At 40.2% G+C, this 136,920-nt stretch overlaps 3 protein-coding genes across 5 annotated transcripts; 1 reads left to right on the top strand and 2 right to left on the bottom strand.

The window, feature by feature from the left end:
• Positions 1 to 59,245: 59,245 nt before the first annotated feature.
• IPMK (inositol polyphosphate multikinase) lies at positions 59,246 to 88,051 on the bottom strand. Its single transcript, XM_042457907.1, has 6 exons — positions 87,660 to 88,051; positions 80,578 to 80,663; positions 75,882 to 75,978; positions 74,155 to 74,327; positions 67,431 to 67,512; positions 59,246 to 66,278 (listed from the first exon to the last, which is right to left on the bottom strand). The coding sequence occupies exons 1-6, from the start codon at positions 87,814 to 87,816 to the stop codon at positions 65,662 to 65,664; spliced, it is 1,212 nt and encodes a 403-aa protein (XP_042313841.1). The 5' UTR covers positions 87,817 to 88,051; the 3' UTR covers positions 59,246 to 65,661.
• Positions 88,052 to 96,594: 8,543 nt separating this feature from the next.
• CISD1 (CDGSH iron sulfur domain 1) lies at positions 96,595 to 101,703 on the bottom strand. Its single transcript, XM_042456157.1, has 3 exons — positions 101,547 to 101,703; positions 98,456 to 98,661; positions 96,595 to 96,996 (listed from the first exon to the last, which is right to left on the bottom strand). The coding sequence occupies exons 1-3, from the start codon at positions 101,575 to 101,577 to the stop codon at positions 96,907 to 96,909; spliced, it is 327 nt and encodes a 108-aa protein (XP_042312091.1). The 5' UTR covers positions 101,578 to 101,703; the 3' UTR covers positions 96,595 to 96,906.
• A 2,542-nt stretch (positions 101,704 to 104,245) lies between these two features.
• On the top strand, positions 104,246 to 135,455 carry UBE2D1 (ubiquitin conjugating enzyme E2 D1). Of its 3 annotated transcripts, none has more exons than XM_042458075.1 (7): positions 104,246 to 104,422; positions 125,476 to 125,539; positions 125,632 to 125,663; positions 129,414 to 129,491; positions 131,239 to 131,344; positions 132,506 to 132,599; positions 134,102 to 135,455. In XM_042458075.1, the coding sequence occupies exons 1-7, from the start codon at positions 104,399 to 104,401 to the stop codon at positions 134,145 to 134,147; spliced, it is 444 nt and encodes a 147-aa protein (XP_042314009.1). In that variant the 5' UTR covers positions 104,246 to 104,398; the 3' UTR covers positions 134,148 to 135,455. The 3 variants fall into 3 exon arrangements, with proteins under 3 accessions (XP_042314009.1, XP_042314013.1, XP_042314012.1); XM_042458079.1 differs by lacking the exon at positions 104,246 to 104,422 and adding an exon at positions 105,919 to 105,941; XM_042458078.1 differs by lacking the exon at positions 104,246 to 104,422 and adding an exon at positions 123,732 to 123,750.
• Positions 135,456 to 136,920: the final 1,465 nt, after the last annotated feature.

The following is a 136,920-nucleotide window of genomic DNA, read 5'->3' as shown; positions in this document are numbered from 1 at the left end:
TCGGATGGTCCACCCTCGAAGGTTGATGGAACCTGGAAGGTTCCAAGAGGCCTTAGAGGGGCTCATGGTTGGTAGCGACGGCGATTCTGTTGACGCCCTTACCGGTATCTGGAATACCGGTCTTTCAAGGGCTATACACAGTATCGCTCCTAAGCGCCCTCTCAGGCCTGCTTCCAAATGTAAGCCTTGGTATACAGAAGATCTCCGGGCAAGGAAGCGGGAACTGCGACGGCTAGAGTACCGTTGGCGCAAATACCTTTGCTTAGACGACAAGGCTCTCCTAGACCAACTGTTAGAGGACTATGGAGAGGCAATACGAGCAACAAAGAATTCGTTCTATGGTGCTCGTATTGCGTCCGCAGAGTCGCGTCCAGCAGAGTTGTTCAGGGTGGTCAGGGAGCTAACTCAGCTCCCTCCCTCCCTGAACCAGATCCTGGAACCTTCTAAGGCCTGCTGCGACCAATTCAACGACTTTTTTGCGGATAAAACCTCTCGGATAAGCGAAGGTCTTAACGCCGACATTCAAGCAGAAACTAGGGTAGAGGTGTCCAGAGCCTCCGTGGACTCTATTGTACTGGATCGATTTGAGTTGGTGAGTACCGATGATGTGGACAAGATCCTCGGAAGAGTTCGGAAGACGACCTGCTCTCTCGATCCCTGTCCCTCGTGGCTAGCGGCCCAGGGGGGTCCGGCGGTAACTTCGTTGTTACGCCGGATTATTAATACATCTTTGAGGGAGGGCCAATTTCCATCAGAACTCAAATTGGCCATCGTAAAACCTATTCTGAAAAAGCCCTCCCTCGACCCCCTGGTATATAATAATTATCGGCCAGTTTCGCTGCTGCCATTTTTGGGGAAGGTGATCGAGAGGGCGGTTGCAATCCAACTTCAGGCGGTCTTGGATGAAACGGATTATCTAGACCCATTTCAAACTGGCTTCCGGGTGGGTTACGGGGTTGAGACGGCCATGGTCGCCTTGGTCGATGATCTCCGTCTGGGCATCGACAGGGGAAGCGTGTCCCTGTTGGTGCTCTTGGACATCTCAGCGGCTTTCGATACCATAGACCATGGTATCCTTCTGGGACGCCTGGCAGAGGTGGGAATCGGGGGCACTGCGCTCCAGTGGTTCCGGTCCTACCTCTCTGGGAGGTCCCAGATGGTGCAGCTGGGAGACGTGTGCTCCGACGAGAGGCCCCTTAAAACTGGGGTCCCTCAAGGGGCCATTCTGTCTCCCATGCTATTTAACATTTACATGAAACCGCTGGGAGAGGTCATCCGGAGACATGGGGCGCGGGGTTATCAGTACGCTGATGACACCCAAATTATTTTCTCTATGTCTCCGACTGATGCAGTGACTGGGGATGGCGTCTCTCCTCTCGTGGCCTGTCTGGAGTCAGTAATGGGCTGGATGAGGGAAAACCGACTCAAACTGAATCCAGAGAAAACGGAGGTACTAGTGATAGGTTCTCCTGGTCCAGGAATGGCGGTGGTTCCACCTGTCCTGAACGGGGTCACGCTCCCTGTGAAGGACTCCGTGCGCAGTCTGGGCGTGCTTCTTGACTCGTCGCTTCACCTGACTGCTCAGGTGAATGCGACGGTCAAGAGCACCTGTTATCAGCTTCGGCTGATTCGCCAGCTGCGCCCATACCTGGCCCAGAGGGACCTCGAAACGGTTGTACATGCTCTGGTAACTTCAAGATTGGATTTCTGCAATGTACTCTACATGGGGCAACCCTTATACCAAACTCGGAAGCTACAATTGGTGCAGAATATGGCAGCCCGGCTGGTCACTGGTGCTCCCAGGACCAGCCATATAACACCGATTTTAAAAGATCTTCACTGGCTGCCCATTCGCTTCCGAGCTCAATATAAGGCGTTGGTAATTACCTATAAAGCCCTAAATGGCTTGGGTCCGGGATACCTGAAGGACCGCCTCTCCCCATACATTCCGTCCCGCACCCTCAGAACATCTGGGCAGCAACTCCTGAAGGTGCCGGGGGCTAGGCTTTCCTCCGTCACCAAGCGGACGTTTTCCATCGCCGCCCCGGCCCTCTGGAATACGCTGCCCGCTGAGCTCCGCTCGACTACCTCCCTGGCCCAATTCAAGAAGGATTTAAAGACCTTCTTATTTCATCAAGCATTCCCCCCATGAACATCATTTAGGGCCTCCCTCCTCTTTCCGTGGCCATGAGGAAGGGCTAATTGGGGTTTTATCTTTTTATCTTTTTTATTGTTTTTATTGTTTCTTTGATGTATTGTTTATGCTTGATTTGCTTGATTTATGTATGTATATCTTAATTGTGTGTAAACCGCCCTGATCTATGGAAGGCTGCGGTATATAAATAAAACTTTTATTATTTTATTATTATTATCGTTTGTTTTTGCCTTTTCCCCCTGTGGAATTTTATAAGACTTCTAAATAATAATGACAAAAAAAACTGATAGAAAAAGAAAGACATCAAAAAATAATATAGAATAGTGTTAACAATTGCAGCTGCCCGGAGATGAGCTAGAATTTATTCTCAGAACAACAAGATTTCTTTTCTGTCACACTTAACATTATTTATTGGTAACCTTTTGTGTCCTAAGAGCGCTTCTACAAACCCAAGAACATTCTTCTAAGCTGTTTCATCACTGGTGTGTTCAGATTAACAATATTTCTAGTTTTATAGCATGGAGGAAGGGAGCCACATTCTGTTTGTCTAAGTAGAGGGCGTGCTCCTAGAAATAAAGATCAGCCCATGCTATAAATACTTCTACACACTTTTTCCAAGATCAGAGAAAGACCTTGTGAATGGAAAAAGAGACACAGCAATTTTTCAGCCATATAAATGGTCTTTTGGCTGGCCAAAGGAAAGCTCCCGGTATAGAAACCGTAACTGTGATGAGGAACAGTAAATGGTTCAAGCACTGGGTTTTGTGTTGTTGTTTTTTAAGTCTCAATCACTGTATACTTATTTCCAAAATGCCAGATATTAGGGGGTAAGTATCGCCGCCTATGTAATATAATCTGTCTGTAGAACAACCATCTGTCTACTAGTCTCTTTCACCAGTGTCCAAAAAAAACACCCCTACCAACAATATGACATTTCTCAAGTAAGCAAGCCAGTAAGAATAAGCCAACATTCACATCAGAAAATGATACAGTTCTGGAAGGGTAATTCTCTGTCCCTTCTTCTCTGTCTTTCTTCTGCAACAAAAACAACTTCAGTTTTGACAATTAAATCAGTATTGCCACAATAGCATCCATTTTGGCAAGGGTATGGAGCCACCATTTACTTCTATTGAGTCGTACTTCTGCCACCAAGCTATCCATCTACTCGTTGGTCATGTCATACACAACAAAGAGGGAATATAGCTTTCAAAACCATTGGCTTTCCCCCCAGTGGGGCCAGTTCATATGAATTCTGGAAGACAAACCTGGAACCTTCCTGCTGAGACCTTTACTTTGGACTCAGATCCTTTGGACACAGCAGTTGTGCTTGACTCCCACTTAGGGATGGAAAGAATATCCACTTTTACTCATGTCCTTGCCAAAAACTGAGTTTTATGACACTCCGGAAACCCAGTTAACAAGAACAACACAAGAGAGAAGAATTCTGTACAGTTTTTGCCCGGTACGCAAACATTGCAAAGTGTTTTGGGAAATTATTCTGAGCAGAAATGCATATGGCATTATTCTTATTATTCTTATTATTTGCACAAACATTGTGAGTTTTGAACAAAAATACTCATGATTTTTACACATTGTACATTTCTGGAACCATTGTTTTATGCACAAAATTGCAGAGAGGGTGTGTGTGCAAAACCTCCTTTTCGTGTGCAAAAAGCTAGTTTCCCAAAACATGCTTTTCATAGGACAAAATCATATTTTTAACACAAAAAAGCCACTAGAAACACAAATATTGTGTTTCTGGAAACAGTGAGGATTCTGTAAAAAAAACAAACCTGTTTCTCATATCCAAACCTACCATATTGCACCAAAAAAAACCCACACGTTTCTGCATTTCTGCATAAAATTAGGTATGCCTGAATACTGAGTGAAAACTGCACAGAAACTTTTGTATTTTTCTTACTGTGGAGAAAACTATGGAAATTATTCAATTGCACATGTGAGGATGAAAACACCACAGATTTACATCCCTATTGAACATTGAAACCAAAGTACAGTAACACTAGGGCTGTTGATCACTAAAAGAACTTCCAACTTCTGATCAACTGTCTTTCATGTGAGTTTCTCCAGCTCAAAATGGCAGCAGATGGGATTGAGAATAACAAACACCTTCACCTGATTCTTCTGCCCACTTTATTTTTTAAAAAAAAAAATCTTAACATATGGATAAAGAGAAAAAGTCAGAAAGTGAACATAAGGCCCAAAAAAGTTAGTTGTGTTGAAGAAAATAATTTGCTCAAAAATATAATTGCTTACTGATTTCAAGTTAAGTTAAACATGTACCAAACATTCTGGGCTGTGTTTCAAAAGGATCTTGACATGTTATATGTGGCAATCCCACCAGTGCAACCATGTACAGTGCTGTGTAAATCTACAGCGCTATATAAACAAAGCATAATAATAATAGTAATAATAATAACCAGGAGGATTCCTCTCAGGCTATAACCAATGTGGGGCTTCCACTCTTTAACATAGGAGCTGTGAAAACCTCCACGGTGTTCTCTGCAGTTACCAAGAGTGAACTCTTCCCTGATCCCCATCAACCTTTGGGACCATCTAAATGCCTTCAAAGTACCTATGAGGATTTATATAACTTCTGTTTTCAGTAGATACCTGTCCCCTCTATGCAGTGCTGCCACCACAAAGACCATGTCTTAATATTTTAGACAGATAGCATTTCCAAACGCCAAAGGTGTATGAAAAAAATCTTTACAGAAGTTACCCAAACACAGCCAATGATTTATTTATTTTTTTACATTTAAAATACTACACATTTTCTCACACACATGCCTCTTAAGCTGACTCAGACACTTATCATTCACTAAACTCGGACTCCCTCCTCTCAAGCCAACCCTAGTCAAAGGAGCTTATCGCATGAACTTTAAAAGTGTTTCAAGCCTCCCAGGCTGCAACCGGGGCACAGGATGGAGCGGGAGATTATTGCATGCTAAATTGCCACCTGATTGCTGGCCGCCATCGCCTGGGTCCCAGGCAAGCTCTGCCAGCACCTTTTAGAATCCGGAAAGCTTCCAACTTTGAAAAAGTGCTGGTGTAGTGTGGCTGGGACCCAGGTTGGACCCGGGTTGATGGCAACCAGCGATTAGGCGGTGATTTAGCATGTAACAGAAATTTCAGGAAACTTAAAAATCTAGGACTGACAGAGCAAAAGAATTGGCAAGAGGACCTAGTAATTGAAAATCCATAAGTTTATTTCCAATTGTCGACAAAAGAAAACAATGAACTCAGTGGAATTCAAGTTCCAAAAAGCTGAGGCCTCGAACAAGACAAAATGGCTCTTTTTATATTATTGAAGACAAAGAAGCTTCTTCAATACACCTGATTGGCTAATTACAATTTAATCATACAGAATTCTTACAATCAGAACAGAAATACATGCATACATTAAAACTGCATCATCACTCCTTACCCCCTCCTTTAGCCTTCCTTTTAACCTTGCTTATGTATCCTTATCTCAGTAGTTTATGTTATGTCTTTTTTACTGGTGCCAGCTTCCATTTAGGTCAAGATACACTCATTATTCCTTTGCTCTAGTTTTTCTAAACTCCAAGCCTTTATTTCAAAAACCATCTCTCTGGCTGACAAAGGTGACTCCATCTTTCTATAGCTTTTTTATTTCAACAAGGAATTTCCACCACAAGCATGCAATGATCCCCGCATCCATACCACATCCCGACTGCAGCCCAGGAGGCTTGAGCTGGTTTTAAAGTTCATGCAATAAGCTCCTAATTCAAATCCTTTTTTTAAATTAAAATTTACTGAAGTTTAATTATTACAGAAAAAAAACAGAAAAACACAAAGACAATAGAAAAAAGAAAGAAAAATACACATGAGAAAACACTAAACAAACACTAATAAATTCCTCTCCCCCTCCCCACCCTACCCAGTCAAGTTCCCACATTTCACTGACTACAGTTACTTAATTTATACATAAAGGCGGGTTACAGACCGCCAAAAAGCGACAGCCTGCACCCAGAACACAGCCACATAGCCCAAAAAACTCACGAAAAAACACTGGGTATCTTTGGGCAAGTCACACACTCTCAGCTTCAGAGGAAGGCAATGGCAAACCCCCTCTGAACAAATCATGCCAGGAAAGTCCCATGTTCACCTTAGGGCCGCCATAAATTGGAAATGACTTGAAGGCATACAACAACTTTAATGAAGCTTTCTCTTCTCTGGCGACCATAATAATTCCAAACTCCAGTTTCCTTGTATGCTAAGAAGAAGGATACATTCTTAAACACTTTCATGCCTACAGTATAATCCTACTAGATTCAGACCTTGGGTCGTGGATTGACTTTTGATGATACTGGCGTGCTTTAGCTCAGCTCTGAATTATTCTAACAAGTGCCAATGTCTCAGAGGCAGGGCAAGAAAGAAAGCTGACAAGAGTTTAAACCAAGACAATGTCAAAGTGGAACAGAAGCAGATGCAGGTGGCCTGGGGCCTAGAGGAACATCTCCTCCTCCTTCTGTGAACTGGAGTCACTGGGGACAGCAATTAATCTTTCTGACCTGTTAAAGCAAGTACTTCTTGGTTCAGTAATCCTGCCATCTGATGCGGCCCCTCTTGTCTCTCTGCTGCCGGCTAGCGAAATACAAATAATCACCTGCATCTAAAAGAAGCAAACAAGGCAATAAGATTATGGAAATAGGATTCAACTCATCTGGCATTCAGCTATTAGATGAAATGGTCCCACTAAGGACCCCGCTCTTCTATTGCCTTGCTATCATAATGATAGGGACTACACAAAATCGATATCAAAGCAAAGACGGGTAATATTTGTGGGGGGAGTTTTTAATATCTATAATATTGCTATGGAAACTGGTTATATTTTCAGCCGTGGCATTCATCTGGCTAGCAGTTAGAGAAAACGAGAACACTCAGCATTTACTAAATGTCCCCACTATGTCAAAAGAGCAAAGCCAGTCCTCACTGTCAGGTTTGCATGCAGGGCTTTAAAAAGTGTGGAGAAGCTGAAATTAAAATGAATTCATAGCATGGAAAGAGGGAACTTTGCAGACAGATTTTAAAAAGAAAAAAGAAAGAAGCAGTTATTTACCTTGCGCTGGAATGTACATCTTTTTCTTTCCCTCTCTGTTAGAGATTTCTAAACTACAAGTTCACTGGGGAAAATGTTCAAATTCAGGACAGACAAGTCTGCCATTGGGAAATGCAACATATGTCCCCTGGGTCCTATACTGTGTGAAGGAGTCTCCACCTACAACCAAAAGGAAAATGTTTCCTTCTTTGGCAAATCGACTCTTTCAATGCCCTTAAGTGTGAATACAAAACTGTTGGTTCATTTCAGATTACTTTGGGCCAGTGTTTAGCAATGGTTTCCATGTTAATAGAGTGGTGAATCTGTTCTGGGTTTTAATCTGGTCTGAAGGAGCTATCCAACTTCCAGAACCTATTCTCAATCTTTTTTCCTTCCTGTGCCTCACAGTACCTGCCTGGAGAATTGGTGGATGGAGCTTATCACTCAGCATGTTAAACCAGCTCCAGCTTCCCGGGATGGAGGCACACAGACTTAGGCCTGTTACAGACTACCAAAATAAAGCTGGAGGTATGCTGTTTAAATGATGCATGCACCCTAAGAATCCGGAAGCTGCACCAAAGCTGCACTCCGGTGCTTAGGAATGGAGTGTGGCTTTGGCGCGACCTCCGGACTCTTAGGACCCATGCGTCATTTAAATAGCATACCTCCAAAGAGACCCGAAGCAGCTTTATTTTGGCAATCTGTAACAGGCCTTAATCACTGCCGAATTGTCAGCCACCATCAGCCCGGGTCCTGGCCACACTCTGCCAACATTTTTTAAAAGTTGGAAAGTGTCCCAGTTTAAAATGCTGAGCAATAAGCTCCAATATGATCACTGCCATGCTGGCCAATTGGCCGTAATAAAGTTATTATTATTATTATTATATGATCACTGCCTGGCGTATGGAATGTTACAATGCTTGGAGGAAAGAAGACTGAAAGGAGACCAGACAGTGCCCCCACCTTCTCATCTCCCTCCATTTCACCCATTGGTCCATAGCAAATGCCACTGTTTCTCTTCTTTTTTGTTTCCCAGCCTACCACTCTGCTTCTCCATCTCCTCCTTCTTCCTCTCATTGACTTTCCTGGGACTGCAGCTGGTGAAGCAGCTGCACATCAACAACAAAAAAATGTGATTCCATACTTGCTGGATGCCAAAGTAAGATCCTACCAACCTGTCCCACCTCCTCAGTCACTCCACCCTCTAATTTCACCCTGATCCCAATTTGGAGCATAGGGCATACATTTTTAAAAACTGATTGTTTCAAGAAATTGCAGAGGGTTTTTTTAATCGCTTTAAAGTCCTCAGGCATCAAAAAGTGCTTTCCACTTCTAATTTAAAGGTATACCATGTGTTCAAACAGGATCAAGGTAAATATAAATTACTTTACAGGTGTGGATTCAGCCCTGGATTGAGACTGTTCTTTCCGTAGTATTTGAGTATTAGGATAAGAAGGAGGATAGGGATCTGTTCCCATCTGATGCTTTCTTAGATAGTCAGTGAAAAAAAGTCAGAGTGATATCCAAGATCAACAGTTTAGCAATTAAGGAAAATGAAATCCCAAAAGACGGGGATGAAGCCAAGTGGTGTCAAGTGCTCAGGTGGACAGGTTTTAACCTGGCATCAAAATTTAGGAAAGACAACCCCAGCTAGGCTTTCAACGGGAAGGCATTCCACAAATGAGGTTCAACAACTGACAAAGCCTTGTTGAAGCATTTCCTTCAAAACCATATTATCATTTTCTGCAGGAAAACTGATGCTTATTTCCATGTAAAGTAGATTATTTACCATCAGCATAGAGGGGAGGAAATTCATGACAGTGCAATATTTTTATTGGATTTTTAAAACTCCAATCACAAAGAAAAGAAGGAGAAAAGAATGTGAGAGGGTAAAAAAGCAGAAGAAAAAATCAGAAGGCAAAGTACATAGGGTATGGACAAGACTAGGTGCATTGAAATAAGCAGACCATATTTCAAAAAATAATTTTTCTTGACATCGACATCTATAGAGTACATGCTCATGCATAACTAAAGCAGGAAGAACTTCTGATCATTGAACAATAGATGATGAATGTTAATCTTTCCAGTCCTGGCATATCATATTTGTTGCAATAGTAAAAGCACACAGGATCCAACTATGTTGGCCCTTAAATTCCACATCACAGCAATATAAATTAAAAGAACATGCCCATCTACAAATGCCAAAGGTTTTTATAATGCTAAATTAATACCTTGCAACACATCAAATCCAAAAGGGTCATTGCAATGTACCCACACATCAAATGCCACAAAGGAGTATCACCTGCATTACATGACAACATTTAGTTGAAGCAGACAATTCCTTTCTAAGGACTCTATCACATGCAAGTCTTAAACTGCCATAAAAGTTTGATAATAGTGCCTTTAGCAATATCTATTGCATGACACTGTCTGCCTCTCATCAATGCCTTGTCTTCCAATTATGGGTAGTCTATACCTTCTCATTACGGGGAAACCCATCAGTAAGCTCCCAATCACACTTGTATAGTGCTAGTTCTCAAGTGCAGTAAGTTACTCCTGTGGCAGTTCCAGGACGGTGCAGTCAAGTGGTGTCAGTGTCTTCACCTCTCCCTCATCTCCCTTCCCCTTTGCTACTCCAGAACACCCATTTCTATCTTACTGGTGAGGAACGATGCATATGCTGTGGTTGCAAAATTTGCCTTGTCTGCAAGTAGGTTAAGATTTAGACATCATAATCATTTATAAGAACTACATGGGGGTGATGAAGATACATGATACCTGATCTGGGGGCTTTTAATTTACATTAAAGATAATTTTATATTTTTGCATTGGGGTGTGTGTGTGTGTGTGTAATCACTTGCTTGTTAGCTATTCTATTTTAAATTTATTACTGTTATTGTAATTTATTTGTTTGTATTTTACCTTAATCATATTGAATTTTGATGGCTTCTAACTTTTAGCAATAAACAAACTCAAAGCTTGTTTGTTTGTCTGTTTTCATTTTTCTTTTCTTTTTTGTTTTTGTTTCTGTTTTTGTTTTTGGTTAACCTGCATTAGCACAATTCTGGAGTTGCATTTTTAAAAAGAAACACACACACACACACACACACACAAATGAAAGGCATGCTGGGTACAGCATAGGGTGGGGAGGCAGGGTTAAGGATAAGGATAAAAGAGAGAATAGCACAGTCACATTAATGAAAGGACATGTCTTAGGGAATGCTCCCAATCCTGTACATATGCACTTCCCTCCTTTAACGCAATCGCTGCAAGAATGGGCATCAAGTGATAAAAGTCCCAAAAAGTACTGATGGTACACAAACTATACATTTTTGCTGCACCACGTATAATTTTAGAACAAAAGAATTTTTAATTATTGAAATTAGGCCAATTTTCCCTTGGGTTAATTTGCACATGACAGTCTAACTTCGTATTCCAGTCAATTCCAACCTTCTGTGCATGCCACTGCAGCCAAAGTCTGTTTTTCTGCTCTGGTCTGACATTAAAGCTATGCCTTCATTCTGTTTCAGAACCCTTTTGTGCAGATTTTAAGTTATCCCCCCACCATTGTTACCTCTATTATGATGTAGACATTTCTGACTTTTGCTGCTTGCTTCAGAATAACTTTATACAACCTGTCACAGAGTGATGGCAACAGCCTCCATTTATGACCTCCTACATGTCTAGCAGTTTAGCCTCTGGCGAGAGCTGAAAATAACCTTTTGAACCTAAAATGCTCAGTGCTCCAAACCCCACAGGTGTTCCCATGTGGAGTCTTACAAGCAGTGCTGCCTCCAGGGTTGGGGGGGGGGCTTGAACACAGCTAGACCTTACAATTCATTCCTTTCCCTCCCGCCCCCACCTCTACAACATAGGTACATCATAGTGCAGCTACAACTTAATATGAGGATATTTCATTCCTTTTGCAATCTAAATGTATGTTTTAGGACACTACCACACAAGCCCTGTTCTCGCAGCAATTGCACCAATTTTTTAAAAATGAAAACATACTGGGTTCAGAGCAGCCAATATTTCACATCTTTGTACTTGCACATTTAGGGTTGCTAATGCCATCGCACTCTCTCCCTGACTCCCCCATAATCAGGGTTCTTGGGAATAATGGGGGAGAAGGGGACCAGGGAGAGGAAGAGACTGTGACACCATGTGACTTCCAGTATCACAGCTGCCCAAACAGTGACATTTTGCATCTGGAAACTAGTATGATTGGGAAGTCATTGTTGGCACAACACCTTCAGGAGGACCCACTAACCAGGAAGAATCTATTCAAACTCTTCTTAGAATTCTCTTGACTCTTATCTAATATTTTTGTATACTCTGTACATAGTGAAAATGGTAGCAAGGTTAGGGCCTTGACTGTACTTGGGACCTTCAACAGTGCTCAGACAATGTGCCCTCTGAAGCCAGCCTAGCTTGACAGTTCCTTGTCTTTAGTACAGTATACAGATGGGAGACCACCAAGGAATACCAATAGAGCAATGGCAGACCACCTCTGAGTATTCCTTGCCTAAGAAAACCCTATGAAATGAATGAGGTCACCATGAACTCGAAGATGTGCACACGCACACACCCACCTGTTAATAATGCAATTGCCTTGTCATAACACCAGGCATAGTGCAAAGGACCAGAAACTCTTAATTTTTAGAAAAGGGCCAGTGAACCAAGGCAAGTTACGACACTGTGGTGCTGGCTTGTCTAACCACAGCATTAATTCATATGAAAACTGTTGTGCACTGCAGCTATCGTGAAACCCATTGATTCAAACTTTATCTTTTTCTAGAGTGGAACCCCATCTTTTGCAGAAATATTGATTCTTAATTGGTTCATTTTTGCTATGTCTAGAACTTTATATTTTGCTGTATGAAATTTATTGCTCTTGTTATTTTCCTAATGTCTTGCATTATCTCTTGCCTTATCCTGCAAAAGTCTTCCTGTCAAGGTGAAAACCCCTGAAGACAGGATGCAGAGATTCATCCAGTCCCACCAGATGGCCCTTTGGTTTCTCATGTGTAAAATGATGATGATGATGATTATCATGATGATGATGCAATTCACATCACAGCATCAGAGTGATCAAGTCTTGGTTCCATGGGATTTTGGCTGAACTTTAAAGGAAGTGTCCAACCTATGGAAACCTGCCTCACAAATAGGTTTAGCACCTTGAATAGCTGCTTTAAAATTTGGACTAAGTTTGGAACAGATGGGCTGCCCCATTTCCATTAAAGCTACCAGCTGCCACTCCATCCAGGCACACCCAGTCAATATCATGTGCAAGTCAAAACATTTTAAAAGTCTCTTATATAGGATGATACTAGGTATAAGATTAAGATCATGGAAATTTCCTTTTCGCAGTTAGGAGCCAAATACAAATCTTTAGAATTTTAACTCAGAGCTGTGCTTTGTCCCCTAAGCAGTTACACTTCCTTTTTTAAAGCACGCTGGGGAGGGAGAGGGAGGGAATCCCTTAAAGTTTCACAGGAATTCATTTTCCTTTCAATGTCACAAAGATTCCATTTACTGTACTGTATTTCTAACTATGAACTGTCTTGGATCCTAAGGTTTCATTTGGTATCACAGTCCCACTACATTGCCTAATCTCTTGTGTCACCTGCTTTTCATCCCTGGCTCTGTTTTTTCAGAAACATTTCTTTTCGGAAATCTAATGTCTTTATCACCCTGGCTCCTCTGCTTCGCTTCAGTTTCCACCTTTTCTTGCTACTTCATCTTTGCGGCTATTATAGAAGGCCACAAAGGAGAGGCAAACACCAGGCCGGACTGCCTCAGCATTAGGCAAGGAGGTGACTTTGTAAGGAGAGACCACTTACATTTTGACCTTCCATGACCTTGAAAGCTGGGATTTAGTAGCTTTATATGTATCTGGGACAGCATTATATCAGACAATCCCTGCAGATGTCAATCACTCACTCCAGGGTACTTACTGGTTTATTACTTGCAGCTGTCAGAAAGAGTGTCTTGCATTTATACTTAGCTTTGCTCCACAGGTCCTTTGGCTTTAGAGAGCTTGATTTATTCAGTCTAGATGAATTTCTTATTCCTTCTCTATGAAGGCTTCAATTTCAAGCCAAGAAGGTTTGTAAGCATGATATTGTCAATTTTGTTCTTCTGACAACAAAGCGAAATTATAGCTTCATAACCTAGGATCCCCCCCAATTTGAGACAGAATCATTTGTACAGCAGAAAACTAAGAAAGGGTTGGCTACTTTGCCTCTGTATGAACAGTGTAATACCCCTTATTTTAGGCTGAATCTGCACTGCAGAACTAATGCAGTTTGATACCACTTTAACTTCCTTGACTCAATGCTATAAAATGCTGGAATTTGCAATTTTGTGATATCTTTAGCCTTCTCTGTCAGAGACCTCTGGTGCTGCAACAAACTACAAATACTAGGATCCCATAGCAAGGAGCCTTGGCAGTTAAAGTAGTGTCAAACTGCATTAGTTCTGCAGTGCAAATTAGACCTTAGTCAAGGATACCACATGCACCCAGAGGCACAAGAATTGCAAGTTTTACCTTCCAGTTGACAGCTATTTTGAGTTTGTTTCAGGATTTCAGTATGCATGAAAGTTGTGGTTTTGTTTTTAAAAGCAATGACTAGAAATCAGAAAGGTTTTGCACAATCTTGTGCTCCAAAAATGCCAGAGGGCCGATCATGAGTATGGAGTATATTTGGAGGTATAAAGCTCTAAGAAAAAATGCCTCCAAGGAAGAATGAGACAGCTTGAGACCGAGTCTCTCTTGTCCAGAATTCCAAAATCTAAAATATTCCAAAAACAAAATCATTTTTCATGGGTGGCTGAGACAGTGACACCTTTGTTTTCTGATGGTTCATTGTACACAGACTTTGTTCCATGAATCAAATTATTAAACTATTGTATAAAATTACTGTCAGGCTATGCATGCATATAAAGTATATAAGAAACATAAATGAATTTTAGGTTTAGAATTAGGTCTCATCCCCAACAAATCTCATTATGCAAATACAGTTGACCCTTCATATCCACAGATTGAAAATGTCCCAAAAATATAAATTCCAAGAAGCAAAGCTCAATTTTGCTATTTTATATTGAGGGACACCATTTTATTACACCATTGTATTTCATGGGAATTGAGCATCCACGGATTTTGGTATCCTGGGGGGGGGGGGTGTCCTGGAACCAAACCCTAGTGGATACCAAAGACCTACTGTATAGGTATTCCAAAATCCAAAATAAAATCCAAAATCCGAAACACTTCTGGTCTCAAGCATTTCAGATAAGAGAAACTCAACCTGTACATTTTGTTAGACTGCTTTTTTTTTAACTGAGTGACTCTGTGACACTGTAAGCAAAACAGATCCTGCAGTTTGCCATTCCTTTAGGTTTCTTTTCTTTAGTTAGTTTTGGGTTGTGGGTTTTTCTTAACATTGCTAAGGCAATCCAGCAGGGCAACAGCTGTATGCTTTCATATGACTCATTATGCAGCTAGCGCACCTTTCAGGGAAGGCAGGAATTCACATCCTGTCTCAGAGCCTGGAAATGTTACTTTACACCAGTAAAGTGACCATGCTGTCTGGGGGATTCTAGCACTTAACAGTCCTAGAAGTAATTTTTCTACACTCTGCTCAGAAACCATCTTTGCCACGCAATCTTAGGTTACCTCATCCTCACTCCCACATGAAATGAAGCTTATGCGTAACTCTATGAAGATGCAACTGTCCACATGTTTTAGCAATGTGTGAGTGCAGCTGTGACTACTGGCCCTCCCAGCACCTAACATCCCATGCTCTGACTGGTCCTACTGCCTGGAATCCACATATACTGTATGATTATCTGGATAGGGGAAGCCTGTGCATGTTTATACATATATACAAAGGTTCTCCTAAACTAGATGTTTGCACTCGAGATGTTAACCTGGGCCATTGCACACAGTGTCCAAGGCATGGCCCTGTTCGCACCATGCTGGAATGCACATCAAGGGTTTTGCCCGCATAGAGCTTGCAGGTTCTTATATTTGCTCACGCTTACTCCCTAGCCCTCTTCCCTGCTGAGACATTGCTGTGTAAACTCCAATAATACAACCACATCAAGAGGTTCACCCCTAGTGAGTCCCAGTTCAAATCATATCCTGCTCTGCACAATTCCATGAAAACTGGGCCACACTGTTCAGCTGAATATATCAGCAATCCAGATGATTTCATTACTTTAAAATTATCATAGTGATGGAAATGTCAGGCAGGTATAACTGGATTTCATAGTTATATTTTCTTGTAACAGTATTGAATTATATTGTTAGCCATTCAAAGAGCTGTTTGCTTTTACACAGGTTTTTTTAATTGGTAGAAGATTTAAAGTAAAGGGGGGAAATAAATTATGCCCACTATCATTCATTAGCAGGGGAGTGAAGTAAGCAACTTTTCAACAGGATTTTAAAAGATTTCCTAAGGACTGTGGCTAGATACTAGCTAAGGCTGCATTTGCACTGCAGAATTAATGCAGTTTGATACCACTTTAATGCCATGTCTCAATGCTATGGAATCCTGGAATGTGTAGTTTGTTGTGGCACCAGAGCACTCTGACAGAGATGGCTAAATGTCTCACAAAACTACAATTCCCAGAATTCTATAGCATACTGTAATAGCAGCTAAAGTGGTATTAAACTGGATTATTGCTGCAGTGCAGATGCAGAAATTATCCACAGACAACCTCAGAGGAAGGCAAAGGCAAATCCCTTTTGAACAAATTTTGCCAAGAAAACCCCATGATCGGTTTGCCTTAAGGTCACTATAAGTTGGAAATGGCTTGAAGGGACACAGCAACAACATTTCTAACTGCTATCCCTTGAGAGTGCTGAAGTTTATTCTTTTTTATAGAACCCACAATGCTATAAACCAAGATAAGGATCATGCACTCCTCCACATACAGCTGGATTGCAACTTCCAGCATTCCTTACTATTGGTTGTGCTGACTACAGCTGCTGGGGAGTTGCAGTTCAACACTGTCTGAAAGAAGGCAACATGTGAATCTTGCTTAGTAGTATAATTGGTAGCTACTACCTTAATGGCACCAGTGGCCTAAAAAAACATTTCACTTTTGTCACTGGAATTAAATGAATGCACTGAAAGCAAGCTCAAAAACAAATAAGGCTTTATTCAGACTATCCTTGTTTAAGATGGAGATGAGGATTGAACTTAAGTGTTGGGAAGAGGGAAATCTGTAACAAAGTTATAAAGAAGTTGGGATTCAGTATGACAAAACTGACTTAAGAGCACAAAAATAGAATTGCCGGTTGTACGACATCAAACCTAACCCCTTAATATTTTTAAATAAGTTTTTGATATGAGCAATTTCCCATGGAGTTGACATTATTATTATTATTATTATTATTATTATTATTATTATTATTATTTAAACTATACCATGGGTGGGTGGAAGGTCTGTGGGTAGATATTGGTAGATGCAGTGATTTTGTAGTAGATTGCCAAGGATTTCAGACCCTCAAAGTAACAACAGAATCATTTTTTCCCATCCCCAGCTTTAAATTATATTACTGAAGTGTGGAAAAATTTGTGGCAACCATAAGAAGATTTTTGTATGAAAGGTCTAAACACAACATTCAGTTCGGTACTTAGAATAAATTGCATAGGTTCATAATCCTTTAATTCTAAATACATAGGTTCCAGTTGGTGGATCTTGAGGTTTCAGTAAAACCACAGTAGATCTTAGCAACATATATTTCTGTAGCTTCTACACTCATCCCAAATATATATTTTACATAAATGCATATATTATTAGAGCAGTATAGGAGATGGAGTCAGGTTTTTTGCACTAGACTCCAATTTGTAGTTTTCAAATGTATGAGGGGAAACACAAAGTAGATTCTACAGTTCTGAAGCCTACCCACTTTGGATCCAATCCACAGGTTTTTCAAGCTGTGTGTTGCCGACCCTTTTTTACGCACCTGGGCCGTTTAATCGGCCCTTTCTTCCCCGTTGTGCAATTGCTTCTGTAGACCTTCGCCGGTCCGCATGCTTGACCTGGTCCCGGCGCCTGCTGGTATGTCCTCTTTTTTGCAGTGGGCAGCAACTGATATGGCTTTTCAAAAGCGGCCTCTTCTTTCGTTGCTTTTCCTATCATGCTTCCGGAACACATTGCTCCGTTTTTTTTTTAACTTAATCATCTCAGTTTTGACCCTCACCCCGGTCGTTATCCGACGCCTTCCTGTTCAGCACTCCCATCCCTCCCCATATCGTCCTCTTCTATTGCGGGCGCGGATGCGGCCGCGAGCGTGTGCCCGGAGCGGCCGCGCCGACTGCCGGCTGCCGCCACGAGCTCGGGGGGGCCGCCACTAAGCGCGCGGGAGGCAAGGCGTTTCTCCGACCTAGGGGACTTGGCCGTCTCATCCCATGGCCCTCTGCTCCCGCCATCCTGGGGTTGACCTTCTGCCTGCTAGCTCCCCCCCTCCCCCGCCCTTTCGGGCCATTGGGCCGTCATCCGAACGCCATTCCCTGTGGTTTTCATGTTCTTGCGTGCTAGACTTGCCACATTTCCACCTTCGCGGGCAACAATGGCCTCTCTTTTTGGCACCTGGGGAGCCAGTTCTGACTGCAATTTGGTGTTTGGTATTCACGTAATTGCACGAAATCTCGCAAATTTAAGTGAATGCTGTTTTTGGCCTCCCCCACTTTTTTTGTTTTTTTTTTTTTTTTGCTTTGCCGTTTGCCTTTTACGAGACTTTTCCGCCCCCGTTGTGCTATCCAGGGCCCTGCTCAGGGAGACACCTATACTATGCTTTGCAAACATTTTATATAATTCACATCTTGCTACAGGAATAAAAAAATTTAAGAGAAACGACCCCGGCTCCGCTCATTAAACAACATCCTACTCGTTTTGCTAAACAAATCTAATCTCTAACTTGTCTGTTTTAAGATAGTTCGGAAAAAAGTCGCATCTTCCTTTTATTTACGCCCTGTTCACATCATTTTGTTCTAAAACAATGGATGCCCTTTCCAAACACAGACACCGGCTGTGTGTGTGGATATTGGGAGGAAAACCCCCTTATATAGTCAGGGCCACTTTAATACACAGCAACTGTAGCATATGCCGAGGTTAAACAATCAACGCTTTGCTTCCTTTAAGGCACAGGAGAGCAGAGTACAGCCTTTAAGGCCCAAAATGGTGGGAACTGCTGAAAGCACTCACCTTTAAATGGCTGCAAACACACATATCCTCCTCACTGTGTAACATTTAAGGGTGTATCAATTTTTCAGAACCAAGAACTTATTTTGGCCACTTCGTGGGGAAGGACTCTTGTCTGCTTTTTGGCAGTCCATACGACCACAGACAGAAAATTGGTCTCCAAATCCAGTGCAGTGACCCCTCTTGCTTTCATGATACTCTGACATCGGCTACCTGAATCCCTATTTCACCCTGCTTTGATGAAAGGGCGCACTATATCTAGCTGGCATGCTTTCACTTAAAGTGAAAAATCGCGAGCTTTAGTTTTCAATTTTTGACTTTAGGGATTAAGATTCACCAGTGTTATCTTGGGCCGGTAACCTCAGAAGGGGCTCTGCGACCTCAGACCTAGTGAGTTAGAGACAAACTTTCAATAGGTTAGAAGTTCACCACGGTTTTATAATTTTGCAAAGATATGCTACAAATAGCTCAGAGGACGCTGATGAAGAATGATTAAACACATGATTCATAGCCGCTATTAATTTAAATTACCTATGGCAAAAATAATCTGTGCAGGCTCAAGGCAGCGAGCTTGTTTAAAGGTAGGTCAAGGAAAATAGTTAAGGTGGGAGCTACAACAGGGACAGCAGAGATAATGTTAAAAATACATGAAAAGACTCCTTGACTTCCCGAACTGCAGTTCTCTTCTGGTTAAGAGGCATTTTTTTTTTTTCTTCTGATTTTAGTTGTCAATAGGACGGTCAACATCAATTATACATAGCACTAGACACCACCTCTGTGCAAAGCCTGATACACTAGACCACATTCAGTTAAAAGGCACATAAATAGGAGCATCATTTCCAATTAGGGAACTTCCACAAGGTAGGAGGCAACTTTTCATCTCTGCTGTCACAGAGCTAGGTAATCCTGTGAATGCCAAATTCACTTACATAGATATGCAGTGACTCTCCAGATGGCAGTAGTCCCATTAATCTCAGTCTAGTCCTGAGTGCAGACCTCATAAGGTTGTTGTTTTGTGGGTTTTTCAGGCTTGTGGCCATGTCTAGAGAGTTCTTCCTGACGTTTCGCCAGCATCTTCTGAAGATGCCAGCCACAGATGCTGGCATCTTCAGCATAAAGGGAAGGAGATTACTAATCAAAAGGAATAAAAAAAGCATTTCAGATTTTATCAAATTTGTTTAAGGAAAATACTGATAAAAACGTACATTATCACAAATTAGAAATATCTTATAAGAAAATATGGGGAAAAATCCACGAGGATAAAGAAACATTAATTGCCTTCACGGAGGTTGAAATTTCGGAAGCAATGATAAACAGAAACTGGGTAAATCACTGGTCCCGATGGGATAAACGCAATTTTCTACGACCTTTAAAACGGAACTATGTAATATATTATGTAACACATTCAATAATAAAATTACAATGGTAACCAATTTCGTGGACCAAGCAGAGTGGTTTTAATTCCCAAAGAGGGTAAGGGATGGTAAAAATGGCAAAAATTAGGACTGGAGTAAGAATGTTATAACATGGATCCTGGCTAACAGGCTAAAGAAAATTATGTCCAGAATTATCCATGAGGACAAAACGGGTTTCTTCCCCGGTAGGTATATTAGAACTAATAAGGAAATATTAAAAGTTTTGGAGTACTATTCTACCCACTTGGGAAAAAATTAGCTTTAGTGTTCCTTGACGCTGAAAGGCATTTGATCGGTAAAATGGCAATTTATGTTGGAGGTTTACACAGAATGGATATTGGAGATTTTTTTAGGAAATATGGTTCAAATTTATCACAACAAGTTATACAATTAGTGATAAATGGAGAAAAGACTAAGAATATACCAATTTAAAAGGAACGCGTCAGGGGTGCCCTGTCACCTTGTTTTTATTATTGTGTTAGAAGTATAGCAGACCTATAGAAAACAACACTAAGTTAAGAGGTTTAAAAATCAAGGTTGTGAGCGAAGCTGAAAGCTTATGCAGATGACGTGTTGTTATAGTGGAAGACCCTATAAAGAATAGAGAATTTCTGCTTGGAGAACTGAATGATTTTGGACAGTATCAGGGTAAAATAAATAAAATAAGAACCTTAAATGATAATAAAAAACATGAGCGAAAGGAAGTAAAGGAATTAGAAGCCAAATGGACTGGCAAGTTGGAAAAAAAATAAGACTTGGGGATATGGATATCAGATAAAATAAAAATTTGTTCAAAATAACTATTGTGCCAGTTTGGCAACAAATAAAAAGGACTTAATAGCTTGGATAAAATGAACCATCCATATTAGGCAGAATTGCCACAATTAAAAATGGCTATTCCCGAGATTAATGTTTTTGTTTTAAATTACCCATAATAACAAATGGAGATAAAATGTTCAAAGATTGGAGAAACTATTATTAATTTTGTTTGAGAGGAAAGAAAGCCAGATTCAAAAAATATATTGAAAAAACCAAAGGAGGCGGAGGATGTGCCTTACCGGATGATGAGTCTTTACTACAAGGCGTGTGCTATGATTGGATCCAAGAATGGATAACTTAAAAAATAAGAAATTATTAAATTGATGCAATAAACAACAGATTTGGATGCATGCCTATGCATGGTATAGAAAACACACAGTGAACAAAGATTTTTGAATCTACAGTTAGGAAGCATTATTTTGTGTATGGGGAAGCTAAGAAATAAATTTTGTTTGGGATTCCTCTATGGTTCAACACAGGAAGCCTTTTTTGGTGATGGAAGGAGATATAGAGGGATTAGATATAAGGATATACTAAAAAGATAACTACGGGTTGGACATGGAAACGAAAGAAGAATTAATTAGAAGGGAAAAAATATAGGTTGGTTGGCTTTTTACAAATTAAACAAGGTAAAAGAAGATTTAAATAAAGAAGGTTCGAAAAGGGGAACATGAGCTAGATAAAATAATTTGGGCAAGTGATAAGGCAAAGTTGCCAACTATATAAAACTATTCCATAATAGAGAATGGAAGAGGAGACAGTTTCGAATTTATATGGTACAATGGGCGAAGAATTTGGACGAAAATATAACCTATGGAACAATGGGAAGCGTCATGGAAAAAATCTACACATTTACTGTTTCCAAGATTTAATAGAAAAGTATATAAAAGTTAAAAATAGATGGTATTATACACCGGTAAGGATTGCAAAAATGTATAATTTAATGAATAATGAATGTTGGAAGTGTCACAAGGAAAGAGGCCCTACATACATTTATGGTGGACATGTTCCAAAATCAATCTTTCTTGGCAGGAGATTCACAAAGTAATTAAGCTTATGTTGAACATTGAAATACTTTATGCCGGAATTATACTCTTTGACATGACAAGATAAAGGACCCTACATATGAAAAACGTCATTGGAGAGTATTGTGTATTTAATTACGGAGCTAGAATCTCTATGCCAGACTGGAAGTCGACATGTCCCAAACTGGGGATTGGCTGATAAGTCTATGGAGATTAAAGATATGGGGCTGTTTAACAGCTAAATTCAAAATAAATCGCAAGCGAGTGGAAGATGATTGGAACCCAAGTAAAAAAATACCTGCAATAATGGGAAATTAGAGAAGAAATGATTGTATGAATTTAAGTTAATGATGTTGTTTTAGGGGGAGGGTAATTAGGAATGAAAATAACGAATGGTTTGAAGTAGAATATTTAAAAGAAAAGGACACGATATTGAATTATAAATTCAAAATAAGATGTCTTTGAGTGATTTTTAGGTTATTTACAGGGAAGTGATTTCGATTAGCGGTTTGCCAGAGGAGGATTGAAGGACAATAGGTTTTTTTGTGTTTTCATGGCTGTGGATGGGAAAAAAAACTATGTAAGAAAATAACATTGTTGTTTTTCACTTTTGTTCGACAATATGAAAGATTATTGGAAAAAAAAAAGAAACGTCAGGAAGAACTTTCTAGAAGGCATGGCCACGTAGCGCCCGAAAAACCACACAAAAAACCATGATGCCAGTCATGAAAGCCTTCGACTTCTCATAATGATTGTTACTGGTACCAGTTCTGTCATAACACAAATACATGAGTCTCCCCTTCTCTGGAATTTCGAGATCCAAACTATTCCAAAAACCCAAACTCTTTTTCAGAGTGGCTGAGATAGTGACCCTTTGCTTTGTTGTAATTCAATGTACACAACCACTGCGTTTCATGAAGAAATTATTTTAAAACATTGTTGTAAAAATTACCTTCAGGCTATGTGTATAAGGTATATATGAAACATAAATGAATTTTGTGTTTAGACTTGGGTCCCATTTCACAAGATTTCTCATTAGGTACAATATGTAAATTACAAGTATTTCAAAATCCAAAAATCCCGAAATCCAAAGCACCTCTGGTCCCGAGCATTTCATGTAGGGGAGGCTCATCTGTACACTGGTTTGGGTCTGCTTATTCGCTGCTTCAGGTGGTGGATTCAACTTCTTCCCGTCCTGGCCCATGCAACATCAATGGAAGTTATCAGACTGCCAGGAGAAACAGAGGGAATGGAACAATGGAAATAGACATGGAAAATACACCCTTGTCTGTATTGCTAACTCCCAGGGCAGAAAAGAAAAGAAAACACCTTTATATTGTGTGAAAGTCACACTTGTTGCTGGAAATACATGTGAGACAAAACAAAAGAAGGCATGTTATTTGGATTTGGGGAAAAAAACTAGTCGTAGCAGATTCAAGGTTTACCAATCCCAAAACTGCTTCACCAGGCTGGATTGTTTAGAATGTTGGGCCAGAACTTGGAAGATCCAGTTTATTAGTCCCCATTCTGTCATGGAACCTCCAGGGTAATTATGGACCAAGTGTTCTCTCCCAGGGTGGCCTACCTCATAGGGTTGTTGGTGGTTAGAGTGGGAAAGAGGAGAGCCATGTACTTCACTCAGCCAGAAAAAGCAGGATATAAATCAAACAAATACATAAATGTTAGACTTCTACACTCACATTCAGTGTCTGATGAGTGGTTACCCTGAGGATGCATCTGTAGAAATAATGCAGTTTGACACCACTTTATGGCATCCGACAGAATCTTGGGATTTGTAGTTTGTGAAACACCAGCACTATTTAGAGAGAAAGCTAAGAGATTGTAAAACTGCAAATCCCAGGATCCATAGGATGGAGCAATAGCCAGCACAGTGGGGCTCAATTTAAGTTGCATCTACAATGTAGAATAATGCGGTTATAACTGTAAGTGCTGTAGCTCCTCCTATGACCTTACGGTCATGTCCTCTGGAGTCTTTTATTCTTTGTTACCAGATTGCTTTTAAAAAGCGAGACAGCCCATGTCGTTTTGCATGTCATAATAAACCAAGTTCCAGTTCTGCAAACATCTCAAATTTGAAATTTCAGAGCCAAAAACTGAGTCAAGGAGATGGTCCCTTGTGATGTCACAAACATGATTCCAACATGTTGGGAGAGCACCCCAACTACGTCTTGCTTGCTGGCCATGCAAATAGGCACAGGGAGAATCTGGGTGAATGGGCCCAGAATCTGGTAAAATCTAGCTAACCAGTTTCACAGGCTTGCCACAGCAACCTGTAGAAGGCCTTACCTTTAATAGTTGTGTAGAAGAGAGCAATCGCAGGTGTTGCTTGCCATGCAGCCAGGTAACAAGCACACACTTGCCAAAATTCCCCTCTTCTACATAACCAATAGTGGTACAAGAACCTTCTCCAGTTTTCAGTCTGGCAACTAAGAACATATAATACAGGGGGATATTTCTGCGTCAGCTCCTATAGAGATTTCTCCATCCTGTACTGCTACTGTCAACGCAATACGTTGTGACATTGGCCTCTCACACAATGCTCTTCCAATAATATAATTGCTCCAAGGTTACCTCTCTCTGCGTCCTAGCTCTTCACTCCTGTCGTTTTGATGCACCAGTTTCCCCACAAATACAACATAACAATCTTTTTGCTGAGCCGTCAATCATGTCATTAACTGGAATGGGTGAAGAGGGGATCCCCCGGATTAAAGTAGGAGCAAGCTGTAACCAATAAAGTTGTGGTCTATTGTTGCTAGTTCCTTTCTGCTGCATTTGGTTGCTCCCAGATGTAACTAAGTGCCTCTGGCTTCAAAGTTGGATTCTACGATGGTATCAACTAGTGATCAGAAAGTATCAATCTCCTCAATAAAAGGTGAAACTGTCATTCTGAATGCACACGTCATATAGAATTCAGGCCAACAGCATATTACTTATAGCAGCATGGGCAGAAGATAGAGCAAATCTCAGTGATTTGTTGTGGATCAGTAAAGATGTCCTCCTCTCAATTATTTAACGTACTGCAATAGAATAGTTTTTTCTGTGCTCTAAAGTATCCTGGTGAAGTTTGAAATCGCTGAGCAACCTGCAGTGTATGTTTAGGAGGAAGGAAGGCTATGAACTACATTCATTTATGGCACCTCCACAAATAACTGCATTCAGAATTTTTTATTCTAGGTGCATGCCTTTTGCACCATGATTCTGTTGGTAGACCTCAGGTTTCTACTTTAAACAAATAAAGTAATCTCTCAAGGCTGAGTCGCCAACCATTACCTGTAAATATGCAAGACAACTAGAAAACTCTCACCACACAATTGCCTCTAAGCTGCAGCTTTTAACTTCCAACAAAACTATTTCCATACAGTCATAGTGCCACAGGGCTCTGTTCCTAGGCTCTGTGCTGTTTGACTTTTTATAAATGACTTGGATAAAGAGTAGGGGGGGTGCTTATCACAATTTGCAGATGACAGAATGCTGGGAAGGGCAGCTAACCCACTATGAGCAAAATCAAGATTCAAAATGATCTTGACAGGCTGGAACGCTGAACAGACCCAAAGATGATTCAGTAGTGGTAAAGCATGAAGGCCTTGCATTCAGAAAACCAAGAAACAGAGCCATGAGTACAGATATGTGAGACTTGGTTTTGGGACAGCAGTATGGGGTGGAAAAGATTTAGGTATCTGAGGGGGCCATTCGACTACTTTTACTCTTTCCCCAGATCAGAACCCAGGTTAACCACAGGAAGTTCATATTCGAGCCCAAACTCCGACAAGCAAATCTGAGGCTTGCACACCAGTTGAGGGGCAGATGCCCCTTAGCGTGGGGCTTTTGAAAGTGGAGTAAAAGCTGTATCTTTTGGGAAAAACGGGTCCGGCGAATATGAACTTGGCCCCCGATCATGATTGGGGCAAGTTCAGGGGAGGGATTTAGGGCAGAGGGCTGGGACTGGAAAAAGGGTGCCATGCCAAGAGAATCGGGGTAACAGGCAGCAGCAGGAAGAGAAAGAGGGAGCCTTGAGGAAGGATGCCAAGAGATGGAGAAGGAGGAGGAGGAGAAGGAGGAGGATGAAGATTCGGGAGAAAGAAGGGGCCATGAAGGGCACTTGGGGTGACGGAGCAGGGCGGAGGAGAAGGAAGGAGCAGGACGAGGGTAAGTTCGGGGAGGGAATTAGGAACGAACAGCTTCCCTCACCTCACACAGGCCAGCTGTTCTCCCTCTCTTTTTTATTTTTCATTTTTTATTTTTTTGGACTGACTATGCACATGCTGTTTACTACAGGTAGGTTACATATGAGATAGAATGTGTGTCTGCTTGTGCTACTTTCTTCTTTCTTCCTTGTTCCCCAGCACGGCACTTTGCAATAGTTTTTTTTTTTCTAAATTATTTTTTATATGTGATGCTACAAGGTGAATGTTCAAACTGTTTCTCGTTCAGTTTGGCAAATTGATACAGGATGCTTTTGCTGACTGTCTTGTAAGGAAATCTGGAGTGGCTAAGGGAAAGCAAAAAATGCAGAGATGGTATTCCAAGGTGAGGAAATTATTATTATTATTATTATTATTATTATTATTATTATTGTGTGTATGAGACATTCTGGAGTGGCAAGGTGGAGGATGCAGAAATGGCATTAGATTGAAGTGGGGTTTTGGGGTTGAAAAACGGAGGCAGGGGAAGATCCATAATCTGTAGTGACCCAAATAAACACAACACACACACACACACACTGAGACGGTTTTTTAAATTTGACAAATGATGCACACACCTCCAGCATGTGTTGTTTTTTTAAAGGAGGGGGAACGCAGACTTCCGATTGCACAATGGCTGCGGAAATGTCACCTTGATGAAAGCAAAACTAATTGATTGACAGCACAAGGCGCTTTCATTTTAACAGTTCCACAATGTGAACTCTCACACGAAGCTGCAAGGGCATTCAGGGTTTAATTACCCTGATTGAGGTAAATTATTAGTGGGCACTTGCTTCTGGAGGGATTCGGGAGGGGGACACACACGATTCTGCCCAGTTCCATCCAGAGCATATAGGTGAGTCTGAATGGGGCCTTAGAGCCACTCTGCACTGCAGAAATAATGTAGTTTGACACCATTTTAACTGTCATGGCTCAATGCTATGGAATTCTGGTGTTTGTAGTTTTGTGAGATATTTAGCCTTCTCTCTCAGAGAGTTCTAGTGCCCCACCAAACTACAAATCCCAGACTCTCATAGCATTGAGCCATGACAATTAAAGTGTCATCAAACTGCATTATTTCTGCAGTGCACATGCAGCCTTGGTTAATCATAAGTTGAGCATAAGCCACCAATGCCTAACAACTACCAGACAACAATTTTAGAAATCAGGGATCCAGATCAGAAATCATAACTCCTTCAAGCTCTCTGGTGGCTGTGCTGGTTAGGGAATGCTGGGTAGTGTAACCCCCCAAAATCACTTTTCCAAGCTCTGCTTTGCAGTTCTGTGCAAACATGGTCTAGTGGTTTGAGCGCTGGACTACAATTCTGAGAAACCAGTGGCATAGCGGTTTGAGTCTTGGATTATGACACTGGCAATCAGGGTTCGATTCCCCGCTCAGCCATGAAACCCACTGACCTTGGGCAAGTCTCACACTCTCAGCTTCAGGGGAAAGCAGTGGTAAACCTCCTCTGAACAAATCTTGCCAAGATATCCTTGTGATAGGGTCACCATAAATCAGAAATGACTTGAAGGCACACAACAACAAGCAACAATCTTCATTCAGCCATGGAAACTCAGTTGCTGGCCCTAAGCAGGTCATACTCTCTCAGCCTTAGAGTAACACAATGGCAAACCCCCTCTGAGCAAATCTGACCAAGAAAACCACGTGTTAAGGTCACCTCAAAAGTGGACTTGAGGACACAGAACAACACCTTGTGTTCAGTCCTAGCCATCTCTAATTCTCTGACCACCAAGGAATACTAGTCTCTGTGGGCTAAATTTCAGAGGAAGGCTAACCAGCTCTAAGTATTCCTTGACTAATAAAACTCTATAAAATTTCTGGGTCATGATAAGTCAATGGGTGATTTGAAGGCATAGACACACACACAATAATTGACATTCTGAGTCACATGAAGTGAGAATGTGCTTGAGAGAGAGAGAGAGAGAGAGATGAAGATAGATAAACAGGAAGAAATATATAGGTATTTTAGGAGACTGATTGCAGTCCTACACTGCAGTTCCAAATCTTTGTATTTACAGCAGGGCTCTCACTAATATTTTCTGGATAGGAGGCTGAAAACCAAAATTAGAAGTATATTAAGATTCTGTTCTGGCTGCTCAACACCTGGATTTACCTATTTTATTTGCCTGGATGAAAATGGTTAAATCCTGTCAACCACAAGCCATCAATCCTACCTGAACATGCTCTATGTACTAAATGTGTAAGTGAAGTAGTTGCTAAGGGGGTTGTGCTTGGCTTCATCTTAACATGAATCATTCCAGCACTTGAAGTAAATGTGAAATGTTTTTCCTTTTCGAGAAAGCGTTAGATTCTCACAGGAGTGAAGAACACTTGCTTCTGAATTAATGAATTGTTCTTAGCCACAGACAGCATGCTGAAACCACTCTCTTCATTTTATTTTAAAACAGCTTTAATTCGGTGTAGATCTCAATACATGATGTGTGTGTGTGTGTGTGTGAGTGTGTGAGTGAGAGAGAGAGAGAGAGAAGAGGGAGAGAAAAGCTCAGGAAACCAGTTCTTAAAGATTTCTACAGCTGATGAAAATGTAAAGTGAGACACTGCATGCTTTATCCAAGGCTTGCTTATATGAGCAGCTCTCCTAAAATAACTACATCTGAAATCATCACGGCCTCCAATTTGTTTCCAGGCTATAGGACACCTCTCCCAATCTAGTGTTATCAAAACACAACAACCCCCATTATCCCTAGAAAAGAGAGGGAGGGACCCCCTCAATCATATCAGCATAGAAACTGGGGAGTTTATCACTCAGCATTTTAAACCAGCTCTATCCTCCAGCAAGGATGCAGGATGCAAGTGAGGATTATCACACACTAAATCACCACCGAACTGCTGGCCACCATCAGGCCGGGTTCCAGCCGAGTCCAAGCCACATTTCGCCAGCATTATTTACAAGCCAGAAAGCTTTCCAACTTCTAAAAAGTGCTGGCAGAGTGCAGCTGGGACCCGGACTGATGGTGGCCGGCAATTCGGTGGTGATTTAGTGTGCGATAATCCCCGGCTCCAGCCCAGGAGGCTGAAGCTGATTTCAGATGCTGAGTGATAAGCTCCTGAGTTGGGAGGTGGACTTTCACCATTAAAAAATGCTGCCCACTGATGTAGTTCTACAGAGCTTGGAAAGATACCTTTTTTACTGCAATTTACAGAATCCTCCAATTAGCATGGGATTATGGGAATGGTAACCCAGAAAAGTAACCTTTCCAAGATCTGCAACCAGAACTTTTAATACTGACTCTAACCAGAAGCTAGAATGGAAGAAGATCTAGACCAGAGGAGGGAAACTGTGGCTCTCCAGGAGCTTCTAGAGTGCAATTCTCATAATTCCTCGCCATTGGCCATGTTGGCTTAGACAGCCATGAGATGCTGTCAACACCTGGAGGGCCACAATTTTTCACCACTTGTTTCATCCTGGTGATGTTTGACCACAGATGACTCAGCTATCTGGATTAGGAAATATGTATGAGAGGAAGTCTTGCCAAATGGCTTTTTTCCAACAGAAAAATGAGCGGACATGACCCATTGAGAAAGCCTGTCAATAATCTGTCAATCCTTATGAGAGTTCTTATCTCTAGTGCACAAATGAGGCATAAACACATGTTTGCTGAGCTTTCCATAATTTTGTGCAAAAACATCTGTACACAAAATGACAGTCTTTCCCCATTTGTGAAGCAAAACACACACACACACACACAACAAGCACACAGAGACTGGGCAATGAATCAAAAGATGCATACAGCCATTCTAAATTTTAAGAGTCCATGCAGCTTTTTAAAAGGCAGCAGCTCCTGTAGTTCAGCTATGCAGTTTGCACAAAAATCCTTCTGGCAAAGGCAAAATTTCTCTCCAGGCCAACAAAATGTATCTCACTGTCTTGTGGGCAAAGAGAAACATGACTGCTTTCTTGTTCATGCATGCAAGGATGCTTTGAAGAAAAGGTTAGATAGGGACTCATAATCCTCCAAATAACAGTGTGGTGGTTTCAGTGTTGGTTACAACTCTGGGGACCAGGGGTTCAAATTCCTGCTTGGCCATGGAAACCCACTGGGTGGCCATGGGCAAGTTACATTCTCTCAGCTTCAGAGGAAGGCAAAGGCAAACCCCCCTCAACAAATCTTGCCAACAAACCCCTGCGATAGGTTTGCCTTAGAGTTGCAGTAAGTTGGAAATGACTTGAAGGCATACAAAAACAACAAAGGGAGGACTATGACAATAAAGGACTTATGGAGACCCTAAGACAAACCTATCATGGGTTTTTCTTGACAAGATTTGTTCAGAGGAGGTTTGCCATTGACTTCCCCTGATGCTGAGAACGTGTGACTTGCCCAAGGTCACCTGATGGGTTTCATGTCCAAGCTGGGAATCAAACCCTGGTCTCCCAGTCATAGTCCAACACTCACACCACTAGGCCATGCTGCCTCTCATAGCCATCCCTCAATAAAATGTCCTTATACTCAGTGCACCAGCCCCCATATTTCCTCAGATTTTCAACACCAGCTGAGAGACATCACTCAGCCTCACATTCCAGCCACTTCTGCAAGAAAACCTCCTTCCTCTTTGAAAGGGAAAACTTAAACATGTCAAATGTGTTTATGCATTTATCTGTGCTCCAAAACTAGAGCTGAGTAAATATTTGCTCAAATGCGTAGTGAATTACGACAGGCTTCCGCACTGAGAAATAATTAGAATCTTGATTCTATCACAAGCTTAACATGATCTTGTCTTTGCACATCCCAGTGGTGTGAGGAGAAGATGAAAACAGAAGACAGAACTATTCTCAAGGCCTCTTTACAAACAAGCAAATCTACTTCCTTCTATCCTTTCCATTTTAAAACCTGGACTCTAAGATTTCACTCTTAGGAGTGAACAACAAACTTTGACTTCTAGTAAAGATTCATACTCAAGACACTTTGGAAACATTGTCTAAGCCCACTCAGTGCTCCAGTTTCTTCTTGCTCCCTTTTCACAATAGTCTTGCCACTCAAAATAATTTTTGGAATATAGCTCACATCAGTGTGAGCCAGCATGTTGATATTCAGTGTCAATGGGAGTTGTAGTCCAAGACTTCTGGAAGCCACCTGACATATGTACCTCGTGAGCTTCTCTGGGGCAGTTTTTCCACTATCAATCTGCTACCACCAAAAAGGCAAACTCAGCAGGGGTTACTCAGTCTGCCGTGTTATCTAGAAGAGGCCATCAAGGTTTGGGTAAATATATGTGGGAGGAGATGATCCTTTAGGTAACCTGCACCCAAGTCATTTGCACGTTTAAAGGTGAATGGTATCACTTGGAACTGGAACTGGAAATAGAATGGAAACTAGTAGAGACAGCAAAGCATTGGAGTACAGGTTGAGTCTCTCTCATCTGGGATTCTGAAATCCCAAATATTCCAAAAAGCAAAACTTTTTCATGGGTGGCTGAGATAGTGACACTTTTGCTTCCAGTGGTTCAGTGTACACAGACTCTGTTTCATGAACCAAATTATTAATATATTGTATAAAATTACCTTCAGGGTATGTGTATAAGATATATATGAAACATAAATTAATATTGTGTTTACACTTGGGTCCCATCTCCAACATACTTCATTATGAACATACATAGCAAATATACTTATTCTAAAATCCAAAAAAAAAAAACACCTAAAAATCCAAAACACTTCTGGTCCCAAGAATTCCAGATAAGGGAGACTCAACCTGTAATATGAACATATTAACCATTTACTCTGGTCAGTGTAACTAATACACTGTTTTAATGTTTCCAGATTGTCTTCAAAAGCAGCTTGACATACAACCCTCTTCAGAAAAAGATGGGCCTCCAAATATTTTTTAGCCTCCATCTTCCTCCAGCATAGCCAAGAAGTTACAGTTCAGAAACATTCAACTTGCCCATCCCTGCTATATGGGAATGTTTCAGAAGAAAAGAAAGAAACAGGATGGCTTTCTCCTTCTCACTTTTTCCCTTTCTGCAGGCTCAAAGCTGGAACTCTGCCCTAAACTGAGCTCTCTTCATATGCTGCAACATTTTGTTGTTATTTATTTTTATTCCACACAATTTCTGCTAAAACTGCAAAAATGCCTCTGCCTTTATTGCTATTACAAACATTATCCAGAGCCCAATAAAAAAATTACTGTCCTGTCCATGATGTTTCAAAAGCATATGGAGCTAAGATCACCTGGGAAATGTGGGAAACCTAAGTGTCAGCAACAATTTATTTACTACTTCCTTCTCTGTGTGTGAATACCTACTGTGTAATAAAGGACATTTCATTGATTTATTTGATTGACGGCTGCTCCAGTTTAAATTTAATAAAGTGGAGAAGAAATCTGAGTCAATCAGGATTTAGAGATATTACCTTTCCCCATAAGAATACCTCTAAGTTGAAGGGTATTTAGGTTTTGCTGTATGCAACTGTCAAACTACATGTTCCTGCCGACCATCATTGATAGAATCAATCTTGTTTCATTACAACAAGAAAATCAGATTGATTTCTCTCAAGTAATTATTGCTCACACATTTGGGAAAAGGAAGCTATATTCAGGGATTTATTGACAGAGAGGCCAGAGGCAGAGCTCAGGAAAGTTACTTTTTAGACTACAATTTCCCAGGTCCTTCAATCAGCATGGCATTGCTGAAGCTGGCTTGGGGATACTGGAAGTTGCAGCCCAAAACAAAACATTTCTAAAAGCTCACAAACTATTCTAGGAGGTTTCAAACAGTCATCACACTTCAGTTTAGTTCATACAGAAAGGATGGTTACCTTTTCACACTGTGCAATTGTAGTGTTATGATTCCATGCTAACTATCATAGTGACATCCCATGGAATCATGAGATTTGAAGTTTAGGGAAGGATATTTAGAATTCCCATCCAAAAAGGAATTTTCCCTTAGCGCCTCACCAAACTACTGACCCAAGACTCCTTAAGGTGCCATCATGGCAGTTAAAGTGGGATCATAGCGCTCTAATTGTATAGTGTGAGATGCCCTTGGGCAACTAGATTCACAGAAATGTGCATTTAAGAAGTAATGTAGAAGGCACACAGACATATATACACTGGTAGAGCTTCCCTCTTCTTCAGACACAGGAGATTATGCATCTTGGGGTCAATTCTTAGCCAATCCAGGACAACATCCTATCTACACTTCCCAAAGGATATGTTTGACCGTAATTAGAACAATGTGAGTTTTTCCCACAGCTTTTACTACTATATTGTCTGTTTGGATTCATCGATGGAAGTAAAATCACTGTCAAATATCTTGATTAATGGCAAGTTGGGTCACCAAGGGGATGTTCCCACTTAAGATTTGAAACGATTTAAAATACAACGTTTTTAATAGATCCGATTCAAAATAACCCTGGTCTTATCCCGCGTTCCGAATCGCTTTTATTCTTCGTTCCCATCTGGTTTTTTAAATCGAAGTTTTTACCTGCAATCGTTCCTACTTGGCATGAAATCGGTGTTTTAATAAAGCGATTCTTCTCCTCCATACCTTATTTGGAGCTGTCAATCAATAGTACGTCAGAATGACGTAACGTTAATCCTGAATGTTTGGAAGCGATTTATCTTTTGGCATCGTTTCCATTTCATTGACTGTTTGTGAATTGATGTATTTTTGGCGGTTTTTTTTTCAAATGGACCAATGAAGGCACTTAATCGCTCAAACGTCCTCTTCTGCGTCTCCCCATATTAACTGCCATAACTCAGTGCTAGGGAATCCTGGGAATGGTAGTTTATTATGGCACCAGCACTCTCTGGCAGAGGAGGATAAATGTCTCACAAACACAACAGTTCCCATAATTCCTTAGTACTGAGCCAGGGCAGGTTAAGGGGTCTCAAACTGTATTATTTCTACAGTGGGTTTGGAACTACAGATGAGGGTTTTTTCATAAATTCAAAAAGTTGTTACTTTATAATTACCATATATATATATATATATATACACACACACACACATACACACACACACACACACACTCATATGCATATATATATATACATGTGTGCAAACACACACACAGGGTTGGAAAATGGGATCAAGGAGGAGAAGGCAGTCAGTTTAAGTGGGATAGAGACACAAGACAGAAAAGGGGAAAAGAGAATGATCCCAGCGTCAAAAGGCTGCAGACCTAAGAGAGAGGAGAGAATGAAAGCCAAATAAAGCAAGAGACGTCCCAAGACAGCCAGGGAGAATCCCTTCAGAGAGCACAGAGATCAATGGGGGAGGCTTCTGGCAAAGCGAATTTTGGGAACCCAAGCTCTTTCCAGAGGAACTATGGGATAGGTTTTGCAGGACAGAATCCCCTCTTCATGTCTCCCAAGACAGCACAGAGATCAATGAAGGAGGCTGCTGGAAAAGCAGGGAGGGAGCACTCTTCCCAAAGATTCTCATTCCAGGGTTGGAGGAGAAGGCAGATTCCATTTGAGAAAGAGAGATGGAAAGGCTCTATCCCCCCCCCATTGATCAGAGCCCTTCCCTGCCTGGACGAGATGAGATGCCTCCTCGCGAGGAGCCTTCCCTTCCCTGCCTGGGCGAGATCAGAGCCCAAGCGGGCAGGGACTGCCTCTTCGAGAGGAGGCTTCCCTTCCTGCCTCTCCTCCGTTAGAAATGGGCTCTCCCCACACAGAGGGGAGGTTGCAATCCACCGGGGGAAGCTTTGTAGTCCTTTGCAGATGCAGGCGCTTGAGCAGCCGGGACTTCAGGCGCTTAAAGCGCTGAAGAGATTAAGCGCCTGTAAACCATTAAAATAAAAAATAAAAATAATCCTTATCTCTTATTGAAAGACCACAGCGGACAAAGGAGTGAGGGAAGCAAAAAAGGCGACAGCCATGACGGATGGGGACAGAAACGGCAACTCCCCCAAGGCCAGCCCCATCGCACTCCACTCCTCCCCTTCACCTAGCCCGATTTTAAAGGCTGTCGTTCCTATTTAAATGCTCCGGTTCGTAACTCGAATCAAGGGAAAAACGTAGGTCAGACCCTAGTATTTTTTTAACGTGCGTTAAATGTTGAAAACTCGAATCAAAATTTTATTCCGCTCTACGATTTGATTTGTAGTGGGGACGATTGCGGGTTGCTCTAGAACTGTTCTAGGTTTAAATCGGATCCTAATAGGAACGCCACTCCTTGGATTCGATTCAGAACGCGGGGTTTCACCTAGTGGGAACATCCCCCATGTTAGCACCCTGAAACCCTTTTATACTATGTAGTGCTATGATTCCACTTTAACTGCCATGGCAACATCTCATGGGGACCTGGCATTTACAGTTTAGAAAGAGATACTTGCCGTTCTCAACCAGAGACCTCTAAAGCCTCACTAAACCACAAACCCCAGGATTGCACAGAATGCCCCCATAGCAGTGGAATCATAATAGTTTTACAATTGGGTAGTGTGAAAGGGCCCCTTGGTGATACAGCTGAGGATTGTGGGTGAGGAGAAAAAGAGAGGACAAACCTATTCAAGGAATACAAAGGAGACTGTCCTTCATGATTTTCCAACCTATTGATGCACAAAAGAAATATAGTGCTGAAAAAAATAAATAAAAGGAAAATTTATGAAGGATAGCATGCCTTGTTCTATAGACGAAGAGTCAGAAGCATATCTGGATCTGAGAGATATAAAGCAAACAGAATAACCAAAACTCTACTGACATCTAGTGTTGAAACCTCATGAGCTCTTTCTTGTTTGAACTAATAATAAGCAGGGATTGCATAATAGGAAAAGCAGAAGACCACACCACAGATGGATTGATTCAATTAAGGAAGCCACAGCTGTGCGTTTGCAAGATCTAAATAAGGCTGCTGATGACCAAGGTTCATGGAGGTCTCTCATTCTTAAGATGGCCATAAGATGAAGCAGAGCTGATGGCATATAACCACCACAACAAATAGATACAGATACAGATATATGCATTCCCAAGGCACAGATAAATGGAAGGTTAAACTAAACCTCGCATTTAAAACATAAGTGTAGCTATACTTTTCTTTCTTTCTCTCTCTCTCTCTCTCTCTCTCTCTCTTTCTTTCTTACTTACTTTAAAGTGAGCACACAGAGGACTGATCCAGATTAGGGCCATGGTGAACTGGGGGGAGAGTGTATGTACCTTCAGGTTGCCTGTTGACTTATGGTGACCCCATGGATTTCATGGGGTTTTTTAGGCAAGGAATACTCTGAGATGGTTTTGCCAATTCCTTTCTCCAAAAGATAGGCTACAGCAACTGGTATTCCTTGGCAAGCTCACACCCAGGTACTAACCAAGCTTACTTTGCTTCCAAGATCAGATGGGATACGGGTTGTGTCTGCATGGATCAGGATACTCTGAGAGCAGCCTGGAATATCCTGGTCCTGGAGCTGCTCTGCCTGCCTTATTACCTAGGGCCTTCTGTTGCAACACTGGACAGCTGTTCACATGCATGTCCTGCTATGCCACCCATGCATGCGTAGTTGCTGTGGCAGCAAATCACTCACAGATAACTTCGACAGAGGGCTCCGGGTCTCCCAGGAAGATCTGGAGCAACTAGTGAGTGTATTTAATCTGTTATAAGGAGGGTATACCTTAGGTTTGGTGCTGAACAGGATGGTCATCATTTGGATAGTTTGCACCAGACTCGAGGGTTGGGTCTTGCATTGTCTGGACTCCCCGCCAAGAGGTCAGGGAAAGGAATTTTATTTGGCCCTTGCAGACAGGGCCCTGGTGCAACTGTCCCCCCCCTCTAAATTCACTCCCCTTGTGCAAGCTAGAGAGAAGGCAATTCACTGAAACCAATGGATTTCTTTTTTACTATCTCTCTCTCTCTCTCTCTCTCTCTTACATATTAAAATAGCACCAATATACGGTACATGATACACACATAATACAATATCTAACACACACACACACCTAAAATTTAAGCTCAGTGAGAGTAATTCGACAAAAATGAGTCACCACCAGAGTTTGGAAAAGTTGCTAGCTATACTTGAAGAGATATTCTGGAAGCTGTAATCCAAAAGGGAATTTATCCAAGCTCTGATGGGGCAGTGGAAATGGCAACCTTCCTGAAGTCCCCTCTATGTTCCTTCAAATTCAGTGGCTTCTTTTCCACACCAAACTCCTTCAGAAGAGCTGGATAAAATTTAAGGGCTTCAAAATAAAGATGTTGGAAAGAAGCATAATTTCACAAGGAGCTATAAACCTCTGTATGTGTGTTAGGTTAGCAGCCTCAGAACTTTATTGCATTGGCCCTGAAACGGGCCTGTAGCGTTTCAAAACGGAACGTTCTGGGGATGGGAGGCAATGAGGAACGCATTTTACTGCACAGCAAGAATGCTGCTGCTACCACCGAGCATCCCCTTCCCGTTCCAGATGCGTCGTAGAGGAGGCGGTTTTCGGGAACACTTCTCAAGCATTCCTGGAAATCACCCCCTGGGGAACACATCCAGAATGGGATGGGGATGTTTGGCGGCAGCAGCAGCATTCTCGCTATGCAGTAAAATGCATCCCCGCCACCTCCCATCCCCAGAACGTTCCATTTTAGAATGCTACAGGCCCATTCCAGGGCCAATGCAATAAAGTTCTGTGTCATAACTGCATTGCAGGAATATCCATTGTCTTGGGCTCATGTCTTCAGACACATCTACAGAGAACTGTTTTCCAATCTCTTAAACTCTCTCTCCCTCTTGCAGAAGTTTTGGGGGACCTAATTTGCTTAGCCCCCTAACCCAGCACCTCCAAAAAGGAGAACCAGCCCATATAGACTTTGACCTGATCTGTGCAACTTTAGCTAGTTAATCACCACAGCCACTCTTAATTTAGCTGTGGTGCACATCTTTTGAAACTGTTTTCTGCACATTCGTAGCTGCTATACAGATCTAAATTTTCTTTATTTAGTCTTGTCCTTTATTTTTCTTTAGCTAGTTACTCTCCATTTTAGAATTTATATGATAACTACTTCTCTGCCTCTATATCCTCCAACTGTCCCAGTCAGGCAAGGACAATCTTGATTAATTCTCTAATGTCACATTTTTTCAGATGCTCCTTTAAAAATGTCCTGATGGGTTTTTGTTTGTATTTGTTAAATGGCCAACACAGCTACCCCTTTTAAACCCCATGTGTAAAAATGTCCCAGTTTCTGTCCCCTCCTCCCATGTCTCTCTTTCATCGAAAGTTTCCTTCATTCACTGCAAACTGAGTTGAAAATGCAAAAAAAGTTTGTGCTCAATTAATTCATCATTGGGGAGAGGAGAAGGAGTCTTCCCTTCCCCCAGTAAGCTCTGGGAAAAGCAAATGCTACAGCCTCTCATAGTTTGTGTGTTCTTCTTCATTAATACATATCTCATCTTGATCACACTCTAATATTGCTTGGTCACACATGTCCCAGTTTCTATATGTGAAACATTGGGGATATGTGCATCTTCCAACCAAGTTAATTCCCAAAATCCAACTTGTATTTCATTTTGATTCTGTATGTTAAAGAAAAAGTCCCAAGAAGAGTGCATATGTGCATACATGCCTTACTAGGACAAAACTGTCAGTGTTCAAAGGTCCCTTCTACATATGAAGAACATTTGAGTCAGGCACCTATAGAAGGTATTTGTTAACTGAACCATTGAGAACATATTGTGATATAATGTTTTCCAGTGATATTGTCAGCAAAAAGAATGCTGTCTTCTTAGCTCAGAGTATTCTGATACCACTGTCCAGATTGTTTTCTGGAAAAGTCTTAAAGATTTTTTCTAACTTCCAATATTTACATTGTACCCAATGGACAACATTACTAACCACTGCCCACACTTGCTGGAGGACTCTGAGAGTTGTATTTTAAAAAATCTCCAAATTCTAACCAACTTTCTATAGTATACTTTATGAGGTCTTTCAGCCTTATTTTACTTGGAGCCCAAATAATTTGAGAGACTAGAAAATAGTAAAAATGCGCTGCTAACCCCAACATATGCACAATGTACATAAAAATCAAACAGCTACAAAATTGCATAGATAGTCCAACTGACCTGCCTGCTTGCAGCACCATGAGATTACATGGGCCAAGATGGAGCAGGACAAGCAGTGAACATAAAGATAGGAAAGGCTTGAATTATTCCTTCGCAGATTGGCAGGGTGATGGATTTCCATTTCTTTTGAATAATCTATCTAGACCTCTGCTTAACAACTTCACAAATGTTACTTAGTCCCTGGTTTTATTCATTTGTCATGTTGCTAGGTACGAATCAGTAGACATAAAGTCTCTGAGCAATGGGAAATGTAGAATAATTTTTCACCCACCCCAGCAGTTGAATATTAAAATTAGAACAGCACCAACATCCTCACACTACAAATTTGCAACTTATATTGGATGTCACATCTTTTTCTGAGAAGACAGCTCCTAGGAAATTCAAATAGCATCTCTTATCTATTACCATTTCCTTTTGGTTTATAAGCACAGTGAACACTGCTTGGAGGGCTTGTAGTTTTTTTAAAGAAAAAGAAAAAGAAAAATCACAGGAAATGAAAGGGTTATGAAGTTGCTTTCCCTATGGAGACTTTCTGCCGTAGACTGCAATCTCTGTGACATTTTATAAAAATGAAAACAGCAGAGAAAAACAACAGGCAAGTCAACATCCCAGGATGGCATTCACAAAGGCTGTTTTAAATGTCAGTTCTTATTTTACTACTCCCTACGCCGTTTTCCCCTAGAGATGTTATTTATTTTATTATTAGTTGCATTTATATCTCACTTTTCCTCCATTGCACTCAAGGCAGTGAACATGAGGTGCATCTACACAGTAGAAACAATGCAGTTTGACATCTCTTTAACAGCCTTGTCTCCATTCCATAGAATCCTGGGATTTGTGGTTTTGTGAGGCACCAGCACTCTTCAGCAGAGAAGGCAAAAGGCCTTGTAAAACTACAAATTCCAGGATTCCATAGGATGGAGCTACAGACTTAAAGTGGTGTCAAACTGCATTATTTCTACTGGGTAGATGCACCCAAGGTTCTCTTTATTCCAACTTTGTTCTCACTACAACTTTATAAGGCCGGTCAAGCTGAGAGAGTGTAACTGGCCCATGTTCATCAAGCAAGTTTCAAGCCTCAGTTAGGATTTCACCCTGTATCTCCCAAGTCCCAGCCCAACAACCTAACCACACCAGTTCTCAAAAATGTCATTATCCTGATCCCATTGATTCAATTGAATTTTTAAAAATAATTAGAAATTTGCTAGAAGTTTGATACTAACCAAAAATACATTAGAAGAAAAGTAAGTGCGGTTGGGCAATGGAACTCATTGCAGTGAAGACTGAAGAGTGAACAGGCTCCTCCTTCAGTAAGGCTTTTCATAGAGGAAAAATACTGAAGACAATAAATTAAAAATGAAGAACATAATATTTTTGTGGAGTTGCATGGATCACCTGCCATGAAGCTGCTGGCAAGTGCACTTTCATTTTCTTCTCTGGTCTTTAGTTGATACAACTCTAAAAATAAACCTGAAGTCTAAGTGCTATCCAGCAGTGTCAGTTAGTGACATTTGTGATTGCATCCTGACACCACTCAGCATTTGCAGGAATGGTTGGATGAGGGAGATCATATTACTCCCGTTGGATGAGGGAGATCATATTTCTCCGGTGACAGCATATTGCTGTTTTGAGCACTGGTAAAATAAAAGTGGCTCCACAATAAAAACACATAAATGGAAGACAGCTGTTCTCTGCGCAGTTAATAGGTAACATGTTGACAGTGCCAGGCCTATTGCCACTTGAAGAAGTTGCTTTAAGCATTCCCCAGGTAGCATAGGCAGTGACCATATTGGCTGAGGGATTCTGGAAGCTATAGTCCAAAGAGTAATCTGTCCAGGGTCTGAGTCCTTGACACATCTGCTCTAATAATAGAACTCTGAACTAAATTCTGTTGGGTTTGGAGGATGCAGCTCCCCATCAGGGCAATAAAGCAAGACAAGTTCCAAAGTCTGTTCGGAAGATACCGGCTCAGAGCCAGCGCTTCCTCCAACATCCTTCAGCAACATCTCACATACTGTTTCAGAGTATGCCCCCCCAACCCCACAACACAGAATGGTTTCTACCAGTGGAAAGAGTCTGCTGAATTAGAATTCTGTACTAACAGAAGAATAATCCTGGATCCAGTGCATTAAACATAAAAACTGTGGGCTTCTCTAGATTCTGTTGTGTTTCTAGAAATTCAGACACAGTCACTATGTTCAAGAGTAAATCGACATGCATATCGTTCTGCCTGGTATAAACTGTCAGCAGCAAATACACATACACACATACCCTTTTTAAAACTTCACTCCTATTTTTAATCATTGCCCTTCATTATGCAGATTGATATAGTCTCTGTTCATATACTTGTTACAAAGCAATAGAATCATAGAATCATAGAGCTGGAAGAGACCACAAGGGCCATCCAGTCCAACCCCCTGCCATGCAGGAAATCTCAATCAAAGCATCCCCGACAGATGACCATCCAGACTCTGTTTAAAGACCTCTAAGGAAGGAGACGCCACTACACTCCGAGGGAGTTTGTTCCACTGTCGAACATCCCTTACTGTCAGGAAGTTCCTCCTAATGTTGAGGTGGAATCTCTTTTCCTGCAGTTTGCATCCATTGCTTCAGGTCCTAGTCTCTGGAGCAGCAGAAAACAAGCTTGCTCCCTCCTCAATATGACATCCCTTCAAATATTTAAACAGGGCTATCATATCACCTCTTAACCTTCTCTTCTCCAGGCTAAACATTCCCAGCTCCCTAAGCCGTTCCTCGTAGGGCTTGGTTTCCAGACCTTTCACCATTTTAGTTACTCTCCTTTGGACATGCTCCAGTTTCTCAATGTCCTTTTTTAGTTGTGGTGCCCAGAACTGGACACAATATTTCAGGTGGGGCCTGACCAGAGCAGAATATAGTGGCACTATGACTTCCCTTGATCTAGGCACTATACTTCTATTGATGCAGCCTAAAAACGCATTGGCCTTGTTAGCTGCCGCATCGCATTGTTGACTCATGTTCAACTTATGATCTACTTGGACTCCTAGATCCCTTTATTACACAATATGGATGTGTAATACGGGCAGAGAAATGCCTTTGCTGTTACTGCTTTCAAAGATTTCCCAATAAATTATACATGGATAGTAATAAAAATTGGGTATATTCAGAAATAAAAAATAAAAAATCAGCGGCACTCTTGCATTACTCTCTTTCCAGAACAATCCCAAAGCATACATAAAAAGGACATATTTAAAATCTTCCAACCAGGTTTTCCATCCATGACAAAAAGCAACAATGTATGTAAGAGCACTGTTCAAGAGCCAAAATGCATTTTAGAGAGAATAGTTTCTCTTCTGGAACAGGAGGAAGGGAATTTAATAATCTGTTTCATATTATTCTTTGTTCAAGGCATTACCTCTTTAAAAGCTTATTTCAGCTGCAGGCAAAAGAAAGGAGAGATGTGTTAGGATGCCATGTCTTACTTAAAAATCTTAATAGGCTTCACTTTCAGCAGAATCTCTATTCCTGGGGCTAAGAAGAAAGCCTTAATACGAAACAATAACCCAAGCAGTAAATACTGCTGTCAAGGTTTTTCCCTTGTGATGAATCGCTCACAGGGAGCCATGGTGATCAGCATTTTTATAATGACCTTCCTTCAGGATGATGCTTTCTTCAACTCTTGTTCTGTTAAATATGTTAATCTGCTTATGATTAGGTAGAGTGAGACAATCGCCTCAGACAGCAGATTTGGCGTGTCATGAAAAACTGACAAATGGTTGATTTCTTCTTGTGTTTCCATTATATTTTTCCAAGCAAGGACAGGAAAAGGTGCTAGTGGGATGTTTGGCCTCCTATGCCATACTAGTGTGGTACAGTGACTGAGTGTTGGACCTAGGACTCCTGAAGACCAGGGTTTAAATCCCTACTTGGCTATGGAAACTCACTGAATGTGATCTTGGGCAAATCACACTCTCTCAACCTCAGAGGAAGGCAATGGCAAACCCCTTCTGAACAAATCTTGCCCAGAAAGCTCCATGACAGTTTTGCCTTAGGGCTGGCATAAGCTGGAAATGACTTGATGGTACACAAATAGCACACTATCTGCAAATTTTGGATACTAGCATGAATGGGGGTGAAGGGACACCATCAGTTGCTACTCTGCCACAGAAAGGAAATATTGTGTGCTAACCCTGTAATCAAAGAGGGGTTTGCTCCTAAAAGATCAAAAGTACCACAGAGGTATATTTTTTTAATGTTAACAAGAAATTACTTTTTTTTTCTTTAAAAGACTGAGTCTGATTTCCCAGTTAATACAAAGATTCAAGGAACCCATATGCATGCAGTGTGTCATGCATTGCTGAGGTGGCTTACAGTTGTAAACTGCTTAGACACTGTTAGTTCAGTATGAAACGGTATATAAATGAAGCTGTTTGTTTGTACATATTTCCTTCATCGGATTAAAAAAAAATAGGTGCAGCACTGTCAAATCATTAGCATATGATCTGAGACTATGTCCATATTCTTCTGCAAATCTTTGAGCACAGCATGCATTAGGTCAGAACTTCAGTATTTTTTTTTACTTATTGGTAGAAACGGATGATAATACACTGTATTCTATTCAGGATTTTAATAACTGAATATATATGTGTGTGTATCTTTAGATATATAGGTATAGAAACAACCCACCAATTATTTTAGACAACAACGACCACCACTGACATTATTTCTTAATATAGCACCATCAATGTGTCTGACATTGAACAAAACAGGAGCAAATAAGGGCCGATAAACTCAATAAGTGCAATACAACAAAATGGAGACACGACTAACTTCCACTGAAATCAATGCAACTTAAAAGGTGCACTAAGAGGCTATATCCATTTAGTTGGTGGTAAGTGCTATTACACTCAGTGAGACATTCTCTCACATACATACAACTGCAATCTGATTTGCAACTTAAGTTCTGCAAATTGTGCACAAGTTTTAGAATTCAGACATACAGACATGCTAGCCTGGAATATCAGTACGCATAGGGATCTTGCAGCACCTTTGAGACTAACTATGGGGCTCGACAGACCACCCCAAAAGGGCAGGCTGGAGCTGCCCGTTTTTGCTCCTGAGGGATGTCGCAGCAGCCAAACTGTGCGGCGTCCCTCTGCACCCAAAAGAACCTGCTAAAAGCAGGTTCTTTTTATTGCACGCGCCAGGCACCATGACTGCACCATTGGTGCACTGGCATGCATCGATGATGCAGGCATGGTGCCGTGACATACAGATACTGCGTCGCACTTGCATCATGATGGTGGCCCCTGTGTGGATGGGAGGCCACTGATATGTGCTAGGGTTTGGGAGCGTGCGGACACTGTGTGCTCCCAAACCCTAAAATCGGCACCAGGATGGCGCTTTCCACCCGTTTGTACCAGGCCTATGTGAAAGAAGTTGTAGCATAAGCTTTCATAGACTTAGATCTACTTCCTCAGATGCATGGAATGAACTGGTTCCCAAGAAGGATGTTTATAATCAGACTGTATGAATAGCCATAGAAATACAAAACTTGTGGGTATGGTGATGAGGTGACAAATTCAGTTTTAACTGTTCAGGGAAAAAGGCAGGAGGACAGATGTTGCTTAAGGCCAGGGTGAGTGGATGACCATATGAATAGTGGAGGTAGTTCTGGAATATGGTGTTTGCAGGCTGGGAATCTCCACCAGTCATATGGTCATCCAGACATCCTGGCCTCAGGCAACATCTTTCCTCCTGCCTTTGTCCCTCAACAACTATATTTAAAACTGAACTTGTCACCTCATTACCATATCCACAAGTTGGTTATTTCTATGGATATTCATACAGTCTGATTATAAAGGTACTCCTTGGGCACCCCTAGTTCACTCCATGCATCTGAGAAAGTAGGCCAAGTCTATGAAAACTTATGCTACAACTTCTTTCACACAGTTAGTCCCAAAAGTGCTACAAGATCCCTTTGCATATAGATCCAAACTTAGTCATACCTGAAATAGACCCATTGAAATTAATAGGACTTAAGTTAGCCTACTCTGACAATGCAGATCCTACCCATTGTCAATTCATATATGCTTTCCTCTGGCTAGGACAGTGTGCATGAAGAAATGGAATTCTGCACCTGCATTCTAGTTAAACTGGGAATTCCACCTGCAAATGGGAATTATGTTCTGATCTTGTGTTGTTTCCAGCAAAGACTTAAGAACAGAGGCATCTCCAGGAGGTTTACAACATTCCTCTGCCACCCTTTGCAGCCTGAAATTGCAAGGCAATTGCCAACACTGACAAATCCAATTACTTGCTTAGAAAAGGAACAAAATCTTCTTTCCCACCCCCAAAAAGTTATTGGCATTGTCAGCTGCTATTAGCACTAGCCAAAACTGGGGGGTCAGTTCTATTACAGATGCAATGGCCCATGAAAAAGGAAGTTATCAGAAAATGAAAAACAAATAGTTTGGAACACCGAATCTTCATTTCAGGACTGCCACTGGAATTTTTATATGAACAAGGTAACTTTGGAAGTGACACAGTCTTTTATTTTAAAAAAAAAATACTGCTGGAGACACAAACAAGAGATTGTGGAACAAGATAAAGGAAAAATCTCAAAATAGATTACAGCTCTCACAGAGATGCTATCTTTCCAGCTGCAGTAAGCATATCTGTTTTCTCAACAAAAATTGACATGCTCCATAGAAAAGTTAATATTGACTGAAACAGCTCCTCCTTTGAATTTTACAGAATGTCTGTTTCCCTTCTTAACAATGACCTCTTTCATACCTTAAGACCAGTAGCTCCTAAAAATGTGTGTGAAAAATGCCATGAAGCCTTGCACCTTCTCCTTGAACATCTGAACCCACCTCACTGAGGTTAACAGGCTAAGATGTTGCTAGGAAAAATCTATAATGTTAATGTCAATTACTTACTCTCCTGGACTCTAATAAGTAACACAGTAAACTGATTTTTTAATAAATTGATGTTCCAAGTTCTACTTACATGCACACACTCTCACAAAGAATAGTCTGAATGATTCGCCAAGTGTGTTTACAATAAATAAATAAATAATGATGATGATGTTTTCTTACCAACTTCTAGCAGTCCCAGTTTGGGGAGTAGCCCACTTCAACAGCAGGCCATGTGGTCACCATGGTCCTGGCCCAATCATGACCGTCTGTTCCGGGCCTAGGTTATTGATACACATAAACAAAAAGCAATGAGGAAACAAGCTCCACATGCTTTGGGATGGTCAACTGTTCATTCAGTGTTCAAAAAGCCCAATGCGTTTTGGTCACAATGAGAAAGGCCTTCTTCAGGGGCCTTCAAAAGAACTCAATGGAGTTGTAAACAGTCTCCAAAATACAGGGCCATGGTCTAATCTCTATGGTCCTATATTTTGGAGAGTGTTTACAACTCCATTGAGTTCTTTCAAAGACCCCTGAAGAAGGCATTTCTCATTGTGGCTGAAATGCATTGGACTTTTGGACTTTTTTAACAAGTTGACCATCCCAGAGCACATGGAGCTTGTCTCCTCATTGTTGTTTGCTTGTTTGTTTTTGTTTTTCTATGTGTTTTTCAGTTCTTTTCACTACTATTGGAAAGGTAGAAACCATGAACTGAGTTTTACTCTGAATAGTAATCACATTTTGGAGCGTCACTTGTCTCTGTGCGAACTGCATACTTTGATAAATTTGAGCTGTGCTTCTCCACCAAAGCTCAAGCTTTGTATTTGTAAATAACCTCAAACAGTGCAAAACTCCATAACTTCCAGTAGCATCCCTCAAACGGAAGTAGAATCTGGGTAAGTTCTTTACTATTCAAAGAAGTGGGGTAAATGCATGATATTTATCCCCTCTCTGCTTTAGCAAACAATGCATTGAGAACTAGATTGTTTTTAAATGCGCTAGAAGCTAAAGGTAGCGGACTCAATACTACATTCTTCACTTCTTAGAACAGGGGTAGGCAACATTTTTGAGCCGGGGGCCGGGTTGCTGTCCCTCAGACAACTGGGGGGCCAAAGTGGGGGTGGAGCTTCCACCCTCTGGGGGCGTGGCTGCATGCCAGGCGTGGAGCTTCCACCCTCCGGGGTAGGAGCTGCATGCCAGGGGCGGAGCTTTCACCCTCCAGGGGCGGGGCCGGCGCAGGAGGCCTCCCCCTTTCTGCCAGCCCGAGGGGGCCCCAGGCCCCGTGAGAGAGGCCCTGTCAAAAGAAGTGGCTGGGGGCGACAGCGCTGGAGGCCTCCCCCTCAGGGGCCCCTCCTCTGCCAAACCTCCCTCCGGAGAGAGAGGTTTGGCGGGAGGAAAGACCCCCAGGGAGCCCAGGATGCCGGCCATCCAGGCCCTTGGCTCCCTCAGGGGCCCTTCCTGCGCCAAACCTCTCTCTCCGGAGGGAGGTTTGGTGGAGGAAAGACCCTCAGGGAGCCCAGGATGCCGGCCATCCAGGCCCTTGGCTCCCTCAGGGGCCCTTCCTGCGCCAAACCTCTCTCTTCGGAGGGAGGTTTGGCAGTGAAAAGACTCTCAGGGAGCCCAGGATGCCGGCCAGCCCTTGGCTCCCTCAGGGGCCCTTCCTGCGCCAAACCTCTCTCTCCTCTGGAGGGAGGTTTGGTGGAGAAAGACCCTCAGGGAGCCCAGGATGCCGCCAGCCAGCCCTTGGCTCCCTCAGGGCCCTTCCTGCGCCAAACTCTCTCTCCGGAGGGAGGTTGGTGGAGGAAAGACCCCAGGGAGCCAGGAGCAGTGTTGCCAACAAGCCTCGAAGATAATTCCGGTAAATGTTTGACCAAACACGCTGAATCCCCCCAGATCACACGGAATATTCAGTCACAATTCCCAGAAAATTCCCATAATGTTAAAATGGCAGATGTTTTGCAAATAAACGTAAACATAATTGAATAAAAATAACTGTAACTTATTTCAACTCTCAAAATCACCACTGAACCAAACAAAGAATCTTTCAGTCCTTTTAAGATATTTATTTTGACATGAAGGGGGTTCAGGTAGCTTTGTGCCAAATAGAAATGTGTTCGGATGCAACCGCACTGCAGAAATAAATCCAGTTTGACACCCTTTTAATTGCCATGTCTCAGTGCTAGGGAATCCTGGGAATTCTAGTTTTCAGAAACATTTAACCTTCTCTCTCAGCAAACTCTGGTGTGACAACAAACTACAATTCCCAGGATTTCATAGCACTGGGCCATGGCAGTAAAAACGGTATGAAACTGGATTGTCTCTGGAGTCTGGAGTGAAGATGCAGCCTGAGTTGGGTTCAAGACACACTGCAGAAATAAACCAGTTTGAGACTGCTTTAACTGCCCTGGCTCAGTGCTAGGGAACCCTGGGAAGTGTAGTTTTGTGAGAGATTGAGCCTTCTTTATCAAAAAGAGCTCTGGTGCCACAACAAACTACAGTTCCCAGGATTCCCTAGCACTGAGCCAGGAGAGTTAAAGCGGTCACAAACTAGATTATTTCTGCAGTGTTTTGGACCTTCCTTATTAAAAATGCTCAAGGTCCAATCCATAGTTTTGTGAGAAAGAGCTCTGGTGCCACAATGAACTACAGTTCCCATGCATCTGAGGAAATATGCTTAAGTCTAGGAAAGCTCATGCTGCCAACTTTTTTTTCAGTGAGACTCAAAGGTGCTACAAGATCTACCTCTCTATCATCATCACCATTATTATCATTATTAAATCCAAATGCAGCTGAAGAAGTGGACTTAAACTGGCAACACTGATATCCTGTAGACTCATTCTCTGGGGCTGTGATATGGAAGCGTGGAGGCAATTCCCTTGTCAAACCAGGGAATCCTGGGAATTGTAGTTTGTTGTGACATGTTTAGACACTGCTTTTACTGGCAGCCAGGGCTCCATGCATGAAATTCTGGGCTTGGTGGTTTGTTGTGCCCAGAATCCCATCATCGCAGGGAGTCTTGCAGTTAGAAGCAGTGCCAAACTGGATTATTTCTGCAGTATGGATGACAATGGAAAAGAGAACGAAAAAGAGATCCACAAAACAAAATTCTTGGAAGACAGGGCAGCAGGGGTGCCAATTGACCAGGTGCTCTGCCCATGCTCAGAGGCAGATTTAATCACTAACACACACACACACACTCTCAGGGACATCACATTCACATGATCACACAGCAGCCACTTTGCTTTCCCCTGGAGCCTGAGAATGCCTGAGGGGGGAGGGGCAATCACTGTCCTCTCTCTGATTGGCTGAAAACTGTTAGTGTGATTCCTCCAAACAGTTGGTTGGTTGGTTGGTTTGCTCTTGCTCTGTCCTCACTCTCAGAGGGAGTCATTGAGAGAAAGAGAGAGAGAGAGAGAGAGAGAGAGAGTTTTTTTCTCCAGCCCTCTCTCTGATTGGCTGAAAACTATTACACTCCAAAGGGTTGGTTGCTCTGCAGCAGGCTGGAACTGAAAGGGCCAAAGTCACGGAAAAGGCACTGAAATAGAGCCAGGCACGAAAATCACACGAAAAGCTCTGAAAAGTCCCCGTTTTCACGTGAAAGTCGCGAAATTGGCAACACTGCCCAGGAGGGAGCAGGAGGACCCCCGCCTCCCTCCCACCAGGCCCGCAGCTGTGAGGCAACCGCAGGCAGGGTGGGAGGGAGGATGAGCACCGCCGGCCCCTCCTGCCCTGCTGAGGACTAGAGGAGGAGCTCCTCCTCTTGAGGCTGGCTGGCCAATGGGGACAGGCTGTAGCTCCAACAGCCCGCCCCTTGTCAGCAGCCATTGGCCGGCCAGCCCCAGGAGGAGAAACTCCTCCTATTTAGCCCTCCGTGCGGCCCTGCAGGCGCACGCAGGGCTATAGGAAGCCGCTGCCGCCGCCGCCACCACCACAGTGTTTGTGGCCCGCCCTCGTCGCCACTGCCACACCGCCTGCAGCAATCGGCAGCAGGACTGAGCTGGGGCCAGTCCTGCCACCTCTGCGGGCCGGGGGTTGCGGACCCCTGTCTTAGAACAATGAGTACAAACGTTAGAATTATACAAGCCATTGCATTTCTCATTACCATGTATGGATGTGTTAAGAAAGAAGATAGGGACAAAATCAGTTCATTCCAGATGTGAAGAAGAGTGCTGGAGATCCCATGGACAGCCAAAACGACCAACAGACGGGTCCGAGAGCAGATCAAGCCAGAAATGTCCCAGGAAGCCAAGATGACAAAACTAAGGCTGTCATTCTTCAGACATATCATGAGAAGGGAGGACTCATTTGAAAAAACAATAATGCTGGGAAAGGTGGAGGGAAATGGAAAGAGAGGAAAGCCACATGCTAGATGGTTGGACTTTATTAAGGAGGTCACAGGTATCAGTTTACAACAGCTAAGCAAAGCAGTGGAGAATAGGGGTACTTGGAGAAGTGTCATCCACAGGGTCACCATGGGTCAAAATCAACTCGAGGGCAGCTAATATCAACAACAAAAATCCATTTATTATTTAAATGTTGTTTTAGCTTGTTGGGATGAATTGGATTGACATCTAGTTCTTGGTTAGTTTCCTGTGAGAGCTGATGTTTCAATTGTATAGAAAGAGAGGTGACCTCCTTTTCTTCCTCTGGAAGAACTACCCTCCCTCCTTTTCAACTTTTAAGTAAGTACTGCCTAATTCACAGAACTAGCAAGAAAGTGGCCTCTATAAAATTACAAAGCACTTTACGAATCTGAAGTGCTATTTAGAAAGTAAATTTCACCCATGAGTTCTGAAGTCCTTTCCCCCCCCCTCATTTCAGTTGGATCAGAAAACCATTAGCAAACCAAAGGGGTGTGATTGTGATTACCCATAAAGACTAGTAAATTACTGTTACTAGCCTCTTCTGTAATTTTGGTCAACCTGACCTTTACTACACTGTGAGATGCCCTGTGAAGCCATTCGCATTGAACTCCATAATCATGGTTTGTATGTACAATAGGCTAGTTTTTCATTTTGCTTTCTGTTTGTTCTCTATCTAAAGAACCCGTGTGTTTCAGTTAAGACTGGAGACAGGGATAGTTGAGATTTGTGTCCAATTTTGGGAAAGACATTTTTTAAAGTTGTGTTAAATCCTAAATTTGACAGAAATGATATTAAGGTTCAAAAGATTCAGATGCAGCCAATAGCAAAACTAGGTTAAGCATACATCCAGGCCCTTTTTTGTTGTTGTTGTTAATCTTATAGTCTCCTCAACTTTAAAAGGCACAACATGGTCATCTCTTTGCTGGGACAGTTATACCTGTTGAATTTGACCAATGAAGATGGTTGAAAATGATGCTCATTTTGTTTTTTAATCAGAACATAGCAAAATTTGCAAACAATGGAAAGAAATTTTCTCTGAAGATGCCGCCACAGATGCTGGTGAAACGTCAGGAAGAAACTCTTCTAGAACATGGCCACGTAGCCCGAAAAACCCACAAAAAACAATGGAAAGAAAGTCGGGGGGTATTTTAAAAAATCATGAGAGAAAGCAAAACAGATTTTTAGTGACAGATTTGACTACTGGGTTTCAGCCATCTTTAGGAAGAGATAGGATGGAAGTTATGATCAACCCAGGGGGTTAAAACCATCTGGTGCACCACTGGATGCAAGAATTAGGTTGTTTTTAATCCCCAGAATGTCTGGAGACACGTATCCCCTGATGCCTTCTGTTTGTCCATGTTTCAAGAGTGGTGTTCACACATGACATTATTCGAGCATCTACATATCAAAATGTTTCTGGAAATCTCTTTATCTGTATTAATTCCTGAGTTGCACTGGGATACATCACTCTTTCCAAATCCAGAGTGCAGTTCAAGTGTACAGCTATAGCTGTTGATGTAAACTAATGGAGACATGTACCTACAGCTTGCCGAAAGCAAAACCCTTTGGGTCCCTTATGAGCTGCCACAGGATTTTTTGTGTAGCACATTTTGTGTGAAGCACCTTTGAGAGAGCAGATCTGAGAGAAGGGAAAAAAAACAAGGAGAGCAGAGAGAGATCATGTTGTGGCAGGGGAGACACAAACTATAGAAGGTAACAGAGGACAACACTGAAGCTAATATCCTCAACAGAGCCTTCATCCAGCAGCAGTCCAAAGTTTGGCAGCATGAGGCATATGGGCACACTCAGTCCAGCCAAGACTGTATAGAGACAAACATGAGACCCTATGTTGAATGCCTATGTTATTGGGACTCCATCCTATCCTCTTTGTTTTTGATATTAGAGTAATCTGATTTGTTCCTATTGTCCCGTCCCGCCACCCATTCCTCCTTGCTTCCTTAGTAATACATTCTTATCAGCACATTTTTTGGTACTTTTATTAGTATTTTTATTCCATTTTCAGAATTTAATAACCATACTTTTGTTGGGTTAAAAAAAAACCACTGTACACAGTTGGACTATTCATAAATGTTTAAGTAGAATAAATAATTTTCCAGACAGTGCAATCCTGTGTAAAACCCATACTAAACTTTCTAGGACCTGTCTTACAGGTCCAAAACACACTGAAGCAATAATCCAGTTTGAGACCGCTTAAACTGCCCTAGAAAGATTATCATACTAGGGCTTACTGACTCGCAATCGTCCCTGGATCACTGAGGAAGCACACATGTATGAAAGACTAGCATGCTCCCTCAGCCATTTGCCATCCTTTGAGGCTGCCTAAAGTCACCCAATGGGCTTCCATGGCTGAGTGGGGATTCAAATCCTGGTCTCCCAGAGTCCTAGTTCAACACTCAAACCACACCACCATACCGGCTCTACTGGAACAATACAAACCCAGTGTACATGTTGAATTTTACATGTGAAAAGCCCCATCTTTATACAGACCAACCATTTGTGTAGACATGAACACAGACTACACCAGACTTGAATGAAGTGCATAAACATCTATAATTTGTTACATACCAGCAGAAGAATTAAAATCCAAGAGTGAAAGGCTGGAATATGCTCAATATGGTTACCTGTCTTCCACCACTCGTGGGCCTTTCTGCTAAGCCCAAATGAAAATACTGCCAGCAATAACTGCAAGGAAAGTCAACTCAATTTATTTATTGGAAAACAGAGATTACCATGCTGGCCATAAGAAAATTCCAAACACTCTGTTGTGGCAACAGTGTTGACAGGCCAAGCAAAAGGGGCACAATAATTTTTAGATCTGTCCATCAGGCAAGATGTTACAAAAAGCAGACCAAGACATCCCAGGAGGGCAAGGACTTCATTATGTAGTCATTTAGTGATGCCACCCTATATGAAAGGTGAAAGGTAGAGTGGCAGCACTCAAGAAATGAGAGATGTAGGCAGGAGGTAGAGCAGTGAGTCCCAAACTTTGGTCACACAGATGTTTTGTTTTCAGCTCCCAGAATTCCAGACAATTGGCCAAACTGGCTGGGCTTCTGGAAATCAAAGTTCAAAATATCTGGAGGACCAAAGTTGGGGAATCACTGCGATAGAGTAAGATGGAAAGGAGAGAGGGTGGCATCACAAGGTGAGGGAGAACAAACCTTTGAATCTGACTAATCCACAGTGGCAGCTGGTGCCTTTCATGACATTAGGGCCATAATTCAATGCAGACGTCATCCCATACTTTGAAGTATGCTGCGCAGTATCCATAAAAGAGGTGCAGTACATTGGACAGCTCCTGCATAGTTTGTTCCAAAACTTAGAAAGGTATCACACTACTAACCTGGTTCACCCAGAGTAGTCCTCTGGCTTACAGGGAGTAGAAAAGCAATACGATTTGAAATTCCATTTCTAAAGTATAAACTGACACAGGTTTATTTTATTTTTTTAATTTTATTAACTTTAATACCTCAACTCAAGATGAGTTAACAATAAGTCAAACATAACAGTTTAATTAAACCAGCTTTAGCCACAGTCAAAAACATCTTTGATAAAAGGCAGCAACTGCCTAAATTAGAATTGTTAAAGGTATCTGGCTTGAAATCCTAATAGTTGAGAATGTAATATTTTGCTTCTGCAAGTTGCTATTCCAAAGTTACATTCTCCCCGCCCCAAACACACACAACATACACTGAATTCCCAATTTTAAATTAACAGCTTCCCATTAAAAGGAACACCGTGAAGAGATATTTAAAATGCTCGTTTTTGTATACTCATTAAAAGTAAACCTGAGGGCTTGTGGCCAGCATAGCCTCCAAGAAAAGACCACGCACCCTTCGTCTTGTTCTCAGCGAATCCTCAGTTTGCTCTCAGAAGACACAATTTTAACTCCAATTAATACAGTATTCAACTTCTAGCTACTTGTTGCAACTCCCAATGAAACAAGAGCTCAATTATACTTTGACTTTGCAGTAACCCTGTTAAATTATTTTATGACGGATCCAATTCATATTTATAAGCTCAGAGAACATCTACCGCAATATACTGAACAGGTTTGAAGTGCTGTCTTGTGTTTAGATAGAATAACTCTTTTTGTTAGATAGAAGCATCGTCAATCTAGGTAACAGTTCTCCCCCTCTCCCCACACACACAAACACACAAGGCAACAAATATTTGAGCATAGTGCCATCAAGTGGTGGTTTGCATCACAAGTACAGCTTATTCTTCTCTTTTAGAGAAGCTATCTAAACCGTATCTAAGGTCATTTTTTTACATGTTAGCAAGGGAGTGTTTGGATGCACCACAAAGGCAGTAACAGGAGAGCAGACCTCAAATTGAAAGCACCTTTTTAAAAAGGTACATCTTTCTGAACAGCCATAGCTGTGCACAGCTGTCAATGGTACACATTGACAGATGGTAGTCCATATGAATTTTGCCCCTTCACCACCATCACTACCTCTCGAATGAAGGGCCAACTATCAATCAGTTCTGCAGGGCAAGCATCTAGAAAAACTTGGCATGTTAAGAGTGATTCAAAAGTGCTTTCTGAAGCTCACATGAATGACCTGTGCCCATATGCAGGCATGAATGGGAAAAGGGAAGCAGCACAGAATAAGTTTAAAATGAGATGCACTTTTTTGTTCAGTCTTGAAAGTATATTTGAATTATAGTTGTAGAAAACATAAAATAACACTACTAGTAACAGTACCTTAAGTGCCAGCTCTGCTTTTAGCAGTGAGGCAACCACTTCAGATGACAGATTATGGAGGGCAGTAGCACCTGTCCTCCTGCTATTACTTCTGAACTGCCTGGCTACACCTCATTGCATGTACCACAGAGCATGTCCTATATTCTCTTAACTGGCCTGCTGCCCTCAGATGTAGCATAGGATACTATTCCGTTGATAGTATTCACCCGACATCATCATGTGTTTCACCTGTCAACAAAAATTCCTTGGGTTAACCCTACCTATAATGATGAAACAGAAGTTCATTATCAATAATATTTTACAATTTTTCAAAACTCAGCTATGCCACTGTTGATGTCATGACCTCTGGAAATAGTTTTATAGCTGAGAAAATGAAACAAACCCTGTGAGGATGGGTGTACCAGCAAGCAATCCCAAGTCACATATTTTGCAGGGTATGTAGTGTCCCCAAATACTCCAGTGCATTGGAAAACTGGTTCTCACTCTACGAAATAAGAGGCCACACAGGAAGGGATTCACAATTGTTACTATTGGGTTAAAATATGGTAGGAGGGAAATAGCAGGGAGATATGGAGAGTGCCATGTTCTTCTGCACTGTTGAACTAGACTTCCAAAACAGCTAGATGATAGGAATGTTTGACAAGTAGCTGGCCTGAATCATTCTACATCTTGGTTATTTGCAGTTAAACTGTCATCCATATGACAGACAGACATTTTTCACTCCCTTATTCATACCATACTGAAATATAGTTATAGGACTGTGCAGTTTTGTACATGCTTCTCATGGACAGCAAAGCAAATGGAAGAGTGACCCTACTTAGCAGGACACTGTCTTTAAGTCAGACAAAAATTCCAGTATCCATATAGCAGCAGGCAGAATTTATTATGCTGTGACCCTGGCTGCCATTTCACAATAGACTGCAGACTGGTCTGCAAAAATAGAACAAATTGAAGATCACCAATGTCATCCTGGTCCTCCTACAAAACCCAAAAACTGGGCTGTTCTCCCTATCACTACAACAGCAAGCAACTTTATTTTGGAAAGAAATAGCTCTGTTGAAACCATACAAATATGTTTCACTAAGAGGCCATATCTGTTGGGTTTCTTGCAGTGAGATATCCAGTTTTATTTCTTGTAGAAATATAAAGGATTCAAACAGCATATGCACACTTGCTTGAACAGGGAGGGAGAAGATCAAGAGAGAAAAATGTTTGGTTTTTTTCCTAATTTTTGTTGTCACACTTATCTAAAAAAAGCACATCCATCAGCACCAAACTGCACCGCCAACTTCTGGAAAGTCATTACATTTTGGAATTGAAAAGGACCTCAGAGGTTAATCTAGTTGAGCTTCTGCTCCATGAAGAAATCTGGCAATTAAGGATCCCCTTAAAAAATCTTCCACCTTCTGAGACAATAAGCTGTCCCCATCAGGACTTTTCTCATTGTTTTCAGCTGGTTTGCAAGTTTCACCCATTGGTTCTGGTCCTGTCCCATGAAGCAGCAAAGAGCACACCTGTTCCACATTTTACATGACAGCCTTCGGATATTTGAAATCTGTTCTTATGTCTCCCGTTACTCTTCTCTTCTTCTTCATGATAAATGTAACCAGATCTCACAGAACTGTTTCCAAAGCCTGGTGCATTTGGTATTTGGACTTTTTAGTACTCCTTTCAAAGATGATTCTTGTAATACTCAAGGAGAGAAAAGGCCTATTAATTGAGAACCAAAGTGAATGTAATGGAGCTACATTAGTGCAATTCCAGAGTCATTTTTCCTACCAGTAACAGGGTTACAAGTTTAAACAGGGCATTCCCCATTCACTTCCTCTGTGATAGCATATAAATGAGCTCCACTGAATGCAGAAAAGACCATGTACTTTTAAATGATCTAGAGAGATGCAAGAAGAAAAGCTTCAAAGATGTCAAAGGGAGTTCCCATTATTCCTGGGATTTTCCTTTTATATTCTATGTGACATGTACTTTAGCTGATACACAGAACTAATCGCTTCCCTTTGCTCAAGTGCATTTGTATTGTACTAATGGTGACACAAGGAGGGAAAAAAGATTTGTAGAGGGCATGGAATGGACAAAGCAAATTCAGGGGAGAGGGAAACTTGGGCAATACTGACAGGCTCATATGACATGTCCAGTCTATTATCAATTTTGGGAGAATTACAGCAGAGGGCAGATAGCTGCACTACAGGGTACCAGAGGAATCAATATCACATCCATTCATTTAGGATTCTCCTTGTCATGAAGGTAGTCCCTCAGGGAAAAGGCCAGTGCTTTCCTCTCAATTACATGGTGGCCATCAAATCCAAGAGACTTGATTGGCAAGTGAGAGCCACTCTGTGGCTCTCTTCCTCATGATATTAAAAAAACTATGGTCATTAAGAACTGTCAAATACAGGAACAGCTTTATCACTCTCTTTTTTCTTCTAAGTAACCTGTCTGGACTCCCAAAGGGCTGACGTTCCTGGATATTGTTCTATTATTTAAACAAGCCCACCAGGCAAGCAAAATCTGTAAACAACCTTATTTGAGTTGTCAGATTGTCATCTCTATGTTCACTCTATCTGAGCTCAACCTATGACAGCATATGAAAGTATGCAAAGAGATCCTGTAGCACCTCTGAGACTAACTGAAAGAAAAGAACTGTACTTGCCATACATACAAGGTTTTTAAATTTGAATTGACATTCCCACATGCAAATGGCTTATATGGGTGTGTCTCTGGGTTCACCACTCCAAACATGCATCTGAGGAAGTAGGCTGAAGTCTACAAATACTCATGCTACTAACTTCTTTATTTCAAACAAAAATCCACCAAACAGTGATACCTTTATTGGCCAACTGAAATGCACAATATACTTGTTTCAAGCTTTCAAAGCTCCACTGGCTTCTTCATACGCATATAAGATATTACGTACCAAACAGGATTAAAATTAGAGATGTCAGTAAGATGCCTGCATTTTGTTGTTTCTGTCCTTGGTTAAGATGGTATGGGGAGAGTATCTTTAGCAGGCTGGCCCCTCCTCCTCTGACCATGTGGCAATTGGGCAAAGTCCAGGGAATTTAAAGTCTTATTAACATCTCTAATTTTTCTCCTCTTTGATATGTAACATCTCGCCTGATGAAGAAGCCAGTGGACCTTCAAAAGCTTGCAACAAGTATATTGTGCATTTCGGTTGGCCAATAAACATATCACTGTTTGGTGGATTTTTGTTTGAATTTACTAAATGGCCAACACAGCTACCCCCTGTATTCTGTCTTTCAGTTAGTCTCAAAAGTGCTACAAGATCCTCCCTTTGCATACTGATTTTCCATATTAACATGGGCACAGTACATACCACCAATAAGCAGCGTACCAGCGCTGCTAATAGGGCTAGGGACCACACGGCCACCTCACGGTCCCTAATCCTAGTACATACGGATGGCCTTAACGATGATGGCGCTCTGTATACATGGGCACTACCATTGTTACGTATGTGCTGCACGGCATCCACACCTTGCTGCACAGCACTTACGTAATGAGTGCGCCAGTGGTGTACTTGTTACGCCGCCCCGTGGCTTAAAAAGAACCAGTTTTTTCCAGGTTCTTTTTCCTGCTTTTTGGCAGCTGCAGCTTCCCTCCAGAGGAAATTAGGCTGCCGCCAGCCCAGACATTCCCAAAGGTATGTACCAGGCCATGGTTAAGCCTCTGAATTCAATCTATGAGAGTATGACCACCAGAGAACCCAACAGATGAAGCCTATTTCTGTTTGATAGACTCTAATCAGGTAACTTTGCTTATCCTGCCTTCCCTCCTCTCTTGTGATCCTCTAGATTCCCTACCTTTGTTATTCTGAACCCTTGATACTGTCACGGCAGGTACAATGACTACAAGTCTGCCTTTTGCTACCTGATCCCCAACCTGCTCCAAAGTCCATAGCCTATCATAACAGATGGCAACCTAAATGGGTTCCCATGCCCAAGAAGGCCCTGAAGTTGATACCCACCAGCTGTATCTTTCCCAACAACCAATTAGCCTTTGTCTCTATTTGCCCACTCCCCACTATCTGCCCTTCAAAGTTTAGACTTAAATTCCTTAGGACAGAGATTTTCTCTTGCTTATATCAGTAAATAAAATGCCTTGTACATGGATGCTAAATACTAGTAACTAGAAAAATAGGTATGATAGCCTTGGTAGTACTCAATTCGGTCATTAAGTAGAACTAAATTTTTTAGAAATAAACTTACATGCAGCAACTATTACAAAGAAGGAAGAATTTATCTCCATGTGTGCAGTAATGGTACTTAAAATCAAGAACTTAACACCATCAAAGTAACTTAGAGAAAATTTAATAGTCAGCCAGATATACAGCTATTAGAATTGCGTAAATATCACATAAATTACAAAAGAATTGGTATATAACATAATTGTTTTTACTATAAAACAACCAACATACCTCTGCAATCCAACAATAAGCCCCCTCAAAGTATCATTTACAAACACACAAAAACCAACAAAAGACATTGAGCGGCACAATTCAAACCACTTGAGTCAGAAAAGGGAGACCACACTAAGTACATTCATTCAGACACAATACATTTAAGCTGTAAAATTACATCCTTCCCTCCCACCCACCATTTAACATAGCTTTAGGTGCAATTTCACATGCTTCCACATATTTTCCAGTAGAGTTCCCAGAGTATTAAAGTGCTTATGTGCACTCTGGTTTCATTCATATTCAGATGTGCAATATCATCATATTTGGACAGTTTCAAAGTCAGTTCAGCCAGTTGAGATATTTATATCCAGTGCCATATTTATACATGTTTTAAAAAACATTTGTACCCAATGATGTTGACAACATGTGCAGATGTACATTTGTCCCCAATGCCACTGTTTAATTTTTCCTGTTGCTGGATTTAAAGATTAATTGCCAGAACAATTATAACTTCTAAATAAACAGGAGTAACTCCTAAAAAATCTAAAGGAAAGTAATTATCTTCCTAATCCTGTATTACAAACTGGTGAGAATGGCTGTTAAACCAGGATCAGTGGATATATTCATAGTATGAAAACTGTAAAGGTGCATTATCTTTTCAGTTAACAAAACTGTCACTCACAATTACAAATGTGCAGTATTTAGCCCATGGACATGTAATGGAGTAATATTTCACAGTTGACTTGTTCACCAATTAAGTTCCAATTCAATGGTTTATCAGCATGAACAACTGGTATAAAATAATAAAAAAGAAGGTGATTGTGAGGCTTCTGGATGGATACAATTGCAGGAATTACACTTTGAGGAAATTATATTTGGTTTAGTGTGAATTACCATAAACTTAACTGTTGCCTAATTTACTTTCCCCAAGCCAAGTTCTTGACTATCCAGACTGCTTTCCCACACATTTCTGACATAAATGTTCACTTTAAAGAAATTCACATACAGCTAGTTTCAGAAAACACAGGGAATGATTCATAGGCACATACGAGAGAACTTTTTTAAAATTAAAAAAAATCCAATTTACTAAATCATGTTGAGCACCAACAAGTTGCACGGCTGCATATGACTGCGTATTATGTTCCCAGCTTTTGGAGATGTCCCTGGTCACCAACAGGTTTTGGGGAAGGCTACCTGAAAAGGGAGGGTGAGAAAAGGCCCCATTTCCCAAGCCATCAAACACCCTGATCCCAAGTGCAATTGCTATAGATGCCACACCTCCTCATCTTTTTTGGCATCTTGCTTGGTAAACAGAAAGTCAGACAAAACCTCTTAAGGGTCATATCTGGCTTGTGGGGTATTTCATTTCTGAATATGCAGTTTCACACCCAGATTTGTAGATAATTCTCTAATGATGAAAATGACCACAAAAGCTCAACAACTAGTTTTAAAAGGGACAGATGATAAAACAGTGGAGCAATGTGGCTTAACAGTACTAGCACACCAATATAGTCAAATTCTCCCCTTAAAACATTCTAATATGCCACATGGGAGATGCTATGAGAGGTCATTTAAAAGGTACCAAAACTGAAGTGGAAGGCACTCAACAGGGACGGTTATTGCAAAGAGTGTAAACTATAAAGAAACAAAATAACAGAGTGAACATGGACAGGTGGAAAGGAGTTAGTTTGTACTAGCTGCAGTCCATTACAAGGGTCATAACATAAACCAATTAAAATGGTTTAGGCTCAAGACATATAGTGGTTGTGCCCTGCACTCTTCCTAAATTAGTATTTGATACTGACATACATTTCTCTTTCAAAATTGGTGCAGCATTTTGAACTCTGACAAATAACTCACATTCCTATTAAACCCTTATTCAGTTCTGCCATTGCAAACTAAATCTACAGTCTTGTGCAGACCTGTTAGCGAGAAAGTACCCTTGAACTCAGGGAGACATACTTGCCAGTAAGCATGCACAAGATCAGGCTATGATCTGCAAAACAGTGCATTGACAATGATTAAGAATTGTCCCTTCTTACAATTTGAGCATCTCATGTGGAATGGTGTGCAATGTATGGGATCAGCAAAAATACACTTTTCCTGTACAGTAGAACAAAAATAATTTCAGTTTGAAAATACAACCTTCATGTTAAATACAATTATATACAATGTCATAGTTTTGTAAAACTAGTTAAAATTTTTAACATTTGATATCATAGTTTTAAATCTCATTTGAATCTACGCTACAGGATCCACTAATATCCAAAAATACGAAGAATGAAAATGTTTTGCTATAAAATGTATACAATTTAAATTCTTTATCCGGTAAAATTGTACATAGTTTTCCACACAACACATTTAAAAGGAGCATTTTCATAAGCACACACAAGCAGCAATATTTTAAAGAACTGTCCTTGTGACAAGAGCCAACTTGTCAAAAATGACTTTACTCAAATAGTAGCTGTGGAGTAATCATCTTACCTCAAACAGTGGTTAGTATTCTTCCTTCCAAGGAGTCATGAATTAATCTTATTATACTTTACATCAGATACTGAAAAACTCTATTAACTCCACGCAGCTCAGTAGGTGCTTTAACACACACACCAAAACTCACAATGTATAGGCTTTCGTATTCATTTCAGTTACAGATGAACTGCTAGGAATGTGCAAAACAAAGGAAGCATCAATGCTTCCTCCTCCATTAGGTGAAGGCCTGTGCCAAAACTCTCAACACACCTCAGAGATTATATAAGCACTAAGATCAAGAAAGCTCTCTGAAATGTGAAGACCACTTGAGCAAATACATAGGCCATTTTATGCTATGAGTACTATTCCAAAATTCTTCCTTGAGCAGGAAGTTAGTATGGAAATGATGAATTGAGTTCACAAATGAAGGGAATGGGGATATGTAGACAGGTTAGGACAGTGATGGCGAAGGGTCCGATCGCCCAACTAAAAGACTTTCCTGTACCGGGTGTTACCCAGTGGGACTTCCTGGGGGAGGGAGGGGACATCCGGTCTGGGATTTCTACCTTCCAGGGGCAGAACTTCCAGGGCGGGACTTCTTCCCCCCACCCTCCCGAGACTTCAGCTGCCTCTCCGGAGACAACTGAACGCAAGGGGGGAAGAAGAGGAACAGGTATGAACCTGTTCCTCCTCTTCCCTCGCCCTTCAGCTACCTCTCCAGAGGCAGCTGAAGGCCTGGGAAAGCCAGGAAGGAGGAGGGACAGACATGTGCCACGAAAAATGGCTTTGTGTGCCATCTCTGGCATGCATGCCATAGGTTTGCCACTACAGGGTTAGGCAAACCATGCCATCCCTTTTAGAGCTTTTTTATCTCTTTTATATTCTGGAAACAAGTTACAGGAGGTTAATTTAAAACTGTTTAGATTTCACTGTATATTACATTAATTTTAAATTATATTTCTGTACTTGTGGGTTACTTTCATAACTATGCCCAATCTTCTCCAATTTCTAATTTAAAATAATCTTTCAAACGCAAGAACTTATTTTTATTCACTAAGTCTGTAATAACTGCAACTATAAAATCTAACAATTAGCTGTTAGTGCTTTCAACAAGATGGCCGACCATGTTCTAGATTCATTAAATACTGTAAGCAGAACAGCAATGATCAGTTATGGTACTAAATACTGTGGAGCACACAGGTTACTGCCCACAAGACAAGAAATATACTGACACAAAGATGTTGCTGTCTGCCCACACTAGACATTTCCTTTATATATATAAAAATATTCTTTATTGACATAAAATTGTCAAGAACACCAATACTATAGGGCAAGCTACCCATGACAAAGAAAAATGATTAGCACAACATAGCATAGTAAGCTCCAAGATATGGCTTAAAGTACTTGACAGAAAATTGAATCCCTCTAACAAGTCTTAAAATTAGCTTCACCTTTGAAAATCTGACATTGGCTTTATTATTAAGGCTCTCTTTGTAACCACTACTAGAACTGATTATCAATATAGCATTTGTTTCTATAATTGACGCACCTGAAACATAAAATACAAAGGTATAACTTAACCTATTTCTTGTTAATGAAAATACATTTTCTGATAGTGTCTTTTGTCCAATTAACGTGCAATATAAGACACCATACATGGTTTGAGTATTAGAGTAGCTTTGAAAATTCTAACCTGGAATTCTAACAGGAAGTTTATCTTTCAGCAGAGCAGAAAATAAAATGCAGGAAATGAGAAATGTCTATTTGCGTAATTCCTTTGCAATAATGTCTTATACATTTTGCTTACTCAATTAAAATTTTTATAAGGAACCTAAGTTGCCTCCAGCTTTTACAAGTTTACACTTAAGTAACTTGTTTTCCCTGACACTAGAACGTGGCAATCGTCTTTACATTACAAAGGGGATTCTTTTTTTCTTTTTTTTACAACATTCTACAACATGCCCATGAAGGTTGATTTGTCACTACACCATAAACAGTGAAGATTCTTTTATTTGCCTAATATCCTTAGTGACTAAGTATATTCACATATTGTCAGAAAATTAAATGATGTCTCCTAACTTTATGTCAGTGTTTGTTCAAAATTCAGACCTGGCTCAGATGTAATGCTATCAGGACATGGAGGCACAAGCTTTATACCCACTATCCTCTCCCTTTCGTTCACAAGGAGAAAATATTTAATGACTGAATTTGTGGGTTGATAGAATCTGTAATTTCCTGTTTTACTTGGATACAAGAAACTCTGGTTTTCTCTAATAAAGATAATAAGCTGAAGTTTGAAAAAATTAACTAGGACTAACCAGTTTATTGTTGGATGTTATATATGTTCAAAACCATGAATAGCTTTACACTTCCTCTGGTCCCATGCAAAAGAGGGCATAGGTCAAAGGTCTGTACCCACTTGTCTTCATCGTACTTTAACATTATCTCTCAACTAGCCCTAATTGTAGCCACATGAAATTTGGCAAATTTTAAAGCCACCCACTAAAATATAAAATGTAGCAATACTGTGGCCATTTTGATCACATGGGCAATTCACCAGTAATTTAGTAGAAATATCTGACATATCAGATATTGTTGATTATAAACAGAAATAACATGTAAATGGAGAAACCAAACATCTCCTTGAATATTCTCTTCATTCTCCCCAATCTTGAATTAATTCTCACAATGGGGTGAGAGGTTATTCATTAGAAATTTCATTTCCACCTGTTCACTTTGAATTAGATCCAGTCTTGCATGCAGTGAAGTTCTGCTGATGCTGGAGGAAGGGGATGGGACAGCAATTTTGACTGATTATCCTTTCTTCACCTAGGTTCTAGCATCAATCATGTTGTTCCAGAGAGACTGCAAAGGGAAGGGGAAATGGGTGAATATTGTGGCCCAACTCCATTTCCTCTAGTAGGAAACTTCTGCTGGATCATGGCACTCTGCAAACTGAGAAACTACCTCCATGTTTGGAAAGACAAGTTTAGGTTCAACCCTACACAATGAACTGGACACACACAAAAATGGCCAAAGTATCATCTTATTTTAGTAAGTAGCTTTAGACTTTCTGAAGTCACTTGTCTATCTGCTTCCACCGCTTCTCAACAGAATCCAAAGTCACCTCCAGCTCAATATAATGAACAAAAGAGGACCTCAGAGACACAAATCTTTCAAAACAGCAGTATCTTTCTTATAAAGCTGATGCCTATTTTATGTTTTTTTAGAAAAATCACTTCTATAGCACCCACGTATTATGCTGCAAGAGCATACTTTACATTTAGTCATGAAAAATGAACACTCCTAATCAGTATTAACAATGGAGCAGTACAGTCACATCTTTTTGTTGTCTATGTAAAGGCTGGTTCAATTAAAATACAGATTTTAAGTACTTATCCCTCAGAAATAGGATTAGCTCCAGTTTTAAAGATGTAGTAAACACTCAAGGATAATACTCGAATATTCTTCTGACAACTCGCTAAGAGGTATGGCTCAGTGTTCTAGCTGCATGAACATACTGACTAAAGTAAAACATTTAAGGGTACAGGAAAGCTTAATGATTTTACCTGACAGATTTCCCCAATTTCAGGTAAGCTTCATTCATTAAAGCGTAACGTCCTACAACTGCCAGTTAATCTCATTAGCTTTTCTCTTTTATTTTTACTAAACTACAGAGGTTTTCCTGAGTAAGATTATAAAATACTTGATCATTCTACCAAAAATACAAAGACAAGTAAAATGTAGAACAATACAAATCAACTTATAATAGGATCACAAGTGCAGAAATGTTGTTGCTTTTCATTATAATTGGCCCCCAATAGAAATCACTGCAAAAAACTTTAGGTATCTAAAATATTTTGAAGGACGGTAATTAAGTTCTTCAGACCATGAATGTAGCCCTCATCTCGTACATTGCTGGGGAAAACATGAGCGAAATCTATCATCCTAACTTCTACATCTGCACTTTCTGGCAGCGTAGTGGGCATGTGGCAGAAAACTTTTTCCAGCTGAGGTATAACATTTCCATTCATATGCTTCTGTGAAAAGCAAGCACTGCTCTTCCATGTGTTGTTTGGTTCCACAGTTTCAACTTTTAGTGAAATCTGACTCTGGTGTCTTTTGTGAAGTGCATACATTTTAGAGAAACCTTTACCCACAGAACTCTCTACCTTCCCATTTTCTGTATTACTGATTACGTGGATATTGTTGTTATATTCCAGTGTTTCACCACTTAGCACTTGCCCCCTGGATGCTGTCTTCTCAACTAGTGTGCCAGCACTTAGCCACGTAGTTGTCATCGGAGAAAAGCCATCATAGACAAACAGTAAGGAACTTGCATAAAAATTAAGCTGCTTCTGGTTCTCAAACCACTGCAAAATTTCTCTAATCTTCTGAATACTGGCAGCTATAGCATCTCTTCTGAAGCCATATCCATTATAGAAAAAACGAGCCATGCCTACAAAAAAAAAAAGAAACCAGTGCAGTTAGTCAGTTCAGACAGAAAATTTCAAATTGTTTTTGTATATAAACAATGCCTCATTATTAATTTAAAAATAAATAAATAAAGACCACCTTAAGCTATACAATAATAGAAATCAAGCTGAAATCATATCTCACAACAGTGGTTGTAAACCTCGGGTCTTCTAACATGAATGGATTTTCATTTCCAAAAGCTCCAGCCAGTATAGCCAATGGTTAGGAATTCAGGGAGTTGTAGGCCAACATTTAGGGATCCAAGTTTGGGAATTTCAATAATGCAATGTCAATTAGTATTACATTCTATTATCTAGCTCAGAATTCTGGAAGTTTTAATTACAAAAATGTTAAGTTAAAATTGCAAGGGATGTTTTTGAGCTACTAAATATATCCCCAACACCCATTTGATTCCCACAAGCCACTTGCTCTTTGTTCTAAAATCTGGGTCAACCTCACATGGGACACATAAGGCCAGATGGCCTACATGATACAATGTCCGCTGGCCCAGGACTTCCTTCCTCGTAACAGTTTTAAAAATATGCATAAAGGAACAAAAGATGTCTGCCTGACTCCATCCTTTCAGTTTATCCTTATGTTTTTTTAGTGTATTGTATCTGGCTGTTTTAAATCCAGCCTCTGACATGCTTTGAAGCAAGCCCTGCATTTCAAACTTTGCCTCGCTCCCTAAGCACAATACATAGATAACACAGTAGACATACTTCACAGTGTTGTTCTAAGAATGACTGAAAACAGCGTTGAACTCAAGCACACAAAGTCAACGCTCAGATTTTTATACCTATATGTATATTTTTTTATTTATACATACAAAGAGACACACAAACATCTATCTATAATTCATCACACCAAAGAAGGGAGCCATGTATCAAATGTTCCTGTTTCAGTTATTAATATTACCACCCTCTTGGACAGACACTATTTCTTCTTCCTTTTCTTAATCCCTAATGAAACTGGTGCCATTTCTCTCTTGCTTGGGAATCCTACATCTAGGAGGCTGATTTCACCGTACGTCAGTTTCCTTAATTACTAGAAACATTATATGTAGCTCACAAGCTCTAGCCTGGGTAGGGACTCTTGTAATAGGACCTAGGTTAGTCTATGAGCATGACATTACCATCTTTTATTGTCTCTTTTGTTAAGCCTCTTCCGTAATGCTGGTTCTGCGTCTCATAGCTGTCTGAATGGACGTGATACACCTTAAAAACACAGACCAAAAAAAACGTCTTTTTTGAAAATGTTTTTGTCTATAGTCAATTTCAGTGTTAAATTCTGCATGCATAAGAAAACTTTTCTTCAGAACGCTTCATGTACTCAAATCTAAAACAATTCCATGAAGTGAAACCAACTGGCAATCTAGGTTTAGCTCAATATGATAATCTTGTAAAACTGTGTGAGAACACGGTACATTTGAGGGGGGAGAAGGATCGATATTTATTTACATAGCTTTTGCTGGTTTTTGTCCAAAACAAGAATAAGATTCCATGGAACCAAAGCAATAAAAAAATTAAAAATCAGGAATTTCTGCTTAGAATGTACAGACTTAAATTACCTATATAGGCTATTCAGAGTTAATAAAGTATGTCCCAAAGAAAATTGCCTAGTATTTTGTTAAAGACTGAAACTTGAATTCAAACAAGTTTGTTATGAGACAAAACTTGCAGCAAAACATGGCTTGAGTCAACAAGATGACCCAAACAAGATGACACATGCTAAATCAAAATATAAGGCAACTAATTATAAATACTGTAGACAAATGCACATCGCAAATGCATATTACGTCAGTTAAACACTAGGGCTGTACAACCAACTCAGATGAAGCCTGAAATCATTATGGGTGATTAAAACCATTTTGTATCAAGTCCAGACTGAATCAGATTGGCCCTATTTCATTCTAGAGCAAACCACTTTGGACTGATTACAAGTGTCAGACATCAAAAGTAAACAGGGAGAGGGAGTTAACATGAGGATGTAACGAAAATGGAAATGTTGTGGAAAGTGGATGAGGAAGGGTGGGCTCCACTCACTAAAAGTTCTAACATGCTTAGTCTTTTGTGGGTTTTTTGGGCTATGAGGCTATGCTCTAGAAGAGTTTATTCCTGACGTTTTGCCAGCCGCTATGGCTGGCATCTTCAGAAAATGCTGGAATGGAAGAAAGTGGGGTGTGTATACTGTTGGTTGTGAGGAGGTGATTTGCATGTTAATCTGTGTGTTGTTCTGTTGTAGAATGTCAAGGCCTACAGAGTATCCATTTACTTAAGCCCTGCAGCTGTGAGAGGATCTCTCCTGTCCTTGGCTGAACGCAGCATTTGCTGGATTTTCTTGGTCAGTTTGTATACCATTTGGAGGTTGTGTTTCCTCACCAGTTTCCCTATTCTGCCTGTGACTCCTTTGATATATGGTAAAAATACTCTCCCTTTGACTGGTGGTTTGTCTTCATTCCTATGGGTTTTTCTGCATCTCACAGCCCTTCTGATGTCTGAGCTGGAATAACCATTAGCCTGTAGAGCCCAGTATAGGTGCTTCAATTTATCATCCAGGAAGTGGCTTCACAGATCCTTTTTCCTCGGTCTACCAGTGTTTTTATTGTGCTTCTTTTTTGTCCTGGGTGATGGTTGGGGTTCTTGTGTAGGTATCTGTCTGTGTGTGTAGGTTTTCTGCATAGTCACTCCTTGTTTCTCACAGACTTGAGATCCGTGTTTATTCATGGAGGAGCAACCTCCGTTATTCTCAATGGGGTGCACCCCACGCACACTCGCAGGCACACACGTCATTGAAGCCTATGGGGCTTAAATATGTGCGAGTCTCTGTTTTTGCAGGGGTCTGGAATGGATCCTCTGTAAAAACAGAGGGCCGACTGTGTGGCCCAACCATTGGTTTGGTTTATGGATAACCAGGACATCCAAGCATGACAATGTTCCTGCTTTTTCTTTTTCTATCGTGAATTGGATGTTTGGGTGGATTTTGTTCAGATGGTTCAAAAAACCAGTCAGATCTTCTTCTCTGTGGCTCCAGATGGTGAAAGTGGCATCCACATATCGGAATCATGTTGTGGGCTTTTTTTTTTTTTTTTTTTTGGTGCTGTTTCCAGGGTTTGCTTTTCAACGTCAGGAAATTTGAAACGTCAGGAATAAACTCTTCTAGAACATGGCCTCATAGCCCGAAAAAACCACAAAAAACTATGGATGTCAGCCATGAAAGCCTTTGATGTCACATTCTAACATGCAATCTAGTGCAAGAATCTTAACAGCACTCTGCAACCACAATACTTATGAATGGAGTGAATCTACGAGGTCACTGAAGTTACAGCATCAATTATCTCTTGCATCTCCTTGTTCACTGGAGAGACTGAGCTGTTAGTAGCAGATTGATGAAAACCGCATAGAGTGACTGAATGCTTGAGTTTCGTCTCTCTTAATCCTTGCCTTTTCATTTTCCAATCTTTTCTTTTGCTCTATAGCTAGCTTAATCTGATTGCCTCCCCTCACCCCTAATCTGAGCAGTAATATATTTATTGCGTATGAATATCTATTTTAGACAGTGAAACTTATTCTTTCCCTCACCCCTACTTGGGCTACTGAAGTTGGCACTAGCTGTTGTTAGCGATCTGATTTGCTTTCTCAGTATGATTCATTTAAAAACACACTCTCTAGTACACTTCCTTCTTCATATGTGTAATTTTCCATTCATGTTGTCTGCCAACTAGCACATTTCCTTTATGAACAAAGCACATGTGTTATTATGGTAAACTAGGGTTTAAATTATATAGTGAAGCAAAGTAAGCACTACTGTTTTATTGCCCATTTTATTAATACTGGTGAAGCAAACAAATCACTGTATTTAATTCCAATGATACCTCCTTATTTAAACGTATGTATCATTTTCAGTTTTAACCATCATCATCATCATCATCATCATCATCATCACCGTCACTACCATTACTTCAGACCATTAGTTTACCTGACTTATATGCCATCTCTACAGTAGTAATTCAAATATAGATAATGCTCCTAGGCATACAATATTCTTGATCACCAGTAACACTAGGAAGGAACAGCAGTTTGGGTGGTAGTGGACATAATTAATTAAGCAACACCTGCTGTAAGAGACTTGTAAGAACTCAGGATACTGATATGTCTTCTTTCACTTCAGAAGGGCTCTGCTTGAGCCCACAGATAAGAGGAAGGCAGGAGTCAACAAAGTGCCATGATAGAGGTCTGAGTTGCCATGGAAAAGGGAGAACATTATCTGGGACCACTTTAAGATGGGAGAAGATACCAGGATTGCTATCTTTCTTCACAACTGGTGAGCAAATTATGAGGGATAAATTACCAAGACACTGTAGTACCAACTGCTTGCTCTGGCACCTGTAAAGGCAGTAGCAAGTTGTCTTACTCAGGGCATAGATTTTTTAAAAGCCCCTGGAGGTAGATAGCTGGAGCAAAACCCATGAGTCTGTATGAAAGGGTGCTGAATTGTCTAGCAGCACCTGGCAGATTCAACCAACCTTCAAGACAAAAATGAAGACTGGGCAGGGAGCTGCTCTTCTGGTTTCACAATGCAGTGACCTGTACTTCCAAATTTCAGTCCTGGTTCAGACTGGATCAGTCTGAATAGATCCTGACCAAATCAAGGTTGGAGTCAAACCAATGAATCAGGCTCCAGACTGAATTGCACAGCTTTATTAGAAATCAAGAGAACATTATCTGAAATAGGAAGATCACTATGACATGGACAGTAACCAAGTGTGCTACTTTTTAATTTTCAGTGACTATAGCAAACAGAAGTGGTAAGAAGCCCACCAGGGACCTCAGCCCATGAAACTCCCAGCAGAAGTTCCAGTGAGGTGCCTAAAGTGATGGGGAAATTGGCATAAACTTAATCTGCAAGATATGGTTTAACACATATCCTATGGTAACAATTTCAACATGTAAAAGGAATAGTTTTAGATTTTTAAACTTTATTCTATAGAGTCCAATGTAGGCAAATGCAAACACATATTTACTCCATATTTAGTGATAAGTTTAAAATCCTGCATGCACCTGTGCCATTTCAAATTTGGCATTGTTTGGAATCCAATTGACAGTAGCCCAACTGGTAGTTATTAATGAAAAAGCAAGAGTATACTTTTCCCAAATAATATCAAGGCATGTGTCATTTGAAGATTAAAAGATCACTTAACAGCAAAAAAAAGAAAAGAAAAAGAAAACAGTAAATAAACTGGGTATCAAACACAAATAGATACTAAACAATTCCTTTTAAAAATCTGAATATAGGCCAAGCACTTCAGATACATACACAACAATTTTAAGTAAAACTGATTTTTGGTAAGATTTTAACAACTGGCGCCTCACTAAATTCTCCATGCGGATCAAATAAGAAATACATTTTTCTACTTGACTCGAGAATTTATAATCATAATCTACTGCCTGAAGGCTAATTGCTTGGGGTTTGAATGCACTTTAGGTTCATAATCCAGTTTATAAATTTAAAAGCAAATCTTTCACATGATTAATGAACCAGAATAAGCCAATTAGTGCTTCACTAACAGGATGCTCTGGAAGAATGTTACAGTATAAAATACTTGAGGCAAACAAGTGCAGACAAGATAGTAAGTGAAAATACTTTCAGCTTCACTGAGGTTCCTACATCTCACATTAGGCTGATTCAACACAAATATACTTGAATTAACATCCAGCAAAGAACAACGGTCAGAAAATTCCTAAGGAAACAGAACAGTTTTATGATAAATAGCAGCTGCATAGTTGACAGGCTGGTCAGGGGTCTTGTTCACAGACCAAGCAGTTCCTGACTCTCTCTTAGAGATAAGGGCACCCAGTACAATGGTACAAGTTGAGTCTCCCTTATCTGAAATGCTTGGGACCAGAAGTGGGCTTCAGAGATTTTTGGAGTTTGGAATATTTGCATATACTGTATATAATGAGATAACTTGGAGATGGGGCCCAAGTCTAAACATGAAATTCATGTTTCATATAGACCTTATACACATAGCCTGGAGGTAATTTTATACACAATATTTTTACTAATATTGTGCATGAAACAAAGTTTGTGTACAGTGAACCATCAAAACGCAAAGGTATCACTATCTCAGCCACCCATATGGGCAATTTTAGATTTTGAAATATATCAGATTTTGGGGTGTCAGATAAGGATAAAAGCTGAATGTATAACATCACAGGCTGAGCCATTATTCTCCAATTAAAGGGACGCCCAGAACCTAAATGAATGATTATTAGCCAGAGCAGATAGCAACAGGATGACGAATCAATAGTCTGATTCAGTATAAAGAAAACCTACAAGGAGACTGTATAGCCTGGACAACATATGAGGCCATGCTACAATATATACCTTTTACATACAACAAATATTCTTCCCAGAATCAAATACAAGTTATGTATCCCTTATCTGAAATGCTTGGGCCAGAAGTGTTAGAATTTTTGTTTTTTCGATTGTGGACTATTTGCATATACGTAATGAGCTATTTGGAGATGGGACCCAAGTCTAAAGACAAAATTTATTTCTGTTTCATATACATCCTATACGTATAGTGTGAAGGTAATTTTATACAATCTTTTTAATAACTGTGTGCTTAAAACAAAGTTTGTGTTCACTGAACCACTGAACTTGTGGTGTCACGTCAGCACTCAAAAGGTTTCGGATTTTGGAGCATTTCAGATTTCCAGATACAAAACACCCAACCTGTAGGACTAGAATTACACTGTGCTTTTTAGAAGGGATTTTGCATTTTGAACACAGCTGCACATGACTAGACACAAACAGGCATCAACTGAATAAGCGCCACTGAGAAAACAGTTGCCGTAACTGATTTTGAGGATTTGAATCTATACTTTTAATAACAAATTTAACTTTTGCATACAAAAATATTCAGAACAAAAATGTGTCAAAACAATCGATTATATTGTTTTCAGTGGTTTTAACTGTTTCTGATACGGTTTTAGAATTTTTAATTTTTAGAGATGAATTTTCATTTTAATTGTATTTATATGTGTATTTGTTCTAACTGCTCTTTGCCTTAGGGATGCTGGTGATTTCTGAGGCAATAAATGCCTTAAATAAATTAATATTACTTAACACTAGGCTTTTGAATATTTGTTCACCGTTTAAAAATAATCAGTTATGAAACCAAGGACCCATACTATAATCCCTCCCTCCTGCTGTCGCAAAAAATAGTGGGTCTCATTAATCCAGAGTTCCCCTTTACGTCCAAACTGGGATCCTATCTTACTGCCTTGTTGATCAATTAAAACGTACCAGTATTCAGTGCAAATGAAATAAGAATTCTGCAAGGCAAGAGCTTGCACAATCACAGCTATATAAACCAGGTTTATGAAGTCAGGAATGGATGCATGAATGTAACCATTAGTAATCAGGTGACAGTGCCATGCCACTGTTACTAAGCAAACCATGGCAAAAAAAAAAGTAGGACTCTCAAACAGTAGTATGGTAAATGAGCAAAGAAGAATCTTTATCAAAGCTAGAATGACTACAGCCTTTTGCAGTAAAGATCTTTGGAGAAGCTGTTTGAATATTCCTTTTGGGACTGTATCCACAGAGAAGAATCAAGTAAAGGGCTTAAATCTGTACATCTGTACTTTTGTTTTCTGAGAAAGAACTCAATGTAGATAGCTGCAGTTCAATAAGCAATGGTGTATGTGAAAAGGTACTGGTATGTAAATGTGGGGTAGACCTTCAAATTCTCTTCCCAGGGAAAAAAAACGTTCTCTGGACAAGGCTTCATTTGTTCACATCTAATGAAGAGTATCAGCTGAATTAAACTCCAAAGAAGAATGAAGTCTTACCCTCATGCCAAGCACCAAGAACCCAATCTCCTCCATTAGTGGATACTTGCTGACCTGTTGCTTAATCTTCTCAGCTGAGGCATATGGATCATAGCTTTTCTGACCTATTTTTACATCCATTATACATGGCTTTTTAAACCTGTGTGTCACATCTTCCAGTTTCAGGTACAAGTCTGTTAATAATTCAGAATAAAACAGATCAATGGCATAAATTAAACAATAATCAGAGGTCACTGGAAGTTAACAAGATAACACAAGCAGTGAAGATTAAGTAGCAGTTCACAAGCAACTTTATTTGGAATTCTGTGGTATGGGACAGCAGCCTGTTAATGGCAGAAATGGTGCTTTAAAATGCCATAGAGCAGGTGAACCAGAGAATGCAGATTCTGAGCAGAAATTAATTAATTTAAATAAATGCCACATATCTCCTCCATTCCTACTGAAAGGTGCCATAGGAACAGATATGACAGAAGAACTAGAACCCCTTGGATACAGCTCATCGCTAGAGTTAATAATCCACGTCTCATGATGGGATTTATCCAGCTACATGCTATTGTATAGCATTGGTTCATCTAGTCTTCTTATTTTGCCTTGCAACGGACAACCAAACATCCACAATGATCTGTTACATGTGCTATCATATGGAGTAAGCTGTTCCTTTTCTCCAACAGTCTTAACCATGATTAAGGATTACATATGCATCAACCTTAGACATGGTTAATACTACCATATTTCCTCTTAATTAGGGTTTTGCAAGTAGCTTCAAACCTTGGTTAACATTAACCAGAACAAGCATAACCCTTAAACATGGTTAAGATAATTATAAAAAGTATAACGGGGATTCGTATTTGAGAAAGGAAGGAGAGTTATAAAGTCTTAGTCATGGATGGGAATTAGGAGCATTATTCCTGCTTGGGAGATGTGAATACTTGCACAATGGCAGACAGAATCTGTTTAATCCAGATAGACTGCAGATTAGAAGCACAAGGGAAATTTAAGATTTAAAAACACAATCATCTCAAAACAAGTTTTAAAAGCAACTTCTCCATTTTAATGAAGCACCTATAAAGGCAGGTATGATTCCACTATAACAAAACAAGAGCAGCCTACAATTCTCCATATATTCATGTAAAAGTACTTAAGCTTGCTAGAAGCACAAGTGGCAAGAAAAATTCAATTTGTTTTTTAAAAACACTAGCCACATATGCCATCTTAATGCATCCTACTCAAACAGCAGCTCTTAAGGATTATTCCCTACCATTTTCATTTTTTCTGTAGCCCAATATATCAACACACACTTAAACCTAAATGGGTTTTACAAAGCTATGAGAAATACTGCTTTACTTGTGACTATCACAGCTTATGTCTGATTTATAACAGCATCACCACATTACATTTATATAAAGATATCACAGTGGAGCCTTTGCTACTGTGAACAGCTGAATCAGCTGTATTTTGTATTACAAAAGCTGACTAGATCTAAATATACAAACTTCACTCTTGAATCAGTTTCACTGGCAGAAAGAAGCCCTTATTTACAATATAGTTTTCCTATAATAGCATATCAGTATATCATTTCATGATGTTCTAAGTGATAGGGCTTTATCACACAGCTCCAAGGCACTCATTTTCTGACACTCTCACAAAACTTCCACAAATCACAGAATCATAAGAGTTGGAAGAGACCACAATTAGTGCCTGGCACACAATAAGTTTAGCATTAGTACCATTGGGTGCAGTAGGTGGTGACCAGGTTCCATAATATTTTGGCAAAAATTTTCGGAGTTCTAGGAACACAGAGTCTTCACAGGTTGGAGAATACACCTGAAATAAAAGACAAAAAATACAGTTGAATTCTTGATAATCTACCATCTTCCCTGCTATATAATAGGTGACTATTGGTATTTAAAACATTTGTACATTTCAGGTCTTACAGTCAAAGAAAAGAGATGAAGGATGCAAAAATCTTGTATAAAAAGTATGAAAATGAAGGTTTTGAACAGATGCAGTGTTATTAATATGAGTATTGCTTTAAAAATGAAATTAGATTCAAAAGCAGCACTAAAGGCTTGTGGATTCTTAGAGGCCTATGCAAAATTAGTTATCCTATCCTACCAGTGCCCTGGCAGGGTGATAGAAACATCTTCTCTATCATCTAGAGATCAGGCAAGATAGAGTTGTGGGAGATGTTTTGTTTCCAAAACAAGGTTTTCATTAGTGAAAGAACCAGGGACCAATTTGTTTCCTTACTGAATATATTTGTTAGAATTATAAATGAACAGATTCTTCACAGTGATCCCCTTATTTTGAACAGTTCTTTACTTGACAGTTAAGTTCCATGCTTGAAATTATAATGAACAAGCTTTTGGTTCTATTTTTTTAAAAAAAACAGTCTTCCATCAAAACCACATAGCATCAAATTAATCAAGAATACAAGACAATCTATAATCCTTAAATACTAAATGTATTTAATTCAACACTAGGGCTAATTTCAAAGTGACACCAAATTCTATTACTTTTGTGAATTTGCATCTTTTTGTACATAATATTAAATTCTGACCCTCAGTTAGCAATATCAGCAAAAGAAAAATGTTAAGCATAAACTTTTCAGAGACAGAATGACAGTGCTGTTGTTCATTTCCTTTTTCAATGTAACTGGGGACACCACCATAAAACTGTGTTACTGGATTTACAAATTACTGCTGTCCATTACATACACAACAAAGTTGCCTTCAGTCCCAGTAGACCAGACACAAAGATAACCCAATCTATAAGCCACGAAAAAGCTCAAGCTTGCTAAGTGGTTGCTTTTAGTACCCAAAATGAATTATGCTTATTTTATTCATTTTATACTTTTCTTCCAGCAGCACAAACTGATACAGTTGTCAATTGGGGGGGAGGGGGGGACCTGATGGCAATGAAATGGCTTATATTGAATAAATAGGGTCAAATAACACCAGTAGAAAAAATGCTTTACTGTATGTGACCATCCTTAAATGGGGCAACTGAAGATTACTTTTAACTTTAATAGGGAATGGAATCATTTATAACTGAATGTTTCAGCACAGGCTGTTCAAGAGCTGTTACCGCAATGAACTATTTACATATCTCTCTATGTGCAAACTAGTGTTACCCTGGGCAACAGTAATGTGAGGTACATAATATACATCCTCCAACTCAGCCAAAAAAAATAATCATTATCTCATTCCCAAAGAAGGGTGTCTACATAGTGTCACCTTTTGTTCTACTGACAGTCTGTAAATAACTTCTACTATGCACTACCTATATCATCCAATTAGTAATGACCACTAGTCACAAAACCCCCGATTTTCCGTGTCACATGATTTCAAGTCAACAGAACAGCAGGAAGAATCTAGCACCTTATTAATAATTAAACTGTTTGTCACTGTAAAAGAGCAGAAAGAAGCACTCTGGCTCTTGGTTTCTACCAAGGAAAGTACACCCAGTTGGAGGCTGTGCCCCTGCCTCCCAGCCATAACATCAAGCCAAGGGGGGAACCAAGCTGACCCACCCATCAGCGAGAGAAGCAGAACTACAATATTGGTTCTTAATTTGTTTAGGTCACAACAACTTTGAAGAATCTAATGAAAGTTCCATGCCTCATCCAAGAAAAGTGTACTTAAGCCCAGTTGTCAAAATTAACAGGAAGGTAATCACGGGTCCAAAACACACTGCAAAAATAATTCATTTTGAGACCACTTTAACTGACCTGACTCAATACTAGGGGGTTCTAGGAACTCTCATTTTGTGAATCATTTAGCCTTCTCTGTCAGAGAGCTCTGGTACCACAATAAACAACAATTCCCAGGATTCCCTAGCACTTAAAGTGGTCTTAAACTGGATTATTTCTGCAGTGTATTTTGGACCAAAGGGGGAAAAATTACTCCTGGTTCCCAAAGGTCCATGGACCACAGGTTAAGAACCTCTAAGCAATAGGTGCCTTTATTCTCCCCTGCTAAAAACAACATTTGGAGGCACTGAAAAAAGAGCTCTGTCCCATCCATTGGCCAAAGGATCAAGAACTACTAACTGGTCTGGAAATAGGACCAGCAGCAAGGGAAGATCAGCCTACCCAAAATTGCACTGAAAGGTTTGCTTCAAGGAAGCACTGATCTCCTTCTTCCACATCTCTTCTCTCCTCCTCTTACTGGCAAGTAATTGTCTTCATATTCCTGCACAAATTTGTATCTGTCTGCATTTATTCACCCTCCCTCTGTTGAAAATGCCCAGCCATCGGAATGCACGCCAAGCAGATAGACAGCCACACAAGTGATAATTCACATTTCTAAGGATTTCAGCAGATACTCTGGTCAAAACCGTAAAGCCTTTTTCGGTTGAGGTTAAGGAGTTTTTCAGGGGGCCCTGCATACAAAGCCAAAACTCCTGCAAATCATGTGGGGCTGGATCACATTCTATTCAACTGGATTGAGGAGTATTTTAAACATATGCACTAACCCTTAGATGTCTTGTAATTTTAGGTTACAAACACAATGATAGGGCTTGTCTTGTCTATTTAACTTAAAGTGTGTTTGTTTGTTTAACTGGGCTGCTTTGAGTTACAACAAATAAATACATAGCATCATTTATAATTAGCTGTAATGTACACCTCCATCTTCCAGGAAACCATAATACCTAAAAATTAGCATCTATGATGTATACACCCTTGTTGCATTTGTTGCAAAAGCACTGTATATTCAACGGATATTCACAAGAGATGAAGATGAATTTGAAAAACTGAAAGACAAATTATAAAGAAGTATCTCATCTATTTTATTCAACTACTAGGAAATTCCCTAAGAGTTGCTTGGTTGCCATAAATAATTACAGAAAACTTTAGAATGGTAGCAGCTAAAATCTTTAAAATTATCACACCATGCTGGACACAAAGTGGACAAAGCCCAAAATTTTTCCAGAATTTCCAAAAAAGTTTATTGTTTAGTCCTAAATTTGCAGGAAAATGTTTGAAATGTCGACCGAAGTCTAAATAAAAGACTGGTCATTAAATAAATAAATATGTGTTCAAGAGCTAATTAATTAAAAAGCAGAAATCTGACGTGTTTGATTGGGAGGAGCTCAAAGTAGTTGGTGGATTGACAGTGAAAACGTACTATGGTCTTTGTTTTGATCCCATTGGCTAACACATAAACTAGTGTTACTCCAATCAAGTGTGTGTATAGGTATAGTGTAATAATCAGACAGACAGGAAAACACTTTTATCATTCAAATTATCATTTTTAATTTTATAGAACACAGCAGAGAGAATACTTATGATGAAAATAAAAACAAGGTTCACCCTAACTAAAGAAATATATGCATGAATTAAACAGAGGCTGGATGGTCATCTATTAAGGGTGCTTTGATTGTGTATTCCACCGTAGCAAGAAGGTAGATGGGATGCCCCTTATGGTCTCTTCCAACTCCATAATTCTGTGAAAAAGAGTATTTTACTGTACTCCCAGAAGTGAGAGATTGGGGCAGAAAGAAATTTGATTGTAGGTGAGGGCTGCAACAGAAGAAAATCTAGCCAATTTTAGCATCCCACCATAGATTCAAGAGAGATCACAATGTAGCACTCTCAATAAAGGCTGGTCAGACACTTCCAATAGATATTGTTGCACCTCTTAATAGGATAATAGTCCAGGACCTGCAAATTTGCTTGTCACAGTAAACATTACTACGACCTGGAAAGTTCAACTATTCTCAAACTTCCTCCCAAGATTAGAAGCTGTATGCATTGTATTTCCAAGCCACTTCAATTTTCAGAAGCATAGTGTGACATGGACAAGTTCCAGTTCTCCTCCTAAATTTAGACAGGATGGTGGTGGAAAACAAAGAAGTGACTGTTTCTGACTTTGTGATGCATATAAAAAAAAACAGTTTGTAGACTCCTGGTTAGATTTTTTAAAAATGTTAAATAGTACCAGACTGTATCTCTGAAATTGATTTAAGTGATAAACTCTTTCACAGGTAAATTTTAAATTATGAATTGTTTTAAATATGTATGCTTTTTAAATGATATTTTTTATAGGTGTTCATGTTTTTAACTCAGTTATGTATCTAATTGTTGCTGTATTTTAATCTGTTTTCTCTGCCTCAATCCACAGGGCAAGGTGGGTAAGAAATTGTTGTTGTTGTTGTTGTCGTTGTTAACTTTTGCCATACTTACTGTTATCATCTGGAAATGGCTTTAACATTTATGTTCCCAAAGCATCTGAGAGCTTCCTTCCCTGCATGCACACTAACATTTTCCAGGACTAGAGTAACATTTTAATAGTTTGCAAGATAGGGGTTAATTCAGGATTGTAAGGCTATGCAGAGTTCTCTCAATGATAGTTACATAAACCAATACAAAGGTACTATTCTTTGCAGCTGGTTTAGAGAATGAATTTAGAAAACATTTACCTTATTATAGAATTCTAGTTCTCTGGGCCCTCGAGGTGGTGGCTGCAATTGTTTGAGGACTGTGCCATCAGGATGCTGCAATATGCCTGAGGTACAACACAGAAAATTGGGTTTTTAATTTTTTGTTCAAAGCATAAAAAATATAGTCTTCCAACTATTAAATAATTTCAACAACTGTTGACAATCTTAACCACTTGCTGAGTTCTCCATAAGTAACAGAAACAGGCATGTTGGAATATACTACTTCAACCAAAAATGGCCCAGGAAAACAAGGCTTAGAAAAAAAAATTTAATGATGCAAATAAAAAAAAAGATAAAACAGATTTCAACTTCTAGCCAACAAGGATTTCACATTTGCAGGATATTGGCCTCATGCTGTTATCCAGGAGTGCCTAGAAGAGACAGAGAAAAGGGAGAAACAGCACAAGAACATATTTACAAAGGTGGAGTGTATAGAACCTCCGGCCTATTTCTATCACCAAACCTTGCCATTATTCTGGGCTAGTTCAGTGCTGTTAACTGAACAATATTACTGTCAATTAAGGCAGGCTAAGATCTAAGTTTGCTACATCAAAGCAAACAATTTGCAGCTTGTGAATTAATTATCACTTAACTAATTAACTTGCAATGCCTTGTACACTCTTAAAAACTGCAGTGCAGAGTGCTTTGCTGTGATTCAGCAAATGACATTCCCAGATCTTAATTGGCCTTGCAAGTCAAAAGGTGAATTCATTAAAAGACTGCTGCTACTGCTTCATCAATAATTCTTTGCTATACCTGAGATGTTAAGCAAGATCAATCTAAAGATTTGCCAGCAGACCTCATCAGTTCAGTTTAGAATTTTAACTTTATGTTTACATTAAAATTATGGCAATATATATTTTAAACCAATATATTTAGCCTGGTTTAAGGATAGAACATAAATAAATAAAAAGGTGTTTTTTCTGGCTTTGCCTTCACTACTGCTTAAATAAGTACAATGAAGAGTCTGCATTCGGAGTTACTAGCCAACAATATTTTCTATCTTTATATCTGTTATTTTGTCCTTAAAACCAACCAACATGTTCTCGCTTTTCAAAAAGCTTGCATAAATCTCAGCAATCTGGGTGGTCGTTTTGTTTTACATTTTCTTGCATTGACATTTTGCAAAATTTCTAAGAGCATATCTGTAAACATCCACTTGGAAAGTCTTTACGACAAGTTATTGCACTGCCTCTCACTGATTGGTATGCATTCCACTGATCTCAGTTGGATGTAACTAGTAGTGTTACTTCCGCCAGAGAAATGGACACCTCCAAATCAAATCCCTCTTTTCCTCTGCGCCCAACTGCTTCTGGAGGGTGGGGGAGCCTTATAAGCAGATGGGCAAGGGAATCCTCTAAAGACTGAAGCAGCTTGTGGGTGGGAACTGCACGTGGAACAGGGCAAGAGATACTTCCTTTGCACAAAAACAAGCTCACTCACGTAACATTGGATTGGATTTAAACTACAGTAATGACTATTGTACATATACTTTAGGACTCCGACTTATACGCAGCCCTGGGTCCCATTCACCCTACACAAATATACCACTAAATTCCACTTTAGCCCCCATGGCAACATCCAATGGAATTGTAGGTTTGCAGTCTGGTAAGCTGCAATAGCTTCCAGGCTAAGAATTCTAATTTCTCCCCTTGAAACTTCAATTATGGCAATTAAAGTGGAATAACGGTGCGATAATTGGGCTTTGTTAATGGACCCTGGATTTTTACACTTTAGGTGAACTGAACTCTACATGGACTAAATGTACACATATATGGCTGAAATGGAGCTACCAATGCACGTACTTCAATAGAACACTTCACAATGAATGTTCTCTCTTTGGATTTAGGATTACAGTCAGCCCTCTGTATCCACAGATTGTGCATCCATGGATTCAATCATCCATGGCTTGAACATTTTCTCCCGAAAAATACGAAAAAACAAACCTGGATTTTGCCCTTTTATATAAGGGACATCATTTTACTACACCACTGTATACAATGGGACTTGAGCATCCACTGATTTTGGTTTCCATGGGGATCCTGAAACCAAACCCCAGCAGAGACTAAAGGTCCATTGGCGGGTTACAGACCGCCCTCAAGCAGCCGTTTTCCCACCGCCGCCATTCGCTGAGGAGGAAACCCCAGTGGCCAGACTGCGAGGCGCCAAAATGGCGCTCCTTTTCAAAACGCAGAAGTGGCAGCGCAAGAGGCAAAGCGCGTCCTCGCGGCGTCACTTCTGCCGTGACACGTCTGGACGCTATGCATCCAAGACGTCAAAATGGTGGCGCCCATGTGGATGGGCGCTGCCATTTACGACGCGCTCTGCGCGTACTACAGAGAAGGGCCGTGAGGAAGGTAAGACCCTTCCTAACCCTAGTACACGTGGAGCGTGTACTTTATGGCAGTCTGTAACCTGCCATTGTATCCCTTAAAGTTCACTATATTCTGGACAGATTCTGAACAGACAGGCTAAGAATTGCCAGTCAATAAGAAATACTTCAGATATTGCTAGGGATGAAAGAAAGTTATCCTACATGCCATGGACCTGTCAAAAATACATCTGTTTTCACATTCAAGGATACATCACACCAACCCCATGGTAGATTTTGCAATGCAACTCTAACCCTTTTGCCTAAATCTGTGACACTTTCTGACTGGTTTGGCTTTGTATAGGGGCACAGACTCTGAATTTTGAGAAATGCTACTCTACATTCATGTAAGTTTTCAATACTGGAACACAGTGACCCCACTGGAATCCAAGAGAGACTTGGAAGTCACTTTAATGTTGTAATCTCTTCAAATCTTCCGTACATTCATTCATCACCAATTTCCCCTTTTCTTACCTCTACCTAGGCCCAGTTTCAGTAAAAGAGACTATTTACAGGAAACCACACTCACTGCATGGTGATGAAATCCCTCTCTAATGAATGGCGAACCTTCTCTTTATTCAAAACAGGAGACGCAACATTCTGTTTTTTCTTCCCACAGTTTCTCTGTTTCCTGTAGAAACCTACAAGAGGTCTCCCTATTTATCTCATTAAAAGTTTCTGAACTTTTTTAGTAGGAGCACTAGCATTTATTTTATTTTTTATTTTTTTACTGTTTGATTTTTGTTTGGATATTGGTACACGGAAAAGGGAAACTCAATTTTCCCTTGCTTCAAAACTTCCTCTTCATAGAGAAGAAGTGTACACCAATATATCAAATTAAAAGTATATTATCAAAAGGGAAAAAGGAGCCTTGCCCTGCAGGCTTGAAGAAGAGCAGAGGGAGGTCATTTGCAAACCAAAACAAAGCAGCAGGCATAGCAGCAACCACAGTAAGGAAGCTATCATATGTAATGACTTTAAACAGTTTACTAGGAAGGAAAATGTTGTGCTGCTCTAGTATTGCTCCAGAAATACATGCCAAGACGCAAGTATTTACTGTAAACTACCAAGCTGTACAGAAGCAGACACAATAGAAAACCCTTCAATAAGGATAAAAACCAGGTTTTATGAGAATTTTAGGTGCTGGACTTCAAAGGTGAAACATTTTCACTTTTGAAAAAAAGAATTACTTAAAAACTTGATGTCGTTACACAAAACTGAAAGCTACTAAATGGATTGACACAGGGCAGACCCAAAGAGGGAGATAGGACCACTCTGAAAATCATAAGATGCCCTGAAATAAATTGGCCCTTTCATCCTACTTCACTGGACTACTGGAAAGGAAGGTAAATGAACACACACATGTACACACCATAATCAAACCTAGCAGGGTGGTTTAAAAGTTAAAATGAAAAATAGCTCCTAACTTGAGATGTGTCTTAAGGAATAGCATGTGTCCCTCAGTGACAAGTCATCACTCATTTTTCCCAGAATAAATTAGAATCTGATTGCTCAATTAAGATTTGCTTTTTATGCACTGAGTTAAAATATTCTTTTTTTAGGTCAATTTAAGGTCAATTTGCTCACTCATAGTATTGTAGCCAGCATGGCATAGTGGTTTTAGCACTGGACTGTGGCTCTGAAGAACAGGATCCCTGCTCGGCCCTGAAACCCTCTGGGTGACCCTGGGCAAGTCACACTCTCTCAGCCTCAGAGCATGGCAGTGGTAAATCTCCTCTGAAGAAACATGCCATTTTAAATTTTAGTTTTTAACTTTTTAAAACTGTTTAATCATTTTATTTTAAAAATTACATTTACAGTTTTAATGCTTTGTATTAACTTGTACAGTTTTAAATTTTGTTACCTCTCTTGAATCCCTGTATCAGGAGAAAGTTAGGATAAATAAAATAATAATAATAATAATAATGATGATGATGATGATGATGAAGAAGAAGAAGACCACATGAAAGTCAGAAATGACTTGAAGGCACACAACAACCACAGTATTCTAGGTAGTTCAAAAATTAGAAATTAAGACTTCTTCAACCTCAAACGTGACATTACTTTTGTAGGGGAAGCAAACAGTAATCAACCATCTTCTAAGGGATTGGGGTATAGAAAAGGTTGGGAACCACTGCTCTAGTATATTACCCTGAGTTCCCTGAGAAAAAGGGCGAGACGCAAATGGGATAAACACATAAAACCTCTGTTGCTGCTGCTCCTCCTGTTGTCATTGTTGTTAACAGCAGATGTCCCCACCCACACCCCAAAAATTCCCTCTTGAAAAGACATACAACTGGAAGCACGGAAGGAAGAAAGAAATCACTTAAAACTTTGGGGAAACATGAAGGTGGGGGGGCTGAAAGTATATTCAAACCAAAAATAATCCCTTGGGGCCTCCAAGTTTTAATCACAAGGGTGGGTGAAATAAAACTGTTGTTGTTGCTGTGTTCCTTCCAGTCATTTCCAACACTAAGGTGACCCTATCCTGGGATTTTCTTGACAAGATTGATTCAGAGGTTTGCCACTGCCTTCCTCTGAGGCTGAGAGAGTGTGACTAGCCCAAGGTCATCCAGTGAGTATATATGCCTGGCTAGGTGAAATAACTGTTGTTGTTGTTGTTGTGTGCCTTCAAGTCATTCCCAACTTATAGTGACCCTAAGGCAACCCCCTATCATGGGGTTTTCTAGTCAGGATTTGTTCAGAGGAGGTTTGCCATTCCCTTCCCCTGAGAGAGTGTGACTAGCCCAAGGTCACATAGTGAACATAGATGCCTGAGTGGGAGAATTAATTGTTATTGTGTCCAACTCAAGTTTCATTGCTGTGTTTGTGTGGGAGGGGGTTCCCTTGCCATCCTGGGATTCAAGGCGGGTTACAATTAATTTTAAAAGACAAAGCTAAAACATTGATTTGTTGTTCTTGTTAGCTGCCCTCGAGTCGGTTCTGACTCATGGCAACCCTGTGGATGAGACATCTTTAAGAATAACTATTCTCTACTACCTTGACCAGATCCTGCAAGCCCTTACCCACTACCCCCCCCATTAAGTCTATCCATCTGGTCTTCCTCTCTTTCCTAGCATTATGGTTTTTTCTAGTGACCCATGCCTTCTAATTATGTGACCAAAGTACGATAGTCTCAACTTGATCATCTTTGCTTCCAAGAAGAGCCCTGGTCTGATCTGTTCAATGACCCATTATGTTTGTCTTCTTGGCTGTCCATGGGATCCTAAGTACTCTTCTCCAGCACATTTCAAATGAACTGATTTTCTTTCTATCTCCTTCTTTCACTGACCAGCTCTCTCAGCCATACATGGTAACTGGGAATACAGTAGACCCTTGCTTTATGTGGGGGATCCGTTCCGGACCCCCTGTGTAAGGCTAATTCCACGTGATTCCAAGTATGCTTGAGTCCCAATCATTTGAATGGGGCTTGTGTGTGCGGTGGCCTGGGAGCGTGTGGGGCACCACGAGCGCATACCCCATTAATATGAATGGGACGCGCAGCCCCTTGCGCCCCTGTGTGCTCTCCGTGGCTTGAGTACATATGCTCTGCATATAGCGCGCCCATGTATAATGCAGGCGCACTATACAATGACCTAATGATTCTGACTTTAGTGCTCGGTTGTATGTCTTTGCTCTTCAGTAGCTTTTCCAGTTCTTTCATAGCTGCCCTTCCCATTCCTAGTCTTCTTCTGATTTCTTGACTGCAGTCTCCATTCTGGTCAATGTTTGATCCTAGATATGGGAACTCTTTAACTATTTCAATTTCCTCGTTGTCTAGATTGAATTTGTGTATTTCTGTTTTCTTTATGTTCAGCATCAGACCTGTCTTTGCACTTTCATCTGTAACTAAAGCCTCCTAATATAAAGCCTCTATAAAAGCCTTCTTATGGAGTTTTTGTTGATGCGTGCCTTTGAGTTTCTGACTTGCGGCAAGCCTAAGGCACAGTTGTAAACACTGATTACAAAGTTTTGAATCATTGAGTTGGAAGAGACCTCAAGGACCATCCAGTCCAACCCCATTCTGCCATGCAGGAACTCTCAATCAAAGCATCCTGACAGATGGCCATCCAGCCTCTGTTTGAAGACCTCTAAGGAAGGAGACTCCAGTACACTCCAAGGAAGGAGTGCATTCCACTGTTGAACAGCCCTTACTGTCAGGAAGTTCCTCCTAATGTTGAGGTGGAATCTCATTTCCTGTAGCTTGCATCCATTGCTCTGGGTCCTGTTCTCTGGAGCAGCAGAAAACAAGCTTGCTCCCTCCTCAATATGTTAAAAGAATAATAATCAAATAATACCAAGCTTATAGTGGCTGTAAGGCAAACCTATCATGGGGGTTTATGGTGATTCTATCATAGGGGTATATAATGACCCTAAGGCCCTGTCATGGGGGCTTATAGTGACCCTAAGACCCTATCATGGGGGAGGGGGGTTATAGTGACCCTACCACCCCATCATGGGGGATTTCTTGTCAAGACGGGATCAGAGGGGGTTTGCCTTTGCCTTCCCCTGAGGAGGCTGAGAGAGTGTGTCCTGACCGAGGTCTCCCAGTGGGGTTCATAACTGAGCTCCAGGGCACTCTGGATCAGGATTCGAACCCAGAGCCCTTAGCCTTAGGGAGGGGAGAGGCGAGTGAGCCCATAAGGCCCACAAGGGGAGGGGGTCTCGGGGTCTCCAAGGGTCCACTCACCGCCCTTGTCCTTGCCGTACATGTGCCCGGCCACCTGATGGGAGAGAGGGACGCAGCCATTGAGGAGCCCCCGCCTTCCATCCTCCATGGACGACGACGAGGAGGAGAGCGAGGGGCTTGGAGGAGCTGCGTCCAACGGGGGGAGCTGGGTGGCCATTTCCTCCCTCCCTCCCTCCCTCCTTCCTCAAGGGCTCCCGCCGTCCTCCTCCCCTTCTTCGTCGACGACGACGCTGCTGCTGCTTCTGGCTGTCGGTTGCCCAAACCAGAAGGCCAGGGGCTCCATCTCTTCCTCGCGCACGCGCACAGGCGCGCGCTCTCCCTCAGCAGCCAGCAGCAAAACCCTTACTGACAGGCAGGAGCAGCAGCACCTTCTATCTCGCCACCACGCATGCGCGGTAACCCAGGGAGCATGCGCAGTAGCGGCCTCTGAAGCCGCCCCCTTCTCCTCCTCCTCCTCCTCAGTTTGCCCTGGTTTGGTTTCTTCAGTGTCTGTTTACCCCATCCCTCCCTCCCTCCATTTTGTGGGCAGAGAGGGCAAAGGCCTGTTTACAGTTGCAACATCTAAACATAACCAAATAAACACATTTGTTACCACATCATTTTAAACTAGACAATGAAAGACATATTTAGAGACAACTCTGTTGGCCATATGTCAAAGTACAATAAAATCCAAATCTCACAAAACTCATTAACACTTAAAACATATGTCCTACACACAGTGGTTCTCAACCTTGGGTCCTCCAAGCATTGGACTTCAGCTCCCAGAATCCCATATCGTTTGGGCAAGCTGGCTGAGACTTCTGGGAGATGAAGTCCAGAACATTAGGAGAGCCAAAGGTTGAGAACCACTGTCCTACAGGATACAGACAAGTCCATTACAGAGATAGTTAGTAACCAAGGTCCAAAACACACTGCAGAAATAATCCAGTTTGAAGCCACTTTAACTGCCCTGAGTCAGTACAGTACAGTATTAGGGAATCCTGGGAACTGTAGTTTATTATGGCAACACCAGAGCGGTCTGACAGAGAAGGCTAAATGTCTCAGAAAACTACAATTCCCAGAATTCCCTAGCATTGAGCCAGGGCAGTTAAAGCGGTCTCAAACTGGATTATTTCTGCAGTGTGTTTTGGACTTAAGTTTCTTTTTTCTGCACAAAGAACACACCATTCTTTCCCCTATTCCACAAAATTAATTTGGGTTTTTTAAGGTATATTCTGTAAATTTTAAATGTTTTAAACTGTTTTTTATATGTTTTACAAGTCTCGATGGGTGTGTGAACGCATAATAAAATATTTTATAATAATATAATATTTTATACAACATAACATTATGTTTTAAATAAAATATTATATGAGTCCCATTTCTGGGAAAAGAGCAGGATACAAATAAATTATTATTATTATTATTATTATTATGTAGAGAGATCTTGTAGCACCTTTGAGACTATGTGAAAGAAAGAAGTTGGCAGTATTGGCTTTCTTTGACGTCAGTCTACTTCCTCAGATGCATTTAGACAAAATGCATCTGAGGAAGAAGTCTATGAAAGCTTCATGCTGCCAACTTCTTTCTTTCATTTAGTCTCAAAGGTGCTACAAATTCTCTCTACATACTGATTCTACAGACTAACATGGCTATATCTTTGAATTCTACCAAAATACACAATATACAAGTTGCAGGCTTTCAAAGCTCCGCTGGCTTCTTCCTCAGGCAAAGGTGTGTTTTTTAAAAAAAAAACATTGAAATATACCATATATACTCATCTATAAGTCTAAAAATTTATTTCCAAAAATTGACCCCAAAATCTCAGGTTGACTTATTTACGGGTCACTATGGTAATGTGATAGCAGCTCCTTCGGATTTCCCCATGCGGAGCAGAGAGGAGTTTCTTTCTCTCTGGAACCAAGCAGAAAGAATCCTGGGTGATAGATAGTATGATACAGTATTGCTGTTTGTTTAAGAATCCATCTCCTGCATGTGCGCCTGGCTGAAACGATGAAGCAAAAATCCTCAGAGAGAGTCTCTCTTGCCATACGCACACACAGACACATTGAAGAAGCCTCCAAGTTTTACCTTCAACCTATCCACGGGGTCATGGCAAAATGCATAATTTTGGCCCCAAAACTTGCCCTCGACATATACATGAGGTTGACTTATAGTCAAGTATATACAGTAGGTTGAGTCTCTCTTGTCCGAAGTGCATGAGACTAGATGTATTTTGGATTTTTATTTTATTTTATTTTGGAATATTTGCATATACATAATGAGATATCTTGAAGATGGAATCCCAACTCTAAACACAAAACTAAACATTCATTTATGTTTCAAACATATCTTATATGCATGGTCTGAAGATAATTTTATACAAGGTTTTTAATCATTTGGGGCATAAAACAAAGATTGTGTGCACCGAACCATGAGAAAGCAAAAGTATCACTGTCTCAGCCACCCCTATGGTCAATTTTGGATTTTGCAATATTTAGGATTTCCGAATTCCAGATAAGGGAGACTCAGCCTGTAGTCCAAGTTTTTCCATACTTGGGCTCAAACATTGATCAGAGCAGAGACAGTAGTCAAGAAACCAGAAGACTTGGATTTGGGAAGGCAGCTATGAAGGAACTAGATGAGATTTTTAAGTGTAAAACTATATCACTGAATACTAAAGTTAGGATGGTCCATGCCATAGTATTCCCCATTACTGTGTATGGTTATGAAAGCTGGACAGGAAAGGAAGAGAATCACCTCATTTGCGATACAGTGCTGGAAAAGAGTTCAGCAAATACCTAGGCCTGCTAAAAGGACCAATAAATGGCTCCTAAAACAAATCAGACCTGAATTCTCCCAAGAAGCCAAGATGACTAAGCTGAGGTTGTTGTCTTTTTGCCATATCATAAGAAGAACGGACTCACTAGAAAATATAATAATGCTTGGTAAAGTGGAGGGCAGTAGAAAAAGAGGAAGACCATACAGCAGATGGTTAGACTTGACTGAAGATGGCATGGGCCTGATTCTGCAAGACGTGAGCAAAGCAGTTGAGGACAGAGGGTCTTGGAGACGTCATATTCTGAGGTTTGCCATTGAGTCAAGGTTGACTTGAAGGCTTTTCTGTTTACTCAAAACGTAGAAGGCAAAATGGCATCTTCATTATATTCCCTTACTATGTGTTGGGAAACACCTGCAATTAGCCGGAAACTTTGTTCCAAAACAAATGAAGTATAGCAGGTTCCAGGTTCCAACACCATACAGATGGACTAAGCCCTACTGATCTGAGAGAAAAGTACTTCTGAACAGTTATGGACAGCAGCTCCGCTCTGGACCCCACAACAAACTCCAACTCCCAGAATTCCATAGCCTTCAGCCAGGATAGTTAAAATGGTGCCAAACCAGGTTATTTCTCCAGTGTGGATGCAGCCTTGGTGGGTTTTATCTAGCCTGTGATGGACATGATAGAGTTTGGGGGTGGGGGGATGGGATAGTAATGTCTTGTAGTACGTGGCTCTCAAAGGTACACAGTGATGCTCTTTCAAGGCATCTGGATTTGTTTATCTAGTTTGCCTTCCTTGTTGCTATGAATCGAAAATGGCATCGCAGTGCATAGTTGGGGTTTTCAAGGCCTGTCCTAGATCTCCTTTTTTGGTCATGCAAGGTAGCTTAGGAGGTCTGGCTTTAGCTTGGCTCTTATTTCAACTTGAGTTATTTCAGCTTCATTATCTGCTAATGGAAGCAATGACTTCTGCATGGGTGTTCTACCTGTACAACTAACAGCGAGAACTCATTGTTATTTCTAAAGAGATAACATTTTTGGTGTTGCCAATTATAAGCTATTACTGGCATTCCTCTTAACAAACAGCTAATGCTATGCTATGACGTACCTGGAGATCTGTATTTTTTAACTACTGACAGTTCTGTACCACATACTGTGCTCACAGGGAGTTTCGTGTGTGCATATTAATACTCCCCAACTGGTAGCGCTGTTCATAGGCAGAGTTTATTAAATCTATCCTACAAGAAGTATATTAATGCATTGCTAAATGTTTCATCAAACGGACAAGGTAAAGCAAGGCCATGGGGAAGGACTACATATACTCTATAGGAAGGGAATCATGAAAAGAGATAATTTTTTTTGCAAAGTATCTGTTTGAGAAAATCTACTGATTTAGCTTTTCAGTAGATAACAATTGTTCATAATGCCAAATGTCTGGCTATTCTGCTCTTAGGTCTGAGAAGAGTATGAACAAAACCAGGAGAGTTGAGTTGATTTGCACAGGGAGGTGACTTCAATATTTGAACTGGAGCTGGCAATCAACAACTCTGCTGTCAGATAAAGGCAAACAGCCAGTAACAGGGAAAACTATACTGTATATATTAACAGTTACGCCAAGACTCAAAACAAAGTCCATGGACTCTCAACTCTCTCTCTATGACTACTAAGGGGCAAAGGAGCAACACCTCATTTATACCTCCCTATATATATATATAAATCAGAGATACCAGCCTTTTGAGGGAAAAACTGAGCCAGGGCTTGCCCATGGCTCAAATCAGCCCTTTATTTAGATAGGGAACCTTTCAGTTTCTGCAAAAACTAGCAATTCTCTGCCATGCCTAAGGAGAAAGTAATAAATGAAATCAGTCCCAGCCAGCCTGGCCAGTGGTCAGGATGCTGGGAGTTGCAATCAAAACAACATTAGGAAGGCTCTACAGCCCTGGTCTCTGGTACTCATAAATTCAGGGCCTTTCACTCTACAGAATTATGACGCTATGATTTCCCTTTTAACTTCCATAACTCCATCCTATGGGATCTTGCCATTTGGGGTTGGGGATTTCATATTCTCTACCAGAGCTCTAGTGTCTCCCAAAACAAAAACCAAACCAAATCAGGAGCTCTCTGTATCTTGTTTTGAGTACAGCTCCCAGCATCCTGACCAGCCTGGTTTGGGTTAATGGTTAATATCCAACAATAGTTGGAGAACCAGATTCCACACCTCTGCACCTGATACTGTGTTTCAGTATGAGGCTGGTTAGTGAACAGATTATGTTGAATGCTGAGAAATTTAATAATGAAATATAGTATCTGTGGCATGGAAAATAGAGGGCAGACCCTGGGAAAGTTACTTTTTGAATAATAACTAACAGAATCACAAGCCAGCATAAACCAGGGCCATCCTTTCTAGGGGATTCAGGAATTTTACTTCCAAGCTCTAAGATGGAGAAGAAAGTTAGCATATTTTGTATGTCCATTGACAATAATGGGAACTGAGGTCCATTGCTTTTTGCTATCCACAGAGGAGTCCAGAACATAATCTGCACAGATACAGAGGGCTAATTGTATCTGAATTAATTACAAGGACTCAGACCTATAATACAATATAATACAAGAACTTCAGTACAGTTTTGGTTTTTGATCAGAACTTGCAGAAGTGTTCAACCCACCCCCAAACCTTTCCACATTTTTATTTTTTTTTTGTGTTCAGACTAGGAACTAAAACAGATTTCAATTAGTGCAAGTTTTGTTAACTTTTATGCCTCAGTAAAACATAGAATACTAAAATATTGTTGACTTCATGGTGCTGAGTATCTTATATAACCAGGTGATAACAATATTAACTGAATTAATTTTGCTACCAGGCTGTAAATACAAGAAAATATGGAAAAGTCAAAAGGGGTGTTGTTCATGTAGCAATATTCAACATGTGTGTGAGAGAAAACAGAGTCCTACTTGCTCTTAAAAGCACATTGAGCATTGCTTTATTAATGACTATGTGAAGAGCAAAATAGGTAAGACACAGGGTCTTATTCACATCTATCAGTTAGTCTAATTAATAATCCATGTCAGCTTACTTTCAGGTATGCCTGCATAGTATTACATCCAAATATAGGTTCAGGTATTGGTGGCATCCCTTTCTGTATCTATGCCTAGTTTCTGCAATACTCAGTTGTTTTATTAGTGAACTCAGTATTTTTTCCTGCAAAACAATAAAAAATTTCTAGCTACTGAGGAAATGATGCATGGGTAGAAGAGATTACTTCATCACACCTCCTGTACTAAATGCTTGCTTTTTGGGTGGACAGATGTTGGCATATCATTTGGAAGTCTTAACGATCACAGTTTACTGGTTGAATGAGATAAAACATACAAATATTCTCCAGTGTGCAAAAGTTACAGTGCTGTTATCCCTCACCATAACACAGGCAGCAATGTAGAAAGATCCTACAGAGCAGTACTACTCAAAGAGGTGGTCCATGGACCCATGCTGCAGTCCTTGCAGCTCTTCCAGGGGAAAAAAAGAAAATAACTGCAGCTTGTAGCCAATCCTAGATACATGGAGGCTGGGGAGGAATTGTTGGTCCCCCACATGACACCTCAAGAAGCACTGCTGTTTCTTTCCTTATTATTCATCTCATTAGGAACATTTGGCTCAGAAGTGTAAGACAGTCGTTTTCATAAATGCTTAATCTTGTTAAGCATACTGGTTACTAAGAGGAAGGATTGTAGGCATTTTCACAATGTCTAAACCAGACATTAATCCAGTTAGCCACATAACTTCAGTTAGACTAGCAAGGTCCAATACCACTTCCTTATTTTGACCCAGTCTCGAGTTACATTTCTGCCTTCAACACGATTTGACTCATGCAACTCTTGGCTTTACTTCACGAAGATTCAGGAAGGATTCATCTGTGCTTTCTACAAGTGTGTTGATGACGTTTGATGTATCCTTCGAGCCTGTGCAATGGATTTTTCTGGTGGAGCGCAGCATGCACAGAACTGGCCTCACCCTTTAAACCAGAGGTTTGACTGCTGAGGCCTTGACAAGAATTGACAGTGGCAGCGAGGTCCTCGGGTCGTAGGTTTGGTTAGAGTTTCTTTCTCTTAGATGGTTGACCTTACAGGGTTAGACAAGCACCATCTGCCCGGGTTTGGGATTAGTTTTTTCCTTCTCCTAGGATGGTTGCCATAAGGCTAGAGAGCCCATCCTGCCCTTTGGCACTCTTGGTCAGACCCTTCGGTTGTGACCTGTCTGGCATGGGAGGCCCTACTGGTGGCTATTATACCACTGCCAGCATAGCTCACAACTTCATTAGGGTACACAAGCCTCTCCCCCACACAGTCAGAGCATAGCTGGAGGGGAATAAGAGGCCGGAAGATGACAGTTAAGGAAGGATTAGTCTCTTCTTTCAGGCTAGCCCTGGTGGAGCTGGGTCTGTCTGATCACTCCCGCTCAGGCCGGAAGATGACAGTTAAGGAGGGATGATTCTCTTCCTTCAGGCTAGCCCTGGTGGAGCTGGGTCTGCCTGATCACTCCCTCAGGCCGGAAGATGACTCATGCAACTAACTGACTGGAATTTGGCTAAACAATCTTGTTCTAGCTGAAAGCAAAAAACAAACAAACCAAAAACCAAGCTTCTTCAGAGGAGGACAACAACTGAAAGGGCTAGCCCCAAATATTTTGCAACATGAGGGTAAACAACATACAGCCTCCTCCCCCAGTCAAGATGCACAATATCCTTGTACTCAGAACTGGTTTTAAAAGTCTAATTTTAGTGCAAAACAGAAAGCAGAGGAAAACATAGCCCGTACTACTATGGATTGTGTTTGCTGATAAGGCAAAAAATATGGGTCCCCAAAATACTAAGAACTGAAGTTAGGACTGAGATAAGTTTATGCTATGTCCTACAGATTTATGAGTACTTTTGTCATAATCTCTCCTTTTGAGGTTTAATTTGCACATAATTGTACACATTCTTGATGTTACCTGAGTTATAGTGGGCCAGAAGGAATGGCTGGGGTAGCTGCTGCATCCTCATCTACCACCTGAGGCAGCTGCTTACTTTGCCTTAAGGCCATCCTGGCAAAACAGTATCACAACTGTTCTATCTGTATACCTATATTTTTAAAAACCTGGCAGCTGCAAAGCAATAAAGATAGGCAATATATAATATGCATATGGTTTGAATGAGAAATGTTCTATTTTCTACACATCCTTGTGAAAATATAACTATATTTGAACTATGTATACAATTTGAGCTCTGAGAAATGCCATTCAAATGATTTTTAAAAATAATAATTTAGATAAAATTAAATATACATACACTGATTCTATCAAGCTGATATCTGCTGTATCTTCTATTCTCTTACAAAGAGTACTTCTAAAAGATGTCACTTAAGTACAGCGTGCCCTTCTCATCTATAGGGGTTTAGTTCTGCCCTCCCATGGATGAGAAAAAATGTGCATGCTCAAGCCTCGTTATAGTCGGTGGCTGGTTACAAACCGCCATTAGGGACGTCCCAGTTTGAAAAAGGGTCGTCTCTTCTAGACGCCCCTTGCCCTATCACGAACTCAGTCCATACAAAATGGCGGCGCCCTGTTCATACGGGTGCCGCCATTTTGACGTAGCGGACGCTCTGCGTCCGCACGTGGCACACCAGAAGTAACGCCACGAGTGCGCCCTTTGGCACTTGCGGTGCTTCTTCCGGGGCCTGAGAAGGAGCGTGATTTCCGCGCTCCTTCTCTGCAGCGTCCGGGAGCCACGCTGTTTAAAGGCTGCGGTTCCCGGACGCTGCAAGCGGAGGTGGAGCCAGACCGCTGCTTCTCAGCGGTCTGTAATGCACCAGTGAGTAGTGATATGCATCCACGTTATACCATTAACAATAATGGAATGGGCTGATCTGCAGATGCTTGAGTCTGTGGATGGCTAGCTGCCAATAAGGTTGGTCCACAGCACTGATAATTAAACAATTTTTTACTATTTTCTAGCTCAAGTGGGAGGCATTTTTTCTAGTGTTTTAAATTGATGAATCCTATGTTTCAGCCCTATTTCTAACTGAATAAGGTTAGAACTGGGCGGAAAACTATGTGGTCCTAAATTGAAAAATTAACCAAAAGTCATTTTATTTCCACGGTGCTTGTTGTTTTGAATAGCAAAGACAATAAGAACACTGTATTTGAAAATAATTTAATGTATCATTCAAATACATACTTCAGAGTACATTCTAAAAGGCTGTTGAATTATTTTTACACTTAATGAGAATGTACACATTAAAGACAAAATCAGTAAGTTGCAGGTATTAATTCCTAACATGTAGTGTTTTAAGCAAGGCAAACAACATGAATTACATGTGCTGCAGAATACTGTATACCACATCTTAAAAGTCTTCAGTGAAATGACTTAAGACCTGTAACCTTTAGAGTTACAAGTGAGCAGAAAGCACTGCAACAAGGCTGTTTTCATGTATCCAGATCATTTGCTTTCTTTAAGCATCTTTTTTCTTGATGATGAGAGGTCCCACGTTGTCTCCTGTTTCATCATTATGCTTTGTGTGAGAACCATCGCATAGTGGGAACTGCAGGAGGGAAAATATTAAGTAGCCTTAAATGCACATTTTATTTAGCAAAACAATTAAGACATTATCGTTAATATGCACCAAATGCCAAGGATGTGAAAGAAAATAGTTCAGACAATTCTAAGTAATAGTGTGGGCAACCCTTTCAATCAAGACTGCCATCATTTGGAGTAACCTCTGAGGCTGCATGCCAGCAGAAGGTAGGGCTAAAGTCAGGAAAGTGTTGGACCAGATCTAGAAGTGGGCAGGGCACACTTTTTCTGTGACACTTTTATCACTCTCTTGTCCACTCCCTCCACTTGATTCCCTGGCAGAGAGAGAACTGCTAGACCAGTGGTTCTCAACCTTCCTAATGCCGTGACCCACAGACTGAGAACCGCAAAGGGATCACGAACCACAGGTTGAGAACCGCTGCTTAAAGTATTATAGATTATGGTGCCAACCTTGAGTCTTAGGCGACTCCTGTGAAAGGGTTGTTCAACCCCCAAAGGGGTTGCAACTCACAGGTGGAGAACCACTGTGCTAGACAATGGCCAAGTCACCCTTTCCAGAAGTTTGAACTGAGAGAACAGAGGGATCTTCTGATATTAGGTTGAGGGTCATGTTTAAAGGTTTCCCACCTCCAGTGTTAAGAATCTAGCAGACCATCCAAGAGTATTACAATATTACAGTTCCAGTGTTGCTACAACAGAAAGGAACAGCAGCCACGCCTCAGTTTTAAAATAAACATGAATTTGACTGAAGGGAAATATGAAGATTTGGACTTTGTAATGTTTTCAGGCCTGAGTACTCTCTTTCTCCTTCCCTTTTACAGATTTATTGCTTTGAAAATTAAGCAGGTGACTGCTAGACAAATGACTGTTCCTCTGATGATGGTGCCTCAACTGTGGAACTCCCTCCACATTTGTAATCAAGAACTTCATTTCCCAAAGCAGGATGGGAATAATGTGGCCTTCCAAATCTGTTAGACTACAAGTCCCAGAAGCCCTAGCCAGCCAAACTAATAGTGAGGAATGCTAGGAGCTGCAGTCCAACAACATCTGGAGGGCCTCACAACTTTCAGCACCCATCCTAGAAAGAAATACTATTTAGACACAGTGTTAGCAACCATGGCTAGATACCATAAAAGATGACAAATATTTACAACATCTTTTTGACCACAGATTACGAGTTGAAGAGGCTGAGCACAAAGAGAAGAGGAACACATACTAAATGTGACAGTCACTTTAAGTTAAATGATCTTAACAAATGAGCACATCTTCCCCATATAAGAAAAACTACTTGGATAATAATTCTTACGATCAATTAAGACTTCCTTAAGTAATAATTTTTACTCACATCATTGTTTCAACTGCTTAAGTGTGATCTCGCAATAAGTCTTCTGGAAGTATCTGGTGAAGGATTCACCAGATACTTCCAGAACAAGAAGTTACACAAGTTAAACATTTTCTTTTCTTACCTTCTTAGACCTCCAACACCGGCAATATACAGCTTTGTCCCCCAAATCTTCCATATCAAATGCATGAACTACTTTTGGATTATCTTTCTGAATATGGAGGTTTACCATCCCATTACAGCATCTGTCCTTGCTGAAGAATTTTTTGTAAGCAAGATACCCAATCGCTGCTGCACCTGCCGCAAATGAGACTGCTACAACCCATTCAACTGAAATAGAAAAAAATGGAGAAACTGTCAAAAGCATTTACATACTCCTGTCCCAACAAATTAGCGCTAAAAAAATAACTATTACTGTTACAGATGCTTCCCTTTCCTAATAGGTTTTCATTTGCTTCTCAGATACAGATCATGGCTTTTACCCATGGCATTTAGTATGCATATACTGAAAGCAATCTATTTCATCACATTTACAGTGGAATCCTAAGCTGATTTATTCAAATGAAACCTGATGAATACAGCTAATTTTTACTTCCAAAGCATGAATTAAGACTTAAACTTGATGTGGAAAGGGATTATAGATGGTAGGATGTTGGCTTTTCTCAGATGATAAGAACCCTTCTGCACTACTTTTATTACAACCAATTTTAAAGAAAACCATACAGAGGGAACTTATACTTCAGTTTCATCACTCTTCTTGGTGTTTAGTAGGAGACAGAGGAGAGAAAGCTGTTTGGTAATATGGTGAGCTCCTCTCTATGATATATTCCCAAGATAGCAAATAAAGAAAAATTATTAGTTTCTACCTAAATTCATCCTCGAATTTAAGAAATCTGAGATACTTCTACATCAGGAGAAGAGAATCTTAGACCTTTCTAGACACAGATGAGCTGCTACTCCCATCACATCTCAACATTAGACAGGCAAAGTAAACCTGATGGTAGCTGAAGTTCAACAACTTCCAAAACACCACTGATACCCAACCTAGCCTTTTGCAAGGACTTTCTGGAATAACTATCTTGAGAAAGTAATATGTTGCAGATGGGGCATCTGCAATGCCCAACAACAATATAGTATTTTCTAAAAGTACAATCCCCCCTCCGCCAACTCTGTCTGGAGAGATTTCTGGTGAATGTCTAAAATTAGCTCACTCTGTTGATGTTCAGGTGGTCCTCATAAAGGTGTTATACTGTACTGCCATTATAATGCAGTTACAGAATTTTATCTCAGAATATACAAAGATCTAAATGCACAGGCCCACAAAATAAGAAGTTAGCATGTCTCATCCATGCACAAGCAGCACTAAAAATGTGACAACATAATATACCTGCATATATGCATGACCAAACTCAGTTCATAAGAGATGAGACTAAATACTTGAAGGGTGTCATGCAGGGGAGGGAGCAAGCTTGTTTTCTGCAGCTCCAGGGAATAAGACCCAGAACAATGGGTGCAATCTACAGGAAAAGAGATTCCACCTAAACATCAGGAAGAACTACCTGACAGTAAGAGATGTCCAACAATGAAACACACTCCCTCAGAGAGCGGTGGAGTCTCCTTCTTTGGAGGCTTTTAAACAGAGGCTGGATAGCCATCTGTCAGGGGTGCTTTGATTGTGAGTTCCTGCATGGTAAGGGGTTGGACTGGATGGCCCTTGCGGTCTCTTCTCACTATGATTCTGAGAGCCAGGGAAATGTAACTGTATAGAAAAAGTCAGTAAACACAAGGATTCCACCTGTAAGTATGATACATGTGTCGAGGGTTTGAATGAGAATGATGTAACTGCATGGCCATAGCTAATGATGCCATACAAACTGCAGACGATGAGCAAAATAACGCAAGACCCAAAATGCATGGTATGTATCTACAATACACTGATAACACTTATTCAGCACAAAGATAAAGGGGAAAATCAGTGAATGCTGTCAACAGAAATGCTTTTTTCAAAGTTGAAATTTGAAATCTTTGGGTGACACGTGGTGCAGTTCCCCACCCCACTGGGCAGCAGATGTAGCTCTCCTCCAAAGCCAAAAGATACCGCCTCCAGGAATTGCCCAACACACTTGGAAACATCCTTGCTGCTGCCTGGGGCTACATCCACAGTGCAGAAATAATGCAACTTGACATCGCTTGAACTGCCACAGCTCCATCCTACAGAGTTTGTAGTTTTGGTGAGGCAGCAGTAGCAGACAGAAAGGCTAAAGACTATAGTAAAACCCATGGCGACCCTATGGATGAGACATCTCCAAGACCCTCTGTCCTCCACTGCTCAGTTCCTGCAACCCCATAAAACCTGTGACCTCCATAACATATCTCTATCCATCTAGCATGTGGTCTTCCTCTCTTTCTAATTCCCTCCACCTTTCCCAGCATTATTGTCCTTTTCAATGAGTCCTTCCTTCTCATTATGTGCCCGAAGTACGACAGCCTCACTTTAGTCATTTTAGGTCCCAAACACACTGCAGAAATAATCCAGTTTGAGACCACTTTAACTGCCTTGGCTCAATGCTAGGAAATTCTGGGAGCTGTAGTTTATTGTGGCACCAGGGATCTCTCTGACAGAGAAGGCACAATCTCTCACAAAACTACAGTGCACAGCATTCCCTCGCATTGAGCCAGGGCAGTTAAAGCAGTCTCAAACTGGATTATTCCTGTAGTGTGTTTGGGATCTTAGCTTCCAGGGAGGTTTCCTTTTCGACCTGCTCTAGGACCCCATTTGTTTGTCCTTTTGGTTGTCCATGGGATCTCCAGCACCGCATCTCAAAAGAACTGATTTCCTTCCTATCTTCTTCCTTGATTTCCCAGCTCTCACATCCATGCATGGCGACAGGGAATACAATGGCTTCTAGGATTCTGACTTTTGTGCTCAGTTGTGTATCTTTGCATTTCAGGATCTTCTCTAGTTCTCTCCCCATTCTTAACCTTCTTCTGATTTCCTGGCTGCAGTTCCCACTTCTATCAAGGTTTGATCCCAGATATGAGAACTGGGGCCCAGAATTCCATAGCCTTGAGCCCTTAAGATAGTTAAAGCGGTGCCAAACCGGGTTATTTCTCCAGTGTGGATGCAGCCTACAGATGCCAGGAAGGTCACAGCAAAGCCTAGGAGGCAGAGACTCCTGGGGGACTGAAAGGGGGGTTCCCACGTGGAGACTTACCCCTGACTGCACTCTGCCCCCCGAGGCCCATGACTCCAGACTCAGAGAAGCCAAGGACACGCGAGGAAGGGGCTCAAGGAAGGAAGGGCACGCAGCGGACTGCGCCTGCGCAGGATGGCTTCCAAAATGGCCGCCCCGGCGAGCCCCTGCCCTTAAAGGGGCGGGGCCTGGCTTTGTTGGAAGATGCAGAGGCTGGGAGGCACGTGGACGCACAGGGGGAGGAGCGTTGGCAGGACCACGCCCCCCAGCCTATGGGAAACTCTCAAGGAGGACGGCTATACTATGGGCGTCGCTTACACGGGGGGGGGGCGTGGACAGCACCAAGTGAGCCTCTGAGGGAGGGGAGGTCTACTGTGGCCTGCTTCCCTTTAGAAAGCTGAAGGAAGGGATGGTGTGAGTGGAAGGAAAAAGGAGTGGCCCCAGTTTTGTCTTTAAATAAATGTTAAATTATTTTGAATTTTTAATTATTTTTTAATTATTTTGAATTTTTAATTATTATTTAAATTATTTTGAATTTTTAATTATTATTTAAATTATTTTGAATTTTAAGTTATTATTTAAATTAGTTTGATTTTTAAAAAAATATTAAATTATTTTTAATTTTTTACTTTAAATTATTTAATTTTTTTGAATTTTGAATTATTTAATTTTTTAGAATTTTTAAAAAATAAACATTAAATTATTTTCAATTTTTAATTATTTAAATTGTTTTGATTTTTTAAAAAAACATTTAATTATTTTGAATTTTGAGTTAAAATTATTTAAATTGTTTTGAATTTTTTAAATAATGAATTTTGAGTTTAAATTATTTAAATTATTTTAAATTTTAAATTATTTAAATTAGTTTGATTTTTTTAGAAAACGTTAAATTATTTTGAATTTTTACTTTAAATTATTTAAATCATTTTGATTTTTTAAATTAAATTATTTTGAATTTTAAATTGTTTAGATTATTTTGAATTTTAAATTTTTAAAATTATTTTGATTTTTTAAAAATTATTTTGAATTTTAAATTATTTAAAATTTTACAAAAATATTAAATTATTTTGAATTTAAAAAAAACATGCCTGTTGCTGCTGTTAACTGCCTTGGATTTGACCTCGACTCATGGCAACCCTGTGAACTAGACATCGTTTGCCTCTCTGTTCAGAGCCTGCAGGCTCAGGCCCATGATGACCTCCCTGATGGAGTCTATCCCTCTGGCCTGAGGTCCTCCTCTCTTTCTATTTACCTCCACCTTTCCAAGCTTTAAAATGTCTTTTCTAGTGACCCCCATGTCTTCTCATGATGTGCCCAAAGTATGATAGCCTCAATTTGATCAGCTTGACTTCCAGGAAAAGTTCAGGCTTGATCTGTTTGTCCTTTTGGCCATCCGTGGTATTCTTAGCACTCTTCTCCAGCCCCACATCTCAAATGAATTGATTTTCTTCTTATCTACTTTCTTCACTGTCCTGCTCTCACATCCATACATGGTGATGGAAAATACAATCCCTTGGACAATTCTAACTTTGGTGCCTAATTGTATATTAATAATAATAATAATAATAATAATATTTATTTATACCCCGGCTTTCCAATGTCTTTACTCTTTAGGATCTTGTTTAGTTCATTCATAGCTGCCTAGTCTTTCATAGCATTTCATAGCATAGCTGCTCTCCCCATTCTTAATCTTCCGATGTCTTAATGGATGCCATCCCCATCCTGATCAACATTCGATCCAAATTATTGATTGCAAACTCTTACTATTTCTGTTTCCTTATTGTCTAGGCTGAATTTGTGTAAATTCTCCACAAGCCTTTGTGGATGAAGAACAGAGTGTAATGGTTTTATGCCGCGGGATTGACTGACTGTATTAAGGATTCTGTATGGTGTGGTATGGGAAGAGGTCAATGGGAGAGTGACACCATGAGTTATCATACAGCACTGAATCTATGCTAGAAATAACGTAGTTTGACACCACTTTAACTGCTAGGGCTCCATCTTTCAGAATCCTGAGGTATGTAGTTTTGTGAGGCAAAAACCAAACTAATCTTCACTATTGTATATGTAAGTACATTTAGGTTGTGCGTAGGGTGTTGTAATTGGAAAGTATATAAGTTTAACTTTGCTAGCTGTTTTATGTCAGAACTATTGGCACTATACTCGGTGGTAGATGGGAATGATGATTTATGAGTAATAGTACTGCAAAGAAGCATTAGTACTAAGGATTCTGTATGGCAGTGGTCTCCAAACTGTGCCCTTTAAGAGATTTTGGACTCCAGCTCCCAGAATCCCAGACTATTGGCCAACATGGCTGAGGCTTCTGGGAGCTGAAGTCCAACATTCTCATAAAGGCACAGTTTGGGGTACTTTAATACTCTATCTATCTATCTACCTACCTACCTACCTTTCCATCCATCCATCCATCCATCCATCCATCTATCTCAGTGGTCCCTAAACTGTGGGCCTTTAAGGGATTTTGGACTTCAGCTCCCAGAATCCCAGTCTATTGCCCAACGTGGCTGAGGCTTCTGGGAGCTGAAGTCCAACATTTTCTCTTAAAGGGGACAGCTTGGGGGCGGGGCCAGAGCGGGAATAACGGCCGCCCAGACGGCGCGCGCGCGCTGCGGCGTCAGGTCCGTAGGTGCCGCTGTTGAAGAGGCGGGGGACTACGTGTCCCAGCATGCCCCTCGCGCGGCGTGGGCGTGGCCTCGGCGCCTGAGAGGAGTCGAAGCAGCGGAAACAAAAGACCCGTCGATTGGGAGCGGAGAGAGAGGCAGCTCGGCCCCGGCCTCCCCCCTCCTCCTCCTTCCCCCCGCCGTCAGTGAAGAAGCCCAGGACGCCGGCGACGACGCCTCCCTCCCCGGCTCCCCATGGCGCTCAAGCGGATACAGAAGGTGAGCGGGGGCACGGGTGGGGCGGCCGTTGGGGGGACTGAGCGAGAACCGAGGAAGGGGACAGGGAGGGAGGGGGGCTCCAAGTCTCGCGATAAGAGAGAAGGCGCGGGGGGGGGGCCGAGAAGGGAGCAGGCCTGTGGCAAGAAGGGACCCAGGGCCAAGCAGGATCCTTCACCTCCCCAGCATTCCATGGCATTCCTTAGGCCGCCTTGCTCCCAGGAAGGGACCCAAGGCGGAGGACAGAGGAGATTTCACTATACATATATTTTTTATTATCATAATAATAATAATAATAAAGAATTAAAATCTTCACAGATGCATATTTAAAAAAGAAAGCAATTAAGGTGTTCATAGATGGATTTTATCCTATTTCTTCCTTATTTCAACTCACGTCCTTCATTTCATTCCTTAGGCCGCCTTTCCCCCCAGAAAGGGACCCAAGGCGGAGGACAGAGGAGATTTCACTATACATTTTGTTTTTAGAAAGAATTTTAAAATCTTCACGGATGAATTTTATCTCATTCCTTCCTTAAATTATTTCATCTCTCCATCATTTCATGACATTTCTTAGGCCGCCTTTCTCCCAGAAAGGGACCCAAGGCGGATGACAGATAATATTTGACAACTATTTTTTTAAGAAACCAGTTAAAATCAACTTTCTAAAGACAGGCTAAAAGGACATTTTAAAAAAATCATGTCTGTGTTGTGTGCCATGGGGTCATTTCCAGCTTATGGCGACCCTAAGGCGAAGCTGTTACAGGGTTTTCTTGGCAAGGTTTGTTCAGAGGAGGCTTCCCATGAGGCTGAGAAGATGTGACTTGCCCAAGGGCACTCAGTAGGTTTGGAAAATGTGATGCTGGAAATGGGTTTCTGGGTCAAGCTGGGAATTGACCCTGGTCTCCAAAGCCGTGGTCAAACCACTATCCCACGCTGGCTCTTAAAAAACAATCAAAAGTTTGTTTGTTTGTTTGTTTGTTTTTAAAGCATATCTAAAGCACAAACCCTGTATAAAAGTCTCCCTGACATGATTTGCCCAGATCTCACTTGGAATACAATGTCTAGTTCTGGGCTCCACAATTCAAAAAGGATATTGAAAAGCTGGAGCGTGTCCAGAGGAGAGCAACCACAATGGTGAAGGGTCTGGAAACCACAAAGCCCTATGAGGAGAGAATTAGGGAGCTGGTTGTGTTTAGCCTGGAGAAGAGGAGGTTACGGGGTGATATGATAGCCCTATTTATGTTGCTACAGTGGCATAGGAGCTATGTTCACCTATTACTGGGTAATGTCAGAAGGAACATGGTGCAGTACCTCCTCCACATGCCAAGGTTGAATGCCAGCATTGGTCAAAAGACCTTCTGCATAGCCTGGGATTCATGTTTGCTTCAGCAAAGTGGACAGGACCATTGCAGCAGTGGTTCCCATGCCACTATAGTAGCATCAGTACAAGCCTGCCTAGCTCATCTTTGGCTACTTAAAAGTGTGTTAAAGGAATGCCCTTCTCTCTTGTTCACTTTGCAAGGTGAGTTAAGTAAGTATTTTGATTCCCAATGGTAATCAGTAATTCTTCGTGGCTGATATGACTTTGAATAAAGTACTGTGAGCTTGCATGTTTGTCCCAATTGTTAGCATAGCTATAGCTGGTCACACAGAAGAAACAGTTCAAAGCACTTCGCTTCTGTCTGCTTCTGAGAAATCTGTATGTTTTTTCACCTCTCAAGGTAGTCATCACAACAGATACATGTATCCATTGGTATCAAAGGCAGAATGTCTTTGTACATCAGTTGTTGAGAGATATAGGGAAGGTACTGTTTGGTTCATATCCTGCTTGTCGATGACCCATAGACATCTGGCTTGTCATGTGCCTAGGTAGGTCTTTGGACAAATACAGTATGGCTCTTCTGGTGTAATCTGTGCTTCTGCTATTGCCAGTTCATAGACTTGGAAAACCTCTTGGTCTAACTTGGCCTTCTCAGGAATGAAATGCATCAGTGCTTGCTCAGTTGTCTAAGAAGTAAGTGAGACATGGATTCAGCTGTTATGAATTTTGTTCTCTTCAGGTGAGTTGTACTAATGAAAAACTAGGAAAGACAGGCACTAAGAAGCTGGTGTCTTGCCAGAAAGAAAACTAAGGTAGATGATATTGTTAAAAGTCGCCAGTAATTGGAATCAATGATTGGGGTTTTTCTTGCAAGTATAGAAAACTGAGATGTAGACCCAGCACCATTTCAGAAATTATGCTCAACTTGGAATAAGCAGAGATAAGTTAAAATTGAGAGAAGGGTTCAGAGATCTCTGGCTCATTCAGATAGATATACCGTACTCTGTTCACTGTGAGGAAGTCTGTGGGGTGAGAGAAGAGAAGGTACATCTTCACACAATTCACAGCCAATTTATGGAATCCACTGCCACAAGATGTGGAGATGACCTGTGGCTTGTCATTAAAAGGGGATGATGGAGAATAAGGCTGTCACTGGCTGCTAGATGCAATATTACATTACAGTTCCAAGAAATGAGATAGTATCTCACAGAAAGTCAGTACCTGGGGAACAAACAGTGTGACAGAGCAATTGACATTGTGACATCTTAGGGCTTCCTAGAGGTATCTGGTTGATCACTGTGGGAAGTGGAATAGAAGCACTTTCGCGTTGATCTTTCAGGGCACCTATGTTTCTATATCTGTTCAAATAGGGTTTTTATGTTTGACATCTCTAAAGTGTTCCCAGAACATGCTAGATAGTATCAGTTCAGGGCCACTCTCAAAATGCTCTCTGCCCTGCTTCTAGAAACTGTAGTAACTGCTTGGATTTGAAGGGAAATGAAATGCTGCCTTGTCCCAGATTGTGACCAATTCATTTACAGATATAACATAGATTTAATTCCTATTTGCAAATATCTTAGCCCTCTGCTATTACCCATAGCGTCCTTCAGAAAATGTTTTCTCTCCATAATTATGGGTGAAAGTTTCTTGGAGATGTTATCTTATAGATCCAGACAACTGTTGTAGAAATTCAAGACACTTTAAATCAGATGTTTTTTATTGTTGTGTGCCTTCAAGTCATTTCTGACTTATGGCGAACTTATGGTGAATTTATCACTGGGGTTTTCTTGACAGGTTTTTTCAGAGGGGTTTGCCATTGCCATCCTCTGAGGCTGTTTTCTCAGTATTTCATTTACTTTTTGGTCAGCTGACTTAGTGCAGAAATGCAGTAATTAGAAAAGAGATCTCTCAAAGCATGATTTTAACAAAGCTCAGTGTGAATTAAATTTTTGTAAAATAGAAATTGCTGGAATCTGTAGAGTGTAATTCTTCAGCTTAGTTTTAAAATGTTGATACCTGGGAGGTTAGGAGAGTTTTAAGAAAAACACTTGGATGTCAATATGCTTCTTTCGTGTACATTTCAGGAGAAAATGTATATAGTCAATCATGAATGTGGTCATCTTGAAGGTATTAATAAGGAATTTAAATTTAATTGAGTCAAAGGAACCATTTCCCAATTGAGACACACAGATGTCAAAATAAACTAGTATTCTAGCTTAGCTCTCAGGTACTATATCCTCCTACAAGTGGGAGAGGCTAAACAAATTGTAGATTCTGGTGTAGTGTGAGGCAGAAACCAGGAGTACTGGTTTGTCACACGCACACACCCCAAAGACAGAGTCACAAACCATGGTTTGTTCAGCTTGGAGCTGGACAAGTAGGTCAGCATGTGTGGTTACACTGCATGAAAACAATAAGGCAGGTGATCCCTTTGTGAGCGTGACCATAGCCTAGTTTCTGCTGTTGCCAATATGCTACTATTAAAATCTTTGAGCCTTACCTTTCTGTTCAGGAGGAAACATGTGCTGTTATCACATGTCAAGAGGACTCAAGATTAGAATTGAATTTACACCAGTGTTATTTTGGTACAGAAGTCCTCCCATAAGTATTGGCTTTGTGAAGCATCCATGAGATTCAGCATTGGACTCTAAGACATCACTTTCAATAAATGAGAGAATTTTCTCTGTTACTCTGCTGATAAACCTATAGTTGGCCAGTCAATATCTGATGAAGTTCTTGTTTAAATAGTCAGTTTAAAAGGTGGTTGAACAGACTGATAAAAGATAGTCTACCTAGTCATAATGGCAGTACATTGTCTTCAGGTTCAAAGGAAGTATACCTCTGTACACCAGTAGTTGGGGAACACAAGAGGGAGGGTGTTATTGTACTCAGGTCATGCTGGGGAGCTTCCCTTAAACCAGCACTACTTAAAGTGGTGACCCATGGGCCAGTGTTGGTCTGCGGAGAGTTTCCTGAAAAGAAACAAACAGTTGTAGTCAGTGGCCACAGATACGTTGCCGGTCTATGGTACTTTATGGGGGGGAAACCTTCAGATCTCTCTCATCAGGAGCACAACCTTGAACAACTAGTTAGTTACTATGTGCACATAATGCTGGTGGTATAGGCCTTTTGTCTGGTGTAGCATGGCTCTTCTCACACTTAACATGTTTATGTTTTGTCTGAGATTTCTACTATACGCCAAAGAAGAAACGCTCTTTCTTTTCTTTCAATGTAATCCTGCATTTGCCCATATTAATTCATAAGCAACTCTTCTACCCTTGACTCCTCTCCTTCTGCTGTGTGTGTGCTTTCAAGTTGTTTCTGACTTATGGTGACCCTAAGGCAAACCTTATCATGTGGGTTTCTGGGCAAGATTTGTTTAGAGAATTCCCAGTTTTCTGTTCCAGATCACAAGCTCCTTGTGAAGAGGCACCTATCTATTTTGCCTTCACTACTCTGTAAAGTTTAATATACGCCAATGATGTGGTAAAAATAATTATGACTAATGTTTAAAGAGCAGTGCATGAACTTGTCAGGGAAGTGTCAAAGAAACATCCATTACTGTGGGCAGGGTGTGCCTCCAAGGGCTACCCAGAGCCTTGCCTCTTGTGTGACTAGGAATACAGTACGTACGTAAGTTGGAAAACTTGTAGCTATCCTGTCCTCCCATGACATTGCCCCAAGGTGAGAAAATGCAGTTGCATGAAGAACAAGCACACTAGGACCCTGGGCCAAATTATTAAAGCACAGAATAAGACTGATAGAAAACAGTCTTATGGAGTCTGCAATCTAAATGACATTTGGTGGGGCAGATCCTCATTAGCATTCATTTGCTTGTTCATAAGACCATGACAGTAGCCACAGTGTCAGTAATGTTAAAAGAAATTAGTACCTGATACTGGATCACATAATCAAGTTCCAAGTGAGCCTTTCTTTCTTTAGTTAACCAACATAATATTTTGGGGTGCTCCAGGGTTGCAAGAATTTTTGCAGCGTTTCTTGTTCAGAAACATTTATGCTGGGGATTTAGCCTATTCTAGTGTTTCCCTACTTTCTGGAGGCTGACTGTGGCATGGGAAAGAATTACAGCATGGCTTGCTCCCTTTGGCCAAGGATTTTCCACATTTATATTCCAGCAGTGCAGGAAGGATTTAGTTCAAGGATTTACTTACTCCAAAAACAAGATGCTAAGTTTCCTCTTTATTTGCAGCCGTTTCTTATCTGCAGAGCCCCCTCAGACATACAGCAAGTCATGAGTGCAAGCCAGATTCACAAATGATAAAACATGATTGAAGAATGTAGGCTCTAAAGATGTAGCAATTTAGGGGAAATTTGTTAATCTATTCTAAACAAAATATGTTTGGAGGGATTGACTAGATAACGGTTCCTCAGGGTCATAGACTATTGCAAGACCATGTGGATCCCTACTAATTGTAGATGATGCCATGCTTTTAACATTTACAGCAAAGCTGTTATGCTGCTCTTATCAATGGCAAATGGGCCTTCCATTCAGCCGTGATACTTAACTATGATTATGTTCTGAAACTGGAAGTAATATAATAATTACTGCACACCATCCCTTTCCAGCTGTCAGATGGTGTTTGGAAGGCTTTACAAAACAATACAGTACCCTCAGTGCCTTTGTCAGCTTATAAACCTCTGAAAGGGGAGGATAGGAGAGAAAGAGCAACAGATAGTTTAATAGTGGAGCCCTAAAATACCGGTGGGGCATGATAAATGTCTGAGGGGGACACATTCCACACAACATGTACCTGACAACCTTAGCTGCAGTGGTCCCTTATGATATCTAAAAGTGGACAGTCCTTGAGCACAGCAGTTCCAGGAGCAGGTACAGTATGACCAGGGCGCTTTGAAAAGACATCAAAACAGGTGGGCCTTAAATACAGCCATCAGAAGGAAAACAGCATGTATTTCCTAGTTGTCTGTATGTTTCCCAAAGTTCCTCTTCCATGAATCCTTTCCCTGTCTATTTGCTGATGAATGCAAGCATGCAACCATAGAAATTTGTGTATCTAAAGGGATTCTGGATCATGGGTTTGGGTTGCATTGCCCAAGAGGTTCCTGATTCAGCTATCACATACATTGGGTCCTTGGTATCCCCTGGGGTTTGGTTCCAGGATACCAACATTCATGGATGCTCAAGTCTCATTAAATACAATGGATAGTAAAATGGCATCCCTTATATTAAATGGCAAAAATCAAGGTTTGCTTATTGGAATTTAATTTTTTTATTTTAAAAATATTTTCAAGCCATTGATGGTTGAATCTGTGGATAAAACAGCTGTGGCTACTGAGAGCATACTGTACAGGAAACTTTTTCCAAGAGGCCTAAGAAAAGTGCTGTATTCAGTGAGGTATTGGCCACTATCACATAGGTAGTAACAATAGCAAGTACATTTCTATACTGTTTATCAGTGCACTTAAGCACTTCCTATGCAGTTTACAATGTGTAAGCTAATTGCCACCAACAAGCTGGGTACTCATTTTAGCAACCTATGGAAGGATGCCAGCCTGAGTCGCCCCTGGAGCCCTGGGATCAAACCCACAACCTTGTGGATGTGAATGGCTGCAATACAGGCATTTAATCACTGTGCCACCAGGGCTCCCTAACAAAGGACAAGCAAGGATGTTCCCTCTTCAAATTACACAGACAAAACAAAATAATATTAGATAAATGTTGAATATTTTGAGGCCCTCATAGTTGAAACTGCACCAATAGTGGACACAGTATGGTGGTGCCAGAGCAATATGAAAATTCATGTAAGTATGGGTTACTGTCAGCAGCATATGGTGTGTGTCTTGGTGATTCTGATTTGCGCTATCATATACAACACAGAACTGGATAGTCTCCAATTCCTTTTTGATGGTGTTCTCAAATCTACATTCTACATAGTGACTGGCTTAACACAAAAAGTTAGTTGTGATAAGAATTGTGGATTCTGGAATGGAGAGATGCATCACGGAGTTCTGGCTATCTGAGCATGGTGCAATGGACAGTATAGGATTTGGCAAAGCCAGGTACAAATCCTTGTTCAGCTGTGATATTCAGTGGGTGACTCTGAGGAAGTCATTGTCTTTCAGGGTTGTTATGACAAGTTCGGTTACTATCCAGAACCCCATAGAGGAATGAGATACAACCATGATTTATAATTGTGGCTTGCTGTGTGTCTTATTTCTGTTTCACAATCTGTCTTGCTGTCTGTAGAAATGTTTAAAAACTGTTTTAGCATAGCTGTCAAATAAGTGTGAGGTAGCTCTTAGTTCACCTGATTGTAAATTTTGTTGTTGTTGCGTGTCTTCACATAATTTCCAATTTATGGCCTAAGGCCCTAAGCCAACCCTATCAAGGCCTTTTCTGGGTTGGGCATGTGTGACCTGTCCAAGGTCACCCAGTGGGTTTCCATGGCCGAGCAGGGAGTCAATCCTTGATCTCCAGAGTTGTAGTCGACACTCAAACAACTACACCACACTGGCTCTGTTGATTGTTAATGCCTTCGAGTCATTTCCAACTTAATGCGATTCTAAGGTAACCCTATCTTGGTTTTCTTGGCAAGATTTGTTTAGAGGAGGTTTGTCATTGCCTTCTCCTGAGGCTGAGAGCATGTGACTTGCCCAAGATCACCCAGTTGGTTTGAAAAATTTGATGGTAAAGGATCTGTCTTATACGTGGTTCTATCTATAACTGGCTGGGGAGAGGTATGGGTTAAGAAAATAACACCAAACAGTTAAAATACGAACATTTTCCAAGCCACAGTTAAAATGTACTTGTTGGAGGCCAACAGCTTAGAATGTGTATGTAAAATAGTTGAATATGACTAACAACGTAGTCATACAAATTAAGTCTGTGGAGTTCTGCATTATAAAAATAGCTTGGGGACATTGTATAGAGTACACTGAGCTCAGGTGGCTGCTGAGATTAATATTTCTACTAATATGCATGTCAGACCTGAACTGCCTATTGATGAGAAAGGCAACAAAGTTATACTAATTGTTGATCTGTCATACTGTGTTTTGGGTAGGATTACTGTATTTAAATAACAGGTGCCTTATGTATTAAATGAGTATTTGCAAAATACTATAAAATTGCATTATTGGTTATCTCTTAGATTACCCTACATGAGGTGGATTTCCAGATATTAAGAGTCTGTATCTTAAAAGCATAGTCTGCAATAGTAATTTTGATCTACCTAGTGATATGGTGTGTACAGAAGAGCCATTATTTTTCCCCTCTGTTTTCCAATTGATAAAAGATCTGGTGTGGTTTATGCAGGATTATATATTTTCAAAAATGAATAGTCAAAGCTTCTGGGGAGGGCTTTTTCTCTCATAGAAAAATATAGAAACCTCTAGAGCCAAATTTAAATGTCTGCAGACTTTTTCTCTCCAAGTCAAGACCATGAGCAGGCAAACAGCACTGTCAGGATTTTTCTTGCATGGGCCCCTCTGCACCTTTCTGCTTTATAAAGAAAACTTGTACACAGTTTTATGTAATAAACTGTATGCTTATTTATTTCATTTTTATGCTGCCTTCTTTCAAGAAGATAAAAACACTTAAAATTTGGGGGGATTTTTTATTTTTGGAATTAGCTAGAAGAGCATGTTAATGAGAAATAATGTGCACAGGTTCTCTGGGATGAACGATGAATTGATGAAATACAAAATAAGGACTCACTAACAAAGGAGAGTACAGAGCTGTAAGTAGTTTCCACTTGGTTCTTTGGAAGTTGTATTTCAACTTTCAGAATTGCTGGCCAGGTATTGTTGTCTAGTAAAAACTGCATTATTGCTGGGAATCACTGCACTAAAGCAGTGGTTCCTACACTAGATACTTGATGCTAGGTAGGGCTATGCTAATACTGTAGCTACCAGCTCTACAGTAAATCCATCTGGACCTCATAAGGATCACTGTGTTGGGATCCAGCAGTATTGGGATCTCTGCTACAGTAACACTTGTATCCAGGACTGGCTTCTACTTGCTTGGCAGCACAGTTAAAGCGTGTCTGAAATGAATATCCTGGAATTACATTGGTTAGTCTAAAACTGAAGAAATTAGTCTTTATGGAAGTTTTCTGCTTTCCAGAGTCAGTGGCTTAGCTAGAAATCCCTTTGTTACATAATGTAAATGCCAAAATAGATATGCCTATAAAACAAACATGGGCAATAGCAGTGAATCCAGGGACAGGCTTTCTGATCCTTGGACCCTCTAGGAGGCAGATAAGACTGCCTCAAATCCTCCCATCCCTACCATTCCTAAAATCATTTGAAGCTAACTTATCTTGAAATTTTTGGATTTAAAATATTCTCCTATAATATTAACAGAAGGGATGTGGTGGCTCAAGTGGTTAAGACGCTGACTCTGTTGCTTGCAAGATCAGCAGACTGGCAGTTCGAGGCCACAGCACTGCATGAAGGAGTGAGCTCCATCATTAGTCCCAGTGTCTGCCAACCTAGCAGTTGGAAAGCATGCAAATGCAAGTAGATAAATAGGAAACATTCCAGTGGGAAGATAAACAGTGTTTGGTGCAATCATGCTGGCCACATGATCACAGAGTAGTCTCTGACAATGCTGGCTCTTCGGCTTAGAAACGTAGATGAGCACCGTGCCTTATGGTCAGACACGACTTGACAACCTTGTCAACAGGGAATACCTTTACCTTTACTTAATCTTACCAGCTCCAGTATATCCAAACAGGATTGGGACCACAAGGAGTATAAGTTTAATTCCCCTGCCCCCAAAGCACAGTCTCCATTTACTGTAGCTATTAACCCAAGAAGGGAAGCAACCATGGGGACCAAGTGACCTCTCAGCTTACCTCTCAAGACTAATAACAATTTTCAGGGGTGGGGCGGTCTGTGGGGTCTGAGGCTCAGAGAAAGACTTACAACCTTTCTCCCTGTAACCCATTGTGTTAATCCTTCACACACACCCCAGTCCACCCAATGACTGTTGTTTAAAAGAATCATGTTAAATACATTCATACACTTAGCATCATATTTGTTTTTGGCCTCGTGAACTGTGTTTAAAAAGTTACCATGTCAACATGAAATCTGTGCATCTTTCCTCCACACCGATGAGTCACTCATGCTGATTGATAATAATATGTAGCCTTTATATAGTTACATGTGTCTGCAGCTCTTTGCATAACCAGATCCTCAGCGCTTCTCTCGTTCTGAGGTTCAGCTGACAGGGAGAAATGTGTGGGTTGTGCATGGATGTCCTGTGGCTGGTAATTTGAAGTGTTAAATCTGTATCAGAGGCCTTCAGGGTGGGTGTGTTGAAAGTGCAAATACGTTAATATCCTTGAGACAGAATCTGTTAACAATTTACTACAGTAAAATATGATGTAAAGTATCTGGCATATACCAAGTATTTCTTCTCCACCTCACTATCTTTGGCTTTTGCACACTGAACATGTTTTTGTGACATGAAAAATTGATGGTGTGTATTTTGTCAATTAGTCATGAGATGCACTGCTGATAATGCCTAGTTGGTCAACAAACCTCTCAATGTTTTAAAAACATGGGTCTTTTTTTAGGGAGTTAATTTTAAACTCCTGCCGGTGCCATTTGTGGTTTGGGAAACGAATAAACAATTCACACCATTTATCTTCACAATTGTGGTCTTGGACTTGGTAGGCGATGGTCCTGATTTACATTTCCGTCAAGACTTGCATCTGTATCCATCATTGTAAGTGCCGCTTCACAATCCATATGTGCTATTTATTTAAAGCTGTTGAAGACAAAGCAAGTAGCAGTATTTGCTCATGACAGAAATTCTACTCAGAACTTAAATTCAGCAGTGTTGTATTTGCTTTCTGAGTGTTGCTTAGTTATTAAGATGTAATGTGCTGTTAAAACTAATCTAAGAAGAATTAGATGGTGATTAGTTCCTAATTTATTTTTCACCATCTATGCCTTTGAATTGTCATGTTTGTTGTAGTCAACAAACGTGTTGAACTTCGTATTAGAGCTACTTCAGAACCCATTCAAGGTGCACTTACTAGAAAACTCAGAAGTCTTGAGACCAGAATTTCTGAAGGTTGGCTACGTTCCATGTGACCATCCCTGTGATCTGGAATAATTGTGTGAGCCCCTATTCTTTGTTCCACCTCCTAAATAGGTGAAGGCAGTGGGGTATGTGAGACAGTACCTTTTGTTTTGCTGCGCTCAGTTATGGTGCCTCCCTGGCTCCTAGTTTCTGCAATGATGTCCTTTATGTGGATAGTAAAGAGAGCTTTGGATTGTTCACAGTTAATGCCACTCTCTGTTTTTCTTGAGTGAGTCCTGATTTTATTGTATTGATGGCATGTTTGGCTTCTGTAGTTTTTGTTTCTTTGTTGTTTTAAAATGTCTGTTAGCTCTCAGCTCTAAAAAGACATAAAATGAAATAACTCCGTCTTGACCCTTGGAGGACAGTAAGACTGTGATATAAAATTAACAGCACTCGTGTGATCATAGCTTTGGTGAGTCAGTCTAGATAATAGAGTTTTATATTTCTAAAGATGCTCATATTTGCAAAAGCAGGGTGAGGTTGCAGGGAAAAGAAACAGAATTCTGAGTCACAGCTAAAAAGAACATTCTATCATGAAGATGCCTCCTTTGTAGCTGAGAGGGTGCTATTAGTTCATATTATGAAAGGTAGAGGTGATGATAATCATCTTACATTTAAACACTTGCGTACTTGCTATTGAGTACCAGGAATTTTATGGATGTGAACAGTTCTTCCAAAGTTTTTTTTTAAAGAAAGAAAGAAAAGAAAAGAAACTGGGATATGGTTTGCAGACATGATCCTATAGTTTAAAGGGCAAAATTTTTCCTTTCAAAAAACATTCTTCACAGTTCTAGTACAACTTGCCATTTTATTGATGCATTATAGCACTCTAAATTGTAAAACAAACAAATAAAAATAAAGGGCAATCTCCCCCATTATCTCTCAGAATTAAAGAGTACCCCACTTGAGGGTGGGAATAAGCTGCTGTAGCTGGTGCCAGGATTGGCCAGAAAATCATCTTGGACAATAGAAACATCTGGATATACAAAAACCACTGAGCACTGCAGTGAAAATTCCTCCTGACACATTTGCCCTGTCTGGAGGAGCTCCAGAGACTCTTTGATGCTGGTAAGTAGGACAGTTTTCCCATCCCAAGGCCAAAGTGCAGGAATGTATGTCACAGCAGATCCTCCCAAAGGGAGATATGGTGGCAACTATTGGACCAGTAGGTGATGGAAAGAACCAGTTAAACTCTGTTGATTTTGCAGCTCAAGACCCATGAGAAGAGGCACACAGTAAGCATCTTTTTGCATAAGTCTGGACCCAACAACAAATAAATTTCACAAACAAAGGGGAAAGAATGTATTGCTGCCTTCCTCTATTTCCAGTGGTCCTGAATTCATTATAACGCTAATGCAATTTACAGGTTAGGAACATGAAAATCTGGAAATCTCCACAGGAAAATGTGTAAATATCAGTCAAGACAGGTACAGTGAGGTTTGGGAGATGAAAATGGGTTTCTGCCCCTTTCTATCATCTTTCTATGCTTCCCCTTATGTAGTCTCTATAGTAAGGGTTTCTGTCCCTTACTATAATCTCTCCATGTCACTAAGTAAGGCCATAGACACTGTTGGGGTACGTTGAAGCATCTTTGGCATCACCATTTCACAATCCCCCTTTCTTAGTTATCATTTGTGCACTATTATTCATTTGAGCAACGTACAATAATTGCCACCTATTCTTTCTCTTCTTTCCTTTTATCAGTGAGTTCAGACATTACTTTTTTTCTTCTCTGGTTTTGTCCTCTGTGTCTAGGGTTCCTTTGTAGGTGAGGATGGGAGAAAAACCAAATAGTGGAGATGCAAGTGGAAAATGGGAAATCTCACATAGGAATAGTTGGCGCAGGTAGCATCTAAAGTTGGTTATTTCTGGAAATGGTGAGAAATGGATTGCCTAGGTGGGGATGCTGCAAAAATTAATGTGTGGGCGTGCAAATCAGCACTTTTGCATACACACCCTCAATTTACTTGCTTTATTTGGACATCAGCCATTTTTAGAGGCTGAAGGAGATATATAAACACATTGTGAATATATTTACATAGCCTATTCTTTATCCTCAGTATGCTCTCCACCCTCCCCCAAATCCTTCAGGCAGGTGCCATTGTTCCTTGTTCTGGACAGGCAGACTCGTGTGTCACATAGGAGGATTCAGAGCAGGAGTAGCTTGTCTGGGCACAAGTAGTCTCAAAGGTACTCAAAGGATGGGCCTTGGGGGGGGGGGACAAAGACTGAAGCTCTAAGTGACCAAGATTCAGGACCAAGTAAAACCATTTTACTTTTTCCTCTAAAAGAAAATGCACCTGACTTTAGGGCATCTGACATTAGGGTGTATGTATTGATAACTTGGACCATTTTTTAATGTGTAAAATCGTACCAGTCCTTGTTCACAGTACTTTTCTGTCTTGATCATGTGAGGTGTTCTTTGAAACTTCTGTTGCTGCTGGCCATAGGCGGAGGCTTCAGTCCTTTGAAGAGTTTTTCCTAATTTGTATTCTTTAATTTAGCTACTCAAGTACCATGGAATGTAATTGACCATTTTTTTAACAAGCATAACAGATAAGTTCTCAAAAGATACTTACAGTACTCCAGCCTGCCACACTTATAATTTGTTAGTTTTGTGGGGCCGGGAGAGTGTTCTGTGACATAAGCTTCATTGCCTGATGGAGATTTATCCTTTGCAGCTGCTTGCCTATTTAGAACCTGCTAATAGTCCTGCCCCCTTTTAATGCTATTTCATTTCTAGAGGTGTTAATCCATATAGCTCTAGTTTTTCCTAATTGAGCCTTTGTTGTAGACTTGCCTAGATAATATTCTTAATTTTTCTTTGATTTCTTCCTCTACATGATTTTTATTTTAAAATAATACCCTTGTTTCAATCCCTGAGTCCAAAACATCTTCCCCTACCCATTTCAGTGACTTCAAGTAATCCAGAACATGCAAATAAACAAGACTGGGCACAAAGAACAAGACAAAACTCAAGGCACTCTTTTGTCTTTCTTTTTGCCACAGATACACAATATAAGCAGGATTTGTACTTCTTGCTTTTTGAAAGTGGGCAAAATTGTGTTAGCAAATTGTGTTAGCATGATTCTGCTGCACTGTGTTTAGTTTCACACCTGGCTTCCAGATCCGCAGAGTTATGAATATGTTCCTTTAGTCCAGACTTTAAAAGAGTTCTACTGGGTGCTGATTCTTATCCAAAATAGGTTCAGTATCTTGAATGGCATCTTTAAAATTCAGACTAGAGCCCAAACCAGATTATCACTCCACTGGCACAGGATCCACCAGCTACTACAGTTTAATGCTACAGAGAAATTGATGATGTACTGTACTTACCCTGTACAAATTACCCTCATGTATAAGTAGAGGGAAAGTTTCAGGGTAAAAATCATGGATTTTGATACAACCCATGGACAAGTCAAGGGTAAAACCTAGGGGGCTATAACAGTGGATGGAAAAGGGAAAAAATACTTCTGTCCATAGTTTTTTGTGGGTTTTTCGAGCTATGTGGTCATGTTCTAGAAGAGTTTATTCCTAATGTTTTGCCAACATCTGTGGCTGGCATCTTTGCCACAGATGCTGGCAAAACATCAGGAATAAACTCTTCTATGACATGGCCACATAGCCCTAAAAACCCACAAAAAACTATGGATGCTGGCCATGAAAGCCTTCGACTTCACAATACTTCTGTCCATCCTTCTTCTCTGGACCTCTCCCGACCACCTAACACCACTTCCCAAGTGCTGGAGGAGAGGTTTTAACATCAGGTTGGGGAGGAAAGGAAGTGGGCTTAAAAGAGGTATTTCTTTGATGAGAAGAGAAGGTGTTAAAAGTGGACGGAGAAGAAAAAGAAGTGGTGTTTCTTTGATGGGAAGAGAAGACTTTCAGATCGGATTGAGAAGGGGAGTTAAAAGAGGTGTTTCTTTTATGAGAAGAGAAGGCTTTCAGATCAGATTGGGAAACTTTCACACACACAGGGACACATGCAAAAAACATTTCAGGATCTTTCTAACCAGTATTAGTGTACTGACCCATATATAAGTCAACCCAGGATTTTAGGGGTGATTTTGTGGCATAAATTTCTCAATTTATAGCTGCGTATGTACAGTAAATCTGACTCAGGTGGACATGAAAAAGATTCTTTTGATTTGTTGTTCAGTTTATCTTCAGTTTAATAGCTGTCATTCAACTAGCTGCTTAAATATGATGATGTGGGAGAAAATGTTCTATTCCCCTGGGTTACAAATATTCTTGTGTTATTACAAGTTTTTGGAACAGTTACATGTTAGCTGTTCTTTCAAAGAAATATAAAGTTCTACTTCAATCATATGTTATTCATGATTGTTGAATTTAGCATTATTGTTGTTGTTGTTGTTGTTACTTAAAATACAGTGAATTCTTCCCAATTGCAAAGGTCCAGCACCCCCCACCCCACATATGGCAAAACCCATTAATGGTTATTCAGTGGTGTGTGTGTGCATGAATGCACCATTGAATAATATGGAGTCATGGTGGTCAGATTCGCGGATTGCCAGCCTGCCAATATGAATGGTCCAGTGTACAGCTCATTAAAGCTAACTAATACTAATGTAACCTTGGTAAGTGAAAGTTGGCACCAACAGAGGTTTTAGCCCAGCACCTTCTAGAGTCACCTCAAGTCTTCAGTGGGACTACTGATTAATGTCTCCACTTTACAAATGTTGATGTTCTTAATAGCACATAGGGAAAGAGGTGGCCTTTAGATAGCCCTTCACTTCAGATTTTTTAAGTTCTCGTAATTATTTACTTCGTATATGAGTAATTGAAACTGTATTATTTTATTTTTTGTTGAATTTTGCTCATATTTTCCAGTTTGTATTTCTGAAGGCATTTTCCAGCTGGATTCAATTTTGTACATGCTTCTCTAGACATTTTGTATACTTCCTGCATGCATGAGTTTATGGTGGCTTGCAAAATTGTTGGCATTTACTGTTCATGAGCATATGAAGATATCACATGAGCAACATAATGTAGTGCTATCTTAAATTTCATCTTCATTGGTACACAATAGATTTCCAGTAGCATGTGCAGCAGTGTTCTTTTAGAAGTGACACTTCATGATTATTCACAAGAAAAGGTCATTCTATGAGTTGAAGAGAACTCCTAGGAGACATATGGCTTTATAGGTGGGAGCCGTTGACTGGTAACCTAGAACAGTTTTGCTAGCATACAGTATTTAGAATTTAACTCAAATCCTGGTGAATAACAGAAGATACAGTTTCAATTCCTTTTGTCTTTTAGTATTTGATAGCTCCTTTTTCTATGGCAACAGTATTCAGTTTATGGCCAGAGAGATAAGTATGATTGTTGTGCACTCTTTGAATGATTTGTCCAGTAAAACATCCTATTTGAAATGCTGAGGTCAACATGGCAATAATATGCGGTGCCCTTTCAAAGGTTCTCTCATGTAGAAATCCTAGAAGACCTCTGTCCTTAAATACAGTGTCAGCCCTACTTTTCAGCTGTTCCTGTTTACTGCAGACCTCACCTGACCCACCTTCTGGATCACCAAACCAAAAACAGCCTGCCTGGAGTTTATTACATTTCTTGCTTTTGCTTTTGGTTTCTGTCTAAAAAAATCAAGCATCTGGAGGTCAAGGTATGGGGCAGGTTAGCTGTATTTGAATTTGTGTGTCACATGTTTTGCAGGCATGATTAAATGTACTCTTACACTAAATATAAGAGGTCGTATTTCATACAGAATGAATTCTTATCCTTGGCATCTAACTTGAATTCAGAGTTCTGCCCAGTATATAACAAAAGGAAGAAACTCTCTTACAGGACTCTTCATTTTGCCAAAGGTCTGTTAATGTCTGTAGTTGATTCCACAACGTTAAAAAAAAAGAGACCTCTGCTATTCTTACGTAATTTGGAATTTTATCTGCGTTTCAACTAAATATAAAATTCAAATCATTTTATACTACCGTAGTCAGTATTTTAGAGATGTTACTCTCTGAAGCTAGAATGCTAAACCAGTGATCCTCTGCCTGCTGCTTTGTTTCTGATTCCCAACTTCTATGAAGCTCAGAAACCTGACACTTGTGAATCATTTCTTGAACTGTTATATCTGAACTTTGCGTAGATGGGTGTTCTCCCCCTCAGTGAAACCTGAGTACTTGGATTAAAAAGGGAACTGTACTTCTAAAAGATTTTGCTGTTGGCTCCTTCGGACAAGTGTACCCTGAAATGACCTCCTTGGACTGGCATGCAACATGTTCCCCAGAATAAAATAGTGGCAAGTAGTTGACTAACACCTTAGTGCTCTTTTTAGAAGGTCAAGGGAAATTATTAGATGCGAAGTATTAATGTCGTAGAAATTATAGTCAAATATTGACTTGAATATTCATCCCAATATAGTTTTGGAGAAAGAAGGGCAAATGAACTTTGCTACAGGATATCTTCCTCTCTGCCATTTGGCTAAAGGCAGACTTCAGAATTATTGGAATAAGTGTGAAGGAAGTGAAAACTAAAGATGGGTCACCATAACATTGAAAAGCTAATTAACCAATGTGATGTTAAGGCCAGGGTATGGGAAAAGGCAAGCATGGAGAAATGCATAAAACCTTTCCCACTTTTGAGGACTTAATTTTTTTTAATTAAAAAGTTAGAAATTGGAGAATATTAGAGACAGAAACCCACATGAAATATTTTTCTTTTGAAATGCATGGAATTTCTTTAAAGACAAGAGTAGGACATACTCAGAATGTGTAGTATGAAGACTTTAATCTAAGTCTGTGTATAGACTCTCCAAAGAAGAGATACAAGGATTCCCTGAAACAACATCTCAGGCTCGGCCAAATTGATCACCAACAATGGTCCGCCCTGGCCTTGCATCGGGAGGCATGGAGACACACTATCCATAATGCTGCAGCCTTTTTTGAAAGCTCACGCCGAACGAGTCTCGAAGAGAAACAACAACACAGAAAGAACCACAACCCAGAAACATCACCCAAGGAGACTTTCTGCTGTGCTTTCTGCAACCGGACTTGTTTATCTCGGATTGATCTTTTTTGTCATCAGCGCGCTTGTAGAAAGTGCAGGATGAGTCCTTCCTGAATCTTCGTTTGGGAAGAAAAGCCAGAAAGATAGCATTAGAGAAATATTCCTGCATCTACAATAGAATTCTGAATTTATACACTGAGACAGTGTTTAATGTGCATGAGATTGTTTTCTTTTACCTTGTAAATTTGTGGTTTCTCTTTGCAGCTTACTTTTCCTTAGTGTTCCTTTGTTATTAGGTATATTTGCAATTATATGGTCTTCTGCATCGATTGTGGAAGCTTGTTAACAAGTAAAGGTAATAAGCTAGAGAGTAAGTCCTTAACACTGATTTGGGATAGCATTGATTTCAAAACCCAGTGTGCTGTAGCAATAGCATCCTAATGTGGCACGGCATGGGGGCGGGTGCACTGTTGGCTGCTCATTCCCCCCTCACTGAGATGCAAGCAAAGGAAAACAGACAACCAGCTGCCAGGAATGTGAGCTGAGCAGGAGACATTGCCAGTCTGCATCAAGTCAAGCCTGTGTCCTTCCCACCTCCCCTTGGTACTTCCTGGAGTAAGGCAGAAAAAGATGGGGATTGGGCAACTGATTTGTCCTCAAAGAAGTAGCCCTGCTGGTCTGTTGCTGCAGAAGGAAAAAGGGAGGAGGAGAAAAAACAATCTAGCAGTCATGTTAGGACTGAATTATATTTTAGCGTGAACATTTTGTAGGCAACTATCCACTTCTCAGATGACGAAGTGGGTTGATATCCACAAAAGTCCATGCTAAAATATAAATCAGCTCATCTTATAGAGGCTTGTAAAGTCTTCTCCTCTTTACCTCCTTTTTTTTCTTTGACATGCGTGCTCAGTTGTGAGTTATACATTTCCTTCAGAACCTTTTCTTCTCTGCAAAATGGTGAGTCCAGTGGAGATTTTCCAGAATTTAGAAGGTATCAAAGGGCCATATATTAAGGTTCCCAGATTCTAGGTATTGTATCCAGTACCTATTAAGATCATTAGCTGGCACAAATTCTAACATTTCATTTTTTAATTTTAAAAAGAGTGCTGTTCTTTATTACACTTCACACAGGGCAAAGACATGCAATCATTACATGCTTTCCAGAAAAATATAAACTCTGTTGTATTTTCCTCAGGCTCTTGAAAGCTGAACTGAATGCTCCCAGATGGAAATGAGATTAGAGAAAGCCAACTAGGGGAAGCGGGTGGGAGAGATGCTTATAGAGGAAGGGAAGATGTTTATTGTGGGTTTTAGATTACAGTGGTTCCTCCACATTCGCTGGGGTTGGGGGTGAAGGACCCCTGTGAATGTGGGAAAACTGCACATTAAAAAACCCTATTCTTTTTACCTGTGAAAACAACTTTCTGGGAATCTCCAGGTCTTGCAGTGCAATTCCATGATTAACACCTGCCTGAAGTTGATCATAGAATCATGTTTGAGGACTTACAAATGCCTAGAGAAGTATGTTCTCTAAGAACATCTAGATTCTCCAGCATAACTCTATAATCAACTTCTGGCAGAGTTGCGTTGGAGGACCTAGAGATTCCTAGAGAGAACATTACATATTTGTAAGTAGCTTCAAATAATAAAGGAAATTATTTGGGATGGGTTAATTCTACATTTTCTTGTTTTTGGTGTATGGTATGGTCTTTAGAATCCTTTATTCAGACACACGAATCCCTGTAATAAGCAAGATTCAACAATCTTTCATATTTGTATGCAGATTTCTCCTTTGGCATATTATTTATGCAAGTGTACCACTTCCATTGGCTAAATGCACAGATAATCAATACACCATCTTCAACTGTTTATTTTTTGTTCTGTTAATTTCATCTTGAAAGGATGACATAGTAGTGGAATGCTGTTATAATACAGCATGGTACAAAAGTTCATAATGTAAATGAATAATGGTATATTCTGTTAGAAGTAAAATCTGTAAGCTTCAAACACTTGTGTACTGTCCCTTCCAGTTAAGTTCCTGAGAATCTCAACTTGGCCTCAAAACAATGTCTAGTTTATGTGGTAGAGAGTCTTCCAATTGTTTGAGGTTGTAGATTTTATACTTCTTGGTTGGCTATGTTGGCTGGGGCTGATGGGAATCCTAGTCCAAAACATCTGAAGGGCACCAGGTTATCAATCCCGCTCTACCTCCCATTGTTATGTGAAACAGTGCAGAATGCATTCCTGTGTAGAAATAATAAACTAGCTCATACCTCAGATTGTTTCCAACTTGTGTTTTAAGTCCATTTATGCTGATGCAATCCATGTCAGGCTTTTCCCATGGGAAGGTAACAGTTTCAGAATTTAAAAACTCTAGCATATATTTTACTGTCTTTCCAACTTGCTGTGTTTTATATTCAGTAAAGGTACAGAGCTATCTAAATTATTTCATATGGAATAAATATATGCAGCTATCTAAACTGGCAATGTTCAGCTCTGAACTAGTCGGCCATTCCCTTAGGGATTTATTAAACTGCATTATCTTGTGTTTAAAAATTCTCTTTAAATTTGTGTTGTAAATTTTGGGAGCACTGCATTTGATCCTAAAGAGAGTCCAGATTTCAATTTTTAATCTGGGATTTATTTAAGTAATATTGCATATATTTTTCATGTTTCCTGTAGGAGCTAAGTGATCTACAACGTGACCCACCTGCGCACTGTTCAGCAGGACCTGTTGGAGATGACTGTAAGGCTTTTATAATTGATGGCAAAAGAAACCCCTTTGCCCCTTTACTTGTTTAATTCTTTAATAAAGTGGATGTTGTTGTTTTTTTTCAGTGTTCCATTGGCAAGCAACTATTATGGGACCTGTAAGTATGCCATTACATGAATAAATTAATCTTATGATTATTATAGAGAAGTACACCTTAATAGAATTTTCCATCTACTGAGCAAAGTATTTAAATGTATTGCTGCATTTAAGACTAGAGTAAGACTAATTTTTTCTAGAAAACACTTTTGCCCTTTAATTATTGTAGGTGTATTGTGCCGGTCTGCTGTGCCCCTTAGTATGTAACCAACTCACCTGTGGCTTTTCTGCCACCACCACAGCTTTTCTGTGCTCCTGTGGTGTATAAACACCTTGCTGCCAGAACACCACAATGCTGCCTGCCATGTGGGTGGGCATGTGGCATGATGCTGGCTTGGGGGGGGATCATAGTCTAAATGCCACACCCCCACGCTGCATTTTGTCCTTTGGAGTCCAGGTGGCGCAATAGTTAAATGCCTGTATTGCAGCCACTCACTCACAAACCACAAGGTTGTGAGTTCAGTACAAGCCAGGGACTCTGGGACAACTCAGCCTGGCATCTTTCCAGAGCTCTCTAAAATGAGTACCCAGATTGTTGGGGGCAATTAGCTTATACTTTGTAAGATGCTTAGTGATTTACTAAGCAGCTTATAAAGTGTAAGCTAATTGCCCCCAACAATCTGAGTACTCATTTTAAGAGAGCTCTGGAAAGATGCCAGGCTGAGTTAACCCGGAGTCCCTGGCTGGTACTGAGCTCACTAAGCAGTATAGAAATGTTGTTGCTATTGCTGTTCAAACAAATGCTTAGTTTACTGAAGGTTGAAGACATGCCTAAACTATCTTAAGCCATAAAATGAACTTAAAACTGAATAAAGTGTTCTGTGGCTTGGGATGTAGTTCAGTGTCTTTTCCCTTCGCATGATATGCATCATAGAAGAAGAATATTTAATAGTCTGTGAAATAAGGAGTTTCACAACTGTTTAATTCACTTGGCTTCCACAGGTTGCAGGTGTCATCTTTTTCTTGCCAGAATTTTAATGTTTATTTATTTAATTTAGATCCCTCTTGTCTGTCAACATAGGTTGCAAGACACCTTACAGGATAGGTTAAAAGAAAATACAGCTAAAATGTTTATTGCCTGGGTGCGGAGTGTTAATTGTTTAGCACCTACAGCTGTGGTACAGGCTTGGAGCATTTCGTTAACCAAAATGAGATAACCAGTACTTTATAATAAATACCCTTGTTTTAATGATAACTGGGCTTCACTATTGTACATTGCTGAAAATGCTGGTCTGCTTGCTGAGTTCATTTAGGCTGCAGTAGCTCTGTCCTCAGCAGGTTCACGTTATGTTGTTCCAGGCTGTCTTCTAAGCCCTTGCAAGAGATCCTAGAAACGTGTCAGGAACCTAATACGTGTGCAGCTGTTCTTTTTGGTTTCTTTTTATGGTTGTTTACCATCCTGCCTTGTTTGGCCAGATCATAACCTTCCAACAGAATACATTAGTGACAGACAGTAGTCCGTTATCAATAACACAGTAATTCCTGCTGCTGTTTGGCTGTTAATGTTACAGTATCATCCCATTTCCCACTAAGATAAGAATGTTAGTGACAGCACATTATATTTATACTAAAAAGCTTTTCTAAAATCCATTAAAAGGGGCATTTATTACCTTTACGTTAATTCTAAATTGGCATTTAAAATTGCTTTATATTATTATTACCACTAAAAACCTTGCCAGAATGAAGGTGAAAAATTCCACATGATTTACTCCCCCACTCTTCTCCCACCCATATTTTTGCTTTGGTAAGAAGGAAACAACTGTATGAATTTTCAAAACCACATTTCTGTTCTCACAACCAATGAAAGGCAATTAAAAAAAACCAAAAAAAGAAAAGAGCAAGAGCAAGCAAACAGCACAGTTCATCAAATTGAATTACCAGTTCGCATTCTAGCCACTAAGGAATGAATTAAATCAAAGAAATTTCAACCCAAGCTCCTAATAACCCAAAAGAAGACTCAAAAAATTTTCAGCAACCATTACCACCAATTATAATAGTCCAGTCCACCTCCATTGATCCAGTTTGAAAAGTTAAAAATGGGAGGGTTAATATTGATAAATGTGGCATCATCAAGTAGTCAAACAAAGGGCTGCACACAGGCAAATAAACCTGTAGCTGCCCACTCACTGTCACCCAAAATACAAGGGAGGGTAGACAGCATAGTGCAGAAAGTGGGGAGAACACTCCATCTCTCTTGTCTTGTCAGTTTTTCCCTATCATTTACTCCTTCTTTTCCCATGTATGTCTCTGTGCCATGAGGCAGCACACCACTGGTTTTCTCTTCCTAATCTTTTCTTTCTCTGTCCTTGTCTCCTCTTGTGCTTTGTCGTGCCACTGCCTACTCAGAGTGAAAAACTCTTGATGGGAACAGTAGGAAGGTGGCAAAGGGGAAGGGGACAATATAGTCAACAAAAATGCTGTATGTGATATCATTTTAAAATGTCTCAAAATGGTCTTACAGTAGATTTTATCCACAGATTTTTTATCGCAGATTCAACCATCTACGGCTTGAAAATACTGTAGTTAAAAGTATATAGGTTCCAAAAAAAGAACCTTGGTTCACTATTTTAATAGGGGACACCGTTTGGCTATGCTATTGTATTGAGACTTGAGCATCCACGGATTTTGATATCCATGGAGGGTCCTGGACCCAAACCCTAGCGGGCACCACTGTACTTCATTGAGGGGGAAATACTGTATGACCGCTTTGAATTTAAAACTTAATTTAATGTAAATACTCCCATGTCTTGGTTGCAATCCATAATATAGCAACATAAATACCTATACATATAAAATTTATTTTATTGCACTGGAAATGGCTTTCTTTAAATGAAAAAAAAAGTAACAATGAACCCTGAAAAAATAATTTGCTGCTCCTGAGGATCCAGAGACCTAAGGTCTGTTCAGACCTATCATAAAGTAGAAATTGGGGGCAAGGGGTGGGGGAATGCCTGCATCATTATTCTTACGCCGCTTCTCTTCTTCCTAGATTGATTGTACCACTGATCATGGTATTTTGCACTCTGCTATAGCGAAAGATAGCTATGCTGCATTTTTTGTTACAATGTTTTATTTATCTTATGTGTATGCCAGCAAATTTCTGTTAGGATAATGGCCTATCTATCCATTATGTATAAACATCTCCCATTGGTGCCATGGGGGTTTAATAATAGGTGGCAGAGAGAGGCAGAAATTTGCTAAGATCGTGGCTGGGCATTGCTGGAGTGCCAGTCACAGTTGGAACACATGCCTAGTATTAATTTTTAAAAAATGTGTTTGTAATCTTGCTTTTAATATAATATAGTGAGGGCTTTGTGCTCTGGTGGTACGAAACTCAGTGGGGAATTTTCAGTGTGCTTGGACAATTTATGTGATAATTGAACATCGATGGAAAAAGAAGCTAGTGCTTCAAATAGCTATGTACCATATGTATTTGAAGCAGAGAGGATTCTTGGACTAGTAATCTAGAAGCTCTGGTTCTCTTTATTTCAAATGGAGTTGGCTTTTCTAGGATACTCAAGCATTTTAGTTTGTGCTGCCTCTCCAGTGGTTATTTGTATCCCCGTAACCTATGACTGCCTATGTTCCACTGAAGAACAGGTGAACAAAGACTGATGTTTGGCCAGCCTGCTAGGGACACATTGGTTAAAGATGGCTACAAGTTTACGTTCTTCAAAAGATTCTTTAGGGTCAAATGGGAATCTCATGCAAATAAGTAAAAAATTACTTTGTTAATTTGCTTGTTTTCCAGCCTGACAGTGCCTATCAAGGGGGAGTCTTTTTTCTCACAGTACATTTTCCAACAGACTACCCATTCAAACCGCCAAAGGTAAACCTCTTATGAAACAGTTTAAATGCAATTGATCACTGTAGATGAGAATTTGGATTTAACTGTTTTAATTAGTTGATTGGGGTCAACATAGCATATATAATATTACTAACATTGCAATAATACTAATACTGTTACTTATTATTATGTCTTCTAACCCACCTTTTTTGCCAGTTCAGGACTCCAAGAGACTAACAGCAGATTAAAAAACATGGTTAAAAATCCACAAGATACAAAAGTTAAAATAAGATTAAGCAACTGAAGGATGGAAATCAGATTAACATTCATATACAGGGTGACTAAAAAAGAATGGTGCAAAACCAAATAACAGCTATACTTTTGCAAGTAAACGTCTTTTTGAATAATCTAGTAATTAAAACACACACACATATACACATACCAATTAGAAAGATCCAACTAGAACATACCACTGAATCAGTGACACTTAATTTTACAGGTTTAGTGGATTTACTCTAGTTGGGACTAACAATTAAATTTAGACCATATTCTTCCCTTTTTGACATCCTTTAAAACTTTTTAAATGTTCAGCTTTAAAAAAAATTACAGTATTTGGTCACATCAGGTATGGAAAATGTTTGGTGCTCAGTATATAATTGAACTACAAAGCTAATTACAGTAGTCTTACTCAACATGGCTAATACTGAGGGTGAGAAGAGTTGCAGTCCAGTGACACCTAGAGGGCCACATATCCTCCAGACCTGATATGAATAATTAGATTACTTGTATTAGTTTTCACACTTTCTGCGTTCTCAGAACCCTTTCTACAAAATGTCTCTTGTCCATGAAATCCCTGAATTTTACAGAGTATCCTGAAAACTGTACAGGATACTAGTCAGCCCCAGCAATAATCGAGCTGTCCGTTAGGAAACTTTTCCTTCTTTACTGATCTTAATGAGTATCCCAGAATCTATGGTTTTCTCAGAAACTACTTGTTTGTATCATCTGTTGTAAGCAAATCACTTTCATGTATTTTTACTCTCTCACTAGTTTTACTATAATATTTACTCTCTCATTAGACAGTGTTACTATAATTTATGATATTAATTTTGCTGTGCCCAAGCTTCACTCTTTAACCATATTATATAATACACCTATGATTCTATCAAGGTAGAAATGGATTTTAAGCTTAGACAGTGTTTTGTTGCTGGATATTTTATGCAAACTCTAGAGCTATACCTGCTGTTTGTGCATTAGTAACAGAGTGGCTGGTTTCACACATAATGCTAAGCTAGGCTGAGGCTGGCTGCATTCTAGCTTATTGTGCTTGAATGCTTTGTAGCAAATAAATACTAGTTAATTAACCAGCAGCAAACCATAATGTAAATACTTGGTTTGTTGTTTTACAGACTGTCATATTTAAACCATGATGTGTCAGTTCTGCCTCACCTCCCCCACAACTATAGTTTGTCTTTGGCTTTTTTCCCAGCTGCCCATCTGACAAAGGAGTTTACAAAAATGGCAGGAGAGAATCAGATCAGAAATGGGGAAAGCTAAATATGGTTTGCTGGATCTCTGCAGGGTAGTTCATGACCAAAGCAACAAAACCATGGCTAATACAAACTATGGTTTAATATGAATCAAGTGTAATATAATAAACCATTACTTGTATATCTAAAGATATTCTGTTTTTGAGAGATACTATATAGAAGAGTAAAATATAGAGTGTGAAAAAGAGAATTTGGTGTGGTTTGAACACTGAAAAATCTTAATAATTCTTCTGTTGCAGATCGCATTCACAACAAAAATATACCATCCAAACATAAATAGTAATGGGAGTATTTGTCTTGATATCCTGAGGTCACAATGGTCACCTGCTCTGACTGTATCTAAAGGTAACTGTAAATTGCAGTTTTAATTACCACCCTTGTTTCCTATCACACTTAATGACTGAAGATATGTCTAGTTTAAAAAACACCTTGTGTCTGAAAATTCCTGCAAAAGGTTCCACAGGGTCTTACTTTATTCCTATATTTTGTACCATTATTCACAGACAAAAAAGTGCCCGTATGCTCCACCACAAATGAATACAACTAAGTATGTGGGATAATCCACCTTTGGTTAAAATTTCACTTTTCAGTGTATGACTTATTACCGTGTTATCTTGAGTGTTTAAGAATTTATGTTTATTATATCCTCTGAAGCTGCAATCCTGGCTTGTTTTGTTTTTTTAAAAACTGGAATAGAGAGTATTCTGATGAAAATCAGAAGACACTGCTAAATGTGTCTTTAAAACACAGCATTGAAATCATGTACTTTTGATACAGAAAGCCCAGCACTGTTTGGCAGTTGTTTGCAAGCCCAGTTCAGGATGTTAACATCCTAGGCTTTGGGAGCAAACTGCCAGACTCTTTGCGAACCTCTCCAGATGTTAAGGTCTTGAGAAGAGGCCCATCTGAGAACACCCCACCTACAGAGTCTTGGGGCACTGTTGCTGGATAGAACTACTGCAGTTTCTGAAGTTTGAGAGTGGAATATTAAGACTATTCTGTGAAATCACATTGTCCAGCTAAGCCACTCAATGTTCAGTATTCACTATGCTCAACTTTAGACTGATCTTTTCAAAAATGACTTCATTGATTTTTTTTGTCTTGTCTGTGTTACTGTGTTTTGTATAGTTATAGTATTTGTCTTTAACTGCATCATATCATTTGGCTTGTATTATTCTGCTTGATTAATAAAATAATAATTGAAAAACACTCCATGTCTGTCCACTTGGTTCAGGCCAATTTTACATCAACTATTATGCAGTGCCATTGAACAAGGCAATGTATATTGGAGCTGGAGGATGTGTAACTGTGTCACCTTATTCAAATGTGTTCAGTGGATAGATGAATGCAAGAATGTACAGGATCTATTGAACTTGGGAAAGACAATTTTGACAAACTGAACTACTGAATTATTATTATAAAACAGTGAAAACTGAATCTATTATCTGCCATATGGTAATTCCTATGTTTCTGTCATTAAGTCTTATTTTTTTCTTTTTAACCTAGTTCTTTTGTCCATATGCTCTTTACTTTGCGATCCTAATCCAGATGACCCTTTAGTACCAGATATTGCACAGATCTACAAGTCAGACAAGGAAAAGTAAGTATGACTGTCGTCACTTCAGCAATTCTGATCACTTCTCCTTTGCTTTGCTTCTTGTCCCTTCTACACACTCCCCCCACCCACCCTGGTGATTCAGCTACATTCATATATTTTTCAGTTATCTTAATATCTGGTGAGATTAAGATTTATTTTTACTTCTACTACTTCAGACTCTAAATATTATTTTATTCAGACATTTGTGAACATCTCCTACTCTTGTCCTTTGATATATGTTGCATTTTTCAAAATGGAGCCCTAATTAGGCTGCACAACTGTTAAAACATATATACTAAATGTCACCTTTTCCCCTATATTTGCTCTGAAGTATTCTATACCCTCAAAAATTGTATGTCCAATAGTTTACTGTACGATTTCTTTTAAAAAAAATGTATGGTGATGTGGTCACCTGCTTGGATTAAATGCAGTGATATTTTTATGTGTTAAAACTTTTTGCCAGATTTTGGGAACCCTCCCATTTAAATATTAATATCCCCCCCCCCAAAAAAAAACCTTCATACCCAACCTGATCAGACTTTTTTTTAGGTAGTGTCAAACAAAATTGATGAGAGTCTGGGTGTGCTGTCTTAAATGTTGAGGAATCACAGTTGTAAGTAGACTGAGATGGGTTAGTGCATGCTTGGCTTGCTGTTGTCCTCTGCTCTCCTCAATCTAATGAAGATAAGTAGGTAATTTATAAGTATACAGTATTTTAATGTAAGAAGCCTTCATGATGTACCCCTAAGTTGAACAAGCAAGTATTTTCTTATATTGATGCAATTTGGTTTCTGATCTCTTGCATTGTACTGAGTTAGGAAGAGAAAGAAAAAGTGGAGATGAAGTAATATGAGGGCATTGTGGAAAAGATAAATCATGTACTGATTCCACTATTTCCATGTGCAGTCTTGTCCTCTCCCAGGAGAATGCTTTTACCTCAGTTGCCAGGTTTCTGTCCGTCACTTGCACTCCAGCAATATCTCTATGTGGAATCTGTGATTCTGTCTACACTCACCTGTATTACTGAACTAGCAAGCTCTCCCTTTGGCCTGACACCTGCAGCCCACACCCTGAAGGATCAGATGCATGTATATGCACATTCTAGAGATGCAATAGGTGCGCACCTTGGTGGTTTTTGGCCACTATTGGGCCCCTACCTTCTCCCGCTTGCATCCTGCTTGTCTGGGGAAATCTTCTACAGAAGCCTCACTTTGCATCCAAGAAAGTCAGTATTTGGCGTGCTTTAAGTAAAGTATTGCACTTTCTACTCAGTACTCAGTTTATTGCCCGGCTATGGGTCAGTATGCTGCTGTATACCATGATCCATATTAATTAAATCTGTATATTTTAGATATAGATGTTCTCTAAGCAAATGTAAGCGTAGTAAGATCACTAATGTAATAAATTTTAGAAACACATTGTATCTGACTGTAGAGTTGGTGTATGGTGACATATTGAGTCGTAAGAATGTGTGATTTCACTTCTTAAAAATTTTTCTTTGACAGATACAACAGACATGCAAGAGAATGGACACAGAAATATGCAATGTAAACTTTCAAGACTTTTTCATATATACCAGAGTACTGTAAATTCTAGGGTTTTTTCAAAATTAGAAGTAAATGGAGCACAGTTTACTGTTTTCAGTGTACCATGAAGCCCTTTTTGATTTTCACCCATATAAATGTGTTTCTGGAACAAGGAAATAACTACGAAAATTAACCTGAAGACTGTGATGAGAGTATTTATCCTTTTTGTATGCTTTGCAAAAGACATTTATTATGTTTTTAAAGATACGTGGACATCTGCATCTCCAGCCTACAAGATCCATACTGCAATTGTAGAGCAACCAAAATATTTTTTTTGCTGAAAAACTAGGTGTTACATGAGAAATATTCTATGTGTCTTTGAGATGTCAGTCCTGTAAGTCTGTGTTTGAATTTCATTCTTTGTTAGTTCATTGTATAATTTGTATTTTTTTACTGTATAGACTATATTTTATTTACCATGCAAGTCAACTCACTTTAGATTTTCTGCACAGTATTGAAAAAGAAATACAACTGCTATTAAATAAGTGAAGCATTCCTTCGCAGAGGAATACTTATAAAAATACTTCTTAAAACAAACTTTGCACTCTAACTCTCAGTATGCTGATTATGGGAAACACATGGTTTTGATTCTGTTGCATACTTTTATTGCAATGTGAATTAATTGCACTGCTCTGTAGAAAGAAATGTAACTACTTTTGTTCTATTCACAGCTGACTTTTTTATCCCATATGGGCAGTATAATCTTTACGACATTTTAACAAAACTGACTTGAAGCTTTTCCATATAAATAAAATGTGTTTTTTACTACTTGTCTTGGCTGTTCTTTAAGTCTTGCACATTCTTTATATGTGCTTGCCATGAAAAGATCAAAATATTGTTAAATATGTGAATTACTAGTGGGAAGAACTGGCCTATGTATTTGAGATTGCTATATATTCTCGGAGTATATTATGGTAGCTGCTGAACAAACTTTATTCATTGTGCTGTATATGATCTAGGTCATTGGATGTTGTAACAAGTATAGAAGAGCATATCTATGAGCTTGTGAAATCATAAAATCTTGCTGAAGTTGATCACTGCTAATGTTGAAATACCACTGATGTTACTTCTCTCATCAGTGTAACGATATTTTGATCTATTTCTTCCATATAGTAAACTAATGCTTCTGACCAGTTATATTTATACTTCAACATGCATGTATGAAGAAAAACAGCCTTAGGTGCTTTACAAATAAGAACATTTTAATTTGTTTACTTTGCTTTGGGGTACTAAATCCTTGTTAAAACATTTAATTTGTGGCTGCAGTGATTCTCTTTTCTTGCTTGTCTAGGAAGTTTTGCAGCCATAAACACAATTTGACCCCTTCTGGTGAAGGAAATATAATCTTAATGCTTTGCTACAAAAGAATAAAACAATAACTGGAAGACAAATGTGGCAAGAATCCCAGAGGCTATTTTTCTATTTCTAGCCTTTAAAAAGCTGTTTTAGTATTTTAATCTTAATATCCTTGGAAAGTTCTGATGGCCTAGGAAATAAGTGTGCATTGGGCACTTATGCGTAAATGTCATCTAGGTTTCTGTACCTCAATGTAGGCAATCAAAAGATGGAAGCTGTATGAAATAAGCACTGAAATTTTCATTATGTTACTTCTCTAGGTATCATAGCTTGCTGTGAAATAGACCAGTCTCTGCAGATAGCCAATATGTGTTTCCAAGCAGTAAATTATTATTTTGTTATACTTGAAAAAGGGAACGCCGTACCTTGTAGAGAAAGCTATTTGCCACATTTTTTTTCATGAAACGTCAAGTGGTGGTAAAGGATTCTGATTGCGTGATTTCCCAGACATGTTTACCCCATCTGTCTTATGTGTTTATAACAGGTTAAATAGAATTTAACAGAAATAATAATATTATTATTCCCCCAATCCCTTACAGTGGGCTCTGTGAAATCTGGTAGCTTGATTTGCATGCCTGTTAAGTGAAAGAGCATATAGTCTTCTGCTTTGCTAATATTATATGGAGGCTGGTTTGAAACTGTTTGGATGTTACCATTGCTTTAAGGTGTGCATCATACAAAAAGGAACTTACTTACCATAATGCAAAGTCTTCAGGCTGAGCAAAAGGTGCAGGGCAGCAAACCTCTTAACTTTCCTTTCATAGGGCTCTTTGAAGATAAGTGTGTTGAAGCCATGCTTGTCTCTAATCAGTGACATTTAAAACAGATGTTTGAGACTGGCTTTACATGCTGAGCTTTCAAACCAATCTTATTAATAAAACAGCACCTTTAAACAGACAAGCTTCATTGCCTGGACTTATTTTAGACCACAGCTTCAAATAATTAACCTTGTTAAGATTTCCCTCTTAAATACTTTGCGTATTCTAGTAAGTGTTATTTTGCTCTTTTAAGTGCTCCATTGTGAAGGTTCTTTCCTCCCTTCATAATCAAACATTTGCTCAGTCCTGGTGCTTCCATTGTGGTGGCATAAATGTTGTCTGTGCTTCAGTCCCCTCCACCAAATACCAGTTTATACTGTACAATGCCTTAGCGAGGGCACTAACTGAGCCATCCCATTCTCTGTATATTCCTCACTTGGCACTCTTGGCATGACTAAAAGCAAAGGATCTGTATCACTGAAATTCTCAGAAGTGTAATGTTTAGTCATTCTAGTAAATGTTAAATAAGGCATACTTTCTAGCTACTTCTGATGTGATATTTTTCTGCCTAAACATGTCAGCTGAGGCTTGAATGAAAATAAAAGATCTGATTTGAAACCTGTG

This window comes from Sceloporus undulatus, chromosome 3 (assembly GCF_019175285.1).
Source record: "Sceloporus undulatus isolate JIND9_A2432 ecotype Alabama chromosome 3, SceUnd_v1.1, whole genome shotgun sequence".
Lineage (NCBI taxonomy): Eukaryota > Metazoa > Chordata > Lepidosauria > Squamata > Phrynosomatidae > Sceloporus > Sceloporus undulatus.
Note: the sequence above shows the minus strand (reverse complement) of the source record. Positions and strands in the feature narration are given on the sequence as shown.

Coding starts and splice junctions, on each gene's coding strand:
- IPMK (XM_042457907.1), bottom strand. CDS start 87,816: ATGGCCACCCAGCTCCCCCCGTTGGACGCAGCTCCTCCAAGCCCCTCG. Junction 74,328..75,881: donor ACCACCTACTGCACCCAATG/GTACTAATGCTA, acceptor AATTATTAACAG/ACTTGTACCTGAAACTGGAA. Junction 67,513..74,154: donor TCTTGGTGCTTGGCATGAGG/GTAAGACTTCAT, acceptor TGTGTTTTTAAG/GTGTATCACGTCCATTCAGA.
- CISD1 (XM_042456157.1), bottom strand. CDS start 101,577: ATGGGCCTCGGGGGGCAGAGTGCAGTCAGGG. Junction 98,662..101,546: donor GGGGCAGAGTGCAGTCAGGG/GTAAGTCTCCAC, acceptor TTTCTATTTCAG/TTGAATGGGTTGTAGCAGTC. Junction 96,997..98,455: donor GGTGTTGGAGGTCTAAGAAG/GTAAGAAAAGAA, acceptor TCCCTCCTGCAG/TTCCCACTATGCGATGGTTC.
- UBE2D1 (XM_042458075.1), top strand. CDS start 104,399: ATGGCGCTCAAGCGGATACAGAAG. Junction 129,492..131,238: donor ACCCATTCAAACCGCCAAAG/GTAAACCTCTTA, acceptor CTTCTGTTGCAG/ATCGCATTCACAACAAAAAT. Junction 132,600..134,101: donor TACAAGTCAGACAAGGAAAA/GTAAGTATGACT, acceptor TTTCTTTGACAG/ATACAACAGACATGCAAGAG.